The sequence below is a fragment of the Leopardus geoffroyi genome, chromosome D3 (assembly GCF_018350155.1).
Source record: "Leopardus geoffroyi isolate Oge1 chromosome D3, O.geoffroyi_Oge1_pat1.0, whole genome shotgun sequence".
In the NCBI taxonomy this organism is placed as follows: Eukaryota; Metazoa; Chordata; class Mammalia; order Carnivora; family Felidae; genus Leopardus; species Leopardus geoffroyi.
Genome location: NC_059339.1, coordinates 52,162,948 through 52,307,126, shown reverse-complemented (window position 1 = coordinate 52,307,126; position 144,179 = coordinate 52,162,948). Strand labels below are relative to the sequence as shown.

The 144,179-nt window shown below is 36.1% G+C and overlaps 1 pseudogene; it reads right to left on the bottom strand.

The window, feature by feature from the left end:
• Positions 1-46,047: 46,047 nt before the first annotated feature.
• On the bottom strand, positions 46,048-123,447 carry LOC123587482 (annotated as a pseudogene).
• Between the last annotated feature and the right edge of the window lie 20,732 nt (positions 123,448-144,179).

Here is a 144,179-nt window from a genome sequence, read left to right as displayed (position 1 = left end):
ACAGCGTGGAGTGCTTGGGATTCTCTGTCTCCCTCTCTCTCTGCCCCTCTGCTGTTCTCTCCCTCTCTCAAAATAAATAAGTAAATATTAAAAATTAAATTTATATTAAAATAAAAAAAAGACTTTTCTAAAAGGGTTACAGTGGCAAATAGTTTTAAGGGAATCATTGCATCCATTCTATCTTTGTCGAGGCCATTTCATGCTGGGCCTGTTTTGTCCCCTTCCACACTCACCTTTCTCTCACTTTGCAAAAGAAAAATGCACCTTTACCTTTCCTGAAATTTGCCTTGGTGTGCTGCCCTAAAAACATCAAGGGTCCATCTGGATGCAAATGTTGGTGCTAAGAAAATGAAAAAGTATAATGATTGAGTGACTAATACTTGTGCAAATCGGGGTTCACCAGGTCTCTCCAATCTTTATTTTTAATAAGATTGAAGGAGAGCCTACTGAGTTGTTTGCTTAAATCTTATGAGTACCAGGAACCACACACCAACCACATATGGCTTGGACATTGGGGATCAAAATTACCTACTTTATCTCCAGCCTTATCACCAATGTACCAATCTTATGGCTTACATTAACATGGCTTTCTATGCCAATGTTCAAGGAGTTAAAGATACGTGAAGTTACAGGTTTATTATTTCAAGAGAAACTATTAACAGAGGCAAATAACTTAATTGTTCAATACAGGAACTTCTAGAAGGACTTATCAACTCTTCAACAGAAAACATCAAAAGAAAGTTTAACCTTTATATTCTGGTACCAGTAACTATAAACCTACTACAGGCGTGACCCTTACCCAACGCCAACCAAGTCCCCCTACCGTCCTCCTGCCTGAACTAAAACTCTTGCCTTAAGTCAGAGTTCAAATTTTCAATAAAATCTGGCCCTATTTTTTTGCCATGACTGTAGGACACTACTGATGTTCTGACTAGGTGGTATTCCCTCTTACCAGGCTAAGCAAGAACGTCAGCTTTGCCTTATCAATAGGTTATGTTGCTGATATTTGGGCATCTGGCATCTAACCATTAAAAACAATCTTTGATTATAGATCACTATTTATTTTTAATTACTTTTTAATCTTAATTCCAGTATAGTTAACATATAGGGTTATATTAGTTTCAGGTGTACGATATAGTGATTCAAAAATTCTATGTTTTTGGCATAAAACTTAGGAGTTTTAAAACCAAGTGGCCCCACTGATTCCCATGTATTTATGTGAGCAAGTCTTTTGGGTGTTTTTATGCACACACACACACACACACAATGACAAATATTAATAAAATTGATACTAAACTCTATCTCATTAATAGCTTTATAATCAAAATTTATATTTGTTTTTATGTATAATATACTACTAATAATTATAACAATAATTTAATCAGAAAATAATTTTAACATCTAGAACTTTATGGAAATTTTCAAGTCTTATCTCCCAATGGCTTTAAGACATTACAAACTTACATTTAAAAATACACAAAGACCTTTTTTTGTCACAGAAATGTTATAGTGGATGACCTTTACAATTTTTTTAGCATAATACTATGTAATATTTGATATATTTTGCAAAAGAAGTAGAATAGAAATAATGAGGTCAAAAAATAAAAATTTCAATTTGTTAAAGAAGCCTCAGTCAGGTATTTTTAGATCAACACAGTAACCATCAAATTATGTGGTCTTAAAATTACTAAGTATATTTAAAAGGTGACAGAACAGTGTTATTTTAAACTTTTAAAATATCAATATTTCTAATACACTAAAATTATGTTCTTATAACAACTTGGGATCATAATGAAAAATTGTGGTGTCAATTTTAAAATATGCAAGGGGATACCTAGTTGTTTTGAAATCATTTTATAAAACAGGGCAACAGTTTGAGGCCACTGCTCTGTTCTGCCTCTAAACCTGTTTCCTTCCTGTCTCTTGAGTCTCCTCTGGGAAATCTTGTTGAGTCTCATGACATTAAGTAATATTGCTTCATTGAGTAATGCCAGATGTATATCTCCACTCTCCACCCCCCAGATTAATATACCAAACCTTACATCTGAAATATCTAATTAGATGTCAAATGTGCATCTCTAAACTGAACATATCCCCCAAACAACCCTTGACTTCTACTCCCAACCTACTGTAATATTTCCCTCTCCATTATTTCCCATCTCTGTAAGTACTAATTAAAAAAAAAAAAACTGAAGAAAAAAATAACTTGGAGTTGTCATAGATCCATCCTTTTCCCCTTTTTATGACATCACACCTCCAATTCAACGGCTTGCCCTGTGGGCTCTGCTGTGAAAATATATCTGGAATCTGTCCACATCTTCCCATCTTCACCTCCAAAATCTAAGGACATCCCAATCATTTGCTTCCCTTCCTGATTTCTCTCCAGCCTGATCTTGGCAAATGAATGTGAACTAGTCTCTCTGTTGCTACAATAGTCTTCTCTAGAAAATAGGAACAAAAATCTTTGCCACGTAAGTGAAGTTTTATTATTTTTGTGTTCAAACCCATGAAAGCCTTCCCCCTGTACCTCAAGGTCCCAGTTGATGGAGGCTCCCGTATTTTATATCTTATTTCCAATCCTCTGCACCTCTTTCTGTCATTCTAGTCGCACGGTTCTCCCCTGTTTCTGGACCAATCACACTCCCAGCTTTGCATTGTACCTTTCCTTCTTTCTAAAATGAAAATTCCCCGGCCAGCCGCATGATGTCAGTCTCTCCAGTCATTCAGGTCATCCTGTCACTGACCTCCTGATACATTAGCACGTTCACAGAGAGGCCCTCCATACCACCATCCCTTACCCTGCTATATTGTTCCTTCGTAACACCCATCACTGCCTGGCACAGAAATATTTATTTGCTACTATTTTATTATCTTCTTTTACCTCACACTGGAATATAAGCTCCATGAGACCATGACATTTTTGTTTGTTTGTTTGTTTGTTTGTTTAGCTGTCTAGTAAATTCTCAGAATTTGGAACAGTGATCAACAAAGAATGGTACTCAGTAAATATTTGGGTACTCAGTAAATAAATGGCTATCTTTTTGGTTAAAGCCAAATAAGTAAGAAAATTGATTTCATTTAAGCTAGTGCAATAGGGAGATATGAAAGTCAATATCTGAGCAGTGTGGTTTTACCTTAGATTTTTGTAGAGGAGGAGAAGACAAGCTAAAAGTGGGATCGCTTTTGCAATCAGGAGATGTCTCAGTCAGGTAGCTGAACGGGAAAGGTTTATGCCTGTGTCTAGCTAGCTGCAAGGGAACAAACAGTTCTAATGTCAGCTAATCCTTCTTGAAACACAAAACTGGAAGTGGAAGATCTGTATCTGGCATTGCAGGAGGTTCAGGCAAAAGGGGAAAGGTTTATATTTGACGTTGTCACAGGTAAATAAGGGAATTATCTGTGAGTTTCATGGGAATCATGAGAAAGGGTGGACAGTGTTACCTACGATATGGAACAAAGGTTCTTTGTGGGAAGGCTTTTCTGGAACACAAAAGGGTAGAGGATCTTTTAATCATCACTGTTCTCTGGGCTCAAATGAAGTGCAATATTGTCACCTATATTATTTTAGTTCCTCCTAAAAATGTTCTGATAAAATAATCTTTATTTGGACATATGGGTATATTGTTCTGTTGTTCTTCTTGTTTTGTAACTAGTGAAGTTACTTTAATTTTTTTTTACGTTTTTCATTTATTTTTGAGACAGGGAGAGACAGAGCATGAACAGGGGAGGGTCAGAGAGAGGGAGACACAGAATCTGAAACAGGCTCCAGGCTCTGAGCTGTCAGCACAGAGCCCGAAGCAGGGCTCAAACTCACGGACCGCGAGATCATGACCTGAGCCGAAGTCGGACGCTTAACCCACTGAGCCACCCAGGCACCCCATGAAGTTACTTTATAACATGCAATATTTTAAATTTCTTTGGGTTTCATAACTTACTACACTTTGGAATAACTACATGTGTTAGCTTGCTGCTAATACTTTGTATAATTGAAATTTGTATAACCTAAAGAATGCTATGAAAGATGGAGAGTAGGCAGAAACTGAGGTTCAAAGGGATTGTATAACTCCCCAAGGTCATTGAACATGTAAATACTGGATCAAATAAAATCATTCATGTTTGTAGTGATGTAGATCTTATTACTTCTCTCTTATAGAACAGTCATCATTGGGAAAACAAACAGTAACATGTTTCCGATTTTTGACTTTATCAATATTACTACAATTCCTCTCTCGTGTAAGTGTTAAATAATGATTATACATTATAATATTTATTATAACCTATGTGGCCAAATAATATTAGCATTTTGAGACTGCCACAGTTTCCAATATCATTTCCTCCCTCCTATTTTCACCACTATTCTACTACTGCTGTCACTCGGGCAGGAATATGTACTTGGAGTTTTAGAATAGGTGACTTTTAATATTTATGGTGTTTGCTGCTGTCCCACACACCCAATAAATAGCAGCTAAATATATCACCGCAGACATCCTACACAGAGTGGTCCAAAGAGCATATGACTAAAATGAATACTAATTGATCTGCTGAACAATGTGCTGTTTATAATTTGGAGCATTTCTCATAGTGATATTCACCAAGTTATTGAATACTTAGTACTATATACCAATCATAGTGGGAAATAAAACTGGAATGTTCCCAAATTACAACATAGGGGAAAGAAGTATTTTAGGAATTGCTTGTAGATCATTCTCGGATTTTTCATTGAAAGAAGGAAGAAGGAAAGAAAGAAAGAAAGAAAGAAAGAAAGAAAGAAAGAGGGAAAAAGAAAGGAAGAAAGAAAAAAGAAAGGAAGAAAGAGAAAAAGCAAGGAAGGAAGGAAGAAAAAAGAGAGAAAGAAAGATAAGGAGGACAGAAATCTTGTTTTGCCTGGCGTTCATTTATTAAGGATTAAGCCAGCCATCACCTTGAATTGTTTTCTTCAGAGATTTATGATGTTTTGGAGCAAACATTTGCTTATAAGTCTGTCTCCTACTAACTTCTATGGTTACTTAGTGTAGATGCCATGTATTATGCTTTTTTGTTTTATCTCTAAGCAGTTGAAGGAAAACTGAATAAAAATACATAATAGAGCGGTTCGTTTCTGAACTTTCAGGTCATTACTATTTCTTTTAGCAATACTATTAAGCTTTTGAAGTATACATTATTTCATTTGTTCCTCCATTTATTTAGTAACACTTAATGAATAATTACTATATGCCAAGTACTGTGTTATATGCCAAATGTAAATAGTTAACAAAATGGTTGTGATGTATATTTTCATGAATTTGTAATGTAGAAAAGAAGATTGATATTAAATGAATGAACAGAAAAAAACCCACAAATGAAATACTCCATAAATAGTAGCTACATGAGGACTGGCTAATTTTTTGTCTTAGTCATCAGTGTATCCGCCTACAATAAGCTAGTAAGCATTTGATAGAGTCTCTAATTAATATAATTAAAGCTGTGATAAAATTATATGATTAGAATCAATTTGTGAATATAATTTAAAATTCTGGACAAGGAAGGAATGCTAAGAACAGAATACCATTAAATCAAAAATAGTTTCTAGTACTATTATAACAATTCTCTATATAACAAAATACCATTGTATGGGACGGAAAAATAATTTTACCTTTACCCTTCTAGCTTCTTGGTTGACATCCCCTGTATAAAAGACAGATTAACAAGAGAAAAACAAACAGAAGTTTAAAAACAGTTATACTTCCTGTATACATAGGAGATACCCAGGTAACTTGCTGAAATGGCCCAAACCATCACCTTAAATACCATCTCTAGACAGAGACAAAAGAAGTTGGGGGTGGGGAGAGCTGGTTGTAAGAGGCTATCAGACGAAGAACAGTAAATAAAAGTATGGTTGTTATGCAGGTTGAAATCCATGCTTTCTCCACTGACAAGTTTCTGAAGATTTAGTCCAGATAATCCTTTATGCCAAACAGGCATATTTTGAGGTGGCAAATCCTGTTCCCCTTCACCATCGTTTAGAGTTAAAATCTTTAAGATACTGTTTTCCTTGTACTGAAAATTCTCTGCTTTTATTTACCTTGAAGACTCTTAAAACTAATGTGTATTTGTATATATAATGACTAAAGTAATTTGCCGGAAATATTTAAGTACCTTCGTCTACTTTTTTTTCCCCACTGAAAAGTAGAACAGGTGAAATGTCCAGTAGGGTAAGTGCTTGAAGCATAAAATAAATTCACTAAATGGTTATTTAATGACCTTCTCATTCTATTTTAATGTACATTCCTGAAATTTGTTAGATATCACTTTGTTTATATTTCATCTTATATGCCTAGAGAAATTACTTTTGTAATACTATCTTTCAGATTGTGATAATGATTTTTTAATGATAATTCTTTAATGCCAAGACAATGTACCAAAGTAAACACTTTTCAAACCATCTATGCACCAAACATTTTGTCTCTCTTTTATTCCATTGAAAGAATATTAAATGGTCTGAATGGGCATGTGGCAGAATTATATTCCTTTCCTACTATAATAATAACATGTTCAGTTAATGTAATATTAAAGAATCAAGTTTATTCATATATAAGTTTTCTTCCTCAGGTACTTTAACTTTTAATTTTAATGAAATTCCAATCACCTTATGCAGTCACATTTTAAGATGATCATCACTGTCCAAATATTGCTTCTCATGTATGTTTGTTTATAGCAATTAGTCTGATTTTCTTAAATGCAGTGTGAGATAAACGTATGCAAATAAAGTCTAGAGGGAATAGAATCAAAATTAGTGTTCTTGATTCAAAATGGTCTGTTCAGGGACAGCTTCAGACAAATTGAAAAGTATACATACTCACTTATATCATACCCTTTTAGTATTTGTCCTTCTTCCAAATTATGCAGCATAATTTCTTGTTTTCACCATCATTTGCAATCAGATCAAGGCTCGTAGATATTGTAATTCCTTCCCCAAATAAATGCACTCATGTGTTTTTCCCAGCATAAAAATTAATCAAATTGAAAACTAAATATACTCTAGTTGATTCTGGTAATAGAGTTTCATCTAAATTAGTATACATGCAGGGCGTTTCTTTGCTTTTGTAATCAGGGATATTGAAGTATAATTTACACAATAAAATGTATAATTTAAAGTGTATAAATCAATGAATATTGACAATGAGAAAACATAGGAACTGGCTCGTCTATTGCACATTATACAATAATCTTTCAGTAAGTAGTAGATATTCACCATCTCAATGTCAATCCAGTTCTATTTCTAACCACTGTACTACAAGACTAATGAGAATCATGAATCATTTTTCTTCACATTCTCTCTCTACCACTTGCTCCAACCTGTGAAAGAGATACAGCATAACTATGTTAATGGATACATGGGAATCTCTCCTGTGGTCCTATTCTTGAGCTGAATTTTTTCCCATTCCTTTGTTTTCCAGTTTTTGATCTTTAGAACTATATATGAGACTCCAAATCCCATTCTAAATGTATCTATTCTACCCCAGGAGCTAAGTTCCCATGCTCTTGTGGTATCTCTGTTCTTCCAGAACAGATTCCTGAACATCATCCACACTGTCATTTCATAAGCTTCCATCACTTCATCTTGAGTGAAATCTAGCTTCTCTCTCCCGCAATGCACATTCCTGGAAACATTTCTTATTGTTGTAGATACGTCAGAGGTGAATAATTAAAGACCTAGATGAAGCCTGGTGATGAGTCTCAACCCATCAGGCACCAATCTGCTGGCCTAGGTGGATTGTATTTGCCAGATTTCCTTTCAGGAGAAGTAATACATATATTTGTAAGGTAGTCTTCCATAAGTCATCTGGGCCAAGAGACACATGCCAGAGCAATGATACCAAGTTGCTTTTCATAGCACATATTGTTATAAGATACTAGTTTTATAAGACATACCCCATTGACTATCCTGAGATAAAGTTGGTAGATAGCATAACCTAACTAGACACAAAATTCCATCCAAGTTACATGTATTTCTTCACTGCAACATAAAGGCAAATAAAAGAGTAATCGATAACAAAATACTGCATTTCAATGTCAGTTACTTGCACCTTATTAAACAAGAAGACATAATGAAACATCTTGATGCTGGAACTCCCTTATAATGAATAAATACTGGTTTAAAGAAAGTAAAAAAATCAAAAGCTATCTATATAAACAGTAAAGAAAAATCCTGAATAAAAATTGCTACTAGGATGAGTAAGAATTGGCCGGGTTTTGGTTTTCTTTTGTTTTTGTATTTGATGAGAGAAATAAGGAAATGACAGTAGTGGGCATAGGAACGATATATGCCAAGACAAATGACAGTCTGTGAAGGTGGACACAATGAGGGAAAAGCATTTTCTCAAATAAGCTGCCTTTAGACATAAGTTAACGTCAAAATAATTCTGTGGAATGACATAGAATGGGGTGGTAACAAGTGTCACAGAAAAGAAACTATATCTTCAACGTTTATTTATTTTGGGGACAGAGAGAGACAGAGCATGAACGGGGGAGGGGCAGAGAGAGAGGGAGACACAGAATCGGAAACAGGCTCCAGGCTCTGAGCCATCAGCCCAGAGCCTGACGCGGGGCTCGAACTCACGGACCGCGAGATCGTGACCTGGCTGAAGCCGGACGCTTAACCGACTGCGCCACCCAGGCGCCCCGAAAAGAAACTATATCTTAAAATATGTATTATTAAGAAATTGGCTAACAGAAAGGTTCCAATTTGGTGGCTTATGTACAATACAGTTTACTTGTGGTACAGTCTCGAAGGACATCTTGAAGGATACATCCAGGACAGAGTGGATGGCTTGACCAATGCGAAAAGTGGCTTTCAAGGTGGCAGCAGCATTATTTCCCAGCCACCAGCAAGTGGGGAAGGAACATCCAGGATACGGGGCTCCATTATTAAGGAGATAATTCAGAATTGCAGGCACTCTCTCCTCTTCACACCATTGACTCAGACATAGCCACACGACCCATCTGAGTGAGAATGCGACCACGTGACCAGCTAAGCTATAGGGGGATCTCTCACTCAAAGGAGGGCTTTGTCCCCAAAGCCCACCCTCTGTTGAGACAAACATTCAGTTTCCATTACTTAAAAAGATCTTAGAGAACGAGAAGAAAAGTAGGAAATTAAAACAACCAAAACCAAAACAAAAAAAAAAGAATACTGCAGAAACTTTAGAGACATAGATTAGACCCTCTGGGACTACGTCAGTAGAGGACTGAAAAGAACCAAAATGCCTCTAACAAACAAATAATGTTAATGTATAATTTTCTCAAATAATAGTAAGTGACTATAACACATGGTTTAAATCACCTTTAGATCAATGCATTTCATGCACCTCTGCTAAATAAACAGAATTTGTTCTTCTACTGTTAAAAAAACAAAACACTCTTAAGTTTCTTTCTTATACATTTGTGATCGGTTTGGTTGCATTCTGGTATCTATATAATGCATGCAGATGCCCACTTTAATTGAAATATGTAGTTGGAAATGCTCTCATAATAAATTTAGTTCTTTTCAAGGAGTGAGTTATGTAAGTTTTAATTGTGTTTAAAACTTATCATAATTAGATATATTAGATCTTGCTTTGGCTTTCAAAATCATTTTTAATGAATTCTTCCTGAATTATTGGCTAACATGTTTCACCTTCATTTCAAACAGATTAATCATCCAATCTAGTATTGCATGTTCATACAGATTTTTAAACTTAAACATAACTTTTTAAATAGAACACAAATGAGAGCAGTATAGTTCCATTTTTGTATGGTTGATCTTATCCTTATTTAACTGCTGCAAAGATAGAAACTGAAAGTTCTTGGCAAGCAAAGAGTTTTAAAATCGTATATGATTGTTTCTAAATTTACTAATACTCTTTTTATTTTACTTCATAAGAAGGACCTCATTATCTTTTCACATACATATTAAAATATGTCACATCATCTCATAATATTTTAACATTGGTATTCAATTTTTATTTGATTAACTAAAACAATTCTACAACGGAATCAATTAGCGAGCAAAATCCTTTTAGGATAATTTTAGGATCAATTGTTCTTTTCTTTATTATCTTTTCACAGTTTATGAAATTTATCATTCAACGGATTACATTAATTATATGAACATCGCTGATAGCAATGTTCTTCAGTTTGTAAACTCTTTAAAATTCTTGGTGACTAGGTGTGATTGACGAATAGTGAAGCAAATGCTAATGAACTTCACTCCATTTTTAAAATGAGATGTTGAACCCACCTTGCTGACTAACCATACCTGCAGCTCCGTCTGCTTCATCGGCAATGATATTGGAGGCAGGAAATTTTTCACGCAAACCTTAGTACATAAAGGTTATGAAATTTGTCATTTTCTTTACGCTTCCTCTTGTTGGTGTGACAATTCCAGTTCTCCAAGAAGTGAACACCAAAGTAAGATTAGACATTCAAACATTTACTGGGGGAAATGCCTGTGACGAACAAATGGGCAGAAACAGGAGGAGGCAGGGAATATCTTCAGAGTGGAGCACAGAGGTCTGACACCTGTGAAGGGGGAAGAAGAAACTTGGACTAGAGAACAGCTTTAAGAGAAATTTGAAAGAGCAGGTGCGAGATCCTCAAGATAAGGTCACGCATCGAAAAAGCCCAGTGCCCTGTTGCAATGGATTTGGACCGCTACCCACGCAGTACTTGGCGATGGGACAGCAGCCAGAAACACAGCCTCAGTGTGAACACAACGGTAAATCCAGAGGCTAATGGATTCTGCTGAGGCTGTCGGTGACCGGTGCCCCCTGCAGCAGATCTGGCTGCCACGTTAGTAATTCTGAAAATCACATTTCCTCTATGACTTTTTAATTAGTGATAAACCATACATCTCTAAGCAGCAGGACTTTATTTTTATGCAGGCTGCTTTCATTCACTTCTAAAGAAAAGATGCTTATCCACTGTTCATTACACAAATGGATCTTTTTTTAACTTTCACCATCTCATTGATTTTTCTTCAATCAGGTTCACTGCTTAATTCAATAGAAGAAAGTAATTTGATTTAGATTTTTCTCCTTTCTTGAACTAATGACCTGCTGCCACTGATAAATTTATTTTTCTCTAATGTTTTTTAGCTTTTGATGCTTTGCTATCATTTTGCTATTCTTTAAGAAATGAGTGTTTTATCATTTTGATTAGAATATTTATAAGCATAGCAGGGACAATATTACAGTTCTCAGACATTACTTTAAATACTGGAAGTATAATTTTGTCAAATACAATGGTGTGTTTCTTTGTAAAATGTACACTTAATCTTAGCCATCCCATAGTTTAATTGGAAAAAGAAAAAAGTGTTAGCAGAGAAAAAGTATCAGCAGAGTAAGTAATTGGTAACCGTGGACTTGTGGGCAAAGCTACAAAACCCAACTTTAAATACTCACCTGAATATTGTCAACATTTTTCCTTCATTTGACGTTATGAAATGAGGCCTAACTAAACACCCACACTCATACACACTCATGTGTATATAATTACCTCGTGTACGTAAAGGTTATGTCACCATGAATACAATGGTCACAAATTATAGATATGTTTAAATGGTGAATTGAACACCACCATTGGTATGTAATTTTTTGGGATGTTAAACAACTCTTGGTAATGTTCTAAATAGAAGGAGAGTGTTAAAGTTTTCCCTAACTCACCAGTTATATGATTAAAGAATTTAGTGCCTTTTAAAATCTTGCAAAAACAACTTCAGAAAGTCACAAATACATTTTTTTTTACCCATAAAGACATTGAAAACTCAGTAGGACAAGGAGTACGTGCTCATTGGGTGAAAATCTATCCCATACATTGCAAATTACTATTCATGGCTCCTTCAATCAATTTCAGCAATTCCCTTCAGACTGTGATAGTCAAAAGAATCCTCACCTATGTCCCAAATGCCCCAGAAGCTGCCTTCTGAGGAAAGATTCCTCTGAAATACAGAAACTTTTTTCTACATTAGATGATATGCCATGAAGCATGGCCTCAACATTTCTCCCTCCACTTTCTTCCAGACTATTCAACTGCTTTTGTAAAATCATGATAAATAATTATTTCTAAGGATTCTGTTTGAAGGGACATCTACTTATTGTCCTGTCAAAATACAGAACCTTTTTTGGGGGGTCTGGTTTGTTGTCTATATTGCCTGAAACAAAGAGTGAAGGAGATTGCTCAGTGTATACCCAGGACCCCAGAATTTCAAGTTCATAAAGGACTTTAAGAGAGTTGATCCTATGAGGAAGAAATAGCAGATTTTGCTACCCTGAATTCTTGTGATTTATAGCATAAGGGTTTCTAACTCCAACAGGCTTTTCAGGGTTTTCACTGTAGGACTCCGCCTGAAACAATGGGCTTGGCCACTGGATTTCTCATGTTTTATAGCCTTGCCTGACCAAGAGTGGATAATTATTTCCTTGTCATTATTTCAACATTTATTCCTAAAAACAAAATACAGCCAAGTACAAATGCAATCGTGAAAAGAACATAATTAAGAAAACAGAGGAAATAAATATTTTTTTAAGTCTGCTACTTTCCCCAGAGATCAGATCCCAGCTTATATCCTCTCGCTGAACAGGAAACACTAATTTTCTTAGCTGTAGTTTGTTGCAAACCCCGGACGATCCATTTGGTATGTTTCTAGGAAGCCTCACACCTACCCTGTCCTCAATTCAATGCACTGTTGGTCAATCCTCTTGGGCCATGCGAATCTTCTCTGTATCATTCCATTTTTAGGATATGTGCTGTGGAAGTAAGAACCACCTATCCTTTTGGGGAGAACTTATTTCAGATCCCTCCTTCAGGATGTTTGCTGTTGAAGTCTCTTCTCTGTCAATGAAATATTAAAGTCTCTTCTCTATCTGTGAAAGAGACAGTCTTTTTCAGATTAGCAGTTTATTTTTTCCCTTTAAATGTTTATTTATTTTGAGAGAGAGAGAGAGAGAGCAGGAGCAAGCGGAGAGGGGCAGACAGAGATGGAGAGAGAGAATTCCAAGCAGGCTCTGTGCTTTCAGCACAGAGCACAATGTAGGGGCCGATCTCATGAAATGTGAGAGCATGACCCAAACTGGAATCAAGAGTCAGATGCCTAATCGACTGAGCTACCCAGACACCCCTCAGATGATCAGTTTAAATATGTGTCTATAGACACAACAAATCATAAGTTTTCCATGGAAATGGATGCAAATATTTTTTTCCCTGAATTTATAGTGGTTAGAGCACAAATCTCAATGGACACATCTGGATTAGAATCCTATCTGAGTAAGCAGAAGCCAGTTATGTGTCCTCTTTCTGCCTTCAGTAGCCTTATGGTAAAATGAGGAAAATACATGTCATAACATGAGCTTGTTTAGATAATGAAATGAAAATGATGTTTAAAGCAATAACTTAGTGCTTGGCCTATATTACGAGTTCAATACGATTAATTACCATGAAAGTATTATAATACTAGCATTTTCCTTTATATTTTGTATAATAGTATAGCTAATAAGTAATTCAACAACATTTTAGAGGTTTTAAAACATAAGACTTGATTTCTCTCTTGCTCAACAGTCCAGGGATGGTGATCTACAACAGTGGGCAGACATTTTGGGGATAGGCTGCTGGTAGCTCTTTCAACTTTAAAACGTGACTTTTAAGTTCTCTCTGATCATCACCATTCTATTCTCAAAAAGAAGGGCAGGAGTATAGAAGTATGACACTGTTTTTAAATTCACTTAGCAGAAAGAGGACATATCACTTCCATTCTTGTTCTATAGGTGAGAGCTTATCACGTGATTTACCTGTCTGAAAATGTGGCTGACTGGACAATCATGTCACAGCTATAGTTTGTATGAATACAGAGGAGAATAGATTTTGGCGGACATCTGGCCTCCCTGCCATGACTTTCCTGAAGTTACCAGTGCAATAGTAGTCTTTTCTCCATATTTCAAAAGGGTCTGAGGATTCTCTATCATGAGGGAGTGAAAATAAGGTGATTGGGTTTTCACTTAAGTCTCTAGAATACTGTTTCTTAAATTGAGAGCCAATATGCAAGTGTATCCCAACCTCCTAGAGAACTTGTTTAAATTACAGTTTCCAGGCCTCCAGCTCATCCACTGAATCAATGTCTCCAGGGTATGACCTGAACATTTAACTTTTATCAAGAAGACAGGTGATTCCTAGATGCATTCAATTTGAGAATTACTGCCACAAAAATCTAAAGTGGCACTCAATTTTAAAGCTATAGGCAGTTGTGAGTATCAGTTCTCCAAAGACTATTCATTCTTTAACATGATAGGAGTAAAAATTTAAAACAAAAATGAAAGCAAAAACTCATGGTGGACCTCTCTCCATGATGCATCTTTATCTTCTAAATGACATTGCTATCCTTCAGATCAAAGACAGTCACTGATGAATTAGCTTTCATAGAGGTTTTGTCATTTGGTATCTTAACCTTCTGTATCCATCCCAACTCAGAATTTTAATGTGGTGAATGAAATAAATGTAATAAACAGTCAATTATGGTTAAGAACTATAAGTTAGCTACCATTAAGGGTAACTTTGATTTTACTTAATTATCATATATTTTTGAGTGATCAAAATGTATTTCATTCCTTGATTTAAATCTTTATTAAATATCTTGGTTTGAACAGTTCAACTTCATAAAAGCCCTTTTAAATAAAACTCTAACTGATAAAATATTATACATATTTATATTTTATTCAGCAGGGTATTTTTTCATCACCGAAATCTTCCAATATAGTTGTTAAATTTGTTTTTTTTCCAGTTGCTGTTATATGTTCACATTGAAGATATAACTATTTCAGTAGCGTAGTTTCATGTGTTCCTTGATATCCTGAATAATTTTATTTCGTTACGTTTAGTTTCATGTTTTCAAAGATGCTATTTTTGTTTTTGAAAGCATTTTCTTAACATTGGAGATTCGTCTGGAAATCTCTCATCTTGTACTGAGCTAGCAAAAGATTAGGCTTTACCCCCCTCCCCACTTTTTTTTTTAGCATAAAGATCAAGCCTTGCCGAAACTTGGTGTGATCTTTTTCACTTTTGATGCTTTTTAGACGCCTAAGGCTAGTGAGCTTCATATCTCAGTTTCCACAGAGAACTCAGATCTGTGAGAATTAGCAAGGGATTAAAGTGATATTTCCCCCTCTGTGCCCTTGCTTCTCGCTACTGTGCTCTTTTACTGCTTAATGTTTCCAGGAGATTTTTTAAAATTCACTATTCTCTATTAGGTCCTCAATTTTTCAAATATTCTTATTTGATTTTCTTGACATCAGTTTGGCCAACAATGCCATCAATGTTGGCTTTATTTCCTCCCTATATATTTGAATGATGTTAAAAGAATAGATACAATGTGAATCTGTAAACCAAATTCATGTTTATCTGTCAAAAAAACATTGAAATAATGAATTTCTCACCTTCCATTAAAGAAAACAAATAAATTGTAGCTTACCCAATATTGAGGTTGATTACTCAGTTCTGAGTTTGTTAGGAAGTGATCATTGATTTTACATGGTATAGGTTAAGTGAATTTCCCCATTTGTTACTTACAGGTGCAAGGCACAATCACATACTCAGATGTACGTGCCCATGCTCAAATAAGAAAAGTCAAACTTTCATATTCTGAATAGAATATAATAGGTAACTATAAATACTTGATTACAATATTTATATTTAACAGCCACATTTATAATTAAAGCAGAAATAGTCCTAGTGAGAGAATGCATTTTAAGTCTTGAAAGATCTCATTTTCGAAATTTTTAAGAAGTCTTGCCTACTACAAACTATAAGATTTTGCATATTCAGTTCAGTATAGATAAAGGAAATAACAATCTGTCCTTATAAATAAATGGATGGATAATCACGAAAATTCCTTTGCATTTTTGATTCTAGAGGTTATAGGCAAGACAAGACATTAACCAAAGGGTAGACTCATGACCAGTGTGATAGAGAAGAAAAGAATTGTGACAATATTGTTGTGCTTTTGCTGAAATTTATTTGGATTTTAACTCTACAACTTTTTTTTTTCTTAGAGAGAGAGAGAGAGAGCAGGGGCATGAGCAGGGGAGGTATAGAGACAAAGGGAAAGAAAGAATCCCAAGCAGACTCCATGCGCAGTGAGGAGCTGGATTCAGGGCTCTATTTCATGATCCTGGGATTGTGACTTGAGCCAAAATCAAGAGTCAGACACTCAACCAACTGAGCCACCCAGGTGCCCCAACTTTTGACATTGTGTTGATTTTAAGACCAAATCTGATCTATAACTCTGACAGGAAGTATGATCCCATTTTTCATCATTTTCAGTAAATGTGGGAAAACAACTAAGTTCTCGTCCTCCATGCCTTGAGAGGCAAAGAATGCAAGCTACTGTCCTAAGGCTGTGTACACTATCTCATTTAATGATATTGCCGTTTTAACTCTCTTTAACCAATGAGGATCCTGACTCAAAGGTGACATCATCTGTCTAAGAGCACTTAGTAAATAGAGGAACCAGGAGATGCAAACATACATCCAACCCTGACAGATGAGACTAAATTTTAGACCTGCTGAGTTACATCCCAGGGACTCTTGGGATTTATCTCACATTAAACCCAGTGACGACTGGAAAGTCTTATTTACATAGATGATAGGAATGATGAGAATGAAGATTCCAAGGGTGAGATATCTTTACGTTTCTAAATTAAGTGTCCAGTATTGTTTATGGTTCCCTTTTGGCTACAGGTAAGCCCGACACACATACCAGAATTGCTACGTAGGTATCCCTCACCTTTCGAAAGTTCACATTATTCCACTTTGCTTTCGTGAGAGGCCTACATTAGTATCTGTTTTTGCTAACAGAAAGAAATGCCTAGAGGATTTCTGTTTTTTTTGAAAAGGTGAAAGGCGAAAATAGGCATTCAGGCTTTGTTTTGCAAGGCAGTTCACCCCAAGCAACGAGAGTGGTCCCAACAAGCCCCTTCCTAGGAGCTACACTCAGCATTTCATTCAAGCCTCATAGTTTTGAACTGTGTCTGTGAGCATCTGTGCTTTATATCCATTTGTGTGTGTGTGTGTGTGTGTGTGTGTGTGTGCACCCTCTAGCAAAATGTGACCTAAGGTATTAGAAAAGGCCTAACAGAGGTTATTTTCTGGGTCTAAGAATGCTTAAAAATGCTCAAAAATGTTTCCACATAAATTAATGGTAATTGCTTCTTCACTTCACCCTATTTTGACTTACCAAAGTATCCAAAGCTTTTGGATAGCAGAGAAAACTGTATACCTTTAGGAACAGTTGGATGGGGACACAGGATTATAAAAATAACTTGAGAAAGGGACCCAGTTGGGTGTCTCAAAGGATCTGACAAGATCTTCATTGTCAGCATGTTGAAGGCTGTGAATTATGCCTTGTGATTCAGGGCCAAAAAGGCTTGCTTATCTGAATGCGTGCTGTCCACATCCTGGTCTTTGGGAAAAAAGAGTTATTGTAGACTTTACTTGCATTTAGGGAAGTGGTTCCTTCTTGATGATGTCTTTCTGCCAATCAGACTCTCTTGTGATAATTGCTAAGACACCAACACCGATGCTCTTTCCAATCAGTCTACTTCTCATTTAGGCCTGCTTGTGTGAGGGTATGCGAGTGTTAATTTACTTACTTAGGCACAAGCCAATTTCTACCTGACTTTCCCATTCTGAGATGACAGAATATATTGATTGAAGTAAATTACCAACCAAAAGGTAGGTGTGTGCAATTCATAAATACTCTTTGAATGCAGGCAAATTATTCTTACCCTAATTATCATTAAATGATCATAATTATCAGCATCAACCACAGACATACACATTGAACTCTTTTTCTGTGTATGGCAGAGCAATTACATGTTCTTACTTTAAAATTAACATCTAATCTCTGTTATGGGGGTCTACAATCAATTTGGGGAGATAGTACATACATAAAAATACATTAAACTCTAAAAATAATACTTGTAAGCCTAGTATAGACCCAAAGAAAGGTAGGAGTTTAGGGGTGTATTATATTTTTCTAATATAAAGCATTGCCAATCATAAAGTCAGGTGGTCTGGATTGATTTCAGTTTTCTAAAAAAGTGTAAACACGATGGTGTTTAAGGAATTGTCAGAGATGTTCGCACAATTTCTCTCTTTAGCTCTAACATACATGTTGAACAGTAGACAAAAGCAATTAATTTGGAAAAAATCAGTCTTATCCCTTTAAAATTTCAATTCTGACAGTTTTAAAGATAATAGTTCCCTTGGATCTAATGAATATTATCCCCATATGTTTTAGGCACTTATTTGCTAGCAATATCTCATTAGGCAGTGTGAAAAAATTAGCCCCTTATAAAATTACACATCTAAGAGAATTGACAGCTCTTTTGATCCTGCCTGCATTTGCCAGAAACAAAGAAGCAGATCCTGAGTCACAAAACATTATGTGTTTTGAATTACAACAGTGCCGATTTACTCAGGCAGTCTGTAAATTTGGAAAGTCCAGGACCTTAATATAACAGAATCTCCTCTTAGGGCTAACTAGATGAAAAAAACGGACATTCTTTTAAATTTGGGAATATTTTAGTCACCCAGTGGAATGCTCGGTAGCATGATTTCAGCTGAATGGGCTTGACAGGAATCTGACAAAATCTTGTTATTAAAGAAATGTTAATTTTAAGATTTTGAATCAGAAAAAGTTCATAGTAAATTGACATGAAAATTATCAGCGCATCTTAGGTCTGTAGGTTAGGTCTAGTTTATTCCGTATTATTTCATGATATATATTTTTGTGTATTTCTGTAGGCATGTTTATAATTTACGTTCATCATGTATGTCCAATTAGACTTTAAAAACAGAGGAACTAGGGGGCACCTGAGGGGTTCAGTTGGTTAATCGTCTGACTCTCGATTTAGGCTCAGGTCATGATGTCACCATGCGTCATGAGCTAGAACTCCTTGGGGGTTCTGTGCTGGGTGTGGAGCCTGCTTGAGATTCCCTCTCTCCCTCTCCTTCTGCCCCCTCCCTCCCCTGTGTGCACTGCTCTCTCTCAAAACAAAACAGAAGAACTGGAACATGTTATATTTTTATCTCAAAAAAACACACAATGAAACTAACTAGTAATACACTCAGCAGTTAACTAGAAAAAAACTCATTGAACAAATGAGGATTAAATTTTCCCACCTAACCAGTAGTCTTAAGGGAGGTGTGGCACAACCAGCCATGCAGAGGCAAACAATGTCATCAGCAACCCAGTCTTCTGAAATTTCTCTTTCACTGACAGTTATATTCCTTTATACTCATGCTTGTTTCCTCATGTATCAAAATTGTTGCTATAGCCCAGACATCATGTCCACATTCAAAGCAGGACCAAGGGAAAGTTAGGAAACTGCATCTGCCAAATACATACAGATTGTTTAAAAAAAAGGCAAGAAAAAAAACCTATTTATTAAAGATGGAAAGTTCTTTCCATTCAAATCCAGAATAAAGCCTTATGGTTTTAATTTAAATAAAAAATAAATATTTTCAAGCTTCTTTTATATATTGAAATTACATATGTATTACATATATTTTTTTAATGTTTATTTATTTTTGAGAGAGAGAGCTGGAGAGGGGTAGAGAGAGAGGGAGACACAGAATCTGAAGCAGGCTCCAGACTCTGAGCTGTCAGCACAGAGCCCAACGCAGGGCTCGAACCCATGAACTGTGAGATCATGACCTGAGCCGAAGTCAGACGCTTAACCGACTGAGCCACCCAGGCACCCTCATATATATATATATATATATATATATATATATATATATATATATATATATATTTTGTTGTTGTTGTTGTTTGTTTTGTTTTGTTTTGTTTTGTTTTTAAGAGACAGAGAGAAAGAACAAGCATGAGTGGCCCAGAGCCTGACACAGGGCTTGATCCCATGACGTTGTGATCACAACCTGAACTGAAATCAAGAGTTGGACGCTCAATCAACTGAGTTAACCAGGTGTTTAATATTTTACGTTTTTTATATATTTTTGCTCTTTGTTTTTTGGTTGCTCTAGGGGCCACCACTACAATTTGTACTTGCTGGTTCTGAGCTTAGAGTTTCTCCAAGGCTCAGTAAGAGGAAGGACATATAGATGGGTACCAACTTTTTTCTATACCTGCTATTGGTTTGTGGTTTTTTGGATACGTCTCCAACATCGTTTTAAAACTGTTTTTTTTTTTTAAACAGAAATGTCCCTTTTCCAAGATGACTTTGACTATTTGAGGTATTTTGTGGTTCCAAACAAATTTTAGGATAGTTCGTTCTAGTTCGGTGAAAAATGCTATTGGTATTTTGATAGGGATTGCATTAAATCTATAGATTGCTTTAGGGAATATGGACGTTTTAACAATATTTGTTTTTCCAGTCTATAGGCCTGGACTATCTTTTCATTTGTTTGTGTCATCCTCAATTTTTTTCATCAGTGACCTATAGTTTTCAGAGTATAAGTCTTTCATCTCTTTGGTTTAAGTTTATTCCTAAGTATTTTGCTATTTTTGGCACACCCCATGTTTATTGCAGCATTTTTTTACAATAGTCAACTTATGGAAGCAGCTTCAGTGTTCATCAATAAATGAATGGATAAAAGAGATGAGGCATATGTATACAATGAAATATTATTTGGCTATAAAAAAGAATGAAATCTTGCCCTTCACAACAACACGGATGGGGCTAAAGAGCATAACGCTATGCGATACGAGCCCCTCGGAGAAAGACAAGTACCATATGATTTCACTCATATGTGGAATTTAAGAAACAAAACAAAGGGGAAAAAAAGAGATAAACCAAAAACCAGATTCTTAAGCAGAGGGGAGGGGGACAGGCGATGGGGAAATAGGTGAAGGGGATTAAGAGTGCACTTACCTTGATGAGCCCTGAGTAACGTATGGAATTGTTGAATCACACTATTTTGTACACCTGACACTGATGTAACACTGTATGTTAACTGCACCGAATTAAAACTAAAAAAAGAAATATCCTCAGGTTTTTAATGTGCTAGAGGAATTCTTTCTTATTTTCCAGAGTTGCCATATATTAATTCTTTAACAAGTATCATTTTGTCACTTCAGTGGTATATGGGGAGGACAGGTGATAAATATATGCATTTATCATTGGAAATAGAAGTTCCTTCCATAATTTTCCACATCTCTTAATTCAGTTGAACTTCACAAGTTTATTGAGTATCTATCAAGATCAAAGCACCATATTGGCTTCTAAGGCAAACATACAGATGACTAAGACATCTTTGACAAAAGAGGAACTCTCGATCTAGAAAAGGTTAGAGGAAGGAATGAGTCTCACGCACTATTTACAGTGTTATTAAGGCAACTATTTATGGAACACTAAGGTTGAGAGGAAAATCTTACATGACCAAAAAGGTCACAATCAAAGAAAAGGGTACAATTTTGAGAGGCAGAATGCTCCAGAGGGACTGTGAGGCATATTTGCTGGCTATGGAAAGTAGGGCAGATGCCAAATACAAAAAATAATACTGGAGGATTAGACAGTAAAATGGCCTAATCTAATGGACTCTGGCAACAAAGTCAAATCTGTATAAAAATTTAGGGAGGTTTAACAAATTTTCTATGTGAGTGCAAAAGTCACTGACAAGGATACAGGAGGGAGGTGAAAATCAACATTTTAATCAGGAAGTAGAGGGGACTTCTGAGTTGCAGTAGGCTATAAAAAATAGTGGTTGAACAGAAATGAGCATTAGCTTCAAAACGTAAAGGCAGAAGACTGGGAGGAATAAAACTAGTCCAATGGGGCGGAGTCTGTTATCGAATCCACAGAAGGAAAGATGGTCCAGACTATTCTCCCAGGTAGCCAAGTGCCATTAACTGTGCACTAGGAAAACCCAAATCAATTTTCATCTATTTCAAGTATAAATCTCAATATGCAAATGTAGTTGAATAACTGAATCTGTAGCATTGATCTCAGGCAAAATATCTTAACTGCTTCCAAAATCTTCTAAAAGTCATGCATTAAAATTCTTTGCCTAAAGCTGTACATCATGTCAGCAACAGATCCAAGGTGAAAATTCACCAGTAGGTCTGCTATTCAAGGCTATAAAGTATACATATGTGGTGGTGTTTGTGCATTTGTGTATATGTGCATGTAATTGGTATGTGTGTTTTTCTGCATTTGGTTTTACATATGTTACTTAATGTATATCATGCTGAAAAATATTATTATGCTAATGAATGGTAAATATGTGCAAACAAAATAGGAGCGATAGTAAAATGAGTCTGTCTCCATTGCTGAAAATGCATTTCATCACCTGAGACTCACTTTTAATTGATCCCTTAGGGAGAGTATAATAAGCAGTTATTTACCTGGCTGAAATGAATACTGTGGCAAATCATAGTTTCCGCTATTTCCTCTACAGCTAACACTTCCTTTGTGTTCATTAATGTCTCCCAATTTCATTTACTTATTAGATTTGGTTGTTGACTCACTGCAAGCAATCATTTCTAAACAGATGAATACTGAATTGAAATTGCTCAATTACTAAAGTTTTATTTTTGCTATATTTATAAATGTTTGACTATGGCTGAAAGTAAAATGACTTGTGGATTTTGTACAGGTGAAGAGCTTTATTGGGTTATTGCTGCACAGAATATTTTGTGGTGTCGTGTGGAAAACACTGCAAGTCTATCTGCCAGCAGAGTAAAGACAGCGTAGAAAATAGCAATCGCGAGGAAGGCATACTGACCAGACCAACCTCTCGCCTGGTCATTTCTAGCTCACGGCTCTGACTGGGAGATGTATAGTGACAACGCTGTTAATTGTTTTGAATTCTGCAGAGAAAAATAAGCATAATTGCTAATGTTAGTCGTATATGATGCAAATTTATAGATATATCTAGTCACCTTGAATTTTGTATTTCTAGACATTCATTTATCAATGCAATTTCAGAAGGTATGGGGCCGTCTCTATACAGAAGCTTCTTTGTCATTCTTTTGATGTTATACAAGGAGCTCAATCTTCGCTACCATGTTTTCCCAACAGAGTGTGCATCTAAGCAAATAACTGACAAAGTCAGGAATTTCAGACACTTAGAGAAAGGAATTAAAAAAAAATCCCCATTAATAAAAATAGTTCCTAATTTCTTAAATGATAGTTACTGTGAAAATTCAACTCAACACCTAAGTAGAAAAGGGGAAAAAAGCTGTTTACATGTCCAGAAAAAAAAAGTGTGGTTATTTTTCAATCAACATGTATAAAATGTCTGGAGAATACGGACATATACCTTATTGAGAACAACAGAAATATGTGCCAACTATAAAAAATACCAAGTACCTGCAAAAAATAGACTTCTTGGCAAATGTGCTAGAAGTGCAAAGATGGACAGAATGAGGAGAAACGTGAAGTTCATAGATGTAAACTACAAGCAAGTTGGGGAAAGAATACCTCATGAGAGAATCAAAAGCCAATAAAAAGTATTTCCATGTTATCTAATGCAGAACTCCATGTAGGATACGCCACTGGGATCTTTGGGCGACTTTGGATAAAAATGTGATACCTGATAGACTGAATTAGAGCTTTGCTTTAGACTTTAATTAGGAGGATATTAGGGAGATCCCCAAATCCAGATTGTTCCAGGAAATGAGCAGCTTGGATATACAAGATCAAATAGTGGTCAATACTCAGGATGTTTGCACAAAATTGACAAAGTAAATGTGGATTAATCACCAGGACCAGATGGTAATAACCAGAGGGTTTTAAGGAACTCTAGGGTAAAACTGAGGAACAGCTGGCCACGCGCAGCCAATCATTTCAAAGAAACATTGTGCCAGAAGACTATTTGTTTGCAAATATAACTCTTTTAGGGGAAGGCTCAGGGAACTGTAGTTGGTGAGTTTATTTTAGGAAAAAGCAAACATAGTAGATCTATAACAAAGAACAATTGTCACATACTTTCAACCTGTTTATTCTTATTTTAAAAGATCCAGAGCTCACACATCTTTAAAATTACTGTCCCTGAACTTTACATTCCATTATGTAATATTTGTCTGTGTTTGAATATTGAATTACCATTATAAACACAGGTATGTATGCACACCTGTATTTATACGGTGCATAATCTGTTTAGGATCACCAGACATGCTATTGCAGTTGCTGTAACTCAACAAGACGGTCATTATTTCTCTGTGCTTTTGCATCCATCAACCTGGGTAATTGGCATCAAGAATGAAACAGTGACTATGGGGACTAAATAAATAGAAAAATGTGTGAAAATTTAATCCATGGAGTCTAATACATTTTTATTGTCTTTTAATACTCTCATGCTCCTGTTCTCTCCTGTCTACTCCTTACCTGCAATGGAGAGGTTATAATGAGGGATGTACCAGAGAAACATTCAATGTACGGAGGGTCCCACTTTCAATTTGTGATCACAAACCTCCAGCAGGGCCCTCAGCCATACCTGGAAACTCTACCTATTTCCTTTCTTAGCATATTTCCTAAATATCCATAATCCCTTACACACCCTAACCCCAACTGATGGACTTGCCTCTTCTTTTACTGAACAAATAGAACAATGAAAAGAGAATGTATACATTTTTTTTTCACTAAAAATCTACCAATTTATCTCTGTGTTTTTTATATACTCTTTTCCCTCTGTTACAATGGATAAAATATCCCCGTTTCCATTTATGGTTATTTTCTCCACTGCTGTAGTGTACTCTCTCCTTTCTCTCCCATTCCTCGATTTTGCTCCCACAATTACACCTCCCTTGTCTTGCAGCATTCATATTTTCCTCTCTGTTGGATCAAATGCCTGTCTGGATAAAAATGTACTACAGTGCATCCCATAAAACAAAACAAAAAACTCTTGGAACCATATGCCCCTTTCTGGAAAAATTCCTTAAAAGTATTGTTCTCTATCTGAACTCTCATTTTTCTTGAACTTACCTCAATTAGAATTCATCTTCCTTAGTCTCACTCAACTAAAAATTACTCTCGTCAAGAGATCCAATGATCTCCATGTTGCTAAATCTACTTGTCATCTCCATTCTCTTCTAAAATTCAGTACCATTTTTAGAATACTGGATCACTCCCTCTGTCATGGAAACCTCTCTTCCTTGCATTTGGAGCACTTCATTATTCCGGTTGTCCTTTTGCCTCACTGGTCACTTCTCATCTTCTTTTTCCAAGACCTTCTTTTTCCCTATCTCTAAATAGTGGAGTGACCCAGGGCTCAGCACTCAGATTGATTTTATTTTCTATCTTTGGTTTTTTTCCTTCATGACACTCAGTTTTATCTTTTAAGAAATGATGATTATGCTGGTATCTTCAAGATTTAATATTACAATGTGAGCTTTTCCTCTGAAGCCATACTCACTTGTCCAGTTGCCTATCTGACATTTCCAGATGGGGCCACAACATGCATGTCCAGTGTGAAACTCAGGATTCGTCTCCACAAATCCACACTTCTTAGTCTCTCCTATCTCTGTAAAGGAGATGTCATTTGCTGAGATGCTCAGAACTAGAATTCTGGAGGAAACTTTGGAGTCACCCTCAATTTTTATTTTTCTCTCATATCCCAGTTCTAACCCATCAGCAAGAGCTAGAAGCTCCATTTTCAGAATGCTAAACCCTATAGCCCTCACCAGCTACATCACTGCTAGTTGAGTCAAAGTCACTATGGGTTTTTTAGTCTTTTTTTTTTGCCTAAACTTCTCCTATAATTTAGTCTTCCTCTTCTATCTCTGCCCCCCACCTTTTCCAAACTATTCTTCACACAGCAGTCAGGGTGATCTTTAAAAATATATGAATTAAGGGGCGCCTGGGTGGCGCAGTCGGTTAAGCGGCCGACTTCAGCTCAGGTCACGATCTCGCAGTCCGTGAGTTCGAGCCCCGCGTCGGGCTCTGGGCTGATGGCTCAGAGCCTGGAGCCTGCTTCCGATTCTGTATCTCCCTCTCTCTCTGCCCCTCCCCCGTTCATGCTCTGTCTCTCTCTGTCTCAAAAATAAATAAAACGTTAAAAAAAAATTAAAAAAAATATATGAATTAAGTTGTGTATCTCTTCTCCTCAAAGCCCTCAAATAGCTTCCTACCACATTTAAAATGAAATCCAACATATAGCCTAACCCCCCCTCTATGACCACCTTTTTGGTTGACTTCTTATGCTTTTTCCCTTGCATATGCTATTCCATTGGCACTGGATATCTTACTGCCTCTAACCTACATCAAGGATTTTGTCTTTGCTTTTCAATCTGTCATAATGTTCATCTCCCAATATCCACCTAGCAAACTGTTTCACTCCACTTCTATATCCGGCTTCCACTAATTCTGGTATTTCTGAGTTATCCAAGTGTCAAAATTAGTATCCCCTCTGTCCCACCCCCCCCCAAAAAAACCCTTATAATCATTTTCATTTGTGATGGGGTGATTTTACTAAAGTATTGCTTCAAATCTAATTTGTAAAATTCCTTATGGAAGCAATAAATTTATGATAAATACATGCATATTAATAACAGCATTTGTGGGGGGGGTCCCTGGGTGGCTCAGGCAGTTGAGCATCTGACTCTTGATCTCAGGTCAAGTCATGATCTCATGGTTCATGAGATTGAGCCTTGCATCTGTGTTGTCAGCAGAAAGACAGCTTGGGATTCTGTCTGCATCTCTTTCTCTCTCTCTCAAAATAAATAAATAAACTTCTAAAAAATTAAGAAAAATGTTAAAAAAGTAAAACAGGATTTTTTTTAGTACCCAGAAGCTGGAAGCAACCACATGTTGGTCAGCAGTTGGACAGATAAACAAAATGCATTATACATATAATGGAATATTATGTGGCCTTGAAAAAGAAGGAAATTCTGACACATGCAACAACATGGATGAATCTTTAGGACATTAAACTAAGTGAAATAAAATAGTCACCAAAAAGACAAATACTGTATGATTTCACTTAGATGAAGTACCTTGAGTAAGTTAGATGTCTAGAAACAGAAAGTAGAATTGTGGTTGCTAGAAGCTAGGGTTGGGCTTGGGGTGAGGAGTTATTTAAAAGATACAGAGTTCTGCCAGATAAAAAATGAATTAATGATGGGGCAGTAACAAAACAACGAGTATATCTAATGCCACTGAATTGTACATTTAAACATGGTTAGATAGTAAATTTTATGTTAGGTGTATTTTGTCACAATTAAAACTTAAAAAAGGAAATTTCTGGGGCGCCTGGGTGGCGCAGTCGGTTGAGCGTCCGACTTCAACCAGGTCACGATCTCGCGGTCCGTGAGTTCGAGCCCCGCGTCAGGCTCTGGGCTGATGGCTCAGAGCCTGGAGCCTGTTTCCGATTCTGTGTCTCCCTCTCTCTCTGCCCCTCCCCCGTTCATGCTCTGTCTCTCTCTGTCCCAAAAATAAATAAACGTTGAAAAAAAAAAAAAAAAGGAAATTTCTGATAAAATAATAGATAATAAGTTACATATAGGAGAACTTACAAGTAAACTGCAGCACATGTAAGAACAAACTAAGTAGAGGCTGGGAGTAATGGTGTAATATTTTTCAGCTACATACTATTAGAAAATAACATTACTCAATCTCGTGTGTCTTTCCAAAGATGCCAGGAACTCTATATTGGTTTGTGGATGAAGGTGAGAAGGACCATTCCTTCAAGAAGTTCATCTGGCTGTTTCAAGTCTTTGATAAAGGATAGGTCTAAGGCAAAACTGAATCAACCTGAAGGCAGGAAACCTGGTTTCTGTGTGCTTCCTCCCAGTGCAATAATGTTGGGGAACATATATGTATTATTTTAATAAACTGATGCTTGAGACCACCCTTACTTGACATTGATGTCTCTGAATCTGGAGGGAGGCTCATGTTCTGATGGTTACCGGGTCAGGAAATAAAACACAGGGTTCCAACAGTTAAAAAGAGGCTGGACGAGATACATGGGAGACTCAAAGTTGATTCCAACTGCAGTAACTATTAACCAGGTAACAGTCATTTGTTCATAAGTCAATCATGGAGACAAAGAAATGTCAAAGGCAAAAGATGAAAGGTATGGAATGAGGACTTAGTTTTCAAAATGTGCAGAAGGTGACTGAAATTTATATAATGAGTGTAAATGTAAAGGGAAACCTGGAAACTATTTTCTGTTGCAAGTATTCTTCTGCAATATTTACCTTACATGAGGAGCACCTAAGACATGGTATATACTTCAGGCTTTTCTTCCTGAGATCTAGAAATCAAAGTTGCAGGAACGTTCTCTATACATAGTTCCCGAACCACAGAAATACTTAGTTTGCATACTTCTTGGCCCAGAAGGGGACACAATTAATTAGAAACATGATGAAGTTGTTAACAAAGGGTGATACATTAAGAAATGTTTCAGGGAACTTCAAAAAGAAAAATTGATAGCCCTAAGATAAGTTTGTTTATTCAGGTATTTAAATGCTGTTCATCATGACAGCATCTGGGTGTTTCACATCTCAGACAAACATCATTACTGGAAAAAAAAAGGTAATTTCAACAACATAAAGCAAAATAATTGAACAGAATTGTTGCCTGCAGGACTGAATGACCCAAAAACAACAAAAACCTTGAATAATCACAGTAAGGAATAAAAGCAGAAGGTAAACATTTTAAGCAAAATAGAGAAACACTGGATTTAATGGACTTAACTGGTTCCCAATTTAGAGTTCTGACAGATGACTTCAAAATATGATTCCCAAATACTTGGTAAACTTGACTAAATAAGAAATACTACTGTCTCAGTTTATTTCAAATTTGCCATTATCCTGTTATTTATGAGTGCCTCTTATCTGGATTACAGCATAAGATTATTTAAAAAATTTTTTAATGTTTATTTATTTTTGAGAGACAGAGAGAGAGTGTGAGCGGGTGAGGGGCAGAAAGAGAGGGAGACACAGAATCCGAAGCAGGCTCCAGGCTCCAAGCTGTCAGCACAGAGCCCGACGCGGGGCTCAAACTCACAAACTGTGAGATCATGACCTGAGCGAAGTCGGATACTTAACCAACTGAACCACCCAGGTGCCCCCAGCATAAGATCATTTTATTTATTTTTTTTTTTTTCAACGTTTATTCTTATTTTTGGGACAGAGAGAGACAGAGCATGAACGGGGGAGGGGCAGAGAGAGAGGGAGACACAGAATCGGAAACAGGCTCCAGGCTCTGAGCCGTCAGCCCAGAGCCTGACGCGGGGCTCGAACTCACAGACCGCGAGATCGTGACCTGGCTGAAGTCCGACGCTTAACCAACTGCACCACCCAGGCACCCCAAGCATAACATCATTTTAAAACAGAGTTTCTTTCCCCTTGAATCCGTCTTTTAAGACATTGTCATACTAATCTGCCAAGGAATACCTTTCCATTAATGGAATTAAATTTGGTCAACCTTCCTTAAAGAACCTGACCCAAATTTCCTTGTCCTATGTTTTAGAATTGTAGTCCATGTTAACTAAGGCCCGCACTTTGTATAAAAAACATTCTGAGCCTAAAATTTTGTCTACTTTTGGAGCTCTGCTCCATCTCTCTCTCTCTCTCTCTCTCTCTCTCTCTCTCCCCCCTTCTCTCTCCCTCTCTCCCTCCCTTTCTCTCTCTCTCTCTCATCAATTTGTTTAAACTAAAAAAAAACTTACAAAAACAGTTCATCCCTTTCTTACCCTCTTCCCCAACCCATGTCTCTGGCAACGAGCAATCTGTTCTCTGAATTTGTGAGCTTGGTTTTTATCTATTTATTTTTAGATTCCACATATAATAGAGCTCAGGCAGTACTTATCTTATTTCTGTCTGACTTATTTCACTTCCCATGATACCTTCAAGGCCCATCCATACTATTGCAAATGATAAGATTTTATTCTTTTTAAATAAATTTTTTAAATGTTTATTTATTTTTGAGTGAGAGAGAGAGAGAGAGAGAGCAATCAGGGGAGGGGCAGAGAGAGAGGGAGACAACAGGATCTGAAGCAGGCTCCAGGATCTGAGGTGTCAGCACACATGCCTATGCTCAAATTCACAAACCGTGAGATCATGACCTGAGCTGAAGTTGGACACTTAAGCAATTGAGCCACCCAGGCGCCCCGATTTTATTCTTTTCTGTGGTCAAACAATGTTCCACTGTACATAGACCCCACAATTTCTTTATCCTTTCATCCAATGATGATACTTAGGTTGTTTTCATATCTTGACTACAATAAATAATGTTACAATGAATATGAAATGCATATATCTTTTCAAGTTAGTGTTTTTATCGTCTTCACATAAATACCCAGACGAGGAATTGCTGGATCGTATGGTGTTTCTGTTTTTAATTCTTTGAGGACCCTCCACACTGATTTCCAAAGTGGCTGTACCAATTAACATTCTCACATCAACAGTGTACAAGGATTTCCTTTTCCCTACATCCTTGCCAACACTTATTATTTCTAGTCTTTTTGGTAATAGCTATTCTAACAGGTGTGAGGTGATATCTCATTGTGATTTTGACTCATATTCCCTGATGATTAATGATACAGAGAATCTTTTCATGTACCTGTTGGCCATCTGTATGTCTTCTTTGAAAAAATGTCTATTCAGACCTTCTGCCCATTTTTTAGTAAGATTGTTTTGCTATTGAGCTGTTTGAATTTTTTAATATATATTTTGGATTTAGCCCATTATCAGGTATACTATTTGCAAATATTTTCTTCCAGTCAGTAGGTCACCATTTCATTTTGCTGATGGTTTCCTTTGCTGTGTAGAGCTTTTTGGTTTGATGCAGTCCCACTTGTTTATTTTTGCTTTTTTTTTTTTTTTTTTTTTTTTGCTTTTGGTGTCAGATTCAAAAGTCATGTCGAGGAGCTTACTGTTTATGTTTCCTTCTCAGAGCTTGATATCATGTTTGTGTTCAAGTCTTTAATCTATTTTGAGTTAATTTTTGTATATGGTGTAAGATGGTGGGCCAGTTCCATTCTTTTGTATGTCACAGTCCAATTTTCCCAACAGCATTTGTTGAAGAGACTGTCCTTTCCTCATTGTATGTTCTTGGCTCCTTTGTCATAAATTAGCTATCGTATATGTGTGGGTTTATTTCTGGGCTCTCTATTCTGTTCCACTGATCTACATGTCTGTTTTTATGCCAAAAGCATACTGTTTTAGTTACTACAGCTTTGTAACATAGTTTGAAATCTAGGTGCATGATGCCTCCAGCTTTGTTCTTCCTTCTCAAGAACAAAAGCCTAGATTAGTCAGGGTTTTTTTAATGGTTCCATACAAATTTGAGGAGTGTTTGTTCTGTTTCTGTGAAAAATGTCATTGAGACTTTGATATGAATTGCACAGATTCTGTAGATTGTTTTGAGTAGTATGGACATTTTAACAATGTTAACTTTTCCAATCCATGAGCATAGAATATCTGTCCATTGATTTGTGTCTTCTTCAATATCTTGCATTAATTTCTTGTGGTTTTCAATATACATCTTTTACATCCTTGGTTAAATTTATTCCTAGGTATTTTACTCTTTTTGATGCAATTGCAAATGGGATTATTTTCTTAATTTCTCTTTCTTACATTTCATAATTAGTGTATAGAAATGCCACAGATTTTTGTGTATTGATTTTGTATCCTGCAACTTTTTCGAGTTCATCTGTTAGTTCTAACATATTTTGATGGAGTCTTAAGATTTTTCTCTATATAACATGTCATCTGTAAATAGTTACAGTTTTACTTCTTCCTTTCAAATCAGAGGTCTTTTTTGTTTTCTTCTTGTCTAATTGCTCTGGCTAGGACTTCCAATACCTTGTTGAATAAAAGTGTTTAGAATGAGCATTTTTTCCCGATCTTACAAAACAAAACAAAACAAACCTTCAGTTTTTCACCATTGAATATGATATTAGCTATGGGGTTGTCATATATGGCCTTTATTATGTTGAGGTGTACTCCCTCTGTACGTGTTTTGTTGAGAGTTTTTATCATGAATGGGATGTTGAATTTTGTCAATGATTTTTCTGCATCTGTTGAGATGCTCATATGATTTTTATCCTTCATTTTGTTAATGGGGTTTATTAAATTGATTTGTAAATGTTGAAATATTCTTGAATCCTTGGAATAAATCCCACTTATTATAGTGTATGATCCCTTTAATGTATTGTTGAACTTGATTTCCTAATACTATTTTAGGTTTATTTTTTTTATTTTAGGAGAGAGAGAAAGTGCCTGTGTGTGTGAGCAGAGTAGGGTCAGTGGGGACAGAGAGAGGGAGAATCCCAAGCAGGCTTGACGGGGCTCGAACTCACGAACCACGAGATCATGACCTGGGCTAAAATCAAGAGTCAATGCTTAACCAACAGCCACTTAGGTGCCCCTGATTTGCTATTATTTTGTAGAGAATTTTTGCATCTATTTTCATCAGGGATATTGGCCTGTAATTTCTCGTGGCCTCCTTGTCTGGTATTGGTGTCAGGGTAATGCTGGCCTCATGAATTGAGTTTGGAAGAGTCTCCTCATCTATTTTTTTGGAAGAAGAGTTTGAGAAGGAATGGTGTAAATGTTTGATACAATTCACCAGTGAAGTTATCTGTTCATGATCTTTGATGTGAGGTTTTTAGTTACTGATTCAAAGCCTTTAGTTTAAAAGCTGTTAGTTCACTACTTTGCAGAGACATTTTTCTCTTGATTGCTTTATAATAACACATTTCAATTGCTTAAATATTGTTGTCTCCACTTCTCCTTTTCTTGTCCTCCAATCCCTCCTTTGGCACACACACAAAGCTCTCTTGTAACTGTTCAGTTTAACACTTCTATAATTTTTTTCTTTTTCTTTTCTCAGTGTTTGTTTTGTTTTGTTTTGTTTTGGTAATCACCTTAACCTGTGTTTCAGTTTTCCCGATACTGTTCTAATTTAAGACATACTTGGATGATAAACATTTTCCATAACATTTCCATGTCTTCATCTTTCTGAACACCTCCTCTTGGCTGATCCCAACCTAACCTTTATTACAAAAACGAGTTTAAGGTGCAGTTGTTCATAATCCTCCAACAATTTTGACCCCCGCTAAATTTATGTTATATTTATTTGTGAAGTGCTGCTTTTTTTTATTATTATTATAAGTGTTTCCTTCTCATTCTCTACAGTGAAAAACTTCCATTTCAGGAAGGAAGGAAAAAAGAAAGAAAGAAAGAAAGAAAGAAAGAAAGAAAGAAAGAAAGAAAGAAAACACTTAGATCTTAAGGCCAAAATAGTATCTTTTATACTTGTTAACATGGCGAAGCACAACAAATGTGATGATATCATAGATTCTCAAATGTTTGCTAAATTATGAATTAGTATAATCTCTGTATATAATATTAATTCTATTTTTTTCTAAACAAATATGCTTCTAATAAATTCCCTGGATCAGTGTTAGTATAAGACATTCTGTGAACTTCTCTCTACAGATACTATTTTCTATCTGTAATGTAAAACCTAAATGGAGTGAGGTGAAGTACTGTTTGTTACCTACTTATGTTTATGCTTATATTTTACTTCATATTTTTATTTATGCCTGCATAGACATGGAAATATCAAATAATATGGCACTAATATTAAGTAAACTGAAGAAGTAACTATTATCCAGCTATGAATATAAGAATATTCATTGAAAGTTCCTTAAAGACCAAAATACCTCAGAGTAGAAAAATCATTCAACTGACTTCCAAGAAGCAAGAATATGGTGTGTTTCAGAAAACAGCAACAAGGGCAACAACAACAACAAAAAATGTGTCTACACACACACACACACACACACACACACACGTGCGCGTGCAACTTGTTTTTTGAGGCCAACAAAGTTTTACAGTTTACAGCATATGGATTACTATGTCATACCATTTCATTTTTTTTCCTCTACCACTGATCCAAAATACCAGTATTTCTCACAACACAGATGAGAAGATTCTACCTTAAATATTTTTAGCATTTTGTTTTAAGAACTATATATATATATATATATATATATATATATACACACACATATAGTATATATATATATATATGTGTGTGTGTGTGTGTGTGTATGTGTGTGTGTGTATATATGCACGTATCACCATGAACTCAAGCAGCTGAAGTGCCTTTATTTTCAGGTGATTTTTTAATTTCAAAGAAGCATTAGGATCATATATAAAAGTATTTTCTTCACCAAGTTAATTGTAAGTGACTTATATCTGGAAAGGGGGTGTGGTGCACTCCCATTAGTTCAGTCTTAAAGAGCTGTTTTGTTGTTGTTGTTTTTAATGTGGCAGATTAAAACCATTATGTGCCATCAAAGCAAATTGATCTCTTTTCCTTTTTATAGGGTGTAATAGTAAGGCACATTTCTGAGTGTGAAAATAGAACAAACTTTCCTCACTCATGTTTCATAAACTCTGCTTGGAGCCATGTAATGCCTGCTGTTTTTTCATAACCATGGATTTGTAGATTCAAAAGTTCAAAATGGTTTATTCTTTTATCAGAAAAATCAATCATACAATTTATTTGCTGCCAGAAGTTTGCAATTAGATCTCTTTCACTACCACGTGGTTGAAGAAGTCGATAGATGGGTGTGTTAGAAACTGTGTTCAACAAACATTAAAAAGATATCAGCTCATCGCCAAGCAGTGAGACTTAAACTGAATTGAACAAATACTCTGAACAAAGAAGTTAAAAAAATCTATTTCTCTTTTCGATTCTTAAAACAAACTGCTAAAAGTATTTAAGGTAGAATCCTCTCAGCTATGTGGTGAGAAATACTGATATTTTGGATCAGTGGCAGAGAAAAGAAAAAGTGCAATCATATGACACAGTACTCAATGTGCTATAGTCTTTTTTTTTTTTAATTTTTTTCAACATTTATTTATTTTTGGGACAGAGAGAGACAGAGCATGAACGAGGGAGGGGCAGAGAGAGAGGGAGACACAGAATCGGAAACAGGCTCCAGGCTCTGAGCCATCAGCCCAGAGCCTGACGCGGGGCTCGAACTCACGGACCGTGAGATCGTGACCTGGCTGAAGTCGGACGCTTAACCGACTGCGCCACCCAGGCGCCCCGAGATGTGCTATAGTCTTTAAAATTTTGTTGGCCTAGGAAAACAAGTTGCATGTAAGAAGGTACATAATGAGATGATTTTGATTGCAAAGAGATTCAGAATCATAATAATAAGGTATATTTTACATATTTTCCCTGTAGGGTTTGCTTTACTTATAAACTCATCCAAACTATAACCTCAAGAGTTTTAAGTCCTTTTCCTTTTCTTTTCTGATTAGGAAAGTAACAGCAGCAACAACAACAACAAAACTCTGAAATGATGTTCACCAAGTTTCAACCATCTTAGTGGTACTTAGTACTCTTTTGGTGATGGAGTGTTGAATAATATTTATTTTTTTCCTTCTGCTCTTTTGTATTTGCCACATTTCCTCATATTTGTTTTAAGTCTATTTTAACGAAGTAAAACATTGTAGATAAAGCTAAAGTTACCAGTGTCTTTCCCTTGTACCCTGTTGTGCTAGAAACAATGCTTAACACACATTGTATAAATTTCCAGTACATCTCCTGGTTTTGTGTGTGTATATGTGTGTGCGTGTGTGCGTGTGCGTGTGTGTGAGAGAGTGCAATGTATAATATTACTTTATGTGAATTTCATTCAAATATTGAGCATAATATTGCAATTTCCTTTTTTCATCATTTTGCCCTCTATGATAACAGTATATGCTATGTAGTTCATTCCTTTCCTTCTATATATAGTATTGCACCATAGAGTAGATAACACATCTTATCTATCTGTAAGTGTGTTGATGGACATATAAAATTATTTACAATTATTTCTTATTATAGAAAGAACTAAAATGGAAGTCCTTGTACACATATTTTAGTGCACCTGTGCACCAATGTTTAAAATATTTTATATGTAGAATAGAATGGCTGGTTTGAAAGACATATAATTAATTCACAACTGGCTTTTGCCAAATTTTTCCCAAATTATTGTAACATTTTATACTCTCATAAATATGTATGACAATTTGCCCCAAACTCCTTCCAATATGTAATATCAAATTTAAAGGATTTGATCAATATAAGTAGTATTATTTTCTTTGTAAACTGGCACTTCTCAGATTATTTAAAAAATGTTTGGGGGTTATTATAATATTTTTATTGGGCTCTTGGAATCCTCTTCAGTGAATTGCTTTACATTAAATCTTGTCATTTTTTTCCTATTGGGATTTATGTTTTTTTCTTATTGAACACAAAAATGCTAATGGATAAAAATCATTTATCTGTTACAGAGCAGCATTATTGTGTCTTAGTCTGCCTTAGCTTACTTTTTGACTTTTTCTTATGGTGACTTTATTCATGCAGAAGTTCATAGTTTTGATATAATCAAATTAATCAAACTGTATTTTATAAGATTTATTTATGTATTGGATTTAAGAAATCTTTCACTACCATATATGGGGCATATTCTCCTACATTCTCTTGTAATATTAAAAAAATTTTTTCTATGTTTATTTATTTTTGAGAGAGAGAGACAGAGCGTGAGCGGGGAAGGGGCAGAGAGAGGAGACACAAAATCCAAAGCAGGCTCCCGGCTGTCAGCACAGAGCCCGACACGGGGTTTGAACTCACAAACTGCGAGATCATGACCGAGCTAAAGCCGGATGCTTAACCGACTGAGCCACCCAGGCACCTCATTCACCTCATTCTCTTGTAATATTTTTAAGTTGTATTTTTCCCAAGTTATTTCCACCATCTGGAATTATTTTATATAAGGACCAAATGTTTTGTGCATCCTTTATGCCAAGACAATCATTCTAACATCATTTACTTAATAGTGTTACCTTAGCCACTGATTTGTAAAGTTCTCTCTACCAAAATCCTATAGTTGCTTGGGCCTATTTCTAGGTTTCTATTCTATTCCACTTGTGTATTTTCTTTCTAATCCTGAATCACATTTATAACAAGCTGTGATATCTGACAAAAAGGAACCTTTTATTCTTCTGTTTTACTCTTTACCCCAGAATTATCTTGCTATTTTTGCTCATTCTGGTAAAGTTGAAAATGTTTGTCCAAGATCCACAAGGCACCCCTTTTGAGATTTTCATTGTAATTGCATTGCACTGATAAATTTGACTTCTGTGCCACATAAAGTCTGCCATTCGTGAACTTGTTATACACTTTCATCTATTCAGAGCATCTTTTGTTCTGCGACTGGTCATAATCTTTGATTCCATAAAGAACTTGTGCATGTGTGCCAACTATCTCCCCCTAAATATTTTAGTTTATGTTGGAATTGCAAATAGATAATTTTTACTACCACATTTTTTTAGTTATTTGGTAATTGCTGATCTAATATACAACAAATTTGCTGAATATTCTAGTTAGCTCTAATAATTTATAGATTCTCTTTGGTTTTCCTGGAGACAAACAGAGTCCACAAATAACTGTGTATTGTGTTCCTTTAAGATATTTTGCCTCGTGTTTCTGTCAAGTTCAATGTGAAACAATTGGGATTTAGAAGTCATCTTTGTCTTTGTTCAAATTTGTGACTCTTTTATGTGATTTTTTTTAAGTTTGGTATATAACTTTCATCAGGTTAAGAGAACTCCCTGCTATTTGTAATTTGATGAAAACTTAAAAGATGGATTAATTACTAATCCCATTAAACATTTTCATGGACCTCTCTGATGGTCATCAGATCAACCAGAATTTGAAATTCAGTTTTTGACTAATATTCTGATTGGAGCATCAACATTACATTATCATTAGAATTGTTTTAAAAATGCACTTCCCAGTTGAATAAAATCGAGGTTATGACAAATAGAAGAATTTAAATACCCGTAGAGGAGCGCAGTAAATATCTACTGGAGTCAGTTCCCCATGGTTGTGCATTATCTTGAATTTTCCCCAGAAATAGAAATTTTTAAAAAAAGCAGTTGCCAAATATATCAAAGAACGCCAATCTTCTGCAACTAGCTGCATGACTTGAAGTCTTAATACTGTATTGGGCATAATTGATGCCATGGGGCTATTACTTTATTAGGATCTCTATAATTGTCTATCAATCACCAGTAGTCGTTAGCCTTTCTCACACATCAGACTACACTGTTAAAGAAGGAATTTGTGGGCATAAATACCTCGATGTCTAACATATTCTTAATTAAACCTGAAATTTCTTGATGGCTCCAAGTATTCTACATTGTTTTAGATTAATTCTAATTAGTGTTTAATTCTAAAGTTTTCAATCTTAATGCCCATTTAAAACATGACGCCGAATAGGTTTGTGTGAGGTTCTGTTCCTCAGCGGTTTGGCTTCTCATTCTTAGGTAGTATCTCAATAAGCACACTGGTAGGCTGAAGCAACAAATATTCGTAGCTTTTGAAAACAAATTCCTCCAGGCGCTTGGGGGTCTTAGTTGGTTAAGCGTCTGACTTTGGCTCCAGTCATGATCTCACATTTCGTGGGTTTGAGCCCCTGGTCAGGCTCTGTGCTGACAGCTCAGAGCTTGGAGCCTTCTTCAGATTCTGTGTGTCTGTCTCTGTCCCTCCCCCATTCATGCTGTCTGTCTCTTTCCCTCTCAAAAATAAATAAACATTAAAAATAATAATAAAAAATAAAATAAAATCCTTTTCTGAAACATACTTTCACTTGTAAACCTGAATAATCATGTCATAATCATAATCATATCTAATTTAGTTACATTGACCTTTAACCTTTTTTAATTCTTTTATGTTTTTATTTTATTTTTTGGAGAGAGCGACAGAGTACGTTCAGGGAGGGGCAGAGAGAGAGGGAGACACAATCTGAAGCAGGCGCCAGGCTCTGAGCTGTCGGTGCAGAACCCGACCGGCTCGAACCCAGGGACTGTGAGGTCATGACCTGAGCTGAAGTTGGACACTTAACCGACTGAGCCACCCTGGCTCCCGACCTTTAACTGTTTATCAGTATATTTAGATTATGACAACATGTTGTGTGCTGATGTCCCGCAATCCCTGTAGATGTATCTTCACCACCCTGGGCGACTTTTCTTAAACCTATACACATGACCATGATTTCCCTAGCGTTTGCACAGAAAACATAGCTATTGTATTTCTCCGAATCATAGTTCTCTCCTTAATCTCACGCATTTTTAATCAGCATGGGTCCCAGGGACTCTAGATTTCTCTTTGGGTCATTACTAGATTATTAATAGCCATAAAACCTAGGATAATTTGAAAGAATTTGATATGGTCCTTTTCTAGTTTGATTTGAGGGCTTGATGAAGTAGCCAGAAAATCTACTCACTTATATTGATCCATTAAAATGTTAGCGGCTACCCCAGATATCACCTTCTTTTTTGGGGTAATTTGTAAATGAATTATCTGAACATTTCCATCCAGTTTAATCATCCATAGGTTTTCTTCATCCTTCTTATTTTTATTGTTTCTTTTTTTTTTTCGTGAATAATGCTAACCTTTTTTCCTTCACTTAACCTCATTTGTGGGAGCTGAGTTGGTAGATTCCCATAAACCTTCCTCATTTAATTGTGCTCACAGTACCAGCTGCTACGGTAACAGGGTGGGATCATTGACAGGACCTAGAAAACTTCAGTGAACATACTCACATAGGCTTTTATTAAAGGTACCATATAGCAGGTAAACAGAGAGAGGTCCAGAAACTCCAGGCACAGCTCCCAGCGTCCTTTCTCAGTTGCACAGGATGCTTTGTCTCCAGATTGTTAACCAACAAGATACACAGAAAGATACCTTAGCCTCAAGGAAGCTATGGTGCAAAGCCAAGGAGAGTCTTCTATACCTCCCTGGTCCTAAAACTAGACTGGGGAACTGGTTAAACTAGGTGCAAAGAAATCAGTCATAGCCCTGTATCAGACACCAGCCACAAGTTCATCATGTCCTTATACAAGTTGTCTATGATTTATGTTATCTCTTCTTATTTCATTTGAAAAATAATTACAATAGAATAAAAGAACATGGTCTATATGATTGATTTTTTGAAAGATTTTCAGACTTGTCTTAAAGCCTGAAGATTGTTTTATTTTCTCATAAATGTGTGCTTGAGAAGGAAATGGATTCTATAACTGCTAGAAGTAGGTAGCATAGATATATGTCTTTTCAACCAATTTGTCAATTAAGTTTTTCAAGCCTTTTAAAACCCTATTAATTATTTTGTCCATGTCACCTATCAGTTAGTGAGGTAGGGATATTAGAGGGATTTTATCGTGTTGGATTTGTCCATACCTACATGCAATTATGTCAAGTTTTCCTTATATATTTGAAGATGCATTATTATGTTCACCCATGTTATACAGTTTTTAATCACACCGTGAATTTAGGTTTTTCTTAAAACTATACTGTTACTACTTTTCTCTAAAGTATATTTTATATGATATTAGCACCAGTACAATTTTTAAGTTGTTCTTACCTTGGTGTATTTTTTCCAACATTTTATTTTCAATATTTCTGTGGTTTTTATATTTATTTTTTATAAAATTATATAACTATATTTTTAAAAAGTTAATATTAGAATATCTATCGTTTAACTGACAATATAGATTATTTATTTGAATTATTTCCTCTATCTTATCTTCTGCTTTTTATTTACCATGACTTTTTCTGTTTTCTTTAACTTTCTTTCACTGCATTCTTTCCCCCACCCCCTTACTGTTTTGAAAGTTACATACATACAGCTTATTCTTTTTTCAAAAGCACAGTCCTGCAAAAAATAAAGCTAATCAAAGTTTCTACTTTCCTCAGATCACTTTAAATCTGACCACTTTCTCCTGTTACAAATGCTGTTTTGAGGAGCTACCTTCCAAAGGGATGTATGCGCTATTGTCTGGAAGGACCTCTTCTCTTAATGGTTATAGAATCCAATTCTATTCAGATTTAATTTTCAATGAATACTTCATGAAATCCCACCTGTGTAAACCTGAATATAAAATGGTCACATTAATGACCCGAGTGTTCGTTGTTATGTAAGTAGCTTTTGATGACGATTCACTGTGCCTCTATCTGCTCTGTACTCTAATATACACATCTCATATCACTATATCTATGTGTATATTTCTCATAAGAATGTCCCTTTCTTTTCTCCTCTATCAGTTCCTTTATAGTTTGTGAGACAGTGCAATAACTTCTTATGCAATGTAAGTTTTTTTTCAAAATTTTCACTTTTAAGCATTGCTGTATATGGTAGGTAATAATACATTTAAAAAGTTGAAATAAAATTTGTATACCAAGATGCTAATATTACCTTCTAGTTAGTAGTCATATTGCCTTCATTTCGTTGATTTGTTTATTCACGGTAACCTATCGAATTATGATATATATCGTGATAAGCTCGCAACAGTATTTTAACACTAAAATGTATTCAACATGAGCCATTTCAGGAAAAAATAAAAATGAAAACCTGTAAGCAGAAGCCTATGTTTTTAATAATTAAAATGTAAATGAAATATATTTGAAGGTATGTTCTCATAAATCAATAAAAACACTATGCTAACAGCTATAGTTTTGAAATGAATATAGTTTTTCCCAGTTTTGAAACAAATGCTTTAAAAATGATATTTATCAGTAGTGTATCAAGAATCCTTTCTTTCAAAGATCAATTTTGTTTTGCACTGTTTTGGTTTACTTGATAAACAATTAATATTCTTCACATGAATAACATTCTTTCTCAAGAAAAGTCAGAATTGACTTTTTAGCTCAAATGTAATTTGAAGTCTAAATTATTCTTTAAAAAACAAATGCATTAACTTATTGCTATACTTTATTTCAGGACTCATGAAACTTAATTTTGCCTTTGAGGATTACCTTGTTTTTGCTCAGGGGTCTGAAAATCTAAAATTTGGTAAAAACCCTCTCTAATTGTGGCTTTTAAATCAAAATTTATTTTTCCAATATTTGTGAAATTTTATGTCTTTTCCATTTCTAGATTTCTAGATTATAATATTGAGCCCTCAATTGTATTTTTGAAGTACCTCACTGATAAGAACCATCCTATATTAACTTGAATTTTTGAAACAGGTTTACTCATAAGAGAGTCAAATGATTCTATCATTCCTAATTGGCAGTTTATGACCTAACTTATTGCTTCTATGGTCTAAAATCTGACTAATCATGTAGGATATGTTCTACTTAAGAAGTTGAAGATTGATACCTCAATTCATTATAAGTAAAAGCAAAATAAAGAATTTTCAAAAATATTAATTGTGTCATTGTGTACAATATTAAAATCAAGGAAATGTATATCTCTGCCTTTGCCTTCAATATATTTACAATTTTGCCAGCAAGGTAAGTACTAAGTATATAAAAAGTTAAATAATAATAGAAAGATAAAAAAAAATAAAACACTTAACAGCAGTAAATGTCATTTGATTAGTCAACAAGGGAGTGATATAGACAAAACTGGCAGTAGTTCAAAGGAAGAAAAAACTTAAAAACAAAATCCTTTAAGGATGATTATGCCCTGAAACTAAAAGTTATTTGCATGTCTAGATACTTTGAGGATAATGAAAGGCAATTTAGTCTAGCTAAAAGATAATACTAGCCTTTGTCTGGTAACTGGTAATGAAACAACTTAGCTTGAAATGTACAACTCATCAATTATTGATGTATGAATATTCCCATCTTTCAACTTGTGAACTGAATTAGTTTTGGTTCATTAACACTACCCAAAAGTCGTCTATTTTAATATGCATTTGGGTGATCATATTTGAATTGTAAATACTTCCATTCATTTTTTTCCTTTCCTATCTTAGCTTTTGTGTAAATCAATTTACTAGCAAAATAAAGAGAAGTTTCTTCTGCACCACACAGCCATGAGAGAGGTAGGCTAAAATCAATATGAGTGCTTTAAAAATATTACAACAGTTATATCTCCTGAAAAACATAAGGAATTAGTTAAACTCTTACATAGTTGTATATATGTAAACACAGTTAAAGAGGATGTTTTAATATACTTGAGCATAAGTGCAGTACTTGAGATTTAATCCAAAATATGAGATACTCCAGACAATCCTTCTTATACTACAATGCATAGATTAGATCTATTGTTTTGTTTTAGGAAAAGGTATATGAAAGAGAGGGGTACCTGTAGAAATCAAGATCTACAAAGGTTAGGTAACTTGTCTACAGGTATGGAGCTATTGGATTACAAACTCAGCTCTCTATGACTCCAAATTGTATGGTCTGATTATTGTACAATACAACATTATTATAGTATGTTGGTCTCTCTTGGAAGTAGATTCCCAGGTGGAGTTAAGTTTGCAGGGAATATTTTTAAGATCAGCATTTGTGAAAAGGAAGCAGGGTTGGATAGATAAAGAAATCAATCGGCAATGCAAACCCAACAATAATTTTTTTCCAAGATCCTGGGGAACTATGGAGTTGAAATGCACTATCAGAATCATTCCATGTTGGGAAGAAACAGATGGGCCTTTATAACCACATCTATCAGCTCTGGGCCACTCAGCAAAGGTGTGATGTGACAGAAATTTGGGTACTTGCAGTGAGAGATGAAGTGGAGGAGAAAGCTGTTCTTTGCCACTGAGATGATGCCTGAAGTTATTGACAGCTGAAGACTGTCAGCACTTTATCCATCTGAAGCAATCTTTCCAGAAAGAGGATCCAGATTAAATATTTCTGTATCCACTACAATCCCCCTGTCTTGCACGGCCCAGCTCCATATCTTTGTGGTCAGAATGCCCATCCTCTGCTGGTCTTGATGCCTTATCTAGGCATCAAGATGCATGACTTCGACACTTATTTCTGAGGAATCTGAGCCTCTGAGTATCTTTGCTGTTTTCAGGCACCTGCCAGCCAAAATTAAATGAGGAAGTACGTCATTTAAGTGTCATTTAGGAGTCACCCAACTGGATTACCTGGTTCCACGTGTATTCTTTCCTGACCTCATTGTGGAAAAGTATCCTGATGATAAAGGTTTAGTGCTTCTGCCAAAATAGTGACTGCGTTCTTACTGGTCCATGGATTCAGGAAGCCTGAAATACCCAGATGGTAGCATTAGCTTATAGTTCAAGGACTCATGCTGTGGGGTATGAGTGCCAAATTAGCTCCCCTCTTGCATAATAATATCTTTAACCCAGAATTACAAGATTGGGAAACACAAATTCACCCAATTCACCCACTGAGAATAAATTGTGTTATTATTTTATTGTATTTTATTATTTTATTTTAATTTTTAAATTTTATTTAATAATCTTTACACCCAACGTGGGGATTAAACACATGACCCCAAGCTCAAGAGTCGCATGCTCTTCTGACTGAGCCAGCCAGGTGTCTATGGATGATGGCGTTTTAAACTCATGCTTCTCCTCTGAGCTAGGATTTTGATTATTTGTTTAACAGACTATTCCAAGCAGATTCTGGGTGGCGTAGTGTGTGATATGACAGTAAACAGAAAGATCATCAGCCCACTCTCATGTCTCCTTTACTGTAAAATGAGGTCCTGCAGCCAGAAAAGGAAGGGGTTCCAAAACAGGCAACCTTCCACCAAGTGAATAATTATTATCAAGGAATGGTACCTTATCAGGGGACAGCATTGATCTCAGTTGTTAGCAGGTTGAACCTTTGCCATCCTCGGGAGCTATATCAGCCATGGGTAAGCAAGACATCTTGCCTATGTGTCTGTACATAATCTCCATCTCTGCCAACATGGCCACTTTGTCCATAAACCCATTGTACTAGCAATAGGGTGGACAATGACAAAAGATGAATGATTTCAACTAATTGAGTGATTTTGTCTATGTGGTTGCTCGGTGCCTCTTCCATGAAAAATTATTTCTGATAGGCATTAACATATGGTACAAAGATCCCTATTCTCCCATTTTCACTTGTACCTCTATGATCCTCTACCCCAGACCTTTTTATCTCTTTTTATCTCAGGTTTCTGACCAAGCCATTCCCCACTGCCGATAAATCAGGCTACCTCTCATTCTACATAAAATGGCTAACAGTTGTACCTCCCAAAGATGTTTGGAAGCTTTTGGTAAGATTTTTCACAAGTTCGTTTTACAGCCACTAACGTGTGAGGTTATAGCACAGCTAGTGTTCATTTTCTGCTTGAACCCATATACCAGGTCAATCCCTCTACAAGCCAAGCTTGGATTTTTTTTTTCCTTTTTCATTATCTGTACCAAAAGATCATTGATATGGCTTTAAGATGAGCTGAGGTTGAAGCACAGTCAAAGCAAGGACAGAAGGCATGGGCTTCCTGCTCGTGGTTGTGCCCTTTAAGAGGGAACAAACTGGCTTGTACCCTCTTAGAACCCTCTTGGAACCTACCTCATGAAAGGTAGTTCTATATCCATGGTCATGTGTCCTATCTCTATTAGGACACAATAGCATGTCAGGACTTGTTTTAAACAATAAAGAATAAAGTGACATGGAGGTGACATAGTTTTTATCCTAATACCAGAAGTTGACCTTTTGATTTTCCTACTGGGACTTGCCAGACTTGCCCTAAACTCCACACAACAGTTTTTCTCAACACTGATATTTATTTTTTTAATTTTTTTTAAATTTATTTTTGAGAGAGAGACAGAGTCTGAGCAGGGGAGGGTTAGAGAGAGACGGAGATACAGAATCCAAAGCAGGCTCCAGGCTCTGAGCTGTCAGCACAGAGCCCCACACAGGGTTTTAACTCAGGAACCATGAGATCATGACCTGAGTTGAAGTCGGATGCTCAACTGACTGAGTCGCCCAGGCGCTCCAACACTGATATTTCTAATTGCTCAGGATCTGTTGGGGTATATCAGTTAAGTGGCTGGACATGTTCTCTAATCCATTTCTGTTCTAAGACCTATCAAAGCTCGTAGCCTTTCACATCACACAGTGTATGGCAGGTGTGGTATTCCTAGGTATGGCAAATACCAGCTGTGGAACACAAAGAAACATAATGGGGGTTATGTTTCTTTTGTCATGGTGTGAGGTGCAAGATGAAATTATTTATATTTGGTTCTGAATGGGATATTCTGGCCTCCCCTTAACCACTAAAAACTTTGCTGTTATGGCAGACACATAAAAATGTGCACTCTACTTTTCTTTTTCTTTTTCTTTTCTTTTTTTTTTTTTTTTGACAGGAAGCAGGATTTATTGGTAGGCATGAATGGGGAGACGCAGTGCTGAGGTTCTCATGAGTGCTGAGCCCACCATTTGTCCAAGGGGTCACTGATTAGGGATGTATTTGACCCCACAACCATCTGGGATGAGCTGCTTTTCAGCCACCATGTCTTCAAATTTGTCTGCATTAAACTTAGTAAAGCCCCATTTCATGGAAATGTGGATCTTCTGGCAGCCAGGGAACTTGAACTTGGCCTTCTGTAGGGCCTCAATCGCATGCTCCTTGTTCTGCAACTTGGTACAGATGGACATGATGACTTGGCCAGTGTGGACCCTGGCCATTGTGCACTGGGGCTTTCCAAAAGCACCCCACATATCTGTCTGGAGCCTGTCCACTCCAGCACAGGACAATATCTTTTTGATACAAATGGCATGGAAGGGGTGGAGTTGCACTCGGATGTGAAACCATCTTTGCCACAGATTTTCACCATGTACTTTTTGGCGCAAATATAGGCAGCCTCCAGGGCTTCAGAGGAAAGCTACTCATTCATTTGACACCATGTGGCCACATAGTGGGAACTCATCCACTTTGGCCTTCTCCCACCCCAGGTCAAAAATGTGGGTCTTGCCATCAGGGAGGCCTCTGCCGAAGCAAGACGTTGGATACAACTTGTTCTTACAATACCAGTAACACCGGGTGGGGCAGTGGCCCGTGGCAACACCGAGATCTTCAGTGGTGCATGGAAGGAAAAGAGCTTACTCTCCTTTCTAGGTATTTTTCCAATGTCTCCAACATACTATATCTTTCTTGATCACTGACCTAGTTAACGTGATGCCATTATAATAGATACATATAATGTTCTGTGGAACATCCAAACTATATTATATTCTGACTATAGTATGACAAAGGTAAGGAGAATAAATGTATAATGTTGTTTGTTTGTAAATGTAGTTTCTGATCTTTTATGAAAAAAATAACAAACAATACACTCACCAAACTCATAGCCACATACTAATTGAGCGATAATGCTCCATGAATACTTTCATGTTTCAATACCTTCTGGGATTCATAAAGCAGACATGTTTAGGAAGCTAGAGATTCTATTTTACTCCTGTGATTTAGAGACGTATCTCTCCCAAGCAGATTTATTTGTTTATATTCAAAGGGTTGTACAAATCTAGGTATCTTTCACTTCCTTTTCCTCAATGTTCAATAATCTATGTAATTGTCTATAGAACCCTTTTGGATAAGACTGGTGGTATCGTTACCACATGGCTTCTAATGTTTCAACCATTCCCATTCTTATCTGGGAACCCACTTATATAATCTCCTGTACCATCAGCTGTGGCTTATAGAAAACAGCCAACACTGAGTTTCTTAGTAAATGCCCCTTATAGTTCATTCTCTTTGACCTTAGGAAATGGTCCATTCCTTTATGTGGTGATTAATTATTTTTCTGGTTTTCTAGCCTTACATCCTGAAAACCCTCAGTGAATCCATTAAAAAGACAACTTTCAAAAGAAACCAAACAGCTTTGGATCCCTTCTTCCACCCTTTGCCATGGTAATTATGGCATTTTTAAGTATTTTTAAAATTTATTTTATTTTGAAAGAGAGAGTAAGACTACAAGTGGGGGAGGGGCAGACAGAGAGGGAGAGAGAGCGAATCCCAAGCAGGCCCTACACTGTCAGCAGGGAGCGCAACGCAGGGCTTGAACCCACAAACCACGAGATCATGACCTGAGCTGAAACCAAAAGCTGGACGCTTAACTGACTGAGCCACCCAAGTGCCCCAATTATATATTTCTACCTTACTCTACATGGGTATTTTCTTTTTTTCTGCTTCTAGCAACCATCTTAATAGATCGTCCCCACCATCTCTTTGATTTCTTGCCAGGTAGTTAAATCCTGTATATCAGAAGAATGCTCCCAATAGTTTCACTTGTCCAATCTCTTGTTTTTGCCCCCTTAATCAATTAGAACATAATTACCTTCGTGCTCCCTCATATCCTGCCAGGACATGTTGGCTTGATCTTGCAGCTTCTTTGGAATAGTCCTTTTCCTGTGTTACAGAACCAACACATTTTGGATTGGGTCATGCTGCTCTAAATTAGTCTTAGTAAATACTAGATCTATATGTAGTAAACAGGAGGAGTGATGGCAGATCCCAAGGGAGGATTGTGTTGTCTTTTGTTGTAGTGGTAGAGGTAGCAATCAGGGGAAGGAGAGAGAGTTCTGAATTAACTTCCCAGAAGTCTGGAGAGCAAACTGAAGGTTGATGGAGGGAGGTGAGTGGGGGGGATGGGCTAAATAGGTGATGAGCATTAAAGAGGGTACTTGTTAGGATGAGCACTGGGCATTATATGTAAATGATGAACCACTAAATTCTCCTGAAACCAATACTACACTATATGTTAACTAAATTGAATCTAAATAAAAATAAACCAGTAAACAAACAAACAAAAAACTAAAGAAATTTAAAAAATAAGGAAGAGAGGACAGGTCACTTCCATAGGCTCAGAGAGTTCAAGAAAATCTAAGGATTCAACATTGTGGTAGAGATTGATCCAGATAATCCTATCCCACATATTTGCTCATATTTGCTGTCCATTCTTTCTCAACCAAGACCATGGTTTTGGCATAACTCATCTGCTTTACATTTCTTGGACCTTGGTAGTTCTTGCTGGTAAGCAGCTTTCTCTGCTTTTTTCTTGAAGATTATGCTACCATGGAGACCCTCTGGATTCCATAGGTGGCTTTCAGTTGCCTACTAATCAGTTAGCTTTTTGTTATCTTTTTTTAAATCTAGAATATCAATGGAATTTAATAAAAATCATACAATTTCATTGTCTTTATAATTACTGTTTTATTCATACTTTCCAAACCTGATATATCACACCCATTATTTCAATCTTCCACCAGTATATGATGCCAATTCAACGAAGAAAGTATTAAGCATTCTATTGCGATACGTAAGTCAATAAGGTAGCACACCTCCATCACCAACATAATAAAGAAATTCCCCTCTGTTGGCTTAAAATACATCAGTTTCCCCGTAAAGAGAAGTTTACAATGGAAACATTACTTTCCTAGTTGTGAAAAATCAAGTACTCCCACTTTAGTCTGTCATGGGCCTTTTGCTTTATAAGTGCCATGTGAAACTCTTAGCTAACAATTGTTAACATGGCCTATAATTCTTTTCTGAATTATCCAGATACTTGTCTTAATTCCCCTATCCCCTCCCAGAATGTGGAGATGCAAAGTAGAACACGGACAGTATCCCAGATATTTGCAAACAATATCCCATAGTTCATTTGCAAATTGGTTTGTATGGGAATTGCCTCAATAGTTTCAGCCTTTGTCCTACTTAGAAAGATTCCAAATAATAGGTTTATTGTATTTGCTTATTTGTTTTTAACTTGAATTATGCAAACAGTTGTTTCAATTTTTCTTCTCACCTATTGAAAAACCACAGGAGACCTTATTACAAATAATCATTTATTAACTATCTGTTTACTATGGGAATTGAAGTCTTGGGCTTTGAAAATATGTCATAAATTATAACTGCTAATATGAAAATGAACATAAAAGTACACTTAAATTTTTTTTTAAATTTTTTTTACATTTATTTCTTTTTGAGAGACAGAGAGACAGAATGTGAGTGGGGGAGGGGCAGAGAGAGAAGGAGACACAGAATTGGAAGCAGGTTCCAGGCTCTGAGCTGTCAGCACAGAGCCCGATGCAAGGCTAGAACCCATGAACTGTGAGATCATGACCTGAGCCGAAGTTGGTTGCTTAACCAACTGAACCACCCAGGAACCCGTCACTTTTAAAAATATTTCAATAAAAATAAAAATGGTGCCCATATATTATTTCCATTAAGGTGTTTTGTTATAATAGCATGGATAAAAAATTGGCTAATTACAAAAAAGTCATCATTTGTCCATGGCACGGAGTCACTTTAAATACATGATACAGGGTCAATATAAGGAAAAGATTTATTTTGCTTTGTTCTTTTTTGAAGGATGACAAGTTAGGAAACAGAAGACTTCCTTAAATACAAAAATAAATTCCAAGAGCTTTTATTAAGTTTAAAACACAAAATAACATATGCACATGATATGTATAAGTTTTGCCTTCAATTGTATGTTTTTCAGATGACAATGCTACATCTTCTCAAATACATAGCTCAAATTGCCCTAATGTAAAAATTTTAAAGTGGCCTCTCAAAGACTTCCAGTTCAATTCGAGATGGAGTAAGAGGAACCACACTGCATGAAACAACTAAAAATCATGGCACTTATGTATGTTACAATGACTTTCAAGATATTCTACGTCATACAACAATGGCTAGTGATCTCTAAAATGTGAGAAACGAGGTGAGCTCTGTGATTGTCACATCTTACTGCTGGAGGAATTTTTCAGGCTGTTGTTCTCGAAAGAGGAAGCCAGTCAGAGTCCAGGGTCTCCCTGGGTTGAGAGTCCAGGGAAATCAAGGTGGCTGCAGCTCAGGGTAACTGCCAAGAAAGACCTACATAAAGAGGGAAAACCTAGAGACCTTCAGAGGATCCATCTGAAATATTGGGTTGAGAAGAGATCAACTAATGCATATGAGGAAAATACTAAAGACAAGAAAGAGAGAATTTAGTAAAAGGTACTTGGGACATCAAAATAACAGGGAATATTGTCTGTTCAAGCAGTCAGAGTAGAAAGATTTATAATTTGTGAAGCATTATTTAGCATACTAATAAGTGTTTAAATATTGGTTTGATCTTACATAACAAAACTTATAGGAAAAACCTGAAGGGAACAAACTGATTTCAAATCACATGACTTTGTCAAAGAACACAGTTCAATAAAATTTTTAATAATATGAAAAGATTCAGCATCCAGCATACACAATGTTGAGCTGTCAAACAAAAATTTTCACATATGCAAAGAAATAAGTAAATGCTATCCATAATGAGAAAGGTTAATTAATCTCTCTAAACTGAATTAGACATGATAAAGATGATAAAATTAGTGAAAAAAGACATTAAAACAGTTATAATGCTTGTTTTCCATATGTTAAAGAAGGTAGAGAAAAAATGGCGCATGTAAAATCGATAAATAGAAGATATAGAAAAAGGCGCAAACTGAACTTCTAGAGATTCAGATATGATATTTAAGATGAAAATGATCTGGATGTTATTAGTAGTAGATTAGACCATGCAGAAAAATGTTTAATGAACTTGAAGCAATGGCAATAAAGCCTATTCAAAATGAAGGAGAGACAGAAAGAACAGAGTTTCAGTGAACTATGGGGCAAATCGAGAAGTTAAATTTATATTAAATTGAAATGCCTGAATCAGAAGTGGAAAAATTATTTGAAGAGGTAAAGACTGACATTTCCCCCCAAACTTGGTGACAACTATCAGCACACAGATCCAAGAAATTAAATGAACCTAAGCACAGAGAATATACCAGTGCACATAATAAAATTATTTACCGCCAGAGATAAAGAAATATTAAAATTCCAAGAGAAATGACACACATTACATACCAATGAACAAAGATAAAGATAAGAGCAGATTTTTTTTATTTTGTCAGAAACAATACAAGCTAGAAGAAAAATGGGAGGAAAAAAAAGCTTTAAAGTATTTAAAGAAAAGAATTTTCAATGTAGGTAACTTTACCAACCAAAAATATCTTTCAAAGTTAAAGGCTTTTTCAGATATACATAAGTGAAATTATTTGACATTTATAGACCTACACTATAAGAGATGTTAACAAAAGTTCTTCGGGGCACCTGGCTGGCTCAGTGTGTTAAGTATCTGACTCCTGGTTTCGGCTCAAGTCATGATCTCACAGCTTTGTGTGTTCAAGCCCCACACCAGGTTCCGTGCTGGCAGTAGGGAGCCTGCTTGGGGTTCTCTCTCTCTCCCCTTCTCACACTGCCCCTCCCCGACTCATGCTGTCTCTGTCTCTCTCAAAACAAATAACTAAACTTAAAAAAAAAAGTTCTTCAAGCAAAAGGGATGGATGGCAGATGAAAAGCTGGATGGACAAAACAGGATAAAGAGAACTAGAAATGGTAGGCATGAATTTTTCTTATTTTTTAAAATATCTAAAAACAGAATCAATTTTTTAAAGCAAACATAGCAACATATTGTGGTGTTTATAGGCTAGAGGGAAGTAAAATGTAAGAAAATAATAGCACAAATTTGAGGAGGATGAAATAGAAAAATACTATTATAAGACTCTATAACTATACATTAAACAGTATAGTATAATGTAAAGGTGTATTGTGATATGGTAAAGATGTATACTATAAATCCTAAAGAAACCACTAATGTAACAAATAAAGAGCTGTAGCTCACACATGAAAGAAAGAGATCAGATAAAAATAATAACTATATAATTAATTTGATAGAAAGCAGAAAAAGAAAAGAGAAACAAAGAAGACATAAGAGGAAAATAGCAAGATGGTAATTTTACACCAAGACATATCAACAATAACGTTAAAGATAAATGATCTAAACACATCAATTAAAAAGCAAAAATTCTCAGACTGTCCCCCCCCCCCCCGCCTTTCTGTCCCTTCCTCTCTCCCTCTCTCTGGAGCTCGCTTCAGCTCCTCTGCCCTCAGTTCTGTCTGTCCCTCCCTCTCTCTTTCTCTCTCTCTTTGTCTCTCTCTCAAAGATAAAAAAAAAAAACCATTTAAAAATCACTATCTCGTTGCAGCACAAAATCCACCAGTGTGTTTCACATTACGATTCTCAATCATCTACTAAAATTCTCATGTTTTAGAAATATTAAGACCAAATGCTTAAAAGAACTACCCCATTACTAAAAATATAAATAAGATTGATTACATGGCTATCCAAGCTCTGCATACACTTTGACCTATATTGCTAAAATCATAGAGGCCAAGAAGTGAAAATGGTTTAACTTCTAACATTGGCCTCAGTGTTCCTCTTCAGTTCATTATAGAGTTGTCCAAGTATGATCTGCTTAATTTCCTCCATACTTTGCCAGGCTGAATACATTTAATTAAAATCCTTTTACTTAATAAATGAAGACAGTATGGTGACTCATCTAAGAAATAAAGCCCTTGTACAAGTTTGATCATTAGGAGCAAGCTCTGGGCTCTGAACTCATCTGGTTTCTGTCTCAACTTCATTTTGCCTGCCTTCCTTAAGTTTTAGTTTATTTTCACAGCAAGAATATGTCTACACAGAGAAATGTTAAGTATATTTCTGTGATGATTTTTCCTTTTCCCCCAATTCCAGTATCTATACGGGGAAAAAAAATCACTAAATCAATAACAATCAAGTAAGATGATACATCTGAAAGTATACAAAGGCAGGCATTATCAATAGTATTAGTATTCGTTGCTACTGTTACTGTTACTATTATTTCTGAGAAATGGAGAATAGAAAAAAAAGGGCGGAAGGGAAATAAGAAAAGAGAGAAAAGGAAGAAAAGGAAGAAAAAGTATCATTGGCTACCTTCACTATCCTAATTTTTGTGTTGAGGGATTTTAATCTTCTATTCTAGAAACCAAGGTAGCATTATGAGTACTCAAACAGCCTTCCCTCTTTCTGGAGTTGCCAGATTTAACAAAGAAAAATCCAGGACATCTAAGTAAATTTGAAATTAAGAGAAACAATAAGTGATTGTTTTCATATAAGTGTTTCATATCTCATGCAATATTTGAGACTTATAGTGAAAATTATTTGTTGTTTATCTAAAATTCAATTTAATTATGCATCCTGCATTTTATCTGGCAACTCTAGCCTTTACTCCTATATGTTTCACCTTTCAAATGATATGTGCCCCTAGTAAAGCATGTAAGAGTAACTTTTGTGACACATATAATCCAGTTTCATAGGGGTGCAAACCAGCTAAGTATGCAAGCAAAACTTCCTACATATTTTTGTTTGGCAAATAGCCAACTTGAAGGGATAAAAGACTAAAGAGGAACAGAAGCATAAGGAGCTGAGCAGGGGACTGTCTTCGCAGAGATCATAAAAACAAAGTGAACTGGGTGAAAATTAAGAAAGTATATGGCTTGGGATATAAGAAGGCAGAACATGGACCAAGGGGCTGTAGCAATGGCTCAAACTCGTCCCATTACACACAGGACTGTATGCGAGCAAGTGGGTGAAATCAATAAATTAATTGAAAAACTACCTCTGCTGAATCAAACATTCTATTGAGTCATAACATGTGTTTACTAACATTAGCATGGGTAAATGCATCCCTCTTTTAAAATAGCCAATTTAGACTCCAACATCTTTTTCAATCTCCTAATGTTACCAAATGTAAATATTTAAGAAATGAAAAGTGTACTGATAATTCTGCTTGTGCTACCAGATATAATTCATGCACCAAAGCCTGAATGGTTGAGAATTCTCTTTTCTTTGTTCTTTAAGTATAGCTTTTATCTCAGATCTGCACAAGTCCTACTCATTCAGCCAATTATTTCCAAATGTTATACGTGTTACTTGATCTTTAGTAGAAAGAGCAGCGAACTAAAAAATCAGGGATCAGGATACTCATCTTCTCTTCTACCTTAAACTTGGTCAACAGTCAGCTCCTCTGTGACTCATTTTCGTACTCGGATAATGCAAATTAATAAGACCTCTGACTTACCGCATAAGATTCTTAAGGAACTTAATGATCTTTTAATGTGTTGGAGTATAGAATAAAAACTAGTATTCCAGACTCATCTCAGACAGCAAGAGGCTATAGGAAGTTAGTAGCCATTTTATGTCAGCTAGTGAAATAGTAGGTTTGCCAACAATTTAGTGGAAATGAAGACTAGGTAGGGTAACCCTGTAATTTATTGTTCAAACTGGAAGATTTGGGTAGTAAAAGGGCTCTTCATAATAACCCTGGTCAGCAGAAATAAATTGGGATTATCACAAGCAATTGAGCTACATGGTCACTCTAGGTCTGGGGGCCTAGTCTTACATTTACATTTACAAAGACTCTGCAGCATTTTGACTGAGATTGCATTTTTGTTTTGTGTGATGGAGAAGAGGTGGAGTGATAGAGATTTGGAGGTACACAGGGATTCCCAAAGAAAGGAAAACTGTTCAGGGATTGGCATGTAAATTTAATTACAGAAGAATGGATTTCAAAAACCTAGTAAAGATCTGAAGAATTACATACCTGTAACTCTAAAAGAGAAGAAATATTGTAAAACATGTAATTATCATATTCCGGCAACATCTAAAACTAATGAAGAAGTAAAAAGCGTGAGTAATTTTGTAGTCATTTCAAAAATGATATTTAAGATGGAAATAAGTGATTTTATTTATTTATTTATTTATTTATTTATTTAATTTTTACTTCATTTTCGAGAGTGAGAGAGACAGAAGATGAGCAGGGGAGGGCAGAGAGGGAGACACAGAATATGAAGAAGGCTGCACAGAGCCTGATGCAGGGCTCGAACTCACAAACCACGAGATCGTGACCTGAGCTGAAGTCAGACATTCAACCCACTGAGTCACCCAGGCACCCCTTGATGATTATATTTATATTCCAGACTGCCTTATGAACCAAACATCATAATATGGACATACGTATTTTTAAATTTCGACAAGGAGAAAAACTTCCAAAAATCTTCAAAAGATAATACACTTTGTAAGCCGGTAAAGGAAAATGCTACACTATAATAATGAAAAAGAAGATTATCTTACATTATGTTATCTTATTTAATCAGTCTAATGAAATATATATTTTATGCAATAGCTTAGAAAAATTAACCAATTAAACTCAAAAAACTATTAAGTGACGAAACTAAGAATCAGCTTAATTCTCCTTGACACAAAACAGATGCTATGAATAAACCCCAAAACCAAACCTCACATTGTGATATTTGAATGGATATATATATTGTGCAAAATCATACAATATAATCTTATATAGAATTGAGAATTAATGAAATACTGTGAAATATTCCAGCACCCAAAATATGGTTGAATCTCTCAAAACCAATATTGAACAAAAGAAGCCAGAAATAAACATAGTGTATGATCCTATTTATATAAAGTTCAAAAATAGGCATCACTAAGCTATAATGACGAACAATTCTTAATTAGGTGGTAAGAATATATGGGGGAAAAATAAGTGATAATCACAAAATTTAGAGTAATAAACTTTTCGAGGAAGGAGGATTCATAGTTGTAAGCCTCTGAGGTGCTGGAAATGTTCCTTATCTTCATGTAGGTTTTGAATATGCAGTGTGTGCTTTGGGAAATTATTAAATTATATTTATGCTCTATGTACTTTTCTGTATGTATAGTATATAATAATTCAAAGTTACATAGTTAAGAATTTATGGATATTTCTATGTCAATAAATTTTTTTAAGTTACTTGGAGAATTACATTTGTAGAAATATATAATGTCAGAACTGACTCTAAAAGAAATAGAAAACCCAAAAAAATCATAACCATTTAAGCAAAATACATCTAAATTTTAGTTGTCCCTAAATGGCTATATAGGATGTTCTCCTAAGTATTTAACAAGCAGATAAATTAAATTTATCCAAATTCCTTTAGAATAGAGAAAAATAGAAAATCACTTCCAAAGTACTTTATGAGAATAATAAAAACCTAATTTCAAAACCAAGTAAGGACCAATAAAGAGGGAAGAGATTACATGGTTACCCCACTCCTGAACATAGAATACCCCAAACAAAGAATTAGCAAATACAGATTTTTAAAAAGATAATATACCATGATAAAGCTGTGTTTATTCCAGGAATGCAAGCTTAACCAAATATCAGAAAAAGACTGAATTAGCTTCATTTACATTTTTAAGAAGAAAAAACATATGATCATCTCCATAGTTGCAGATATAACATTTCACAAAATCCAACATTTTATAGCTGAAAATATTTAACAAACTAGAAATAATATAGAACTTCTTAATAAAATTCAACAAGCAAGGCATACAAAAGAATTTTAAAACTAAGAAATTGACAGGAATTCCTTATAGAAAGTCAGCAATAACATTAGAAATAATAATAAAATGCCAAAACTATTAGTAAAAAAGCAATCAAGATGTGAATGCTTGCTATTATCAATTCTTTTAAACAGTTTAACTGTATTGGTGCCTACACATTTTAGCTAGGTAGGAAAAAATAGAGAGGAGTATAAAAATAGGAAAAGAATAAATAGTGTAAAAATTGGAAAGACCAAAAAACCTGTCAATATTTGCAGATGAACAGATTGTTTACACAGAAAATTTCCCCCCCAATTATTTAAACATTATTTGAATTAGAAAATTTAGCAAGCTTGATAGATTAAACAATCAGTAGTCAAAATAAATTGCATTTATCTCTCTCTATATATATATAAGAAAATCAGATAAAATACTCAATTACAGAAGAATGTTCACAAACCACAAAACACATGCAAGAATCAATTTTATATCTATATACTAACAATGAAAGTAAAAACACAGTACTACTTGCGTTCACTTCAGAGAAAATGGAGAATTTATGATAGACAACAAAATGTGGAATCCAGATGCTGAAAATTACAAAATATTCATGACAGAAATCAAAGAAGACTTAAATAAATGGAGACACTTAGCAAGTCCACAGAATGGAAGAGTCAGTATGGTAAAGATGTTGAGCATCCTCAAATTGTTCTATAGATTGAATGCAATTCCATTACAATTTTTACAGAGGTATTTTGCAAATATAAACACTTACTCTAAAGTGCATGTGGCAAAGTATAGGTCCTAGAATATTTAAAATAATCTTGAAAAAGACGGGTAAAATGGAGGGATTACTCTACTTCACATGAAGCTCTACTATGAGCCTAAAGAGGAGAGGGGACTGTGACACTGGTGTCGAAATGAAAACATAAAGAAATGACACAAAGTAGGAAATTCAATAATAAATCCGCACAGATGTGTCCAACTAGTTTTTGACTAAGATGCAAAAGTAGTAAAAGAATAGCCTTTTGAATAAATGGTGTGGGAGCAACGGAACACACATAGGTCAGAAAGTGAATCTCATGCTTAATACAAAAATAACCCAAAACGAACCATAAGGCTAAATGTCAAGCTACAAAATTTTGTTCAAGTTCCTCATACGTAAACTTAGGAACCTTTGTACCTTTGTAGTAACCAGAGTTTTCCTGAGACATAGAACAAATAGAGGTGGGGGACAGAGGAAGAGGAATGGAGAGAGAGAAAGACAGAGATGTATTTTAAGGAATTCGCTCACATGGTTGTGGAGGCTGACAAGTCCAAGATCTCTAGGACAAGTCCACAGGCTGCAGGCATGAGTTGTAGCTTGAGGTTGAAGGTAGTGTGCCATCTGAGTAGCCTCCTCCTTAGGGGAGATCAGTTTTTTACTGAAGTCCTTCAACTAATCAGTTGACAATGCCCACATGCACTGTGGATAGTAACCTTCTTTACTCAAAATCTATTGATTAAATTGGAATGTCATAGAAAAAAATAAACCACACATGCCTTCTCAGCAATATCCAGACACATTTGACCAAATATCTGGGTACTGTGACCTAGCCAGGTTGACACATAATATAAGCCACTACAATTTCCCTCCTTAAATATAGTTTAGATGTCAAGACTAATGATGCTACATACAGGCATAAAGAAATTATAAAGTTTTATACTCACATAATGAGGCTTTCTGTGCATTTCAGTCCTGCTTCCATGCAGGACTAAAATGGCTAGAAGTGGCAAGGAGGGACTACTCACTCGGGATGTATTATGTTAGCAAATTGTTCTGGGGTGCAGATTCTCACACATGGGCCAGGCAAGGTGATGTTTGATTTGAAATTTCAGTGCCAAAGGAGGGAACATGTGGTCTTTTTAAATGGCTTATCCAGACGTGGGGCATAGGGAGAAAGGGATGTTGTGGGGTCTCAAAATTGTCAGCATTCAAACATCAAAAATGGAGCCATCCTCTTTATTACAAATTTGTTAGGGGGAGAAAAAAAAACAGGAGAAACTCATCAAGATCAAGAGTTCAGACAGAGTTCTTAGACTTGACACCAAAATCATGATCCATAACAAGAAAAATTGATAAATTGGGCTACATCAAAATTAAAAACTTTTGCTCTTCAAAGCCCTGTTATCGGAGTAAAAGGATAAGCAATAACTGGGAGAAAAAAATTGCAAACCACATATCTGACAGAGGACTAGTATTTAAAATATATACACTCTCTCAAAACTCAATAAAGACAAAAATCCAACTATAAAATAGATAGGAGATATGAAGAGACATTTCAGTGGAGAGACTGTGCAGATGATAAGTGCATGAAAAGATGTTCAACTCTTAGCCGTTCAGGGAATGAAAATTAAAACCACACCGAGACGTCACTAGATTCCTATCAGAATGGCTAAAATAAAAAATGGTGCCAGCAGCAAATGTTGGTGAGGGTGTAGAGATACTGGAATCACTCATACTTGGCTACTGGGAATGTAAAATGGTACAGTCACTGGGAAAGTTTTGGCAGTTTCTTATAAAATTAAACATGCAACTATTATAACTCCAGAGATTTATATACTATATGATTCTATTTATATAATATTCTTGAAGTTACAAAATTATACAAATGGAAGAACATGTTAGTGGTTGGCCAAAGTTATGAGTTAGATGTGACTGCGAAATGCTGACATGGGGATCCTTTATGGTGAGGTATCTTGACTGCTCTGTATTTTGACTTTATCAATGTCAATATCCTGGTTATACTATCATATTATAGCTTTCTATAGGATGTTCCCATCAGGGATAATTTGGCAAAAACCACATGAAATCTTTATTATTTCATACAAGAGCGTGTGAGTCCATAATCATCTCAATAGAAAATGTGTAATTAAAAACAAGTACATTTACAGTAGCTAAAAACAATAATAAGTCTTAGATGAAGTTCAAAATCTTGACAGGAAAAAAATAACATATTATTCAAAATTTCAAAGTACAACAAGTGGACAGTTACGTCACATTTTAAACAGGAAGACTCAATATTATAAAGATTGGATACAAAATTACTTCCAAGATGACTTTAATAGACTTATTTTTATAAGATATGACAAGCTGATTCTCAAATATGTATGCAATGCAAAGGGTAAACCTTGTATTTCTCAAGATAATATATTTGGAAGGATTTAGCTCTGCCATTTACCAGTTAATAGATACAGATAATGTTTCTATTTTTAAGCTTAATGATAGGCACATAAGAATTTTTTTCATTATTCTTCTTTAAACTATGCTTACGTTATATCTTTTCATATATATGTACTACACAATAATTTTAAAGCATATAACAAAGTAAAAAATATATTGTACACAAATGTGTGTGCATACACGTAGCTGCATATGTACACACATACATGAAAATAAATATCTCTGTAAGGATTGCTTGTGAATTTATTTTTGTTTGGATTTTCAATTTTTCTACAGAAAATGTGTATTAGTTGTGTCATAAATGAATACTTTGTATTGAAAGAAGAAGTTAAAATTAGAAATTTCTGTAATTGCTTCAAGAGAAAGAACCAAATTATTGGTTTGCTTAGGTCTTGAACTGCATTTGCATCTCCTTTTTAATGCGTTTATTTTTCTGCTAGTGAGCATTTAGCCTACTCACAGTAGTGTCATTGAATGACAAGTTTGTTGAGGGACAAGATTGCTGGGGCTTGCCTTGCCTAAGGTCACATAGCAGATCTGTGTTCTAATGAGAATGAAACTCCAATTCTTTAGATCTGACATGCAGAACCCTCGCTTCAAGCATCTTTTAAGAATTTTCTGATGGTTATTACTAACATAGAGCAAAAATTTATTAGTGGAGTGAAGTCCTCATTGCCCTTCTGCATATAACACTGGATTTATCCCCTATCTCTGCCTCCGGGAGTTGGTAACTCACCTCAACTCTTTTCCCTTTTCACCCATTCTGCCATTCCCCATACCCATCTACCCAAGCAAATCGATGAATTCATTGTTTCTTTTTAGTTGGGGGCAGGAGATAATTAAACCACTTCTGTCTATTGAATTTAATGTGTTCTTCAGTTTATTCAGTTTGGTTTAAAATATAGTAAGACATAGTGTAGACTTACAATCTGAGTAATTATTGTGATATAGATGATTATAATTTTCTATTGCAAATACTTAGCATTCTGTGAATACCTGGTTTTAAAGTATGCCAATTGATATTGATTTAAATAAAGTCATTTAAAAAAATTTCTCTATACATTTTCCCACACAACTATACATACATATTTTTACATTTTTCATTATATAATACAGTAATTCATATTATTTGATTAGGAACACTGTTTTTAAGTACATTTTTTGTGTTATTATTTATTTTTTAATTTCCTTTACAAAAGTCATCAATATCTTTTCAGTTAGTGGTTATTTAGAAATGAATTTAGTTCTGAATTATGCTGAGAGATCTCCCATTGTTATTTCACTTTGTCTTTGAGTACATTCCATCCTAGCTTGCTTGGGGGAAAATCAAACTGAGGCTCCAATCACCAGAGGCAGCCCTAAAATTATGAACAAACAATAAAATTGGCATTCCTGATTCCCATCAACATCATGCAGCTGTGTAGATAAATAAATCATATGGGGTAAATGTTTCCGTTCCATCTATTTGGAGTATACTCTTATAGACTAGCCTTACTATGCAAAAATAGTTATTGCTGTCTTATGTCTTCATTTTCATCAACATCATCATCATCATCATCACCATCATCATCATATCTTATTCAGATGAGTTGATTAGAAAAACTCTAATGAGTTACAGGATTTGATATCATGCAAATGTACTTTTTTACTAGTTGATGAGTTTATTCTCATCTTTCGCTTAAGAATACAAACTCATAACAAGGGTGAATCAAGCCAATGCATATGTAATGATGTAGAAATAGTTCCATTCTATGTATGTGTGTATGTGTGCCTGCAGTTGTCTTTTTTTTTCTATAACTCTCTTTTCAATAAAATATGCTGTGAGCTTTTTCTACTCATAGACCAAAAAACAAAAAACAAAAAAAAAAAACCCAAATCTGTAGCCTGATTATTGAAGAATCTTGACATTGTTTTAATTCTGGTTTAAAATGATACTTGGAATGGATTTTGGAGAAATAATTTAAGAAACATTTTATGCCTATGTAATCATCAAATTCGGTAAGAATTTCCATTTGGCAGGTTAAAGAACTAATATGACATCAATATAAACAGATTGTTGTAATCTCATACCTTGATGTCTTCAGAATAATCAAAATTCCTTTGAATACAAAAATCCTCTTATTAAAAGCATTAATATTACATATACTGCACACAGATAAAATTTACATCAAAGCACTTCACAATGGAGGTGGTAGCGAGTCTGAATTAAATATATGGAGGAAGTTATCTTAAATAATAATCATTTCAAAGTAATAACCTGTCTAAAAATGACAGCTTCGTGCTTTTGCATTTGGTATTCAGCAAGCAGTTTGCCTGTCAAAACTGCCAATGCTGACTGATAAATGTTCAAAATACTCTACTGGAATATTGACAAACCCTCAACTTGTGTGCATTATGGAGATAAGAAGACTGAATTTATATTTACTCTAACTCATAGCCCAGCCCTGAACTTCACAAAACAGAAAAGCTTTGTTAATAATTTCTCAGGATGATGAGCATTATGTTTGTGAATGAGGATACATGCGCATACACACACGCGCATGCACACACCCAGACACCACTCCATCATTTTTATCACAAAAGCATGTGGCGCTGTATGAGTCAGGGCTCTATCAGAGAAACAGAAGCTGCGAGATATTTACAGGAAGAGATTTATTGCGGGGATAAACTTATGAGATTGTAGGGGCTGGAGAAGCAAGTCTGAAATCCATAGGGCAAGCCTCCAGGAAGGACGGGCAGGAACACTAAGACCCAAGAATGGCTATCCACAGGTCAAATTTCTTAAGGAAAACTGCGGTTTTACTTGTAACTGATTGAATCAGGCCCATGCAGTTTATCTACGATAATCTCCCTTACTTGAAGCCAACTAATTATTTAATCATGTCTACAAAATCTCTAGGTTAGCATTTGATTAAATAACTGGGTATTGAAACATAAAACTAACCATTAGGTGCATAGTTCAATGATACAGTGTGTCTTACTGCTCTGAACACTGTCAGAAATTCAAATATTTAAGGTAATTTCATTATAAATACATCCTCATGTTGGCTTCAAATGCTAAATGTGTGAGTGTGCTGGCCATTTAAAATTTTATTAGTGTCCAGTGAATACCACATTCTCTGCGTTAAAACCATTGCAGTCAAAACTCTTGAATTTTCTCAATTTCCTTGCTGTACGGTGAGAATCTGTAACGCTATTTACAATATTATTTGCATACTGTGTTCATAAAGCACTAAGTTTATACCATGATGTCTTTTCACTTTATCTCCCCTGGTCTGTATGCTTTACCATCATGCTTTCCATATTGCTCTACTCTGATGTGTTTAAAGCATTAAATATAATAATTAATTATTAACTAGCACATGAAGTAGCTTTTATCATTTTTAAAGTTTATTTATTTATTTTGGGAGAGTGTGAGCAGGGGAGGCAGGGGACAGGCAGAGAGAGAGGGAAAGGGAGAATCCCAAGCAGGCTCCATACTGTCAGTGAAGAGCCCGACACAGGACTTGGTCTCACGAACTGTGAGATCATGACCTGAGCCAAAATCAGGAGTCGGACGCTTAACCAACTGAGCCACCTAGGCTCTCCAGAATTAGTTTCTATCTTATTTGTCTTAATATAATCAGATTATTGTGCATTCTTAGAGTGCCACATAGGTCTCCATATCTTCATTTCTTCATTTACTTTGTAAAAACATTCATTAAACAAGGAAACATGAAGGATTTCAGTGAGAGAATGATTAAAGTAACGAGATCATGGTTAGATACAGAAGGAAATGTAGGTACAAGTGGATTTATTAAGTTTAGAAACAGAAGGTGGTACGATGAGAGAAAAGTAATGTATCATAGAATTCAAGAGTGAAATATAGAATCAGAACTACTTTGCTTTGAATTACCAATTTGCCACCTAGCAACTGGTTTTGAGCAAGTTATGTAACATATTTGTGCCTCTATTTCTTCATCTGTGAATGGGCTTAATAATACCTGCAGCTCATTTATTCAAAAAATATTTAATAGAGCGTAATATGTGAGTAAGGTACTACCCTATTCATTGGATACACAATAGTGAGTGAGTAGGATAATGGATACAAGGAGCTCATACTTTGCTCCACAGGGTTAATACCTAAGGAAATAGTGTCTGTAAAGTATTTAGTATTATGCCTGACACACAGAAAATAACCAAAGAATGAAAATTTTTGTTATTGTAATTATATTTAATAGTGGTATCATGTATGCAATAGGGTACTCCAGAAAAGCAGAACCAATAGGGGATTCTATATACTTATAACATACACAAAGAGATTTATTATTTATTATGACGTGGTAATGGAGACTGAGAAGTTCCATGATCCGTCATCTGCAAGCTGGAGATCCAAGAGAGCTGATAGTATAGTTTGAAAGGCTGCAAGCCAGAGAGCCAATGGTACAGCCACTGGTCTGAATCTGAAGGCTGAAAACCAGAAGCTCCAAGGGCAGAAGATTGATGTTATAGCTCATGCAGTTAGGCAAAGAGTGAATTCAACCTTCCCTCACATTTTTGTTCTACTTAAATCCTGAATGGATTGTTTGCTTCCCACCCACATGGGGGAGGACCTTCTGCTTTATTCAGTCCACTGATTCAAATGCTAATCTCTTCCGGAATCACTCTCAGAGACACATTAAGAAATATTGTTTAATCAACTACCTGGGCATCCCCTGGCTCAGGCAAGTTGACATATAAAATTAACCAACCCAATATATTTATGAAATTATCGCATGAGATAGCTGGAAAACGTGATCAGAGTGAAATACAGAAAATGGTAATACAGTCTTGAAATTTTATTGAGGTATCATTCAGTTAGAAGATTTCAAGGAATGTGAGACTACACTATTAGAAATGTACTATATTGGATCTTAATTTATCAACTAATCGTGATAGACAATGGAGTCCATAGGAAGAGTTTAGGAAAGTGTCTAATTAAAAGAAATGGTAAATATACTCAGGAAATAAACACTAGAGACCTTCCAATCATAGGACCAATAAAAAAATCACTAATACTTGTAATAATATGGAAATTCTAGGCTCTGGAAAAGAACAAGACAGAATCAATTTAAATATTGAAAAGTGGGAGACAACTTATCATTATGTATACGTCATTCACATATTCATTGAACAAGTATTTCCTAAGGACATGACATGTCTTTAGGAGCACCTAAAGAGTTTTCTGAGAAAGTGACATTCAGGAACAGAATTAAAAATGAATAAAAATTGTTTTGGGGAAGAGGAGGACAAAGTATGTTTCAACAAAGAGAAAAGGTAAAAGAAAGAGAGAAAATAAAATGTACAGGGCCATGAAAGTGTTTGTAATATAAGACTTTTTATGTTCATTATGTTTGGAAGATAATTCTCCCAGAGCACTTGTATTTTTGAACAGTTACTTATGTAAGTACTAAGAGCTTTTGTTTTGGACTATTTCTTCTAGGATGTTTGTATAGCAAAAAGTCTTGGAAGATGGAAATAGTATCCTCCTCCCAAACAGAAGACAGGTCTGTTTGCTATCATCATAATAAAGATAATATCTCCCTTTGGGACAAATTTTGGATGGGTTTACTTGCAGCTGACTACAAAATTTAAAAAAAAAAAAAAAGGAGTTTCCTAAGATTCAGGTTCCTCAGCTGTTGTTTTAGCTTGTTCAGGCTGCCAAAACAAAATACCATAAACTAGGTGTATTAAACAACAAGGATTTATTTCTCACAGTTCTTTTAGTTGGGAATCCCAAGATCAAGGTGCCAGCAAAGAAGGTCATCCCAAAATCTCTTTTCTTTGCTTACAGGCACCTTCCACCTCTCTATGTGTTCACATGACGTCTTTGTGTGCATGCAGGAGAGAGAGAGAGAGAGAAAGAGAGAGAGAGAGAGAGAGAATATGAACTTTGGTGTCTCTTATCATAAGAACACTAAACCTTTTAGATTAGGGCCCCACCTTTAGAACTTCATTTAACCTTAATTACTTTCTTAGATGTCCTATATCCAATTATAGTAACATGGAGTGTTATGGCTTCAACATATGTATTGATAAGGGGTAGGGGGTACCCAAACATTCAGTGGATAACAGCTATGATGCAAACTGCGTGTTCAGCACCTACCTGGGCTGATTTGTGGGCTTGGGTTGGGCTGGGAAGGGAAACAACACACCCATTAAGTTGATTCTACTTGCTGTGCTGTGAGTAATAAAAGTTCTGGTCTCTTACCCAAGAGTCTCATCTTCTGTCTACATCTGTTAAACTGTAACCAGCTAATTTACCTTGCAAGTAGGATGAAATCTCAGACCTTTCAGGGTTCTTGACTCCTGGCAGAAGCAACCTTCTCTGTAGCACTAAGACTCTAAACCAACAGAGCCCAGATTTATAAATACAGAGGCAACAAATTTACTAATACGTTTATTGAATTGTCCCTCCAAATTAATCCATTTTGTCATACCCATGTAAACTGGCTATTAGGGTAGCAGCTGCACATGTTGTAGCTTTTTCAAAGCATGAACTACATCATTTTGAAAACATACTAACCTCACAAAATACTGGTGTCTGGATTCTACTGAATATAGGGCCAACTGCATCTGAGTGATTGAGTCTATCCTAAGGCCAGTGAACATCACAAACATCAATCCATTGTCTTAGTTTTCTGCTCTGAAATAATGTGCTTATTTAAGAGATGTCAGGAAGGGAAGGCAAATCAAAACCTACAAAAAAGGAGGATTAATTCTTTCTCATAGTACCTGATAATAAGTACCTGATTATATACACACACACACACACACACACAAATATAAAATATATCAGATGTCTATAGATATGTCAGATGTCTATCTATTTATATATATCTATGGATAAAGATATAGATATCAGATATATATTTAGATACATGTGTATCTGATACCTGTTTACATAGAGGCCCTCCAGAATATCAGGACTCAGAGTTAATCATGACTTTGGCATGTTGGGGAGTAGTAAAAGCAGTCCAGTTTTGATGAGCACAGTCTATCCGAGGACCCATGAAAATGCTCCATCCCTGCAAATATGGCTACTTCATTCATGAGCTAATTGAGCAAATAATGGCATGACATAGAAAAAAACCTGATATCCGCAGGTGAGTTAATCTTTTTTATCTACTTATTGAAAACTTCCTTTCCAACAGACTTGTGTTAAATAAATCACATGGACTGAAAATTTATCACACTCCAGACCCATTCCAAGAAATCTGTCCATGTAACTCTTTCTTAGAACTCCTTGTTACCTATCCTCATGTATGTTTTTTTTCCAAGCCCCTGAACATCTCCCAGTTAGTCACCACTCACAAATAAGATTATATCTCCTTCCAGGCATCTCCACCAGAAATCTCCTTTCTGGGAAGATATATGCTTCTTCCAGGAAAAATAAACCACAAAACCTACCTCCTAAAGTTCTCTCCCTTTGAAGAATTTCCTTCCCTGCTTTTCCTTCAAGGTCCCATGTGCCTGGAGCTATAATGCTACAGCAGTCTCCTAGCATATTATCTATTAACCAGGCTTGTTCTTTTTCTCCTTAGTGAATTAGTCATAGGGAAATTCCTATGAGAATAAGATGGGGATTGTGAAAATGGGCAGAGGAGTGAGAGCAGGTGCAGTGAGAGTGTAGGCCACATTCGAGTACAATTTGCCAAGCCTTAGGTTCCTACAAGAAGCAAGTCCTCCAGATGCCACTTTTACCTGATGATAGTGGGCTGCTGGTCATTCTTGAGTTAACTAGTGCTAACAATTCCGATAACATCCAATTAATTATTGGCATCTTAGGTCACTTTGTCACCTGGTATTCAATCATGTGGTTTCTAGTAGAGACTAAAAGTAAACCAAAGCCTGTTTTCTGAAAGGATAGTGGTATTGACAAGTAAATTTCTCCAACTCTTAAAAGGATTCTCTATGATCTGTCTACCCTAGGTAAGATTTTTTTTTTCCTTTTTCCTTAAAGGTCCATATGGTAGATATTTTAGGCATGTGTCCCTTTTGGTCTTAGTCACAACAGCTCAATTTGGCCATTGTAAAAGGAGTCAAAGACAATATGTAAGTAAATGGGCATAGTGATATTCCAATAAGACTTTATGAAATCGGACAGATGCCTCACAGGCTGTGGTTTATTGAGCCCTGCTCTTATCTGGGCTTGTCACTAATTCCATAGAGCATTCCACTCTTCCACGAAATCTTAAGCATCTTGGATCTTCTGGTTCATAGAGCCAAGTACACAGATGGTAGTATTGTGGCTTGGAGAAGATGGAGAGCCTTCTCTTGCCTTAGATTTTATTCAAAGCTAGTAGCCACTGAGATTATTTAACGAATTGTTTAGAACCAAATGTTTTGTCCCAAAGCCAGAGGGACCTTGTAAAAGCGGTGTATCTTTCTTAGGTCTAATGAGTATATTTCACTTTAGAGTGGATTTTCCAAATTCCCTGGAACATCAGAAACACTGGAAGTTTACAGAGTTGCAGACCTATTTGTTCATGGGATTTATTTTTATATGCAATGGCATAAGATTGTATTGTAAGTCAACTGAAACTTCCTATTTATTAGATTCTATTAATATGGCATTATTGATATAGTAGACCATGGGTTGGCAATTTTTTCTCTCTCTAAAGCACCGGAGAATAAATATCTTAGGGTTTGTGGGTCACATTTAGTTCCTGTCACATGGTCGTGTGTGTGTGTGTGTGTGTGTGTGTGTGTGTGTGTGTGTTTATAACTCTTTACAAATATGATTCTTAATTCACAGGCCCTACAAAAGCAGGTAGTAGCCTGAATTTGGCTAATAGACCAGAGCTTACCAATCCCTTCAGTAGCCCAATTTCATTTACTTTGAGATTTTGGGATGATCAGGTCTCTGTAAAATTGAATTATTGCATGGATCACTACAGTTGATTTAGCTCTAAAGCATAAGAACAAAGATACAATGCTATCTCTGTTGACTGAATGCAAACCACTTCTGTGTTCTTTCCCTTGTGGTAATAGAAACAAATGTAACAGAGACAAAGGCCTTTGCTGATTTCCTACCATAAAGACACAACAGGAAGAATAGACAACACTATTGCATTTAGCTTTTGTTTACATTCTTAATAACCAACTGTCATTCTCCAGGATACATCTGTCTTCTGCACAAAAGGGAGTTAAGTGGGGAAAGTGATAGGAAACATGTCTTTGGCATCTTTCAAATCTTTGATGTCTGTGTTATACACGGCAACCCCCTTCCCCCTCGCCAAGTATTAATTTTGATTTATTATTTTGGAAGGGAAGAAGAATTCCAGGGATTCCTAATTGACACTTCTTGTCCCAACATCTCTTAATTCTGTAGGGATTCTGATCATTGTTGACTCTATCCATTTATCCTCAGACATCTGTAAGACCACATTATCTTTGTTGTCCATGATGATATTGTGGATCTTCCAAAGTTAGAGCATTAGTTCAGAATCAGTATTCAGTCATCTTCAAATAGTATGGCATTTTCCTTAGTACACAGTAAACCCAGAAAATAGCCACAAAAGAAGGTTAGGAAAGAAATTTACAGTACCTTTTTATTATATTAACAGAGTTTCCTTCCTCAAGTGTACCTAGAGTACTTCAACAGGCTTGGATTTTATGATCTGATACAAGTTTGGGAATTGGGTATCTGGGCATGGCTATTGTGGTGGCTCACATCGGATCTCTGACGGCCACACATGAAATATTTCCAGGAACTTTCTGAGTAGCCATAAAATGTATTGCTAAGGGCACCATGATCAATAAGTAACCACCAAAGATTTATCTGTTTCAGACCATTCTGGTGCTGAATAGGGTAAATAAATATATATTCATCCTATAAATTAGAGCTGCTACTTGAATGCTTCCAGCATCACTATCAAAAATAAATATCCAGGGGCGCCTGGGTGGCCCAGTCGGTTAAGCGGCCGACTTCAGCTCAGGTCATGATCTCGCTGTCCGTGAGTTCGAGCCCCGCATCGGGCTCTGTGCTGACAGCTCAGAGCCTGGAGCCTGTTTCGGATTCTGTGTCTCCCTCTCTCTGACCCTCCCCTGTTCATGCTCTGTCTATGTCTGTCTCAAAAATAAAATAAACGTTAAAAAAAAATTAAAAATAAATAAATAAATAAATAAATAAATAAATAAATAAATATCCATTTCACTAGCAGTATCTCCCCTTACCCCCTTGGCCTACAGAATTTAGTCATACACTTCTCAACGATTCTCTTCTTATCCCATCTATATATTTCTGAAAATCTTGGTGAAGCGTCTTTCTCATGGACTTTACCATAGGACCTAGACAGGGGATGGGTGTGAGGGTAGATTGACCCACAAGATCTCTGAAGTTATTTTTCCCCTCCCTCATTCAGTATCATAAAAATAGCTCCCACATTTATTCTCCAGATTTATGTTGATACAATTTAGCAAAATCTTGTAATACTTTTGATTAGTAACCCTGTCTTGTAGCTTTAACTCTGTAATTGATCTGTTGAAATATACTGATGTCTAATTAACACTGTGGGTTGAAAGCTAATGAGCACCTAACTGGGAGGGACAAATGAGGTGAAATTACTTTGTTCTGCAAGGTAACTAACTGTCTCATGGAAAGACATTATGGAATCTTAAAGCAAGGCAGGCATGGCCTCTGCAGGTTGAAGAGAAGGTTGCTGATTCTCATGGATGGAAGTGTCTGCAGGATTGCTACTTAGTATCCTGCTAGTCTGCAACTGAGCTGAGAATAACATTGCTGGAGTCATAATTATGTGAACACTGCATATTTATTTAGCCAAAATTATGGAATACATATTCTAGAAAGATGAGAGAAGAATGTAAGAAAAGTCAATCTCCGTCTTTTCTGGTATAAAGTTAATAATATCTACATCTGAAATGTGAAAAATAATATAATATTATATTTAGAAATGAGATTTAGAAATGAGAAAATACAAGAGGAAACCGCTAAAAGAGTTGAAATTGGTAGTCTCTGAGGAATAGAAATCCAGGGTAAGGCAGATGATCATGATCTGAGTTGTGAGGGCTGTAATGAATGCTATTTGACTATTTAAAACCAGGTATGTATGCTATGTTCACACAAATTAAAAATGTGTGTGTGTGTGCATGTGTGTGTGTGTAAATACATTAATTATCTAGGACTGCCTAACAAAATACCACAGATTAGGTTCTGCTAAACAACATAACTTTATTTCCCTACAGTTTTAAAGGTGGTAGTCCAAGATTTAAAGTCTCCTGATGTTTCTCTCCTTGGCTTGAATATGGCACCCTCTCCTTATATTCTCACATAGTCTTTCTTTCCATGATGGTTTTTTGTATGTCCAATTTTCCTCCTCTTGTAAAGACAACAGTCAGATTGGATTAGGGATTACCCTAATGGGATCTTTTTAACTTAATTAACCTCTTTAAAGGTAAAGTATGATCTCTAAATACAGCCACATTCTGAAGTACTTGGAGGTCTGGGCTTCAGTATATGAATTTTGAGAGATGCTCCAGTCCATAATATAATATATATTATATTACCACATAATTATAATACATATATATTATGTGTGAGTATAAGTATATATATCTCCTCTCTCTACCTCTCTTTCTTCTTTTTCTGAGAGAGAAAGAGAGAGAGAGAGAGGCTTTAAACCACGGCAACCTTCAAGGCCAATCCATGGTTTTAAGAAAGTTATCTAATTTTCATATATATTTTCTTGTCTGAAAATACAGGTTTGGGTGGGTTGTATAATATGCCTTTTATGAAGCTGCTAGCCCCAATAACTGTGAGTAGTAAGTTCTCTGAGCATTCACTGAACTTTGCACAACCCGATAATATGCATGTATTCATGCTGCCATGCATTCAACATTTATTGAATATTAGTTATATTTCAGGCACTTTTCTAAAGAGCATATGAATATAAAGTATAGCTAAGCCTTCAGCAATTTGTACTTAATGAAGGAAACACAAATGTAAACAAAAAGTGAGACAAATTTGTGATTGCTGTGAGGAAACCTCCACAGCACGCTAAGAAAGTGTAAAAGTGCAGAAGGTCAATTCTACTTGTTGGGATGGGGAGGGGAGGCAGGCTCAATGAAAGTTTTACGACAAGAATGATGTGTAACTTGGTGCTTCACTGTTAAGTAAGAGTTTACATGGGGCGCCTGGGTGGCTCAGTGGGTTAAGCCTCTGACTTCAGCTCAGGTCATAATCTCAGAGTTTGTGGGTTCGAGCTACGCTGACAGCTCAAAGCCTGGAGCCTGCTTCCGATTCTGTGTCTCCCTCCCTCCCTGCCCCTCGTGCACTTGTGCTCTCTCAAAAATAAATAAATGTTAAAAAAAAAAATAACTCAAAATGAACAAAAGACCTAAAGGTAAGAACTAAAACTATTAAAGTCTTAGAAAACAAGATGGGGGGAAAAAAACTAACCAACTAAATAGTAGTTTATAATAGAAAGGAACTGCATTCTTGGTAGTGCAAAACAGCAAAGCAAAACAAATGAGGAATAATAAGAATGGTCCATTCAGAAAAATGAAAAGAATGGATTTAACTGGAATAGAGGGCAAAGGGGGGCTGTCAGGAGCTTACACCCTACCAAGTACATTTTCTTGGCATTGTTTTATTTGGCACTGATCACATCACCATGAATAAGTACTCTTGTTTGCTCCATGTTATGAATGAGAAAAATAAGTTTCTAAACGTGAAATCCATTGTTCAGCGTCACCCTTATAACAAGGGACGGACCCCACAACTGAATCCGAGCACCTTTTTTTTTTTTTCTTCTTTAGGTCAAGATCATTGTGCTTACTAACTGATTTGGTAGTCATTAGAACTTAATGGGCCATCTTCCTAATACATTATAAGGCCAGGATGATATAAGTGAAACATCCTTCAACATCTAATATTATTCATCTTTTCTGGAAACATTTGTTAATGTGGATAGCTGTCAAAATATTTAAAGTTTTCATCCACACAAGAAGCCAACCAAACTAGATCCATGAAACTTGGTTGCATTCATTAAGGACTATTTATTATGTTAAAAAGTTGTGCTGTTGACAACTGAAGTAACTATTAGTCTCTAAATGTTATGCCTATCCTATACCTTATAGGAACATCCCAATTCCCAGTTCTTTATGTCTCTTTCTGAGTTAAATAGACCAAATATCTGACTGTCCTGAATTTTTATCTCTCCCCGAGACAAATAGACCCAATGAATGCTTATTTTATTTATCTCTGCATTCCCTGAGATTCAGGACCTGTGTAGAGAGTGACAACTCCATAGCAGGACCACCAGAATTTCATCTCTCCAGAGGGCACTGTCCAATTTCAGTGGTGCAAAGGCAGTGGGGTGAGGGTTCCCACTGGGAAGGTAATAATATAAATTATAGGTTATATAGATTTTTGCACAAAAGTGCTAAAAATGTCAGCTTCAGTATGAAAGCAATTGATTTGTTTTTTTTTTAATAGTGACCGTTTCCCAATCTTTTTGCAAAAGACAGTAATTTCACCACTTAAAAATAATTTGGAGGAACAAGAACAAAATCAGACAAAAGAAGACAATGGCATAAGCATTAAGGTCTAAAAGTTTGGAAATTAACCATTAGAATCTCTTTTTCCAATCTCTTAATTATATTTTTAACTTCTATTCCATTGTCATTGTAGAGTAGCTTTGAAGAAGTTCTAGGAGTTTTAGGCTTCAGATTAATAACATTTCAGATAATTAACAGAAGAACAAAGTACCTTAATAGCTTTGGAGGCATAAGGCCTATAGAAAGAAAAAAAAAAAACTTTTTAGTTGAAATTGCTTTGGGGTCACATTAGTATTTAATCAATGGGTGAGGGTTCATGGTAATATGGTAAGGCTAACTCGTTCAACAGGCACATAGACTCTGCTTTAGAAGTACATATTTCAATCGCAGATAATGCTTTAAAATTTGAAAGCAATTTCCAGGAGCTTCCATTATTTCAAAACTAGAGACATGGATTAAAACATAGTGAAAATTAGTCCTACTTTAATGAACCTACAGTAAGAGTCCATTAATTCGGAATCTTAGGCTCTGTAATTGATTAAAAATAAAAAACTTTAACCACCTAGATATGTAATACCATAAACTTTAGTTTCACTCAAAAAATTAAATAAAACTCTTATTTAAAGTAGCTGACCAACTGTCCTATGCTGTCCCTAAGGGGAAGGAAGTGGATTCCTTCTCAGGTCTCTGCTTCAGTACCTTTAATAGCTTCAGAAATGACAGAGAGGCAGGCATGCTGATATGCATATAACACATTCCCTTCTGCTCTGCAAGTGACTTGATGACATTGTGGATTGCTTTGAAACATTTAAAGACCTTTCTTTCCACTCACCCTTGGGGCCAGCCAGTGCGGGGTTTTACATCCTCTCTGTCCTCCTCTCTCACATGAGCATTGTGGCCTCTTGTACCCGCGAGGAACGTCATTTTAAATGTAATTACTGTGTCCCAAAGCAGTTAGCAATAACGGATTCGTTATGTATTTACTTGTTCACTATACTTGTTCGCTGTTTATCTTCCCCACTGGAATGTAAGCTTCCAGAGAGAAGGAAGCTTTCTCTTTCATTGTTTGTTTGCCTTTTTGTTTCTGCACTGATGAATCGTCAGTACCTGAGAGAAATCCTAGTATATAGTAGGTACCCCATCCATTTTTATAGAACAAATAAATGTTTCAATAAATAAATGGATTTAGATCTTTGTTTTGTCCCAATATCTTTGACAAAAGTCATGGCCGTTGATTATGTCTGTCCTTTCTGGCATGAGAGTATATATTCTTGTGAAATCTGGGTCTGGAAACGTCCTTTTTGCACATGGAGCAAATTTTATGTTTTCTAAACAGCATCTTAGATCTGATCAGAGCACCACATTATCTTATCCTCTCTCCAATATCTTATTCTTTCTCCAATATTGAGGCCAGTGTTCCTCCCCGACTTTTCTAGTTAGTTTCTGTCTGCCTAATGCTTCTTCATTCATACCTCTAACTGCTTCCACTCACCCTAGTTCCTACCCCTTAGGCAAATGTGGGATAGGAATCTGGAAGTTCGCCTTAATCCCAGGCCGGTGTCTTGGGACATCTAACATTCTTGCCTGGTCCCTGAAGCTGTTGATCTCCCAAGAATTATCTTTATTTTGGCATTACGGTAAATCAGTGCTCTTGGCAATGATCTGGTCTTTCACCTGACATTAAATGTTACTGCTGCCCAGAATGCTCAACTTTAAACTTTTTGGTCATTGATACCTTCCTTACTGGATTAGATCTAAATTCCCACATGCTGGATTGTGTTTGGTTGATTGGCTTTCATTCTTACAGACTGGCTTAGATCCTCTGGAAACACAAGCAGTTTGACACAGGGGCATTTCGCTATTTATCGACCGTGATGCCATTAGAAAAAAAGTTGCATCTGAGGGTTAAGAACAGTCTGTCTTGGATAAAGATAAAATAAGCAATATCCTATATGGTATGATTTAAAGGATGCAGTAGGAAACGAACTTGATCCTCAAATCTACCCCATTAAAAGCACACCTTGACTGGGGCGCCTGGGTGGCCCAGTCGGTTAAGCGTCCGACTTCAGCCAGGTCACGATCTCGCGGTCCGTGAGTTCGAGCCCCGCATCGGGCTCTGGGCTGATGGCTCAGAGCCTGGAGCCTGTTTCCGATTCTGTGTCTCCCTCTCTCTCTGCCCCTCCCCCGTTCATGCACTGTCTCTCTCTGTCCCCAAAAAAAAAAAAATAAATAAACGTTGGAAGAAAAAAAAAATTAAAAAAAAAAAAAAAAAGCACACCTTGACTAAAATAGTAATTACTTATTTCTGTGATTAGCATGTGTATATGTATTCCCCTGTTACCACAAAATTATAAGTTAGCATATTAAAACTCATCTCTGACCATGTTATGTTCTTCGTTAAAAATCTTTCTTAAAAAAAAATCAACTAAGTAAATTTGAAGATCTAATTGGCTTTATTTAATGATTCATGATTGGGCAGCACACATCGAGCAAATAGAAAAAAACTGTGGAAAATAGAACACTTTTGGGCAGAAGAAGGTGGGGCAAGAAAGTTATTCCAGCAAAGAATTGGCTGTTTCAGGCAAGGTCAACTTTTATGGCCAGAACACCTTGTACCTTGTCTTCACTTTTCTTTGGTGATAATGATAGTCACCCAATTAGACACAAATACCTACGTAAATCATAGTACATATAAACCTTCACAATTTTATGATTATCTAAATTAGATATGTCCCCCGTCACAAAAAGACCTCACTGCAGCACACATCTATGCAAGGAATTTAGAGCAACGTTTTATTTCAGTCCAGAAGATTTTCTTCCAGAATATGCAGAAAAGCTAACTGCCCCGTGGCTTGAACGGGCTAATGCAACAACCCCTGCAATCGAATCCTTGAGCTGTGCTACCTTAGTAGGAGTGGTTTGTGCCCAAAGGGCAGATCTGTTGGGACATCTCTAACAATCTCTGTCTGTGGTTATCATTGTCCTTGGGCCTCTGAAAGCCTAGATGGTTGGTGTATAATTAAGTAATGCCTGTTTAAAAAAAAAAAAGTTTATTTATTTTGAGAGAGAGAGGGGGCGTGAGCAGGTGAGGGGCAGAGAGAAAGGGAGAGAGAGAGAGAATCCCAAGCAGGCTCCACACCATCCCCAGTGTGGAGCCTGACATGGGTCTCCAACCCACAAACTGAGAGATCATGATCTGAGCCAAAATAAAAAATCTGATGCTTAACCAACTTAAGCCACCCAGAAGCCCCAATTAGTAATGCCTCTTAAGTTACTTAATTGTGCCCCTAACTATTTACAAACAAACTGAGACACCTCATTGGTCAACGCCCCCTGAATTTACATTGTTGAGTTAGAAATGTTCATAATTCAAGATTTCCTTTAAAGAGTGGATTGATTTAGGCAAGGTCACTTTCCTTTGGGGGAAAGTGGGAGTCTGTTAGGCAGATTTCCTTGCTCATGTTGACCAGGAAATTCCAGACTGACTGGTTAAGATTACATTCCTGGGAGTAAATGTTGAACATTTGCAGGAAAGTTGAAATTGCAGTTAGTCTTGGTTTGGTGGTGTGGGCCTTAGCCAAGGACTCCATTTTGGTTCTGTTGTCTCTTTTTTAACACCTTCAATGATCTTCTGTTGCTCATTAATTAAAGTTCAATCTCTTTGGATTCAAGCAGAGCATTCTACCAATCTGTGCCATTCTCCTGCTCTTCATTTACCAGGTACCCTAACCAACCTGCAACACTCCCTCTCCCCATATACATTCAGAGTGGGCCTGCTCTCATTTTTTGCCCCTACTCTCCACTTAGTCTGGCAAACTCTCCGTTCAGTCTCTATATAACCCCCCAAAATTGGGTAAAATATCAGGTTTTGGGATGAAAGACCTGGGAGTAAAGCCATCTTTGTCACTGGGCGCCTGGGTGCCTCAGTTAAGTGTCCAACTTCGACTCATGTCATGATCTCATGGTTCCTGGGTTCGAGCCCCAGGCTGGGCTCTGTGCTGACAGCTCAGAGCCTGGAGCCTGCTTCAGATCTTGTGTCTCCCCCTCTCTCTGCCCCAACCCCACTTGTGCTCTGTCTCTCTCTGTCTCTCCAAAATGAATAAATGTTAAGAACAAAAACAAAAACAAAACAAAACAAAAAACAGACAAGAAAAACTATCTCTGTCACCAAATACCTGCGTGAGTGTGAGCAAGTATCAGTTCATCTGAATTTATTTTTAAATCTTTATTGATTTAATTGACTGAGCCACCCAGGCACCCACCCCCTTTTTAAATCTTTAAATGGAAGAAATAATATTTACTCTACAGGGTTGGTGCAAAATGAATAATATAGGTAAGGTAGGTAGCTCAATGCCTGATATAAATATCCACTACCCAACTTCCTAAATATAGCTTAAATGTCAAGCAGTCTTTGTTCTTCCTCATGAAAGTTATGTAGAGGAAAAAGCACAGCCTTTGGGTGCCGAAAGTAGTGCCATAATTCTTGGCTTTGGTATGTACCTGCTGTGTGCCTTGGACAAGTGCTTACATTGCAATATTTACATGATTTGCTTATGTGTGGAAAGTGGGAGTCAGTACTTTACGTTATCTAACTTAACACTGAATGCTCCTTTTCTCTCTTTCTTTGAACATGCAGTAGCACTTTGATCATACATTTCTTATGACATTTGAAAGTTCTCCTTTGTGAATTGGTCTTATTATACTAAAAATATCTTACCTTTCTTTAGGGTACGAACTGAGCCTTTATTATTTATCTTAATAGTTTTCTTTAATATTTATGTGATAGATATTTTTGTGTACATATAGATATGTGAGATGAGTAATACGTAACAATTATGAATAGCCTGTTTCTAGAGTTACTTCATCAGAGTAGGGGAGAGTGTCTAAAATTCTGCCCAGAAGAGTGAACAAGTTAAGTCTTGACGTCAGAAGAACAAGGAGGGCAATGAAGGATGGTATTCCCACAAGGGAACTCTAGGGGGAGTTAAGAGGCACAGTGTCTTGAAGAAGGACAAAAACAGCACAGGAGAAAAGGGTGGCCAAGGTAAGATACACGATAGAAAAAGATACCTTGTACTTCTGTTGTCCTTAGCTAGCTGACTAGCTGAAGCATTAGCCCTTTCTCCCCCTACTCTACTCTCCACCAAAATGCCTTTGCTCTTTTGCTCAATCTCAAGGGGCTAGTTTGTGTCATTGGTTGAGACTCCCCAAAGCAGGCCCTGAGACGAGAATTGACAGGTGGGATATTTATTCAGAAAATGCTGACAGGGAGTAGGTAAGGCAGGACAGGGGAGGGTATGAAATGGAAAATCTAAATGAGGTCCCATCGCAGGCAAAGTCCTGCGAAGGGTGGCTTCAGCCTGATCTTACAAGGGATTTCTGAAAAGTAAGTTATGCCTCACTGTTCTGGCCTGATTCCCAGGTGCTTCTTGATCTCTGTACAAGACAGGCAAAGGAGGTTCTGGTAGCCTAAGGGCAGTTCTCTGGAAAAGAATTGCACATGCTGAATTTTGGAAATAAAGGCACAAAATGTGACCACCCCCCCCCCACGCCCACCTCCATATACAAGGGGAAAAAGACATCCAAGGCTCTCTGAGCAGAGCACCGACCTTGTCCGTATACCAGCTCAGGTGAGCAAGAGCTGGGGCACCATTACCACTTAGAGTCTGCGGTGGAAATGTAGAATTCTTAAATGCTTACCTTTTGCTCCTCCCTCACGACTACTCTGAGAATTTGAACGGATAGCCTCCACAACCCAAAACACCAAAGAGAAGACTAGGGAACTCTTAGGAGGAACGCTTTAGAAACTGAAATAAAATAAGGTTTTGTTAAGCTGAGAGAATTCAGATGGTCACTATTTTACTTAGCTTTGAAATCGGGCATTTTATAATCAGAGTTCCTGGAATGCTGGGACACTTACTTTGGATTTATGCTTCAGAGCCGTAAGATTCTATTCAACATGTGACCCCCTCATGCATGGATAAGCCATAGTGTTTGGTCTGAAATATCAGTGCAACTTCCAAAGTTGCTGCACGTATTTCAAGGAACAGAGGGCTGAGTACGTGTCCATTCCATAGACCCTGTTCCTATATTCTTACTCCATTACTTACAAGAAAGGATGTACTGTGTGCAGAAGTGGGAGCAAACTGTGTTAGTGTCCTCAGCAGTAGAACAAGCCCTGGTGAGTTAACACAAACAGGAATGCTCCAGAGAAACCAAAGTTAGCTGTATTGCGGGTCTTTTCTCTGTGCCTTAATTTTGAAGCAGAGCATTAGACTTGACATTTTTCAGCTGATAGGTATTTTTCTAGATATTCTTTGGGGATTTCAAAGTAGGCTAAAAGACTTTTTGAAGGATGGGGAAATGAAGCTTTTGTATTTGTTATTTCCATTGCAGCTATTACTGAGAAAACTAGCTCCATGTCAAGAGAATAGAACAAACAACAAGAGATTACTTTCCTGGGTCTCAAACCAGACTTCTGACAATGTGTTGTGCTGTGTATCACCCCGCACCCCCCAAAAGTTTCATTTTTTCTTAAATAGCAGTAGCCAAAATTAGCTATGGAAATCACTTAATAACATCGTTTTCACAAAAACATGTGATGTCAAAGATCAGCTTTCATTTAGGCAGGCAGGTAGCTTGTAACTCTCTAAAGCTGGATCTTTTCATGAGAACAAAATGACAAACTCCTTAAAACAATCAGTGCCATGTATTATGAAAAAGCAAGATATGCAATATTCCTGGTACAGTTAGAATCAGCCTAAGCAGAGTGAATCCTCCTAACACCTGAAAGTGAGAGATAAGATCATGCATGAACCAAAAAACGACGTGTTTTAGGTGGTTTAGCCGTTGGCTAAAAATCCCACATGAATCATATAAATAGGTCCCCCTGTGGACCAATTGTTCCCCAATCAACTAAAAGAAAATGGTATCTCCCTTTATGCTTATGACTTAGGGACACAGTTTCAACACTCAGTTACTTCTGTATCCTTTTTTCTTAGCAAATTGTTTGGGAAATCACACTTGTCAGATACTAGCAAAGGAAAGTATTCTTCTTCACCGTAAAGAGCTCACAGCACAAAGCCACATAGGTAAAGAGATTGCACAAGCTATCTCATTTCCTCTCCAAGGGAGGAGTATAGAGGTGTGAAGACATTTATAATTCTTATATTATGAGACTTGCAGGTGCATATACATTTATAACGGTCATATTTTCCTGATATATTGACACTCTTATCTTTATGACATGTCCCTCTTTTTTCTCTAGGAGTATTTCTCCCAAGAAATCCAAGTCTATTTTCTGTGATATTAATGTAGTCACTCCGTTATTTTATAGATTCTATATGTAGAATATTTTTTTCTATATTTTCAACCTATTTGTGTCTTTGAATATAAAGTGTGTATTTGTAGATAGTATATAGGAAAGCTGTGCTTTTTATCCAATCTAATAATCTCTGCTTTATGATTGAAATGACTAGTCTATTCACATTTAATGTAAATTGATATGGTTATGTTTACATCTGTCATTCTAGTATTGATTTTCTATAGATCTCCTGTTTTTTAGCTCTCTGTTTTTTCATTACTGCCTTATTTGGTGTTACATAAATACTTCTAAGTGTGCTGTGTTAATTCCTCTGTAGATTTTTTAAACTATATTTTTGAGTTATTTACTTAATGGCTGTTTTACAGATGATCAGAAACACACTCGATTTTTATGTTTCACTTTTTTGTTTCTCTCTCAGCTCCTTTTGTACTGTGTTCTTTTGTGTCAAACAAATATTTTTGAGCACCACTATAATTTTTCTGTTGATTTAAAGTATTTTTGAATTATTTAACAATAAAGAAAAAATATTTAAGAAAAGATTACATAGAAATTATAGAGTTTAAAATTTAAGTAGCCAAAACAAACAAACAAAAAACCAATCCATTCGAAGTGCTGAACAGCAGATATAAGATAGTAGGGGAGTAAATCAGTGACTTTGAAGTTTGATCAACAGATATTATCTAATCTGAAGAAAGATGACAAAGCAACATTAAACATAGGAAGGGGCATGTAATGTAAGTGTCATAAAGAAGGAAAGGGAAAGAAAAAATATTTGAAGACATAGTGGCTGTAAATTTCACAAATTTGATGAAAAAGGTTAATATATAGATCGATAGAATCTCAACAAATCCTAAGCAGTATAAATCCGAAGAGAATCATACCTAAGCTCATTATTACAGAAGTAGCTTTAGAGTATGAGTTTGCATATCTTTTTCTTAAATTTATTGCTAAATAATTTATCTGTTTTTGATGGTATTCTACATGGAATTATTTTCCTAATTTTGTTTCTGAATTGTTCATTGCTAGTGTATAGGAACAGAAATTTTATTTATTTATATTTTATCTATGACTTTACTGAACTTTATTAATTCTAATAGTTGTATGTGTATGTGTGTGTGCGTGTCTGTGTATGTGTCTGTGAGTATTCCTTAGCATCTTTTGTATATAAGATTTTGCCATCTGCAAATAGAAATAGTTTCAGTTCTTCCATTCCAATCTGGAGACCTTTTATTTCTTTTTCTTGCCAAACTGCACACCATTTTACTTTCAGTTTTCTATATTTCATGGTTTTTTTTTTCCTTCTGTTTCTCCTTTACTCTTTTCTTGAGAGAAGAGAGAGAGAGAACAGGGAGGGAAGGTGCAGATGGAGAGGGAGAGAGAGAGAGAGAGGGAGAGAGAGAATCTTAAGCAGGCTCCATGATCAACATGAAATCATGACCTGAGCTGAAATCAAGAGTCAGAAGTTTAACTGAGCCACCCAGGCACCCCATCTCCTTTACTGCTTACTTTCGCATTTCATGCATATCTTCTAGTGTAAAATTTTAATTATTTAATGATTTTTATATGTTTTGAGTTATCTTCTTAGTGGTTATTCTATGGCTTACCATATACAACTTAACATCAGAATCTATTTCAGATTTATCCTAACTCTGTACTCCTACCAATATTGTTATACATATTACATTCATATATATTAAAAACCCGATGACAAATTGTCAGAATTATTACTTTATATAATTTTAATATTTTAAAGAAGACGAGAGAAGAAATAGCAAGCACATATTTATAGAGTTTATTATATTAAACTTCTTAATTATCCTCTCTGCCTCTCCTCATTTGTTCCTATTTTTACTTCATTACAACTATTTTCTCTTTCACATCTTTTGTTCTTTTATTTCACATTTTGGTTCAATTCCAACTTAAAACATATTTACTGTACAAATAAATAGGTAAAATCATTTCACTTAGGAATAAAAAACAACTGTACAAGTGAAGATATTAAGTCATTTTACTTGGTAACATCTTTGAAATAATTATAGAATAATTATATATATATATGTAGCTATGAAATAATAATGCATTATTATATTCAAAGCGAACATCCAACATAATTTAGCTTGTACTCATGGGGCACAATCCCAGTGAAGGAGGGACCTGAGACAAGGAATAGGTATTAGACTCATTTTTGCCTGTATTCAATTGGGCACTTTATATAAACCATTATAGTCAGTTATGTACACTTCACTCTAAGAGTAGTAAGGTTAGTAAATATTTCAAAGGGATGGTAAAGATATAAATGATGTCCTAAATAAGGAGTTCTAGGGACATATATAGAACTGATATGGAAAAGATCATGATTTCAATAATTTGAAGAAATGGCAACATGGAAGAAATTTTGGATCTCTTTTTATATCCCTAACGAGATCGAAGGGGAACTAAAGGAGGAAGCTGTGGGGTCCAAGTTTCAGTTCAGAAAGACAGAGGGTGTCTTTAACATACAAAGATAAATATTAGATGACATAATTGGTTTCTATTACTAGAGGTATTTAAGCATGGATTAATTGAAAAATTAATTAAAATTTGCAGAATAATTAAAGAACCTAAGAAAAAGCTAAACAACCTATCTTTGAAAAATGCTAAAACTAGGGGAGCCTGGGAGACACAGCCAGTTAAGCTTCCAACTTCAGCTCAGTTCATGATCTCACAGTTCATGAGTTTGAGCCCCGCGTTAGGCTCTTTGCTGTCAATGCTGAGCCCGCTTCAGATCCTCTGTCTCCTTTCTTGTCCCGCCCCCTGCTTGCTCTCTCTCTCAAAGATAAATAAACTGAAAAAAAAAAAAAAAAAAAAAACCATGCTAGAATTAGAACAGGTGATGGCATCTGGGAAGCAATCCCTTCATGGCTGCTTTCCACTTGTGGAACACTGCTCAAGATTCAAAAGCCCTTAAAAAGAGTCTCTTTGGTATTTGATTTACATATTTATTTGAGCATAGTTTGATCACTTTAACTGACAGTCTCCAAGATGTCAGGCCATGAGGTGTTTTTCCCAAAGGAAAATTAAGGGTTTTATTACAAAATCTGGATGGTGGATACAAAAGAATACAAAATGAAATGAAACAAAATGAAACATTGCATGCCCTCTGCAATATATTATATGTATATCAACCAACAGAGTGATACAGAGATTTTATGTTAATTCAGTTATTCTCTATGATATTACTTCATCTGGTAATACTGCTATTGCAATTTGTTTTTGTCTTTTGTCTTAATTATTGGCAGCAAAACATTACTGATAAAATGTTTAGCATTTTGTTTGAGGTCTATTGGAAAGAATGCACTTTTTTCCTCCTAATGTTTCCTCTCATGTGGAAGCAACTCCACTATTGTATAACTTCTAGTCTTTCCAAACTTTTATCTGTATATTAAGCTGGAAAGAGAAATTAGCAGGTGTAAGTCAGTTATTTTTTCTTCCCTTTTTCTCCATGGAGTGAACTGCCTGTAGGAAGAAAGCATTCTTCTCTTCTTGCTGTAAGTTTTTCAGAGCCAAGCCCCCGTACTGCCCTGAACTTAACAAAACACAGGTCTTAGATGGTCTCAGCCACATACAAGTTCCAAGAGAAGCAAATGTCAGTTTGTGTCCCTTTATCAAACACGTGGGGTCTTACAGTAAAATCTCTTTTAGCTTGACCTTGAACCAGGCAAACTCTACCTTCCCCCAGCAGAAGTGGCTGAGATAAATATTTGGCTTTGGGGAAAAGTTGTCCTATTAAACAGTAGAAGTATATCAGTATTTGTTGCTATTAAGTTACATTGCAGTTACATGGGAAGTAGACATTTTAAACTGGTAGTGGTGTTATGAATTGAATTTTGTGTTCCCCCTCTCAAATTCCTATGTGGAAGCCCTATCCCCCATTGTGGCTGTATTTGGAGATGACGTTTCTGAGGAAGTAGCTCAAGTAAGGTTAACGAGATCGTAAAGTTGAGGCCATGATCTGATAGGATTAGATAGGCTTGGTATCCTGATAAGAAGAGGCTCATTCTCTGTCTCTGTCTCTGTCTCTGTCTCTCTTCCTCTCTGCACATGCACCAAGGAAAGGGAAAGTGAGGACATAAAGTGAAGGCATCATCTGCAAGCCAGGAAGAGAATCTTCACCAGAAACCAACTCAGCTAAATTGTGATTTGGGACTTCTAGCCTCCAGAACTGTGAGAGAATACATTTCTTTTGTTTAAGCCATCCAGTCCCTGCTATTTTATTATGGTAGCCCGAGGGGACTAATGCAGTGGGCAAAAGCCTTAGGCCACTAGAGGAGGGCCAATAGATCTCATTCACAACACTCAGTGGAGGTTGGTTATCAGAATCTTCAGAGATAGGGAGGGGGTGATTTACCTGATTAGTCAGATCCTATGGCACCTTTTCCAATATGATGCCTACTTAAAATTCTGTTATATTCCTAAAGTAATGTTGGGCATATATTCTCAAAAAAAAATGCCAAGCCCCAAACCCTCAAAAATGAAAAAAATAAAAACTTCTATCCAATATCTTTCAGTGTCTAGGAAGTGTTTGAAATGTTTTCTTCCTCAACTCAGTCTCGGTGTTCGTTTAATGAAAGCCAGGATTTGAGGTAAAAGTTTTGTAACCGCCTAACACATTTTAGGAGTGAGAATGAAAATTTATAACAAAGAACTTCAGACAAACCAAAGTAAGAAACTCGGGACACATTTTTTTCATCATAGTTTTTTCTTTTTTCTTTTTTTTTTTTACATTTTTTTTTTAACGTTTATTCATTTTAGAGACAGAGAGAGACAGAGCATGAATGGGGGAAGGTCAGAGAGAGAGGGAGACACAGAATCTGAATGAGGCTCCAGGCTCTGAGCTGTCAGCACAGAGCCCGATACAGGGCTCGAACTCACAGACCGCGAGATCATGACCTGAGCCGAAGTCGGTCACCCAACCGACTGAGCCACCCAGACGCCCCATTTTTTTTTTAATTTTTTTCATCATAGTTTTTTCTTAGGGGTGTGTGTGTGTGTGTGTGTGTGATGATGTGAAGTTGATATGTGAATTATAATTGGTTACAGTCACTTTTGACCAGGTAGCAGTTATGATGTTTTCATTACTTGTACGTAGACAGGTTTAGCCACAGCTGCATATTCTTCTTTTAAATAAAATTATGTGCAATGTTGTTACAATACATGTTAAGTTTCATTGCCATTTAAAATATCTTTAAAGAGGGGCACCTGGGTGGCTCAGTCAACTGAGTATCCGACTTCAGCTCAGGTCATGATCCCACTGTTCGTGGGTTCGAGCCCTGCATTGAGCTTTGCGCTGACAGCGTGGAGCCTGCTTTGCATCCTTTGTCCTCCTATCTGCCCTTCCCCCACTCATGCTCTCTCTCAAAAATGAATAAACATTAAAAACATTAAAAAAATAAGTAAAATAAAATATCTTTAACGAATTACTCCATGATTTGGCATTGAATGAAGTTATTGTGTATTCAGGAAGGCATGAAAAGTGATCAATGGGGAGTAAGTTTGATACTCATGGAACATTTACCATTAGAGAAATGAGCAAAATTCCTCATTTTCTTGCAGTCTACAACCAATGTTTATAGGATCTTAGAAAGATGCCCTCAAGTTATTTAACTTTCGTTGTTGAGTTTGGTAGTAGAATACTGCTCACCAAAATGCAGCTGAGTGATGGTGAGTGTCATTGCCAAATGCCCAGAATAGATGAAAAGTTAAGGTGCCTGCTTTGTGCATCAACGAAGACTATTGTTAAAACACTGAGTCATTTTTTAATTGGTAGCTTTTTTTTTCTTCCTGAATGATGGTATAAATGATAAAATAATGGTCCATCTTACAATTAATGGTTTAAGAGAGATGAAATACAATGAAATGAACCCCACCAAAGTGGTTCAAATGTTACTCTCTTGGTGATGGTTTGCTGTAGTGTTATTTGTGACTAGACCTTTTTTTAAATCCTTTTGAAAGATAATATTCTTTTTGAGAAGAGCCATGGCATGGCTTTTGCTTATTAAATTTGACACCTGTTTTTGTGTCAAAAACACAAATATATGCTTTTTTAACCACATATATTCCTCACATATGAAAAAATAATCTATGAACAGTCAGTACACTTTTGCAAGGTTAAACCAAATCCTGAGGACATGTGCAGTTTATTCTTGTAATTTCTTCATTCAAAAAGATACCTTGAATAATTTCATGTTTGAATTGGCTCCATAAATATAATTGCCATAAAATAGGTCATATGTACTATTGCTTCAGGCAGTTAAGCCTGCGATTTATTGTCGTGTGAGTCTCAGTATCTAATCTATCTTTGTTTCAGAGCTCATTCAGCCATATGTTCATTTAGGTGCATTTATAGTCGCAATCCAGTATACTTTTAGGGGGGTGTTGGGAAACAAAGTTTTACTTGGCAGTGAAAGGCAATCAAGAGATAGTCCAACTGTTGATTACACTGTTAGGTGGATATTGGATTATCTAGAGGGAACTTCTATTTTTACAAAGATGAAAAAACAGACCTGTTTCATTTCAAAATGTGGTTAGAGGAAAGACACCCCCACTCCCACCAACACACATACAGCCAAAGAAACACAAAAAAAGCTCTGCTGGGGGCACCTGGGTGGCTCAGTGGGTTAGGTGTCTGACTTTGCCTCAGGTCATGATCTCACGGCTCACGAGTTCAAGCCCCACATTGGTCTCTGTGCTGATAGCATGGAGCCTGCTTCAGATTCTATCTCCCTCTCTTTATGCACCCCCCCCACTCTCTCTCTCTCTGTTTCTCTCAGAAATAAATAAAATTTAAAAAAACATTAAAACAAAATACAGAAAGCTCTGCTGGAAATATCTATGACCTCAGTTGTGGTGATGATATCACAGGTATTGGCATATGTCCAATCTCATCAAATTATACATATTAAATATGTGCAGTTCTTTGTATATTGATTATATATCAATAAATCTATTGAAAAGGACCTATTATCCTCTTCTGTTTTAATATACAGGGAGCATAAGCTGATCATTTTTGTTAAATTAATGTCATTTTTGTTTTTAGTTTTATGGAATATTCTTTCTGCCCTCCACTTGAATAAATCTGTTAAAGTACAATCTTAGTTGAGATTCGAAACGTCAGTGACTGAGAGTGTACTAAGAAACAGAAGTCTATTTTTGGAGGCCTTTTTCCTTGTTAAACATGAAAAAAGGAACTTGGCAGTCGGCACAGGCCTTGATTAAATACAGCTCAGATTCAATAAGGAAAGAAAACCTTTACTTGATGAAATTCTTCTATAAAGGTATTTCCTTTCTTGGATTACTAAAGAATTGTGATTTTATTTTTCAGCCATATAGTTAGGATGTAATTTGATTCCTTTGGGAACTATTGTGATCCTCTCCATGAATTCTGTAATATCTTCAGAAATTTTATTTATTTTTTTTAAAAACTGAAGGTGAAGCAAAGGAATTAATTAAGGTATTATAATTTATCGCCTGACTAAATTTTTAGGGATAACATTTCTTTTTTGTTTCTATTTTTCTTATGTTTTTATAAGCACACATTCATATAGTTCCACAAAACTTAGCATATAATTGTTCTCATGTACTTAATAATTTATTAAAAGAATGTGTGGGTTCACGTTTGGAACTACTATTACTATGAAGAAGTCAATATCACGCATATCGGTATCACCTTTGGCACATAACTAATTGTATGGGAGTATAGTTCCTATCTGAGAGTTAACTGAAAATCTGCTGGAAGACTGTAGTACTTTGGAAATGGTGAGTCCAGAGTCAAAGAAACTTAAGTAACTACAAGCATGGACCTTCAAATCAGAGAAGACATCTCTCCCTAGAATATTAGCCTTACCAGACATATTCTTTTCTTATTTGTTTTCACATCTCAGACTAAGAGGACAATTCCTTCGCAACCATCCCCTCCCCACCACATCTAGGATATTTTAACCTGTAGTGTGTTTCTGCAGCTTGCTATCTTCCACCTGTCATGATACATATCTTGCTTAATTATAAATACTTGTCTATTTTTGCATATCATATTCAGTTGGTAACCTCTGTTTGGACAGGGACTGTGCCCATATTGATTTTCACTTTCTAAGTACCATAATGTCTGGTAACTTGAAATTGGGTATGTATTTACTAAATGTGTGACTCAAACGAGTGAATTCATTATCTAAAATTTCTTGCTCTCCAAAGCAAAGAATCATGTCTCATATATCTTGGTAGCTTTTGCTAAGGTGTTTTTTTGTTTGTTTTGTTTTTTTGTCTTTTGTTTTTTGCTAAGTGAAAGGTCAATAACAGGATCAAGATGATAATCCTCTTACTGTTTTAAAACCCTATGAAACAACAGAATAAACTCATACCTCAACAAAACAAGAAAGGATACCATGTTGAGGATTTCTAGAAAGCAGGTAATGTTAGATACATTGAGAAACAATTCTGGAAAAAAAAATCATAAGCAAGAGCAGAATGTACTTAAGTAGAGAAGGTTTGGGAGAGCTCAAAGCCTAAAGGGAGAGTCACAGGAGCCACATGGAGCCACTTTGAGCAGCCGCATAACCTGCCTTGTTGTGAGCTTAGCTGACCAGGGCATTTGGCCAAAGACTAAAGCAGTGAGTTAGACGCTTGGACTAAGTTGGAAGGCCGTGCTCCCAGGGACCACTAACCACCTTGAGGGGGGCCTGTCAACACCCAGAAGACCAGATAGTACCTTCATCATCCGTAACTCTCAACTGCTGAACAGGTATTTTCAAAAACAAAAATAAACAGGCAATAAATCTCTGAGTTAGAGCAAAACATCAAGGAAGTAAGATACCAAACAAGAAACAAACAAATAAAGGAAGAATTAACAACTAAGGCAATGGAGTTCCTAAAGCCAATGGCACAAATACGGATAGTAAAGTCATAAAATGAAAAAAAAAAAAAAAATCTTACATTCAAGAGATCTTGAAAATTTTAAGTCTATTATAAAAGTAAAACAAATATTCCACGTGGTAGGCAGAATTTCAAAATGAGCCTCTGCCCATGGTTTCTCTCTCTAATTTTAGGGACTGTGATTATGTTATATTGTATGGCAAAGAGAACTTTGTCAGTGCAATTAAGGTTACCAAGCAGTTAGTTTTGAGTTAATCAAAAAGAAGATTATCTAAGTGGTTACAGTTTGATCATATGAGCCCTTTAAAAACTTTTTTTTCTCTGACTGGAGGCAGCAGAGCAAGTCAGAGGAATTGCATGAAACATGAAGAAGGCTCAATGCACCATTGATAGCTTGAATAGGTAGGAAGTTATGTGGAGAAGATTAGAAAGCTGACTCTGGGGGCTTATACAGGCCACAATTGATGCCGACAGGGAAACAGGGACCTCAGGCAGATAGCTACAAGGAACTGGATTTTGATGACACCTTGCATGAACTTTAAAGGGGATTCTTCCTGAGAACTTCCAAATAAGAGCTTACCTGCCTTGGTTTCAGCCCTGTGAGGTCCTAAGCAGAGAAACTAGTTAAGCCAACTTGCACTTTTGACCTTCAGAACTCTGGGAATAGTAAATAGATATTGTTCAAAGACGCTAAAGTTTGGTTAAAAGAACAAAACAAACAAACAAACAAAAAAGCTAACACATTCCACAAACATCTTGTCAGTGGTATTTTGTTAACAAGACTGGTTCTTTTATTATTACCTTACCTGTTGACATCATATCATCTATTCCTTATTAGATTTATGGAAAATGGGTCTGCATTTCTTCTAGAGGTGAATGGAAAAGGATTTGTTATTTTATTAGTTTTTAGTAATTATCACTAAGTAAACATACTTAGATACCTCCTACTAAAATAAATCAACCAAAAATTTATAAAAATGTGAAAATCTATTGTAGTGAAAATCTACTGTAATCTTCCTTGATATAACTATATTTTCCTAAATAAATCACTTATGACTATGCCTTTTGACATAGTAATTTATTTACTTCAAATTAATTTTCTTATTTTTCAGATTATTTCTTCACCTCACCTTACCTCATTAACTGCTAAGAATACTTGTCTTTTTCTTTCTTCTTCTGGGGGTCATGACTTATGAACATTATGACTATGTATGAATTGATAGACAAGAATTTGGAAACAAAAACAAAAGCCTTTTGTTGATTATGAATACATAGACTCCTTCAGTAGCCTGGTGGGGGGGGAAATGATCAGAGTTACAGTGTACTTTTCTTGATTATTTCTCTCTTTCCATCATATCACACTTTTTTTTCCCCCAACAAATATGTCATAGTACTTTCTCATCTTCATATCTTCAGTACCAGTCATTTGAGTTCTAAATATACATTTCTTAAGAACATTTTAACTTTTATTTCTTGTGAATAACTCAGCCCTAATATGTTTAAATAATCTTCTCATTTCTTACCATTATTCACAAGTATGAAGTCTATGGCCTGGCAGTTTTAACACCTTAAAGCCATACTTAAAAACCTACTCTTTATTTTCAGTAGACATTAATCATGATATCATTTGACTACTTTGAATTATTTTTAAATTTATTTCTTACAAATGTTACATTTAGGCCCTATCTCTTCATATGTGGAAATTGGAAATATTCTGGACAGTTGTGCCAAACTCTGTTTCCTTCTCCTATCAATTTATCCTGCGTAAATGCCACCAGTATAATATTAAAAAGCGTCTTTAATCATGTTGCCTCCTTGCTCACAAAACTACTCGGACTTCGTGTTGTCTAAACAATATTAAAATTCTTAGGTCTGCAATTCAAAAGCTTCTATAATCTAATCTCTACTGCCCTTCCAATTTTATCTAAATTTTCCCTTTTGAACACTCTAATACAATAAAATTATAATTTATTAAATACTGCCCACTGATTTCATCTTGTGTTTATTAGATATTGATTCAGTTTCTAAGATGATTTATGCACAATATGTGTCCTAGAAAATTTCCTTCCTTCCTCCAAAATCTATTTCAAATTTTATCTAATCCAATAAAGTCTTCCTGAATATCCCAGGTGAAAATGACATTGTTCTATTTTAATATTCAATTATTTCTTTAAAAAGTTTATTTATTTATTTATTTTGACGCACACACACACACATACACACACACACACACACACACACACACACACACAGATAGCATGAATGGGGAAGGGGCAAAAAGAGAGGAAGAGATAATCCCAAGCAGGTTCTGCATAGTGCTTGATCTCATCAACCGTGAGATCATGACCTGAGCCAAGATCAAGGATCAACCAAAACTGAGATCAAGTGGCTTAACTGACTGAGCCACCCAGGCACCCCTCAATGATTTTTGAATAAAGTTTTACAAATAAACTTGGTCCCCAATTTCCACATTAGATTTCAGAGAATGTAATTTTTCATTAGATAATTCAATATATTTCTTTTTTTTTAATTATGTTTCTTTATTTTTGAGAGGCAGAGAGAGAGAGAGAGAGAGAGAGAGAGAGAGACAGAGCATGAGCGGGGGAGGGGCAGAAAGAGAGACGGAGACACAGAACCCAAAGCAGGCTCCAGGCTATGAGCTGTCAGCCCAGAGCCTGACGTGGGGCTTGAACCCACAAATCATGAGATCATGACCTGAGCCAAAGTCAGACACTCAACCGACTGAGCCACTCAGGAGCCCCAAATAATTCAATGTATTTCTTACACGATTGAATCAAAAAGTAACTAGAAACAGGGGAGGGATAGTAGGAACATTTCTCATGAATTTGGAAACTAAATTTTTTATTATTTATGAAGAATAGGTATTTCGGTGGACTGTAATTGACCAAGTGGTTACTGGTTTCTGTACAAGGGCCAATATCAGATGAGCATTCAGGCTGAACATCTCTCTTTTCTCCAAAGGGAGAGATTCTTCAAGTCAGCATTAAAGGTCAATGACAATGATGGCTAGTGTGACCTGCTCTTCATATCTTATCAATTCTATGGCCAAAACCCAAGTATTTAGCATTCAGAATAAATTCATTAACAATATGTTAAATTAAATATCAGTGGCAGTAGCAGTACACCTGAAATGATTTTGCCATGAATCATGAAAATCTAGAGAAAAATCAGCTGAAATATGTTTTAGATCAAATATTGCCAGGTCATTATACCAAAAATTATTGTGGCAAAACTGAAAGACATTCTATGTCCCTAATAGTTGAAAAGAAAATATATTAGGGCTCCTTAAGATGTTGCAATTTATATTTATACACACACATGCACCTGTATGCATTTGTTTGTTTACTTTTTATCCAAATACGCACCAAAATTTATCTAAAGATATCCTACATTTATATTTTGTTTCCTAAGTGACTGAAAATGTATCTTAAATTCAACCTGAGACTTAGTGGCTGTATGTGTGTTCAAGAAAATCTTTTCCAGGGCCTACTATCTTGGCTTATAGACTTTTCATCTTTTAAACTTCAATAATGTCATATAATGAGTTTCCTTGCTCTCAGTTTTGCCACTCTCTAACCCTTACCTTATACAGGTATAGAATTTTTCTAAAGGACAAGTCTTGTCATTTTACTCCCCATTAAGTGGTTTCTATGTGATTAGAGAAGAAATCAAATTCCCTACCTTGGCATACAAGGTATTTCAAGAACCGGCTTTTGCATTCCTGTTGAGAACAGTATCCCACGCCATAAATATTGAGAGCTTCCCTGTGCTTTCCCTCACTGTTGCCTCCTTCTGTGGAATGTACAAGCTCTGATCTCACCCTCCCTCTCTCCTCCTCTTCCTGACCTATGTGTCTGGCAAGAACCTGCTGGTCTTTTAAGTTTCGGTTCAGGCACCACATTCCAGAAAAATATATGATGAATTTTATTCCCAAAAGAAAATTTGCCATACCTTTCTCTATAAATCTCACATACACTGTATTTATAATATCTTATAATTTATTATTTTATAATTTACTCCCTATCCTACATAACTGCTGTAAGGTCATGATATAGAATCCGTAACATATTTACAGTTACCACTACACGAAAGTTAGTAAAAAATGAACAATGAATGAATATATTTATCCGTATAAGAAAATTTACATGTGGACATAACCATTACTCAGAGGAACATTGTGGATGTCTTGATGATTAGCAGTAGCCAATCAAATACCAACAAAATTATATAGATGTGACTATTCATTATGAGGAAAAAATATACTACTGAATAGTACTGAAAACAATACTGAAATACCAACACTCCTATAGCATTTCCAATATGCCAGGCATGATATATGCACTTTATGTGTATTGACTCATTGAGGTCTCTAAACTCTATTTAGTTCCTTGGAGATGAAATTCTGTGTCATTCACCATTTTAGACTCAGTACTTTGAATAGTGCATGACCATGGTGGATGCTGACCATGTAAATAAATTCTATTAGCATTTTTGGAGGAATATAAAAATATGTTGCTAATGAGTCTTCAATACGTTACTATAAATTAAATTCTGTCTTATTTAAAAAAATTTTTATGTTATTTATTTCTGATAGACAGAGAGAACACAAAGTTGGGGGGAGGAGAAAAGAGAGAGGGAGACACAGAATCTGAAGCAGGCTCCAGGATCTGAACTGTCAGCACAGAGCCCCCCATGGGGCTTGAACCCACAAACCATGAGATCATGATGTGAACTGAAGTCGGTCACCCAACTGACTGAGCCACCAAGGTGCACCAAATTCTATCTTATTGAAGTTTTGTGCTTACGTTTCTGGTACAATGTAGCCCAATGTAAAATTTTTGAAATATTTTAGAGAACAAAGGTAATTCTTCATTCATTTTTAAAGTTGTAATTAATATAGTCTTATCACAAAGATGTACTTGATTCAAAAGATACCTCATGTTTTGAACATCCTAACTTTCACAAATGGGAAAGCAATACTTTTTGTTTTAATATTTTATGGAATCACTTATTTTATCATGTTTCACTTTATCCTTTATTTATTTATTTATTTATTTATTTATTTATCATGTTTCACTTTATCCATATTTGCATCCTTATTCGATTGTTGGTTCCTGTGGGTTAGACTCTAGTTGCCAGACTATGTACCACCCATGTTTTTATCCACACAAGAAAATAGAGGTGTAATATGATAAGCACAGGAGCTAGTGGAAAGGAGAGACTATAAAGTTGAGTACTGAGATACAGTCCCAGTTCTGCCAGGAGGTAGTTCTGCTGTGTTAAATAACTCCATGTTTTTTCTGGGATTCACTTTATTCTTATGCATAAGATGTAGGATTAAATCATATCAAATTTCTCTCTAGTTTTAACATTCTATTATCCAATAACATAATTATTATGCTAAACCTAGTCATATCTGTGAATGAATCCTGGCTATATGGACAAGAACTTGGAATTCTTTAAAAAAAAAAAAAACATTTCTATATCTAAATAAATTAGATACATAGGGAACCAGCTAAAGATATGTTACCCAGCCTCCCTTTCTGTTGCTAGTTCTGGCCTGGTGACCATGTTTTGGCCAATGAGATATTAATAGAAGCAATGTATTTATTTTCCAATATATCCCACTAAAAGGAATGGACATACCCTTCACTTTCTTTTTATTCCTTCCTGCTAAATAAGATACACACTTGGTGATGAATTATGCATAAAAAAACACTCAACACCCAAGAAGATTTCATTCCACATGGAAAGACCTGGGTTCCTAGCCCTATTTAACCACTGTATCAAGCCTGGATTGCTTATATAATCTATTACACAAAGGAAGATAAATAAATTCTGCCATACTGCTGTAGATCCAGATAGATTGTCATTACTAAAGTAAATCAGCAGATGTGCAGCTAACAAAATGGCATAAGAAAAAAATTCTTTTCTGTAGGCAAGCACAACAAGAAGCAATTTGGATTTATGTGTCAGAGACAGCAATATACATTCACTGTGCTGTCACAGGCCTACGTCAGCTCTTCAGCTCTTTGGTATCCTATAGTCTAGAGGACCTTGATCTTCTTGATATATCGCAGAATACCTTTTGTGCTACTCACTTATATTGAAGATACTATGCCAGAGAGATATGGTGTTCAGAGAGCAGTAAACATTCTAGAAGTCCCAGTAGGATTCATGTATGCCTGAGAATAGGAGATAAATTCTATAAATGTTAGGGGCCTGCCACATTGGTAGAGTTGCTCAGAATCTATGGTTCTTTATCATAGCAGAATATCCTTTCTTCAGTGAGAGGTAAGTTGTCCCATCACCAGGAGAGTCACCATGCTTCATGGTGTCTTTGGATTTTAACGGCAACTCACACCACATTTTGGTATGATACTTCATTCAATACTTTTACAGGGTAACCCATAAAACTGTTAGTTTGAGAGTCCAGAGTAATGTATTCAGTAGGTCTAGCCTGCTGTTTAAGGCCTCACAACCCAGTAGACCGGAGTTGCCATATCACAGTCTGCAGGCCAAATCTGGCCCATCTGCTTTTGTGTAGCCTATGAACTAAGATGAGTTTTGTTTTTTTTTTTATTATCAAATAGTTGAAAATACCAAAAGAAGAAGAAAATTTTATGACATGAAAATTACATGAAATCCAAATTTCCATGTCCATAAAGCCACTTTTATTGGCATGCTACAACTAAGAGGGAGAGTTGAGACAGAGATTGGATATCCCATGAAGCCTAAATATTCACTCTCTGTACCTTTATAGAGAAAGTTGCCACACCCTGAAGTAGAAAAACAACAACAAAAACAAAGAAAAAACAAAACAAAACAGGGACTTGCCATGGAGACTCTAGCAGACCTCAAGACAAAAACCATGGCTCAGATTCTGAGTTTTATACCAAGGCCATGTTCTCTTTTTCCAGGAATAAAAGTTGTCATGGGTTCAACATCAGGAAGTCCCCTCACTCAAGTAATCTACATATTTCTACTATAAAATGTCTCACCTGCCAACCTCAGAGGCCATTTGAAAACTGCTCCTGGAGTGTTTCTTAGAATCCAAACTCCTAATAATAAAGTGCCATGTAAAAGTGTGACCTAAAATGCCCAGGATGATTTGGGCACTATCTAAGTCACCAAATCATAAAATTGGGGATATTTTTCCAACATCTGCTGAAAACTGGAGATGAAGTGTGTAAGAACATAACAAAGCCAGACCAGAAGGAGAAAGTACACTACACAAGTGGATACCTCAGACAGGCACAGTAACTGTTCCTTCTGCTTTACTGCCTCGCCTTCCTATCACTACTGAAGCTGCACAAGGAGTTCCCTGTGATCACCTTATGTCAGAGGAAAAGCATACACCTGCACAGTGTGTTGACATTACCTGGAAGTGGATGGCTGCTGCATTACAGCTCCACTCAGGGAAGACCTGAAAGTTACAATAAAGGGAAATCCTCCTAGTGGACAGAACTTGGGGCCGAGGATCAGTTTGTCCCCTTCATGTGGAAGGAGAGACTGTCTGAGAAAAATACCTAAGCTAGCTGATGGGTTGGAAGGTGGATAAAAGCTTTGCCACGAACATAATTTGCCAGATTGGTGATGAGTCTGGGCAATAAGTAACTGAATGGACTTCTGCGTATAGGCACCGATGTTGAAGATAATTGGGTTCAGTGTAGATGACCATCAGAAAAGATCCATTCATCATGTAGCATATGCCAGAAACCGAAAGCCACTATATGATGTTATCATCACTAAAAAACTAGATACATAGAATGTAGAAACTAAGGGGTTAGAGGTGAGACTGTTCTTACTATTACGCAAAGTAGCTCACGGGAAAAATTTTTGCTTGTTTTCTCTGTGACTTTGATTTTAGTGGCTTTAGAAGTCTTAATGTCCAAGGAAGAAATGCTTGTGCCAGGAAACACAGTAACACTCCTTTAAATAAGAAACTGAAATTGCTCTCTGTGCTTTTCATGCCATGCAGAAAAAGGGTCACTCTCCTGGTGAGGTGATTGATCTTCATTATCAAGGAGAAAATTGATGGCTGCTACACAATGGGATAAGGAAGACAATGTCTGGAACCAGAAGATTCACTGGCTTTTAGTACCTTTTTGTGTCCCCTTACTCAGTAATAGTCAATGGAACACTTTAGTGGTCTAATAAAGACAGAGCCAGAAAAGATTCCAATCCCAGGGATAGGGGTTTTGGCCACCCCGTTTGGTAAAGAATCTTATCTATTTTAGGTAATTGCAGAGGGTAAGAGGGGCCTTAAAAGGATAATTGTGAGAAATAAGCTCACCGACCCAATCAGAGGAGGGGTGCAGAACACAGTGAAGGGAGGCTTTAATCAACATTCTTGCAAGAGTGGGTGTCTGACTGATGGACACACTCTGGGCAGTTACAGCAGACAATTTATCTCCTAGAGTGCAAGTCCCTCCCCTGGTTCCTCATTGGCTGAGTGCTACAGAAGTTACAGCCTTACCTGGACATTGCCTATGCCCATGTAATGCAAAAAGTAGTCTGATTGGAACAAATGTACATCCCCTGAGGTGACACGGAGGGCTTCAGTCCCTCCTCCCTGTGTTCTTTGGTGCATGCTCATTGCAAAGTCCATGAAAATAAGCCCGCAAAACTTAGAGGCAAAGAAGAACCAGGAAGTGGAGGTCTAAGGGTTTAGGACTCCACTGGGGGGTGGGGGAGGCTGTGGTTCCTACATATTTCGAATAGGTTGTAAGCTTACAACTAAGTAGACAGCACAGCTTTTATTTGGTATCTCTGAAAAGGAATCATCTCCCTTACTTCTCACATATTGAAAGATGGAGGTTTCAGAAATATGACTGTTAAAGGCAAGTTTTATATTAATTGTTTCTTTCCCTCCTCCTTTTATTAAGAAATGGTGGTGGCTGGGGTGCCTGGAGTGTCTAGATGGCTCAGTCTGTTAAGCTTCTGATTCTTGATTTTGGCTCAGGTCATGATCTCAAGGTTCATGTGTCAAGTCCAACATAGGGCTCTGCACTGTCAGAGATTAAGATTCTCTCTCTCCTCCTCTCTCTACCCCTCCCCCTCTCTAAAAATAAATAAACTTAAAAAACGATTTTACAAAAGGCAATGGCAGTGGCCAAAATTTTATATTTTATGTGGGAGTATATCTGTAGTGCTATCATCTGTGATTAAATATGATAAAATGAAATAAATATATTGTATGGGTACACAAATTTTTCATCCAGAAAAAGAACAATAGATATTGCAAAGCAAAAGAGGTGGGTGGTGCTGGATATTTTTGTTTGCTTATCCAGATCTCTTCCTCACCCTTCCCACCCTATTCTGCTTCCTGAGAAGTTAACTATATAGACTGCATCAAAGAGCTCCTTTACCCCAGAGCTGGGTGTGACCAATGGGAAGCATCTGCAAAAGATGTGATGGAAAGAGGAAGTTGAGATTGGGATATGTATTCCTCGGACTCCTGCAAAGCCTATTAAACACTGTAGCTGCTCACTCAGAGCCCCTTCTTACTACGGTAGTTACATTTTCCGGGTTCTAGTAATTGCTTTATCCTCTTGCTCTTCTGATGGGAGTCTTAGCAGCTCGCATCTCTTGCTAAGCTCTGATGTGCTTCAGTCAACCTTCCTGGTGTTCCTTAACTGCCCACATTTGGTAAATAGTTCTTTCCTCAATATTTCCTCAGATATATTTCAAATATATGTCTTGAAATCTATTTCCTGTGGAAGTGACAGAAGCACAAGTAGGCAAAATATTAAATGTTAGATATTATTTTTTCTTCTACCTCTTAAGTCTGAGACTTTAAAAGGTCCAGGTAAAAATAGATATCACTGTCTTAGAAAATGTCACCAATATCATATTCCCTTATGGCAATTCAGTCCTGGTTTTGATGAGAAGGTAATATATGAATAAACGGATCTTCTTTGTCTTTTTCTTTAGAAAAAAACGACCTTTAGAAGCAGTGCACTGGAATATAAATGCAAACTGACTTTAAACATTTCTGACAAGCTTAGTGTACTTGAAACCTCTATTGCTGTGTAAAAACAAGTTTATGTTTTGTTAATGCCTACTTGACAGTTACTAATAATTATAGTCACTTCCATATAGCTTTGGTTTTTATTATTTTGCGTATTTTTATGTTAGTTGTGAAAAATTTTAAATACTTTACCCAAATGATGAAATTTTATATGAATGAGAAATGCATTATGACATTGGAAAATGAAAAATGAATAATCTAAGCTTAATTATAGATGCAGATCACCCTTCTGAGCTGTCCTCAGTGAAATGGACTAAGTGATAAACACAATCAATGAATATATCCAATGAATAGTTAACTAGCAAATAATACTGCGTGTCATAGTAATCTGTGTCAACGCTTGAATCATTTCAACAAGGTATCACTATAAACTTACAATTTTGTAAAATTACTTCTGTGTTTCCTTATTGCCTCGTGTTGGTCTTACATCTTCAAGCAATGTCAGTAAACACTTTTTAACCCGAAATCTCTATGTAACACACCGTTATGGTTCTACCATATGGTTTCAAAGACAGAAGAGTTTGCTCACAAATGTCATTAAGTCATGTTACTCTATGTGTATAACTTCAACATGGTTTTATACATCTATATTTATTTATATTTGAAGATATCAATTGGTAAATATATGGGATGTTGTCTAAAATATGCCATGTAATTAAAATATATCATAATTAAATTCTAAAAGAGTCACCATAATGATCAGCGGTCCTTATTAAAACTGTTCTATTTGGAATCTTTTGGAGATCAGGTAGGTAGGTGGCATTCAAGAGTGATTTGTCATGTTCATATTGCACTTCTGTGTGAATTTGCCGCTACGAAATACAAAAATAGAGCTGAAGGAATCTTCCGAAGTATTTATGAAAAGAGATTAAGACAAGAGAGAGATAATAAAGCTCAATCAATTAATTAAACTTAGGAAACTCAATCAACATACTGCTTTCAGGGGAAGGAATGTTATTATAATTTTTTTTTTTTACATAAAAATACTTCAAATTTCAAGTGAAATTTCCTGCCCCCATACCCAATAGCTAGATTTGATTGTCTCCATCCCCTCCTCCCCAAGCCTCCAATATCCCATCTACTACTTTGGGGCATTCAAAACTCTTGAAGCCACAGAAAGTAGGAAGATGGCCCGTTTCATGGGACTCTACTTTCCTTCTGACTCTAAGTTCTCTTTGTGCTAAATTGGTTCCGTTTCTGGGTCATCTTATGAGTTGTTTTTACTGCTAGGGTTGTTACATTCAACCAACAGACATCCAGAATTTTAAGTTTGAAATTCAGATAAAAACAAATACTTTTTTAGCCTAAGTGTGTCCCATGCAATATTTGGGACTGATTTGTTGTTCATCTCATTGTTTATTTGATACGTCTAACTGGGTGTTCTGTATTTGATCTGACTACTCTCCTTATTGCTCTTCAATGGAATTCAGCTTCTTGCATTAGTTCTGCTCTCTCTTGCCTCTCCACAGCAATGAGATTCTTTCCATGTAAAATACTTGTTTAAAACAACAACAACAACAGCAACAAAACTTTCCAAAAATGTTTTGGGAGAGATAGAGGACAAACATATAAACAATAGGAGATGTTTTAAAAGACAGTTTATAAGGGTACCTGGGTGGCTCAACGGGTTAAATGTCCATCTCTTGATTTACGCTCAGGTCACGATCTCGCAGTTTGTGAGTTTGAGCCCTGTGTTGGGATCTGCACTGACAGTGCATAGCCTGCTTGGTATTTTCTCTCTCTCTCTCTCTCTCTCTCTCTCTCTCTCTCAAAATAAGTAAATAATAACTTTAAAAAAAATACACAATTTATATTTCCTCTGATAATAGAATAAAATGGAAAAAGCTTTTGCAAAGGGGTTATAGAAAATGAAGCCATGAGGACATTGAGGAAGCAGGGGTAATGCATGTCTTCTGTCTCAAATTCTCAGAATTTTTACTGAACACAGCTAAAAACCAAGGTGCCCACTATACGTTAAAATGGACATAAATGGACTTTGTGCCTAACACTAGCCCTAGCAACCAGTCACATATAGATTAGTATTAACTGTAGCTATACCAACACCAATCACATTTCATTCAAAACAACACCCACAAATTTCCTCCTTTCTTTTCAAAATTTCTAACCTCCTGTGTCTCTCTGGAGCTCACTTTCAAGATTGATGGAATCTGTGTCTCCCGATTGCAATCCCTAAGACCTCAAATAAACACACATATTTTATTATGCAGCTTGCAGTTTGGCCTTTCATTGGTTGACATTTCCCTACATAAAAGCAAAGTTCACTGGTTTTTCTCATCAAAGTATGAATTTTTTAAAAATGTTTTTTTGTTTATTTTTTGACAGAGAGAGAGACAGAGACAGAGCATGAGCAGGGGAGGGGCAGAGAGAGAGGCTCCAGGCTCTGAGCTGTCAGCACAGAGCCCGATGCAGGGCTCAAACTTACAGACCGCGAAATCATGACCTGAGCCGAAGTCGGACACTCAACCGACTGAGCCACCCCGGCGCCCCATCAACATATGCATTTTTAATTGGTATTGATCAACTCTGATTACAATAAAACAGAGAGATTTTTAAGTGAATTTTGACTAAATTAAAATTTTCTTAATGTTTATTTATTTTTGAGAAAGAGAGTGAGAGAGACAGAGCATGAGCAGGGGAAGGAGCAGAGAAAGAGGGAGACACAGAATCTGAAGCAGACTCCAGGGTCCACACTGTCAGGACAGAGTCCGACACAGGGCTTGAACTCAGGAACCCTGAGATCATAACCTAAGCTGAAGTCACCCTAAGACTCAGCCACCCAGGCGTCCTGACTAAATCTAAAAGGTCTGTATCCTTATTTCTTCATGTAGAACGTGAAAAGATTGACTATATGAATAGGCAGGTAGATGTATCTATTTATCTGTTTAAGTTTAGAATTGCATTAAGATTTTTGGGCCATCTTATGTATATGGATTTTGAGAAATAATAATTTTCCTTGTTATTAAGTAAGGAAGCAGAATAGATGAGATAAGGAAACTAGACTGATGGGTTTAGAAAATATTAATATGGAAAAGGCTAAAATTAGCTCCTGGCCTGATTTCTGACCCCCTCCCCGCCCCAGGATATCCTACCTCTAGTCTTCCTACCTCTATGGACCAGTGAAATAAGCCTAGACTTCGTAATTGAGGAGACCAATTCAGCATTTTGTTAGTTTTACAAATTTTTGTACTTTTTAACTTTTTCTGAGCTTTTTTTGATTTTTAAAGCTTGATATTTTTTCAGGAATATAAATTTTTTTGATGTTTATTTATTTATTGGGAGAGAGAGAGAGAGAGTAGGAGAGGGGCAGAGAGAGAGGGAGAGAAAGAATCCCAAGCAGGCTCCAAACTGTCAGCACAGAGCCCATTGTGGGGCTCAATCTGAAGAACCTTGAGATCATGACCTAAGCCGAGATCGAGTTGGACACTTAACCGACTGAGCCGCCCAGGCAACCCTTGCTTCAGGAATTCGATCCAAGTTTTGTCTCTGATGTGATGTCACAATCCTATATAAAATAGCAAACCAAATGTATACTTTTTTTTTTCCATAGCACTTACCATGATTTCTCACATCATATACTATTCATGCACATACTGGCATATACATTCATATACCAACTTGTTTCTTATTGCCTATCTCCTGAGGCCAGAAGGTAGCTGCCAGACTGACCAGGATTTTGCCTGTTTACTTCTTTGCTAGATTCCCCAGCACTTCACACAGTTCCTAGCACATAAAAGGACACACTATACACATGACGACTGAAAGGGGAATTTTCCTTATTTCCATGTATACATAAGGGGCTAAACCGAATTCCAGGTGTTTCTAAAGCTTTAAAAATGTACTGGATATAGAGAGTTTGGATAGTGTCTGGCTTATGGTATGCAGGAAATGAATGATTAATTTTATTGTCACTAACACAGTACACAATCCCTGACATGTAGTAGTAAATCAATGGGTTTTAATACTCTTTCCTTCCTTCTCAATTTCTTTGATTTATCTCCTGTGTTGAATTCCTAGCTTTTCTCTCTTACCCTGAACAGAATCATGGGAATGTAAGAAAATACCAAGAACAATAAAAAACCTAAATATATACAAAATACTAGTAATAATGTTTGTTGTTTGAATTATATGTATAATTAAATTAAAATGTTTGGCAACAATAGAATTAAAGGTAGGAGGGAGTCTATGATGCCACATTATTTAAAAATTTTAGCATCTTGAGGGTAATAGTGAGAGTACTCATTTTATAGCAAATCTTACTAAGACAAAGATTCATGTTCTGTCTCTTGAGTAATAAAGGAGTAAAAAGAAGTCTGCCACTAAAAGTCTCACAGGGAAGAAACATAAATTTAAAATAACTTGATCAATCCAAAATAAGCAAGAAAGAAGAGAAAAAATTCTAGTTCAATAAATATACATAAATCCAAATATATAAATAACCCTAGTAATTCTAAGGAAAATAAATAATCAAATAAAATATGATCACTCTGGATTAAAAAATAGAATCTCAATAGAGGTGGTTTTATAAAGACACATCTGAAATTAAAAAGCACACAGTACTGGGGTGCCCGGATGACCCAGTCAGTTAAGAGTATGACTGTTGATTTTGGCTCAGGTCATGATCTCACAGTGCGTGAGTTTGAGCCCCGCATCAGGCTCTGTGCAGCCTGCTTGGGATTCTCTCCCTCTCCCTCTCTCTCTGTTTCTCCCTCACTTGTGTTCTCTCTCTCAAAGTAAATAAACGAACTTTAAATTAAAAAAAAAAAGTATATGTTGTTCTTTATAGTTAAGTCTGTTTTTTGGTTTGCTTCTCTCTCTTTTTTCTCCTCTACTTTTTTGTTTTGATTCTTAAATTACAGATGAGCAGATTAATATGGGATTTATCTTTCTCTGACTGACTTATTTCACTTAGCGCAGTACTCTCTAGGCCCACCCACATCATTGCAAAATGCACTGGGTGTTGTTGTATGCAAGCACTGAATCACTGTATAGTATACCTAAAACTAATATTACATTGTGTGTTAACTGACTGGAATTCAAATTTAAAAAATCTTAAAAAAGCACACAGTGTATTGCAAAAGTATGGGAACTATACTGAATTTAACAAAACAGCAGTAAACCAGTTGGTATAGCTATGCTAACATCAAAGATGACTTTAAGGCAGATAGAATTACCAGAGCTGAAGAAAGATACTCCACCATGATGATAGGGCCAATCAGTCAGAATCATCAATTCAAAATTTGCATGCATATACTAACGTACGTTCATACTATGTCAAGAAAAAAATTGATAGAACTAAAAGGGAAATAGAAACTACTACAAATCTGTAGAAACTATTCATATATTTCTCTTGGTAATAGAGCAAAAATACAAAACCAAAACAGTAAGGATATAGAAGATGAGATGACATATTTAAAAAAAAAATTGAACCTAACTGACAAAGAATGCCACCAATAACAACTGAAGAATATCTATTCTTTCCCAGTGTGCTTGAAACATCAAAATTTTGGCGCAGGTCACGATCTCACAGTTCGGGAGATCAGGCTCTACACTGACATTCTCTCTCTAGCTAGAAGAAGAAGAAGGGGAAGGAGAAGAGAATAACTTGGCCACAGTAGAACTACACTAGGAGCCAATAATAAAAGGATCACTAGAAAATCCTCAAATGCCTAAAAAACATCAAACCCTTCTAAATACCCTGGGTCTAAAAGAAATCACAATGGAAATTATAGATGTTTTGAACTACATAATGAAAGTGAGACTTGGTGAACTTTCTGGATACAATGAACATATAATTTGAGAAAAAATGTCATGTGTCAATGAGCATGTTAGAAACAATCTAAGTAGCCATCTCTCAAAGTTATAAAAAGACATCTAGCAATTCCATGTTTCTAGCAAAGATTAGAAAGTCTAAGACACTTTGAAATGTACTTAAATGTATGTGTATGCGTTTTAAAATATTAAAGGACAAATTCGAAGCAGCCCTAGACCTAAGGGAACAAAGTTCCCAAGAAGGCAAACCTTTTGGAGATGTGTGGCAACACTGTGCAGTTTCTTTTTTCCTCCTGTCTGAGTAGGGTATAAGTCACACGCAAAGAAAGACATAGCACCCAAGAGTCTGGAAAACATCAGAGTGTTAGCAAGTCTCCTAGGGACAGAATAACAAAAAAGGAACACAAATTAGGGTACTGGGAATCAGGTTCTACGGAAAAAAAGAGAGACAAAGAAACGAGTCAGACACTTCAGTTTTCCCATGTTTGATCATTGAGTTATTCTGAAGTCAGAGACCGGTCTAGAAAGCCAAGATGGCATCCTATACAAACTAAGGACTTCCAGTTTCTGGTTCTGCATGGAAGGAGGGTGGAAGTCACGACTGCCCATCATGACAAGTAAAAAGCTGCACAGACTGAACTGTCCACGATGCCTCTTGGATCCATAAGAGAGGGGAGGACCCAGGCAAGCCACTGCCCCCAAGTTTGGAGAGAGACAGGCAAATGTCAGGAGTCAGGACTTCCTGGAGCACAGATTCAGGACCTGAGAGTGGGAGCCAGTGCAGCAGATTAGAAAACCTGAGCTGTAACTGACAAACTGCTGGAAGCTTTGAGCAGACAATTTTGAGAGTTAAAGACTCCAGGGGGATCCTGTCATAGGAGGGTTCCCACAAGAATTTCCTCCAAGAGCCTGAGTATCAGAGAAAATCCCCTTGGGCTTCAGGCAGGGGGACAGTAAAAAAGGAACCGTTTTCAAATATGCCAGAGCACTCTTCTTAACAAGGCCTGCCCACAAGGAAACTAGTTAAGGGTAGCCTAACCTGCTGGGGAATTATCAGAGTCTCACTGATCTGGGGAAGAAAACTACTAAGCCCCACCCACTCTAGCCATGCTTTCCTACCTAATCAGGGAGTAAAAAACCCGAGAAACACTTGTGAAGTTCATAGTCCAGAGTCACAGATTGGCTAAAAGACTGAGCCCTAAAGATAGGAGTGTAGAACCTGCCCCTCCCCCACACCTCACCACCATATTATTAAAGGTCCATTTATAGCATTTCCTTTTCTGAAGTACATCATATGGAGCTTTCAAGAAAAAATTTACAAGGTATACCAAAAGGCAACAAACAAACAAGCAAACAAACCACAATTTGAAGAGACAGAGGAGCATCAGAACCAGACCAGACAGGGATGCTGCAATTATCAGACCAGGAATTTAAAAACAATTATGATTCATATGCTAAGGGCTCTAATGGCTACAGAAGACAGCATGCAGGAACAGATGGGCAATGTAAACAGAGAGATGGAAATCATAAGAAGGAATCAAAAAGAAATGCTAGAGATAAAAGCAAACAAACAAAAAACATTGTAACAGAAATGAAGGATAACTTTGATGGGCTTATTAGCTGACGAAACCTGGTTGAGCAATGTGGATGGAGTTTTCAGCAGTTGATTAGCTATGAAGAGTTAAGAGGTAATAGTTCAGAGATCAATGGAGAAAGAGGACACTTTAAAGACCAAGCATCTAAGGTAGAACGTCTCAAAGACTGTGACCTAGTAGCAGGTGGAGGAGACCAGGACTGGAAGTCTTACCAAAGTAACAACTTACATTCAAGCCGAGTCAGTGCTTAATTGGAGTAAGGTGGCCAGCTTCCTTGTTATTTGTCTAGCAAAGCAGAGAGTAAACCTCCTAGAGAAAAGGTAATCTGATCTAGATGCTTTAAAAATGCTTCTGGTTTAATGTCTGGTATTGCTCAAAACATTAACAAAACATGCCAAAAGAAAGACTAAATGATTGAAAGTCAATAGAAAAGAATGAAAACAGACCCATTGGTAATAAAAGAGCTTTTAGAATTATCAGGCAAGGATATTCAAGAGAAAAATGGAGGCATATATGGGGAAGAGAGATAAAATATGGAGAATTTCTCAAAAAATTGGAATTTATATAAACTCATCAAATTAAAATACTAGTATTGAAAAATTCAATAAGTGAGTATCGAGAACTCTGATCAACAGAAAATATACAGATTTTAATACAGAAAGGAAAATTGAATATACCAAGAAGTATGTGTGTGTATGTGTGTGGGTGCACACACGTATATCAATGAAATAACTAATGTATCTATAACAGCGTTCCTAAAAGGACACAGAAAATTAGGCTGTAGCAATTTTTCAAGATATAATAGCAACCTGGGATTTTCCAAGACCAATGACAAATTTCAGCTCAGATATCCAAGAAATCTACAATTCCAACCATTAAGGAATAAAAGCAAATTGTGACTAGGTGTACCCTGGGCCAGCTTCTGAGAGCCAAAGACAGATAATATTTTGAAACCAGAAAGAGAAAGAGAAAAAAGATGTATTAACCTTAAAATATCAACATACAACACCATCAACTATCTGTTAAACAAAAATTATCACAACCAGAGGAAAATATAATGCAGTCATTAGAGTGCTAAATAAAAATAGTTGCCAAACTATAATTCTACGCTCAGAAAAAAATTCTTAAAAAAAAGGAAAGCAAAAAAGCAGAACTATACTTAAAAATTAAAAAAAAAATACCAAAGGAAATTCTCAGATAGAAAAAACATGATCTCAGTCAGGAACAGAGAAATAAGAAGCAAAAAAAGTTAATTTGCCAAAATAAAAACAGGATTAAAAAAAAAACCCATAAGTGTCCTGTATCTATTAAAGAAATTGAATTTGTATTTTTAAATATTCTTATAAAACATTACCAGCCCTATACAGTTTTAGTGATGATTTAGTCAAACCTTTAAGGTACAAGTAACACTCATATTTTATAATGTTATTTTGGAGAATGGAGAAATGGAGAATACTTCTTACCTCGTTGTATGAGGCCAGCATAATTTTGAAAACAAAATCTGATGAGGACATTAAAAGGTATAAAATTAGAGGCCAAGCTCTCTTATGAACATAAATGCAAAATCCTGAGTACAGTGTAAGCAAATAGAATCCAATAATATATAAAACTTGATTATATACCATAACTACTTTGCATTTCTTACATCAAATTCTGGGTTAGGTGTCAATAATATCCCGACATAATTAACCACAGTGACAAGCATATTGAAGGAAAAAGAAATATAATCATCTTAATACGTGTAAAAATATTTGCTAAAATTTCATGCCATTTATATTTTTAAAAATAAACTTAACATTCAAGAAGTATGAAAAACTTCCTTAACCTGATTATTGTATCTACAAAAATTAACTAATATATAATTTCTAGTGAAATTTCTCAAAGGCTGGACCAAAAAGACACAGGCACTCACTACCATTAATCAACATTCCACTGGAGGATCAATCTACATTAATAGTATTACCATTTACAATAGTATTTACTATTTACAATAGTATTAAAAAGTCACAAAGACTTAACAATATATCTAATGAAAGATGGGCAAAGCCTCTTTCTACGAATCTGCCCATTTTTATTAGAGAAATTTTACAAGGCCTAAATAAGTGAAAGCATGGACTGCAATCATAATTTGAAAGATTCAGTGTTGTAACGATATCAATCACCCTAAAATGATCAGTAAATTCCACAGTTTCAAACTTAATTTTATACCTAGAACATAGAAGAACTACAAATCAGTTACTACATGGCCAAAAACAAAATAGGAAAATAGGTTAAAGATTTGGACAGGTACTTTGCAAAAGAGTATATTCAGAGTCAATAAACATAAGAAAGGGTGTCGGGAAATGCAAAGTAAAAGCCTAATTAAACATATTATCACATTTCCATTAAGGTGGGTAAGTTTTGTTTTTGTTTTATTTTTCCTGGTATCTATAACCAGTTGCTGTTGGAAGTACAAATTGATATAGCCACTTTGAAAATCTGTTTAAATTTTAAGTTTAAATATTAAACATTCACCTATATCCCGACCCAGTAATCTATTACTAAGTATACACTCCCCAAATTGTGCATATATGTTCACCAAAAGGCATGCATAAGGATATTTATAGCAATACTATTTGAAAGGACCCCAAAATGGAAATAACCCTAATGCCTATTAATAATAGGATAATGACATTATGTGTTCATTTAATGGAATATTAGAAATCAATGAGCATGAATACACCACTGAATGGATTCATCTCAAAATATAATATTGAATGTAGCAAGATCATCACAAAAAATCATACCCTATATAATTCCATTTTCATCACGATGAAAACTAGCAAAACTAAGTGATAACAAAAGTCAGAAAAGTGTTTTTTTGAAGGGAGATAGCAACTGTAAAAGGGATAATGGAGGATATCTGATAATGTTCTATTTCTTGATCTGACTGTTGATTATAGGAGTCTGTTCAGTCATGAAAATAGTTGATCTGTACAGGTATTTTTGCACTTGTCTATATATATGTGTATATATATATATGTATATATATATACACATATATATAATTATTATATGTCATGCTATACACTATATGTATTATGCTTTGATAAAAGCCTTACTTAAAAAATAGCACAACCTCTTCAGTCTTTGGCTGTCTTACATCTCTTACTATCCAAACGATGAGACTGTCAAGTCCTCGTCTAATGAAACCATAGTCATCGCCATCTTTTACTAATGTTTCTTGCTTCCAATATTATTGAAATGTACATTAGTTCCTTAAATTAGCACTCCTTCTAAAGAGAAACTCATTATAATCATTGTTTTGCTCTTAAATCAGACACAGTACACAGTGACATCTCTCTCCAGATCTGCAGTGGAAAATTTTTCTGTGACAGCTTTTCCATTAATAAATTCTGAAAAAGAAAGTTTCCACTCTCGAATTTTCTTGGCATCAGTGTATTACAGGATCTGAGATGGTTGTAAACTGCTGGCACTATGGGAAAACAGCATCATAACTATTTGTAAAAATGGATTTTCTAGTTATACCTGCTAGCCCACAGTAAGTAGGAGGCATTCTCACAGATATCTGGCCATCCAATTCGGCAGTTTATTTTTCCCCATGTAAGAAAGATAGAAGTATAGCTACCCCAGAGGAATTGTTATGGCCTCTGCTTTTGGAAACGGCCTATTTCTTTGTCCATAGCTATGAGAATGTGTCCAATTCCTTTGTGTCCAATTCCTTTGTGAGATTTTCGCAACTTTGAGAAAATTTCACAAGTGAGTGATGAAGTCTCTTGTCATTTCTCCTCAAAATATACCCTCACCTTCCTCACCTATGTGGTCTGAAATTGAACTCAAATTCAGGTTCTATCTCACAAAGCAAAAATCTACAGAGGTATGAAAAGATCATGAAATGTGACTATGAATTCCAATAATCACTTGGTCTTTCCCATAGGAAGTGAAAGAAATTAGAGAAAATTAGATTTTACTGAGCTAATGAGGCACACAGGAAAAGGTCTAGTTTTGCTTTCACTTTTTTCATTGAAGCAAGCAATGTGAGATTGCAGCTAATTTTGCATTCACTTTCATCTATTTAAGTCATAAATCAGATAAATGTAAAAGTTCAACTGAAAATCCGGTATGTCAAAAAGGATGGGGAGGAAGATTTAGCATTTACTGGGCAACTATTATTAACATATTATGCGTAATCTTCACAATAATCTTATGAAATAAATATTATTGTGATTTTATAGATCAGTAAACTAGCGTCAGTGGCCCACCATCTCCAAGTTCACAAAGCTATTATATCACAGGAAAAAAAGTCCATATTCTTATCATGCTAACCATGTGGCCTTTACCACCATGGGGACTTCAACTCTAATTTATGGTGGAAATCATTTTAATTCACGCCAAATCTTATTCTATTTGGGAGCACATGGCAGCTTATTTTTTGGAAAATGTGTGGACTATTTTCAGATTATATCATGGGCTTTGGATTTTCTAAATAGCAGAAAATACATGTAAAAAATTAATTTGCACCTACACACCTGGAATGCAATTAGAAAAGGTGTCTACAATAATGTTTATATTTTCCAGGGGATTTGCTGAACAGGAAGGAAAAAACACTCTGAAGTAAAAATCTAGTAACAAAGCATCGTATCATGAACCAGATAGCTAGCTTACACAATGTAGTCCATCACTTAAGTAGATATATAATGTAGGTAATGATTAAGATCATGGATTTCAATATCAAGAAAACCTGTGAATTACCATATGTCATGAAATCTAAGACATTATTGACTATGAGAACTAACAATACATTATAATGAAGGAAAGAATGCTATCAAATAATTTTAAGACACTTTTGATTGTCTGATGCATCCTTACTTCAGAGGTGTTAAATTTGAAAAAAATATATATATGTAGATTTAATGACATGAGGAAGCTATGTTATATAAACTATAAATGTTATGGTGGCTGAAACAAAATACAAATGTATTCCTCACTAATGCGTGTAATGGGTGTTCCTCACTGTGGCTGCTTCCCTGTGAGAATTGACTCAGGGATCCAGAATTTTTCCATGTTGAGTCTGGTCCATCTTTAACATATGATTTCTAGGGTCCTTGTGCTTATATAGATAAAGATGGTGGAAGAGAATAAAGAACCTGGGTACTATGCCTGAAAACTGTGTATGAAACAGGCTGGGAATGAAATTTATCACCAGTACTCCAATTTCATGGCTAGAGCTCAGTCACAATGCCACAAAGTAAGCATCCAAAGTAAAAGAAAAGTGAAAGAAAAAGAATCAAGTTTGGTGCAGAGTCAAGCTCTACTGAGACCTGCGAAGTTAGACTCCTCATGCTCACCAGTGTCCATGGCTGTCCCCACTCACAGACACACACGTTCCTCTTTCCCATCCCCCTTTTGTTTGAATGGATCACTGAATGAAAACATCAAGGGCAGCTGTCCTAAAGAGATACCCAGATCCACAGTGGCCTTGTTGTGTACAAGATTCTAGTGTTAATTGTTTTAATGCATCTAAGAACTGAATACAGTGCCTGGCATATAGCAGTTAATCCATAAATAAAATTTATTATCCTTATTTTTATAAAATCATTACCAACTTTTGAATGTGGAATCTTTATTCCGATTATACTTACATCATGTGTAAATATGTAAATAATTATCTTCACATTAGACTTGCAAACTAGTGTTTGCTTCAATTACTTCATCTTTTAAAGTCACTGAAAAAATAAATCCATTGTCATAGTTTTCAGATAGAATTAAGGTGCTTACCCTACAATCTAGCACTTGCACTACTGGGTATTTACCCACCATATTAAAAAAAAGCTGATCAAAGGGATACATGAACCTGGATTTTTATAGCAACATTAATAGCCAACTTATGGAAAGAGCCCAAATGTCCATTGGCTGATGAATGGATAAAGAGGTGAAGATGTGGTGTGTGTGTTTGTATACAGACACACATGCACACACACACACACACACACACATATACACACATACAATGGAATATTGCTCAGCCATTAAAGAATGAAACCTTGCCATTTGCAATGACATGGATGAGCTAGAAAGTATTATGCTGAGCAAAATAAGTCAGTCAGAGAAAGACAGATACCATATGTGGAATTTAGGGATAAAAACAGATGAACATAGCGGGGGAAAAAAGAGAGAAAGAGAGAGAGGCAAACCACGGAATGGACTCTTGACGATGGAGAATAAGCTGGGGTGGAGAGGAGGTGGCCAGGGCACAATGGGTTGAATGGGTGATGGGTAACCGGGGAGGGTGCTTACTGTGGTGAGCACTGGGTGTTGTGTGTAGGTGATGAATCACGGGATCCTGCACCTGAAACTAATATTATGCTGTATGTGAACTAACTGGAATTTAAATAAAAACTTGGAAGGAAAAAATAAAGAATTAAGGTGCTTAGAACCCTTCATAGGGTAGTACACAAAGATGATCTGTTTACAGAAGCCAGGAAGAATGCTAGCAGTTGTGACCTCTCTACCTGGGGTTATGTGAGAGTTCTGGTGTTTGAATTAGGATGGGCGCAAATTGACAAAAGTTCAGTCTTCAGTGACTCCAGAAAGCTTGTCCTAATCTCAAATCTTTCTAAAGTTTTTGGGATCCATGAAAAAACAATGAATTTGCACCAGGAAGATGGCGATAGTTTTGGGCTCGAATATGCCTTATCTCCATGCTAATAAGCACTCCACTTCCATTGTGAGACCACCACTCTGCATTTTTAGGAGCCTAAAAGGAACCACAGGCCCCTCATTTTATATATAAAGCCAAGAGGCACTTGGATTTATGCCAAATTGTGCTAAGGGGGTGAGATGAGATTAATATTTATCTTACCTCACGTGAAACTGAAGGGATGTCATATTCTAGAATGAGTTAAAATAAACGTACAATTTAAGGGAAAAATATGAAGAGAGGACACATTTTGATGTCATTCTGGACAAAACTGAATGCATGCATGGGGAAATAGAATGAGTGGGACAAAATGAGAATTTAGGGCCAAAGCATAATTCTGTCTGCCTATGGTCCATTCTTTTTGTTTTGCTTTGTTTCCTGGCCATTCTTCTTCTTTTTTTCTTAAGATATAATTGATATTGTCTAAGGGATCCATTCTTAGAGCAAAAGTACAAGTTAAGTTTTAAACTTCCCAAAGTGCAGAATAGATGTTATCCAAAGCTAAATTATTATTCGAAAATAATTTCAGTTGATAAAATTCATTGTATAGCCAGGCATATTTTTGGGTGAATGACTATAAATACAGATTACCATCTGCTGTTGTCTTTGAAAAATTCACTGCTTCTTATTCTCATTTTATCTCTTCTTTGCTCTCATGCTGTCATTAGCTTCAAAGTGAGGACCATACACAGTACAGACATGCAGGGGATACAGAAGCTGATGTAAATCAGGGCCACTGTGGACTGATTTTGGATGCAGCTGTTACTCAATTTTACAACATACACTCACTGTACTTTTGTGTTTTTCTAAATTATCAAAGTCAGTAATTTAACTGATTCCTGTAAGACAGTTCAAAATATCTTCTCTTTCAATTATTTGAACATTTTACTGGAGTAATTTTGACTCCAGTGAAATTATTCTCACTTTTAAAAGTAAACAAGGGGTGCCTCGGTGGCTCAGTCGGTTGAATGTCAGACTTCAACCCAGGTCGTGATCTGCGTTTCATGGGTTTGAGCCCTGCATCGGGCTCTGTGCTGACAGCTCGGAACCTGGAGTCTGCTTCGGATTTTGTGTGTGTGTCTCTTTCTCTGCCCCTCCCCTGCGTTGCACTCTGTCTCTCTGTCTCCCAAAAATGAATAAATATTAAAAAATTTTAAAAATAAAAATAAAAGTAATCAATGTTTTGTGCTAAGCAGTAAAATATGAATGTTATTGAGATTGATTAGAATAAAAATATTTTATTCTTTATTGTTTGTAATTTTTTCCTATAAAACATTATTTAAAATTTTCTAAAATATGTCTATACTCTGAAGATGAAATAATTACTTTATAATTTTTATAAGGATGCTAGTTTTCCATAACTACCAAATATAAGATATTCAGATGTGGAAAAATGGCCCATATCATATATGTGATAAGTCTTACTATTATATATTTAAAACTTATTCTTGAGGCTTATCATCTCAGACATGTAAAGCATGAAATTGTTAACTATAGAGATAGGTTTTTAGCATGCAGATGTTAAGTTCTGTCTTGAAACTAATTCTTTTTCTTTATATGTTTATGACAAAATATATGATAAAAGTATAAAGCTTAATATTTGAAGCCCTTCCTAAAGCAAATAATTAAAATCACATTGAAATGATTACCTGAAAAGGTATTCATTCTTTCTTCACATACTGTCGGAGTTATCTGTGTTAAAAAAAATTAAACTGAGTAAATTTTAAAGATCTTATTGACTTTATATATAAGGATTTATGAATCTGGCAACATCCCATCTTAGCAGTTAGAAAAGAGTCTTTGAACTGTACAAAATAAGAGACTTTTATAGGCAGAAGAGAACCAGACTAGGAGGTTATACTTAACAAAAAGTGGATTAGTCCTGGTAAGATCACTTTCTTTTAGGGCATTCAGGGTGTATCAGACATATTACCTCACTAGGTTTGATTAGGTATCTCCTAACTCAGTGGTTTAAGGTTCCATTTCTGAAACTGTAAATTAAATTAAGTCTCTTAGTTTGGAGACCATGGGGCTTAGCATAAGTGACTCCACTGCAGTCCTGTTGACATTTTTTACATCTGCAAGGTACTGTTTGCTCAAATATTCCTGTTTTGGCTTACATTTATTATGCTCTATATGTCAAATACTTAGCATCGGTTTTTGTTAACTGAGGATGTTGTGTTAAAATTTCAAATCTAGATCTATCCTGAGTAGTTTGCAAACCATTAAAAATTGTTTAGTAAACTAATGAAAGCTCATTTCCTGAGGTATCTCTAGTAAAAACAAACAAACAAACACTTCTCTTAACCCATTGTAGGACAAACTGACTCCAAATATTTTATTCAATATTTATAAATTTTTATTTTAATTTCTGTACAAGGGTCAATGAAGGTAACTTGCTTGTAATCCTCTTAAATTTTTCTTTTTTTTCTTTGCTTTTCTTTTCTTTTTTTCTTTCTCTTTCTTTTCTTTTCTTTTCTTTTCTTTTCTTTTCTTTTCTTTTCTTTCTTTCTCTTTGCCTTTTCATTCTTTTTCCCTATCATCCTCTATGGCAAATTTTGAGTCTATGGCAAGAAAAAAAAATATGAATCCAGAGGCAAATTTTTGTCCATGAATTTCAAAAGCTATCTAAAAGCAAAGATGTCCTACTTAAAAACTTAAAGTGAAACCAAATTAAAATACAAAATTAAATTAAATTACAAATTAAAATACAAAAACTGACATTAAAATCTTTATTGCAAAAGTAAGGATTTTGTTTTTTCATTTTCACTGAATATCCTTCATGTATCTTTGGAATGATGACCTGAAAAACAATTACACATTTTTGTTTTTATTCCCAAGGGCTACTTGCCAACCATATTATACTTTCCGAGTTGGATCTCAATTTGTGGCTGCCCTTTAATCACTGAAGGTCCCTTTTTATCATGTCTGTACTAATTGGTGTTAAAACACTTGACAATCTATTGTGATTTGTTTCCTTAGCTTGCATCTCTTTCCCCACTCAATGATTAATAGAGATGTTAAATAAGATTACAACCTAATAACAATGCCCTTCCTTCACTGCCTGAATCTCTCCTCAACTAGATAGCAATATGTTGTTGTTTTTTTAAAGTTTATTCATTTATTTTGAGAGAGAGAGAGCAAGAGAGCCCATGTCCAGGCATCTGCACATGTGCACAGCAGGAGACGAGGGGAGAGGCAGAGATAGAGGGAGAGAGAGAGAGAGACAGAGAGAGAATCCCAGGGACTGACAGTGCAGAGCCCAAAGCAGGGCTTAAACTCAAGAACTGTGAGGTCATGACCTGAGCCAAAGTCAAGTTAGAGGTTTGAGGGATTGAGCCACCCACGTGCCCCAGCAATATGCTTTTTCAATGGAAGCAAAATATGGTTTCAGTCCAGTGTCCTGTGAAGAATTAGACTGGATAATTTGCAGATTTATGGTCTCCCTTCAGTCTAAGATATCTATAACTTGAAGTTGTCATTTTAATTAATTGACAACAGTTTATGTTAGTATTTTAATGAAATCAAATGTGAGCCTTATTTCTAAAAAGGAATTTCACACACACACACACACACACACACACACACATACAACATATGCACATGCACACACACACATGCACCCCTTAGGTTATAGATATTTAAAAAACTAATTTACAAATTTCAATTTATACTTTTCAGTTTCTTGAAGACATCTTAAAGTGGATTTACTCCAAAAAGTGGGCTTCAATCAACCTCATCTCAGAATGATTCTTGTACCGTTTGGGGGAACAGTTTCATTGAGATGAGATTCATGCATCATAAAATTCACCCTTTTAAAATACATAATTCAGAGGTTTTTCGTATTTGCCATTGTGCAACCATCAGCCACTACCCTGAGCTGTATATTTTCATATGCTGTTGTTACAACATTTTTGATGTTACTTGACTGTGTTATTTATTGTAGCTTAAATATTTATTTCCTAGTTATTTTATATAGACACTTTTTTCTTGACATGATTGCAAGTTCATTTTGGCTGGACATACATGCTTATAACACAATATTTAATTGGATGTTTTGAGTGTAGCAACGAGGTAAAATGGATTGCAACTTCAAAATGAATATGCGTCAGATCACATCAGGCTGATTTTATTTTATTTTATTATTATTTTTTTAATGTTTTATTTATTTTTGAGAGACAGCAGAGGAGGGAGGGGCAGAGAGAGAACCCAAGCAGGCTCTGCATTGATAGCACTGTCAGTGCAAAGCCTGACGTGGGGCTCAATCCCAGGAACCCTGAGATCATGACCTGAGCTGAAATCAAGAGCTAGATGCTTAACTGACTGAGCCACCCAGGTGCCCCTATTGGGCTGATCTTATAAAGGGAATACTTAAAATTCCTTTTGCAACTCATTTTCTCATGTCCCTTTGCTGTCCTTAGATCCTGGCTAGGTCTCTGTGCCTTAGAGATTGCACTGGTTTGAATAGTGTCCTCACCCCTAAATTCATCTATCCAGAACCTCAGGATGCAATCTTATTCATAAATAAGGTCTTTGCTAATGTAATCAAGTTAAAGATGAGGTCATACTGAAATAGGGTGGCTCCCAAATGCAATATATCTGGTGTTCTTATAACAAGAAGCAGATTGGGGCACAGAGACAGAGAAGGCCATGTGAAGACACAGGCAGAGACTTGTGTAAGGTATCTACCAGACAGGGAACATCAAGGATTACCAGCAACGACTGTAAGCTAGAAGAAGCAACATTTCCATGCTAGAGCCTTCACAGGGAGCATGCCCCTGCTGACACGTTGACTTCAGGCTTCTAGGTTGTAGAACTGGTAGAATACATTTCTGATATTTAAAAAAAATTTTTTTAATGTTTATTTTATTTTTCGAGACAGAGAGAGACACAGCATGAGTGGGGGAGGGGCAGAGAGTGGGAGACAGAATCCGAAGCAGGCTCCAGGCTTTGAGCTGTCAGCACAGAGCTGGGTGCGGGGCTTGCATGGGTCAACTGTGAGATCGTGACCTGAGCCGAAGCCCGACACTCAACTGACTGAGGCACGCGGGCACCCCACATTTCTGATATTTTAAATGACACATTTTGTGGTACTTTGTTTATAGAAGCCCCAGGGAACAATACAGGGTCTCAACACTTGGGAACGCCATCCTCAAACTCTTTAAAGTTCCTCTCTGTTGTCCAGGTCTAGTATCCATGGGCAGCAGGATGGATTATACATCGTGATGTATAAATGATAAAACCAGGATTAAATACATGGTATTAGGGAAATTTTGAGGTAAGAAGATAGATATTGATTTTAAATGAACATTTTTCAAAGATCAGAGCATTTTGTTAAATAACGGTATTGCTACCTTTTTCTTTGGATGGAAGATATGAAATTAACCAGGAATGGTGTGTTTGACAAAAGAATGATGCGAAAAGATAATGTCTGAACTGGAAGATGTGAAGAAGAAAAAATGGGGCCTGAATACTATATTTAGTATTCACATGCTGTGATTGGACAATTAACAAAAATATAAGTTCTCTTTCTTATATTTCTTAAATACAGAAAGAGATATTCTAAATCTTCATTCATGAATGATTATATATCACATGGACACATGTGAGATATATATATATATATATATATATATATATATATATATATATACATATGTATTTATAATCAAATGGTTTTATAGACAAAATCCCCACAGAAACTATTGACTCAAGGACCCACACAGCCTAGGAATGGCCCAGCCACACCTATATAAAATACTAGAAACGAGGAAGAAGCACAATTTGTAAAGAGGATTGTCTGAAGAAATTTGTTCTCTAACACTTGCCTGCCCTTTCAAACTTCTAACAAAAACAAAGGGAATAAGTAAGATGTTCTTTTTGTCTTCAAGATAAGAGGTCCAGCTTCCATGGGATAAATAAAAGAGCTTAATATATAGCCTTTGGATTTTGGAGAGCATACTCATATCTGACATGTAGCTGAGGAGTCTGAAGACAAGAGGCTGTTTCCATTGGCCTGAGGCAGCAGGAAAGATATAGACAGAGATAGAGAGAAAGGGGGGTGGGGACAAGGCTTTTTTGGGAAGTAACTGAACTTCCACTGAATATAAGAGCTACATGGGAATCATTTAAGTCTTTCAGGTCTTAATAGAAGAGAAGCTGGAGGCTGACTGTTGATCATCTGATCCCGAGTATGAAGGGCAATCACAAACAAATAAGCATCAAAAACCACATACATCCTGTTCTGGAATAATAGCCATGAAAGACCAACAGCATTGTTAAATTCTCTGAAGACCATAGGAATAAATGCCCCAGGGGAGAAAGTGAGATTTAAGTTTTGGTCAGACCCTGAGGTCACAAATGCGATTTAAAAATAGCAATCAATAAAGAACTTTCTTGCACCCTTACCACCGCTCCCTCCCCAGGCTCTTACCAAGAATGTGAAAATGGCATTTTGTAGTAAAAGGGAAATAAGCATGAAAAAAAAAATCAACAATCACTTCACACAGAATAAACCACATCTTGGTGGGGGGGGGATTCTTCATACTGTTAAGCATTTGCAACTTAAAATGAGAGTTAAAAAAGCTTAAAATAAACATCTCATAGTGATCCACAATGTTGAGGGACTGCCTGGTGTCATCGTGTGGCATAAGGCAGACTACTCTTCATGAAAAGATTTAAAAAGTATGTGTGCGATGGGGAAATGAACTCCTTCTGGTTGCCTTCCATGAGTTTTGTTAATTAAGGATGTCAGTCAAAATGTTTTATCTAATAGAGCAGAGGCTGTGCTATGATGATATATAGCATGATACAAGCCATGATATGGAGGGGTACGTGGAAGGAGGAAACTAGAATTTTCTCTAAAGCTTTTATAATGCATTTTCTTACTTTCTAGCTTCAGTTTCATAGCTGAATACTTTAAGTTCTTCCTGAAGAATCTCTAAACAACCTTGACCTGATGTCTTTTCATCCACTTGCCCTACAAGGATCCAGCCTTGGGGAAATCTTGCTGCCTGTGTTCGCTTTGTCTGTACATAGACTTTTGAGACTGTGGAGAAAATCACACACCTGAGCCAACTGGTGACACTACACATTCGTGGTTGCCTGTTTGATCAGTGTTCTAACGGTGATTTCAACTGAATTATGTTTCACCAGGCAATGTTCTTTCTCATTCTGACAAGAAATATTTTATCTTCTGTACTTCCTTTCTTTTCTTCCATGATTCCCTTTATTCCCAATAGATGATCAAGCCCCCTATTTCACAAAGGAAATAAACCTCTCTGAGAAGTAACGTCCAATTCCGGCTCTCCACAAGCCAGCAAACTTATCTGCATCTACACATACCTGTTTCTTTCATTAACATGAAGTTCTGTCACCAAAGGCAAACCTGTATCTGTTCCTATGTTTTAAGCCTTGTCTTATCCAAACTCTTCGGGATGTAACACTATTTATTAACTCACATTCTTCTAGAATATCAAACTGTACCTTTTATCCAGGAAACTTCCCTATTTTCTCATGAGTTTTTTCAAATACCAACAAACACAGAAAATAGAAAAAGGAAAAAGTAAGCTGTTTCATGTTTAAAAAAAAGTAATGATAACACACATACATGAATACCAGCAAAAGGGAACAGAGATAAATATAAAATAGAAACAGATACTCATTTATTGCTGGGGGCAGTAGGCAATGATTCAGCCTCCATTGGGTGACATTTTGGGCAATATCTTTCATATTTGTAAAAGTGTATACCTTTTTTGCTATAATCCTAATCTGGAAATTATCCCATGAAGACATTTGTGCATACGTAAATGGAATATGCACAAGTTTATTTATTGCAATATTGCCAGTGATAAAAAATGTGAGTCAAATCAACTCACTGCTCAAAACGTAAAATGGATCTGCATTTCACTCAAAGAATATACCCAAGTACTGTCAGTGGCTGCTCTTTGATCTTTATTTCATCATCTACTGTTGTCCTTTGACCTACTATGCTCCAGGCACATGGACTTTCTTGCTGTTCTGCCAACATGTCAGGCATGTGCTGGAATAAGTTCTTTCCTTTTGATTGGAACACTGTTTCCATATTATCTGCCTCTTGCATCTAGAATGTAAAGTCCGTGAAGGTTTTAACCTTTACCAGTTTTGTACACGGATAAAGGTCTGAAATAATCCTAGTACATAGTAGGCACTTAATAAATGTGTGCTGCATTAATGAATAAATCTAGATCTCCATTAAAGCTGGGTGTGAGGGTATAATATAGTAAATCCATGAAATATAATACCATGCACTACAAAAAAGCCAAATAATGATTATGCTTTCTTTGTTCTGTAGAATACGTGTAAGGCATATGTTAAATCACGCACACACACACACATACACACACACACACACACACACACACACACACACAAGATGCAAAGGGATACAGTATGCCATATTTGTATAAAATGTAGAAAAAAGAAAATACTGGTTCATAGTGGTTTACACTTTGTAAAGAAACTTCAGAAATGCATTAAGATACTAAAAATTTTAGAATTGTTCTCACACCCATTGTTTTGAACCCCATCACATGGCCACACCTGATTGCCCTGGGAGCTGGTAAATGTAGACCAGCTGAACAGTCTTGAATCCAGATCTTCACTAAGATGGAAGAAGAGAATGAGCTTTTAGAGACTGAAAGTGTCCTCTGTGGTGTTTAAGAAAATACCATATATATCCATGTTGACCACAGAATACAGATATTCTGATTTCTTCCAGAATTTCTAAACTCAGGTCTTTTTTTTTTTTTTTTTCAGTCCTATACTTGAAAGGCAACTGCTACTTAAATGCTTAAGTTATGCCAAGTGCTAAAAGTTTCCCCTTGTCTTATCTCTTCCTTTGAATTATTCATAGAAATCTGCAATGGTGTTACTGTTAGTATCTCCAAAATGCCTGCCCCAGCCTTTATGTAATCCTTTCCACAAACGTGCCTTTCCTCAGTTTTCGAATTTCACAACCTTTGAATATCTTTGTCTATTTCAATAACAGCCAAATATTCCTTCCTGCCTCTTCCTGAATCCTAGGAACCTTATATACAAAGTAGGATATATGTTTCTGGTGTCTCATTTTCTCCAATTGCTTTTCTAGTCACTTCCAGGCCTAACATAAATCTGGCTGTTTCTTGAGCAAACTTCCTTGTCTGCATGCTTCTTAAGTAACACAGGGTCAGGAAATGGAATAGATGCTCTCCTCGTTCCCCATTGTCACTTTCAAGTTGTTTCTCCTCGTTTCTCTTTCCAAAAATCTTAGATCCTTTGACATCTGACAAAATCCCCATCATCAGCCTACATCCTGGTCCCACAACTTTATTCATGGAAGATCTTAGCTCCTGCCCCACTGTTTTTGTCTGTGACTCTGCCCCATGTGGGTGTTCCTTTTGACATCTTGACATCTCAGGGTTTTGATCAGTCTATCAATCAGAGTCCTTATAAGAAACATTATCACCCCTTATGGTTCACAGGGAGAGATTTTGATGAGAGGACAACTTATATAAAGGAAGACAGTTACAGGAAAAATGGTGAAAGAACCTGAGAACAATCAAAAACAAAACGAAAATAGAAAAAGCAGCAAACAAACATCAAGAATCCAATACGAAAGAATGAATGAAAGAGAAAAATAAAGAGAGATTATCTAGGCAAAGATTGGGATTTCAATCCTGCCGTTTATCAGTTACCCATTGTGATTATTTCATGAATAAGTCTCCATGATACAATTCTGGTCTTCACTTGACCGATACAGGATTTCCTTCTAAATATGATGCGTCCTAAATTCTCCTGGCAGTGGGCTCTTTGCATGTTTTACTGGAGGGCAGAAGGGGGTCTGGCAAATAGGCAGGTGTACCACAGCTGTTTGTGAAATGACTTATTGAATAAACAAGTGAATGGATCGTGAATAAGACACCCTGATTCACTTGTGTGTTTAAATCTGTAGTTCATAAAACTGTTTCAAAGACAGCACCTTTTAAAGGAAATTACCCCACATATCTCAGTGCTGGACTGCTATTACACTGTCCCAAACTAAATAAATGTGTTCACCCACATATCCTGTATAACCCAGATGTCACAGACCACAAATCTGTGATTATAAAATAAGGCAGTATGCCCCTTTAATCACTAAGCTGTGAGAGATCAAGAATCTTTAAGCCTCTTTGCTAGAAATTACATCTCAAAGAGCACACACACACAAAAAAGACTCACTAATCTTTTAACCAAGTCATTTCTGTTTTTCTTCATTTCTAGCTCCCACTTACCCATTTCAGCTACCTCAGTATCTTTGCAGTTGCTCACACCTCCCCCTGGAGTGTTTTTATGCAGGATCTTTGAAACAGTGACCCTATTCACTAAGGCTCAAATAATACCTTTCAGAGAAGACTCACCACACGTCTTTAACTCCTTTCCATCCTGTTACTGTATTATAGAAGGTCAGAGTATTGTGTTTTTTTTTAATAAAGCATATTATATTTGAAAGAACTGATTTTCTGTTTACTTATTTAAAGTTTTCAATATTTAAAGTTTTACTTACTTAAGGTGTTCCTTCCCTTACTGAATTATAAACTCCCCATAAGGAAGAATGCCGTTTGTCTTTACTACTGAATTTCCACAGTGTAAAGAGTCTGTGTGTTCCCTTTAAACATCATCTATAGGTTGTTTCTATCATATATATGACTTGAGATCGCAATTATAAAATTCATTAATAATCTGTACTCACTATATATTTCATAGCATATGATAAATATGTATATAGACAATGGTATTGCCAAAAAAGTTGTATTGAAATAATACTACTTTTCTTTACATGCAGGTAAAGACTATTTATTGACAGGCTACAGTTACAAGGGTTATTTAGGTAAATATGTTCTTTATTTGAAAAAAAGATTTTAGAATAGCCTTTTAAAAACATTGACTTGTCTTTAGATTTGCTAGTACGGAAGTATTAGATGCTTTCTAACTTTTACTTGTTATTATTGCCAAAGTTTGAGCTCTCATTCAAACACATAACTCCACTGGGTATGGAATGAAGACATCTTGTGCGTTTACACTCAGGACATGAAGAGTAGAGATTTAGTCATTTGATTGATATTTATTAAAATGACAAAAAGGCAAATTCTATGTACCTTCTTAAAAACTACGTGCTTTTTTTTTTTAATGCTTATTTTTGAGAGAGAGAGAGAGAGAGTACAAGCAGGGGAAGGGCAGAGAGAGGGAGACACAGAATTCGAAGCAGGCTCCAGGCCGTGAGCTATCAGCACAGAGCCCCATGCGGTGCTGGAACACACAGACAGCGAGATCATGATCTGAGCCGAAGTTGGCTGCTTAACCAACTGAGCCACCCAGACGCCCCAAACTATGAGTTTTTAATAGGGAAGCATAACTGTCCAACTGTAGAATGCACATTTGGACCTACTGATTTTCTGGCATCCAACATAGTTGCATTTTGTATCATCTCTGTTTCTCATGTTTGATATAATGATATTTGTTTACTCATTTACCCTATTAATGACAAGTTCCAGGGAATAATACCATGTCCTTTTTTTTTTTTTTTTTTTTTTTTGGCTAAGCACTTCAAGTTGTTGTGGCTGATAAAATATGATATCCTCAGATGCCGTAATGAACTCCACTCATGACTCTGTCTCTGAAGGACTGGCCCCTAATACTCTGTAATCCATAAAGGACTCCTGTATAGCATTATGGGGCACTTAGGTCCAGAATATCAATAAAATCTGAAAAGGGGAATGTATGTTTGCTTTATGTCTCAGATTTCTGAGATGTCCCATCAGAACCATTTTTTATTTTCTCTTCATGGTACTATATAACATTTTACCTTCAGGGCTGCTTGCATTTTCATGCCAAACCTCTCCTTAAAAATTTTACTAACCTAGAGATTTAAGAAGGGAAATAAAATGGACTAGTAAAGATTGGCTTTGTGGTCCATATCCATTTCTTAGTGATAAGATTTAGACAAAGGAATTTCTATGATGTCAGAATAGAGATTGTCAACTACTCACAAAGTAATACAAATAACCATAAAAGAGAATAAATCTCTGTATAACACTATTACATGAGTCCTTTCAGCATAGATATGGAGGTTTCTTTATATTTAATATCTTGCAAGTTCTTCTGATACTTATTTCAAAAACTATGGGAAAATGAATTATCAATATTCTGGCTGTGCTGTAGTTATTCTAGAATCTGCCAGATGCCCTCTAGTAGGAATCAAGATTTTACTTGACTGATGAGCTTGGTTGAGACTTTGCTGAAACCTGATCTGGTAAAAATGATGTAAGCAACTTCTTTTTAAGATAGTTGAGGCAGTAACATAGTCACTGAAGCAGTTCAATTCTGGAATTAAATTGGTGGTTTGAACTAGACCATCAAGTTCAATTCCAGCTCTGGTAACACATGGGTCTGTCCATAATATTACACATAACCCATGGCACTTCATGATACACACTGCTAATAGAGGCCAAAGCTAATGCAATTTGAGAGTTGAACAGAGAACATATCAGCAGCTTGCTGTTACTTCAGGCTTATAAATACTTGGAACTCTCAGTAAACTTTTAATAAAATTTCCAAATCACTAAAAGCTTGAATGTATGTAGTAATTTTATAGTCTTTTGTTCTCTCTCTCTTCTTAGATAAGTACTTACAGGAATTTTGCTGATTAGCCAGGATACTATAAGTCTGAGGAGACATCTAAAAAAAAAAAAAAGCTAAATCAGGAAGGACTTAAAAAAAAAAAAAAACAAGTTGAAATGTTTTTATTTAGAAGAATAGGAAAAGCTATTGAACATTTTACCCTGAAAGTGGTTTTACTAAGTGTCCATTTTGGTTCAAATATAAAGCTTATTGAAATGCCTATGCAACATACCCAAAATCAATTTGTCAAGCGGCTATCTTATCCTTCTAGGCAACATACATCTCAGTACTTCTGAATAAAGTTATCAAGCAATCTTGGTTAAATCACTGCCAACAAAAGGTTTATATTTTTCTATCAAATTTTCATTGTACATATATGAAAATCATTTTGTTTGTGTTTAATAGACAAAAATAATTTAAACAAATAGAAAGTTTTTTTGCTTCAAGTTAAACTTGGCACATAAATTTAATTTAATTTTTCATGTTTATTTATATTTGAGAGAGAAAGAGAGAGAGAGAGAAAGCATGAGCAAGGGATGGGCAGAGAAAGAGGGAGGCACAGAATCCGAAGCAGGTTCCAGGCCCTAAGCTGTCAGCACAGAGCCCAACGTGGGGATCAAACTCATGATCCATGAGATCGTTGTTACAAACTCACGAACCTGCGAGATCATGACCTGAGCCGAAGTTGGACACCCACCAACTGAGCCACCCAGGTGCCCCAGTACATAAATTTTAAAAGTAAAAGTAGTTTATAAGTTGGAACATTGATTTGCATACAAAAATTTCTGACACTTGCTGAGGGTCTGACTCTGTGAACATCTTACAGTTAGAGAGTTATGCTGGAAATTTGTGAAGCATTTTCTTCTTTCTTTTATTATTGGGATAAGATTGTTTATATAGTTACAGTACCTGAACATTCCAGGTAACAATCACCTGTGTTAAACCACAACCTTTCTACCGTGCTCAGAGAACTGTGGGTCAGGAGTCTGAATATGTATGGTAGGGATGATTTATCTCCAGGTCTGGGGCCTCTGCTTGAAAATCTCAGCTCCGGAGGGGTGACTCGAAGCACCAGGAACTGGAATCATATGGAGGCTATGTTATGTGCATGTTTCTTTGGCACATGGGTCAAGTGCCTCAAAGCTTGGGTTCAGATGAGTCTGCTGACCCGGGCTCCCACCTGAGTCTTTTCCGCATGGCTCAGGCTTCCTCAAAGTATGACAATCACACGTCTTACATCTTGTTCCTGGAGCCCAAGAGCAAGTGTTCCACAGAACAAAGCGAAGGACACGTGAACTTAGCCTTGAAATCTCAGAGTCACTTCTGCCATATTCTTTTTGTCAAAGCAATTACAAACCCACTGTAAGATATAAGGAGAAGGGGCCCTACCTGCATTAAGATGATTGTCAGCAAATGTGTAGTCATGTTTTAAAAGCAACACCCTCTGGTATCTAAGAAATTATGCTTTCAATTAGTCCCCTAGTCTATTTATTGATTTCTAATAAATATTCATAAACTTTTATTTAACTGAAGTGAAACATATATATAACATTTAAACTTATCAGAAGGTTTTGAAATTGTGATCTGATCTCATTACTAACTTAATTGAAGTGCGCAGCACAACATGGGGAGAAGTTCACTCTCATTACTAAGTCTCGTAGGTGGAACACTCTGGAATTATGAAAGAAGCCTCTTGGTATCTTGCCAGAATCTTCTCTTTCAGAAAGCTTTTTAAGCTTAATTTGTCTTTCAATTCTAGCCTTTCAAATTTAATAGTCCCATCAAAAGTTTTAGAGATAGTGAAACCTTTCAAATAAGCCAACTCATAATTTGTAATGGCAACAAAGACAATTGAGATCTCCAAAGTTAAAGTTTTATTTTATATTGCCCCCCTCCCTTGAAAATAAATACGTTTTTGAGAACTAAGATGGTAAGCTATGTCGTATATCATATCGCTTGTTTTTAGGCTTACGTTATTATTACCTGTGTCACATGTATGGGACTATGCATTAATAGAAATGGAGAAGGACAAAAAGGGAGGTAAAGTAGAAGTAATGTAACAGTAATCATTTTGGGTGGGAAAGTGCACTGGAAAGAAAAATAAACTCACTCTATGGAAGGAATTCTGGGTGAAGGAAAGAGAAACACTTTCATAATCACCACCAGGAGATGTCTGGCCAGAGGTAGCAGTGTACTGGGTACCTATAGAAGTGAAAAGACAAGACTGAAGTAGCCAGAACTAAATGGCCTTTATACTTAAATTCTATGACACTAAATGTTAGGAACTGTCTTATGTTGTATTTGGTGAAGGGGAATGAAATTACATTACAAATGCATGCCCAACACTATCCTGGACTAAGAAGCTACAAGTAGTACATGAAGTTATGCTTTCATCCTTACGATTGGGGAAGATGGAAGCTCGTGCTAGGATGTTGGTAAAGTTCTCTATTACCCAGATCAATTACAAGCAATACACCGACTCCTCCCATAGTTTGTTAAGTTAGGCTACAATGACTACAAAAGACATTTTCAAATGCTTCACATATAATTTGGAATGCTAATACTGAGAGTGCCTGGCTGTATTAATTATAATACATATTTATCTCTGTTTCTTCAGTTAAGTCCCTAATACTTAATTCTCTAAAATATATCCCCCAAATTTATACCATGAAAAATGCATAACTTTCTAGACCACGGATTCTACATGATTTAAGTACATTGCCAGCTAAAAATATGTGGAATCCGTAGCAGACACAGCAATGTGCTGCCCAAATCCTGCTTCATGGAAGGATCAATGACCAATTGCTGGGAATGATAGCCTCAGTGACTGATCCATTCTGAGAAGACATGCCCTTTCAAGGATGTCTATAGTCGCTGTCTGATGACAGTGAGGTATGATATCTTGGCCACTTGGGACAAACCTGGTGGGTCACTTAGCATCCAGCAGCTCTCACTGGGTTCAAGCAAAGCTGATCCTAGGCCTCCATCACAGCTGAACTTATTCTTTTGCCCACTCCTGCTTCCTTTCTCTCCCTTCCCCCAGGGTTGATTTCAACCAAGGTCACTCGCTAATAAATGTCTTGCATGTTAAGTTTTACCACAGAGCTGTTCTAGAAAACTTAACCTTCAGTAGAATCTTAAAAATTAAGGCTAATCAAACCTGAATATAAACTATCAGAATACACTTAAACTTCTAAGATATGCAAAAACACACTCTACTAGAAAAAGAGTAACTTATTTTCTCTGGGAAAGAGTTTCTCCTCCAATTGATTATGTCATTTTGAATTAAAATAACCCGCTTGCTGATAATAGAAAATGTCAGTGTCAATGTCAGTACACATTTCAAAAGCATGCTTGGAATAATGTATTGAGTAGAGGCTTGATAAATGTACATTGACTTGCCAGATAATGCTGCTGCCATATAATATAATGGTAAATAAAGTTGTTCGAAATGCCATAAAATATATGATAGTTTTCCTTTAAAAAAGTGAAGCAGAGTAGACAAGCTTTAACGACAACAAAAACACTCTCAGAAAACTTTCTTTAATGTAAACAAACTTCAACTCTCATAAAGACGACTAGTAGGTTATAGATTCTTTTCAATGGCTTAAGATGAAAAAGAGCAGACTAATCTGGAAACTATAATGGGAATAATTGGCCAAGACGAATAAAAGGCAGCCATTTCTCTTTGTGAAGTAGAAAATGGCAGTTTTATCATTTACCTGCTTTTCATGTTTCTTCTTAGTTCAGTATTTTGTGTATTTTTGAGTATATGTGGTTTTAAGATAGGTTTTTCATTTGTCCAGCCTTTATTCTTATACTGACATACTACACAAATCATTTCCTTGTAGTTATCTTTGTGTTTTATTCATGATTTTTTCTTCCTTACCAAAATGTAAACACATTCCTGAACACATGAAGACTTTTGTCATAAGAACATTATTCTTGAAAATGGGAAATACTTTTTGGAAGTCACTAGATAAAAAATGAAAGCTTGTTTTCCTTGCTATAGTAAGCAATTACTATATGCATTTTAACCTATAAAATATGGTTGCCAGGGCATCTTTATTATATTGCTAAAAAATACACATTTATGTGCTCCTTTATTGAAGGATAGACTTTTATTTAAAACCTTGTATTGTTTATTTATACATTATATGTATATGCATATACATATAGAATGCATTTTATGCTAATGTAATAAATGATTTTACTAAGATGAATATAAATTTTAATTATATATAACAGAGAAGAATAAAGTCAGTTAAAATATATTGGATCAGGGGCGCCTGGGTGGCTCAGTCGGTTAAGCGTCCAACTTTGGCTTAGGTCATGATTTCACCAGTTGTGGGTTCGAGCCTTGCATTCAGCTCTGTGTTGATAGCTTGGAGCCTGGAGCCTGCTTCAGATTCTGTCTCCCTCTTCTCTCTGCCCCTCCCCAGCTCTCTCTCTCTCTCTCTTTCTATATATTGAAAATAAATAAACATTTAAAAATTTTTTTTAAAAGATGTGTGATCAAATAGCACATGCCTACACCAGAAAACATTTTGAAAGAGGGGGTCCATTCACTCTAACTGGTTCTCAAGTTAGACCATGGTAAGAACTCCTGAAAAAAAAATCATGAACCAATTCACTACTAGTATATGCAATACATGGATAAAGAAGAAAATGTAACCATATGTCTTAAAGAAAAATCTCCTACAACATGAATGAACAGGCTCGATTTCATTATGTTATAAAAAAAAATGGACCATGTTATCATAAGTTAGTATTCTTTTTGTTTTTCATAAGACATCTGTTGAGTAATTTCTAACTACCAGACAGTCTGCTACCAAAAACTCTGCTTTCAAAACACTCAAAGTCTATGGGTGAGAAATGAAAGATTCTTAATTTTAAAATGGGCACATTTAAAAAATGTAATGTATTATTAGAGTTATTCATGGTTGGTATAACAAATAAAAGCAAAAATGGAGTATTTAAAGTAAAAATTGAAGTCATACCTTAATCAAAGATAAAATCTATAAGTATTTATGGGCTATTGGGTATATTTTCTTGGGACAATTATACTCCCTTTCCACGTGAATAGCATTGACTTTTCATGTTTTTATCTAAAATGATTTGTTGCTGCACTGTATTCCATTTCTTCTAGCCTATTCAGGAAACTTGACTCATACAACTTCCCCACTTGTACACTTGCCCGCACGTTATTTATAACTCTGTATTGGTGTCCAATTCCCATCCACATTAGCACCCAAAGAATCTGTTACTACTTCTTATTAATGTAATGGCACTCTAGCCGGGCAAGGGTTAACTTGCCTCCAGTTAACACATGTCTTACTTGCTGACCTAAGGCCCTTGATTTGTAGCAGAACTAATTTACTTTCTTTGAGATTTGCAGACCACTGGCTTTGAGGAGTAAAGAATCAGAACCGCCTGAGCTTTCTGATTGTTTAGCAATTTTTTTAGCAAAATGTTTTTCTGTCTTTTAGGTTACATAAGTGATTTTACGGACCCCCCTTTGTGTATCTGTAGAAAGAACTTGCTCTCCTTTGCAGAAAGAACAGAGTACTTCTGCACGTCTCAGAACAAGAACTGGCCCCCCCTTGCACAAGCACCGAGCACTGAGATAACTATTGTAGCTGGCATTATTGCCAGAAATGGGGCAGACAGCTGCACTAGCTTTCCTGATTAACTAGCCTCAAACCCTTTAAAGATCCCTGGTTCATGCCCACAAAAACAGACACATAGATCAGTGGAACACAGTATAAAACCCAGAAATGGTCCCACAACTATATGGTCAACTCATCTTCAACAAAGCAGGAAAAAATATCCAATGGAAAAAAGACAGTCTCTTCAACAAATGGTGTTGGGAAAACTGGGCAGTGACATGCAGAAAAATGAACGTGGGCCACTTTCTTGCACCATGCACAAAAATAAATTCAAAATGGATAAATACCTAAATGTGAGACAGGAGAGCATCAAAATCCTACAGGAGAACACAGGCAACAACCTGTTTGACCTCGGCTGTACCAACTTCTTACTAGACATGTCACCAGAGGCAAGGGAAACAAAAGCAAAAGTGAACTATTGGGACTTCAGCAAGATAAAAACTCATGCACTGCAAAGGAAACAATAAACAAAATAAAAACTAAAAAGGCAACCTACAGAATGGGAGAACACATTTGCAAATGACATATCTGATAAAGAGTTAGTATCCAAAATGTAAGAAGTTGTCAAACTGAATACCCCCCAAAAACAAATAATTCAGTTAAGAAATAGGAAGAAGATGGAGCCTGCATGGCTCATTCCATCGAGCATCTGACTCTTGATTTCAACTCAGGTCATAATTCCAAGGTTGTGAGATTGAGCCCCTTGTCAGACTCTGTGCTGGGGGTGGAGCCTGATTATGATTCTCCTCTTTCTCCTTCTGCTCCTCTTCCCCACTAGTACTCTCTTTTTTTCTCTCTCTCTAATATATCTATCTATCCATCTATCTATCTATCTATCTATCTACACACACACACACACACACACACACACACACACACACACATATTTGAAATAAAAAGAAGTGGGAAGGGGCGCCTGGGTGGCGCAGTCGGTTAAGCGTCCGACTTCAGCCAGGTCACGATCTCGCGGTCCGTGAGTTCGAGCCCCGCGTCGGGCTCTGGGCTGATGGCTCAGAGCCTGGAGCCTGTTTCTGATTCTGTGTCTCCCTCTCTCTCTGCCCCTCCCCCGTTCATGCTCTGTCTCTCTCTGTCCCAAAAATAAATAAACTTTGAAAAAAAAAAAAAAAAGAAGTGGGAAGAAGACATGAATGGACATTCCAAAAAAGACATCCAGATGGCTAACAGACACATGAAAAGATGCTCAACAACACTCATCATCAGGGAAACACAATGAGATACCACCACACACCTGTCAGAATGGCTAAAATTAACAACTCAGGCAACAACACATTTTGGTTAGGATGTGGAGAAGGGGAACACTTTTTCTCTTTGGTGGGAATGCAAACTGTGCAGCCACTCTGGAAAACAGTATGTAGGTTCCTCAAAAAGTTAAAAATACAACTACTAGGGATCCAGCAATTGCGCTACTAGGTATATACCCAAAGGATACAATAATACTGATTGGAAAGAACACATATACCCAATGTTTATGGCAGCATTATCACTACTAGCCAAATTATGGAAAGAGCCCAAATGTCCATTGACTAATAGATAAAGAAGGTGTAGTATATATACACAATGGAATATTACTCAGCCATCAAAAAGAATGAAATCTTGTCATTTGCAATGATGTGGATGGAGCCAGAGTATATTATGCTAAGCGAAACAAGTCAGTCAAAGACAAATACCATATGATTTCACTCATGTAGAATTTAAGAAACAAAACAGATGGACACAGGGGGAGGGGGAAGAAAGAAAGAGAGGGAGGCAAACCATAAGAAACTCTTAACAATAGAGAACAAACTAAGGGCTGATGGGGGGGAGGTTGGTAGGGGATGGGTTATATGGATGATAAGTATTAAGGAGAACACTCGTGATGAGTGCTGGATGTCATACATACGTAAGAGATGAATCACTAAATTCTACTCCTGAAACCAATATGTTAACCAATTAAAATTTAAATAAAAAGTTGAAACAAAAACCAAACAAAAACATTTTAAAAAGTACCAATTAGATAGATAGATAGATAGATAGATAGATAATAAGAGTGAAAAACAAATTCCTGAGTCAGTCAGGAACCTCGAAGTTGGTTTTTGTACCAGAGCCTGCCTTCTCCCCAGGTTGCTGGTCTCCTGAAAAAAGTTCATGTTCCTTCCCAATTAAAACTCGTCTCTTCAGTAATGAACTTTTAGGTGATGGGCAGCTGAACTTGAGTTCAATAACATTAATAAACAGCAACAGTCTCTAGATGCCACTGCCTCCGCTGAACATTACTCTTTATTTGCTTTATTTTTAAACTTTGAACTGCCAGAAAGCTGCCTATAGGCACTGTATCTAATTTGTCTTTTCCTTTTCTCATTTAATCCAATCAGAATCTCACTCCACCACCCACCAAAAGTGCTCTTGTCAAGATTATCGATTACCTCTATGCTTTTAATTCAACGAGTAATTCTCAGTCCTCAGACTTTCTTAATAGCAATCGACAAAGGTTGATCACTCCCTTTTCCCTGGCATACTTTCTTCCCATGGCTCAAGGACACCATCCTTTCATGGATTTCCTCCTACCCCATTGTGTATTTTTTGCTCTGTTTCACTGGATGGTTTCTTTTTTCTCTTCAGTCACTTAAAGTAGGTATGACCCAGGGCTAAGTCTTTGCTTTCCTTTCATTTTTTATCTAAAATGTTATCCAATGATATCATCATAGAGCCTCACACAAATCTCATTTCTATCCCAACTATTCCCAAATTCATGCATTTAGTGCAGATCTCTTTCCTGAACTTCAGACTCCTACATCCATCTGTGAACCTCATGTATACATCATATATATATATATATATATATATATATATATATATATATAATATTAAAGACGACAAGTTAGAGGATACAACCAAACTTTATTGAACATTTCATTAAGCAGGTAGCCTTTACTCTCAAGAGTATGGAGAACAACGAAGTAGGGAAAAGGACTGCAAGCTTTTATAGAAAGATGCAAGCATGAAACAAGGAGGAAGTACTCAGCCTGAGTTAATTGGCTGGGATTGCATATCTGACTATATTTAGAAAGATCAAGAAACAAGGAAACGAATATAAAGCTCAGAGGTGGCTGCGATTGGCTAACTTTACGTACTGCATTTCTGGTCAAGTAGAACTTTTACAAGGACACAAAAGTTATCTAAGATTTTGCTATCATGATGCCCTTGGCAGGAGAGTTTCCATTTTAGGCCTGGAAATTTATTTCAACAACATATAAATATCCTTAGGGTTAACCCTTCACGTTTCTATTTCTCCTCCCTCCTACCTCTGATCTGTTATAAGATTCTGTTGGATCTACCCTCACATTCATACAAAACATAATTACTTATCTTTACCTCCACTTATACCAAGCCACCATCATTTTTCCTAGTCACCACTGCCAAGCCCCTGTCATCTTTTTAAAGACTCCAGCATCTCTTTCCTAAATTATTAAACGTGTGTCTTAACAGATCTCTTTGTTTCTTCCTTTTCCACCCATAGTCTATTTTCATTATTGCACGTCTTCTCTGAACTGTTAAAAATTGCAATTGACTTGTTCCAGCCCTTTCCATCCCCATTTCCTGCTTCAATTTTCTTTATAACACTTGCATGTTGTGAAACACTGTATCTTTATTTATTTGGCTATCTTTATATTCATCATAAAATACAGGCTTCATGGTGAGGGCAATTTTTGTTTGTGTCCCATAGTGTATTCCAAGGTTCACATGGTGCGTGGTTAATAATAGTTGGTTAATACATACCTGTTAAATTAGTGAAGGTGACTATTGTCTAGTGGATGAAACATGAACTCTGTGTGCAGAGGCATATGCAGCAAGAAATCAAACAACTCATCCCAGGGTCCTTCAGTTTCTTAGGAACTTGAGGTATGTGATACCATAGAAGATGAGGAAGAGGCAGGATGTGGAAAGCACAGTTGTTGGAATCTTGTTTTGGGATTAGTTAATGGCTCTATCCTCACTCCTGCAGAGAAAAACAATTCAATCAAGACTCCCCTACCACCTCAAGTTGAAAGTTTCATTCTTTGAAATAAAAACACTCCATGTGTTGGAAAAGTTGAAGGAAGGACTGAGGCCATGGACTAAAATAAAGAAACTTAAATGAAAGTCTCTATAGTAAATATAGACACTTCAAACGCTTTCTTCCCTCTCTTAGTTTCTAGACTGCTGGAAGCCAATCTAAAACGCCCAGGCAGTACATTAGAGATTTCTTCTCTGGAGAAATGGTGGCCAGAGAAAAAAGATGTATACATTCTAAGGCCAAGGAAAAAAAGTCCCCTCCCTAGTCAACAAAACCTAACCAAACATATGGAGACAAAAATGGTATTTTACAGGCTCCCTCTTACAAATTAATGGACCCTCAAGGGTATTTGAGGAAATCAGAGAAATTAAAAAAACAAAATAAGCAAATAAAAACAGAAACATCGAGGAAATAGAAATGAGGGGAAGCAGAATAGGGTAGGGAAAGAAAGTTAAGCAGAGAGATCAGCTTCAGCCTGATCCCAGGGAAGATCCAGAACAAGAGCTGTAGTAGAACATAGCTTCCTTGAGACAAGGGTTTGCCCTGCTTGGCTAGCCCATCATTCTGTGGGGACATAACTCCTCGGATGAGGCTGCTTTCATTGGTGAAAAGCAATCCTCCTACCAGCAGCTAGAAAATTATGCACAATCCCAGAGAAAAAAACCTAGGCAGGGCAACAGGTGTATTTGTTTTGTTTTGTTTTGATAAATATTTTAGTAAATTTTGCCATTTTTAGACATGTTTGAGAACATTTCATTAAAAAGTTATTCGAGCTAGCTTCATATAGTTATAAAACTAAATAACTCATGTATAATAAGGTGTTTTGTAAATGATAATAGCTCCGCTTTTTTATAAAGAAATAATGTGGGATGGCGGGAGAAAAAACATACTGTTATTGATAAGAATTATGGCTTATATTAGCCAAGATCATTGTTTTCTAAATTTTCAGATTTTGAGAGAATTCTAAACCAAAGATCTTGGGCTTATTATTATTGTTTTAATTTAAAGTCTTTTATCTCTGTACTGGGATAAAGACAGATGTCTAGCAATATATGTTGACAGAAACTTCAAATTGCTGAGAAAAAGATTGTATTGACTTCAAAGAATATTCTATTCTTAATTATATAATAATGTTGCAAATCTTTGAAAGACTTAGCTCAGAATAAGCCTCTTTTTTCAGTGTAAAATGAGCTATAATATTTTAGATAAGATAAGGACACTTAAGTATAATTAAGGGAAGTAATATTTTTAAAAGGTGCTGGCATCATTTTTTTTCTTAAAAAATAGTGGAAAAAAAGGTTTATTTGAGAAAACACTTTTGTGAATAATATATTCCTTCTTATCTAGAATAAAAATTCTCCTTAGTCTGGACCTTTCTGAATTTGAATTGTTTTTCTCAAGACTTGTCTTCAAAAATCATTTCAATTCCTTCCCATCACTGAAGTCAATGACAATGCACTTGCTCTCACAGTTTAGAAATGTCCTATCATTTGTTAAAAATTCCCCAAACTGTGAATATTTTGTAAACATTTGAGGTGAAAAAAATAATACATCGCAAAATGCACATTTTTCATTTTTCCTGACAACTATTGTTCAATTTTAATGATTTACGATCACATTTTAAAGCACATTGCTAAATGAGCTGTTGCATTTATGTTTTGAAAAACATAAGCTCTACATGATATCTGATCTCATTACTGCTTGCTGTCACTAAAATCATAGACAGTAAAATTTTTTAAAGACTGTCATTCTTTTCAGATAAATATAAAGATATTTAGCAAAAACTGTTGGTGTAGACTACATGAGAGGCTGGTATAAAAAGTGAGCTATTGCCCAGGAAAGTTGGTGTGTTTAGGCTCATTCAAATCTAGAAGAAAACTTTCCATGAGTTGGAAAGCACAAAGTAAATAATTGATTTAACTTCTTCCCACACCAACGTGGTACAGTTCATATTACCAATGCTTCCAATGGCGATGAGCATCTTAAAAAAACTAAAACATTTTATCTATGTAACTGATAAGTATGGAATAGACTGTAAAAAGCATGGTTTTATATATATATACACACATATATATACACATATATGTGTGTATATATATATATATATATATATATATTTGCTTTTTATAAAATAAAATTTTTATAAAATAAAATAATTACCAGGTGCAACCAAGGAGAGAATTAAAACCTGAAGAGACATATGGCAAGCAGTTTAACTGGAAATATAGCCACACCTGGAAGGATTGCGAGTCTTATCCACTGGTTGGTGTTGGTTGGTGTTGGCTGGTAAAACTAATTCATTGTAGAGATAAGGTTTGAGACCCTGTGTGTCAAAACGTGGTATTTAGATGTGAGAAAACACTAAAATATTTGATCACTAAAGTGATAAACCACCAATAAAAATGAGAGAATCAAAACATTCTTCCTTTGGCTCAATGTATGAAAATGATAGTTAAGATGTTTAATGTGATTTCTTAATGGGGGGGAAAGATTCCTTGATAGTTCACAGCCAGCAGCTTTTCCCTCACATTAATTTGAAGTTCAAATTTAGATTGCTCATTTCATCTAGCAATCCACATACTGAAACGTGTTCACAGAACTTTTAGCTCACAGTTGTTATGACTCTGGGTGCCCCATAGGAAAAAAAACAACAACAAGATCTCTTTGGACCAATCCATGCTGAACTCAAGCCCTGCAGCGTTTCAATGAATTAATGCTCTGCTGTGGGTTCCCTACCCTAACTAAAATTCCTTAAGATATAAGGAAGCAATCCTCAATGACTAAGAACTAATAGACACTACAAACATAAGATTATATGCCAGGAAACTTTAGATTATAAAACCCTTTCTCTGATACTGAGTCTAAAATTAAAAACCATTAAAAACATGAGAAAATAGCAAGGCATAATGAAACCAGATGTGCAGTTTTGCAAAATAACAAAATGGATGTTCTAGGAATAAAAAAATGGCATTATTGAAATGAAAACTCAGTGGGAAAAAGGGTTAAACAGCAGATCTGAGACAACTGCAAAAAGAATTGATAAACTGGGAAAAATAAAAGGATGTTTACCAAAAGTCCATGTGGAAAGATAATGACATGGAAGGACATAAAAAATAGACAAAGAACATAAGGACTAGGATGAAGAAGTTCAACATATACTAATAAAAAAATTCCAGAAATGTAGAATAGAGGAAATGAGGGAGAGAGATTATTAAGAGATTATAAATGAGGATTTTTCAGATTCATATGTTCCAAGAATCATATTTTTAGTATATGTGCTGCTGAAGCGAGCACGATAAGTTCCGAAAATTATAATAAAGTCATACCCAGGCTGGGTATTATAACTCTAGAACCACAGAGACAATGTTTCTTAAAGATTGTTCTCAAATAGAGGAAAATTACACTGAATGCAGCCTCTGAAACAGGAAAAAAAAAAAAAAGAAGACACTACAATAATATCTTCAAAACACTGAGAAAAATAATTCTCAATGTAGATTATTTATTTATTTATTTAAATTATTATTCAAAACTAAAGGTGGGGAAAAAACCCACATTTTCAGAGAAACAAATACAACTGCTACTGAAAAAAAAACACCAAAGAATGTATTTGAGATAGAAGGGGATTTACCCCAGAAGAAATGAGAAGCCAGAAGCAGTGGGTAGGAGTAGAGACACTGGCAAACGAACGGGCATCTGTAAATAAGGTTTCCTTAAAAGCGAATAATAAAATTATTCCTAGGAGAATCAGGGTTTAATTTACAATTTGTTAACAGGTAATAATAATGACTCTGTGGTGGAGTTAAGTATAATTTAGAATGAATAAGATCAAGGTAAAACTAAAATGCTAAATGGCAGTTGTATGTTAAGAGAGGGGAAGAGTATTTGGCATTAGAATGCAAGACACTTCTTAGTTATGAGAAGATAAAAAGAGACATGCTGATTAAGTGTGGACTTATTCAGTCAAATATGCATGTACTCATTAAAATCCTGGAAAAATTATGTGTAAATGATAGAACAGAAAAAGAATAACGACTGCTTCCTGATTTGAGTGAACTCTATTAAGAAGAAAAAACAAACCCCCCACCAAAGGAAGCACAAAAAAAAATGGTATCCAAATAACAACAGAAATGTGAAAGCTAATGCATTTCTGATTGATCAAAATTAAATTTTTTTTATTTTGTTTACAGAACACATGACTACAATTTAAGAGCAAAGAAAAATTGACATTAAAGGGATAGAAAACATGTTTTATATATGTATTTATTGATTTGAGAGAGTGAACATGCTCACATGAGAAAGCAGGGGACAGACAGAGTGAGAGAGAGAGAGAGAGAGAGAGAGAGAGAGAGAGAGAGAATCCCAACCAGGTTCCACACTCACTGCAGAGTCCACCACAGGGCTCGACATCGGGTTCCTTCCAATGATCCCAAGATCAAAAGCTGAATGGAAATCAAGATTTGGAGGCTTAACCAACTGAGCCACCCAGGCACCCTTACAAAACACATTTTAAATGCCAGGGCTAAGCTAATATAGCCCATGAATTCTATTGGGACCCACGGCTTCTGACATATTAATTATCTATCCAGGTAGTGGATGACTGTGAATGTGGGAGAGTCAAAGTCATGCTGAGTTGGTCAAGAATGGGCACAATAATGCTGCAGTCTCTGTTCAAACTTTGATGCATAGCTCTTCAGCTGCTTTCAAAACTGTGAGGCATTTGACAACAGCCAGAACTACAAAGACTTCTATTTCCTTACACATAGAATGTACTCAATAAATGCTTATTGGATGAATAGATGATTTTTTTCTACCACAATGAAGCATCTGCCTCTTTTTCTTTGGTTAGCTCTTTGCCATCATTGACACAAGAAAAAAAAATGTGGAATAACAAGGCTTCAGGTTGTGGTTGAACATGAATCCATTAAGGACACTTTTTCCTTGAGCTGCATTTTACAAACTCACAAAATGGAGCACTGGGCCAAAGGTTGGAGAATTTTCTGAGTAGTGGGTAATAATTATTTATACATTTATACACAGCAAACAAAAACTGGGCCCATGTTATCACTTTTCAGCTTAAAAGCATGTTTAATATACTACAAAATGTATAACTTTAATAAATAGATTAATACAGTTCCTAAAAACAACATGGCTTGCATATTTAAATGATTCCATAACTGTTACATTTGCCAGTCTCATCTCTTTCCATTAATGAGTAGAATTTGGAAGAAAATTTTGTATCCATGATAGAAAAAAAATGCAGTGTAAACTTAGAAGCAGTCCACTCTGTTTATTAGAGTTTTTTTTCTAAGGTAACTGAAATAGACAATTACTCCAATATTTCTCTTCTCATGTTTTTGAGGTAGCCTAGCATGCTGGATTTCAGAAGACTTATTTATAACTAGAGCTTGTAATTCTATACCTCTGCGTATTATTTTAAAAGTAAACATGATTTTTGATATTTTCAAAACAAACATACAAACAACTACTTTCTCTCCTCCCCCTCAATACCTCCTACCTCCAAAACTGATTTTCATACAAAAGAAGTTTCAAATGGACAGTTTTTAAAAAGTCTTTGTCTTACTATTTCAATGTCCTGGTCAATTAAGTCAATCTAGAAATTTGAAAGAAAGTGTTAGGAAAGTATCCTTTCAATAGTGAGTCACTATCAATATCAAACAACTGTCAGCATTCCTAATCATAATTGTAAATGTCAGACAGGGGAACACTCATACTATTAAAAACAAAATTAAAAGAATTAAAATAACTGATAGCACGTCTAACATGATGCAATGTGCTGGGGCGCCTGGATGGCTCAGTCAGTTGAGTGTTCGACTTCAGTTTAGTTCATGATCTCACAGCCTTGTGGGTTTGAACCCCTCATCAGGCTCTGCACTGACAGCTCAGAGCCTGGAGCCTGCTTCAGATTCTGTGTCTCCCTCTCTTTCTGCCCCTCCCCTGCTCGTGCTCTGTCTCTCTCTCTCTCTTCAAAACAAACAAACAACAAAAAAAACATGACAAAATGTGTTAAATCTTCACTCACTATTGGACAACTTTCACGTCCTGTCAAGTTCATATACAGATACTGTGTACCTGACTCTGATGACATTTTATGGCACATGGCCTTGAATGCTGTGATCGTCTACTGGCTTGAACAATTTTATAATAACTGCAATCCAAAGTCCACAATGAAAAAAACGTAGCTAAATTTCTAATTAACAAGACATTTACAAGATTTTTTTTTTTTACCTTAGAGGAAAGAGAGTGTGCCCACTAGTGGCAAGGGAGAGGGGGAAGAAGGAGGTGGGGGACAGAATCTTAAGCAGGTTCCATGCTCAACCCAGAGCCTCCACCCTCAACCAGAGCCTTGATCCCAAGACCCTGAGATCATTAGCTGAGGGGAAATCAAGACTCTGATGCTCAACAGACTGAGCCACCCAGGCATCCCTACAAGGTATGTCTTGAAAGAAGAAAACATATTTCAATACCCTCAAACAAAAATAATTGGCTTAGAAGTTCTGTAGCCTATTGGTATTGTGTTTTTAAGGGGAAGAGTGCTGTGGAGCTGTGGGGAAGTTCTGACAATTAAACAATTTAGAAGCCAAGTCAATTAAAGGATTTATAAGTCAAGTCCTGCAACTTCCTGCATGTGGGGGGGGGGTGGGGTTGTGAGTGCCATAAGTGAAGATGCAGCCATGAAGAGAACCTGAGAGCATTGGAAGAGAAAAGGATCTGATACTCTTAACTTGGTATATTATCCAACCTGAAGCAAGCCCAATTTCAGACTTATTCTGTGATATAATAAATATTTACACTGTGTAGGCTAATTGTAGTTGCATTTTATGTAATTTGCAATTAAAAGCATCCTGACAGATACACTGCCATTACTAAAAGAAATAAGCATGTGATTTTTTTAAAAACCAAACTTCTACCACTTTGCATGAAAGAAAGACAAAAGGTGCTGCCTAGTTCTGTTTGAAACCTTATATATGTGTTTATGAAGAAGCTGCATATCTTCTCTGAGGTTTGATTTCCTAAGTCTTCAAAAAGTAGGTAAATAATAAGTGATAAAAAATAGTACCTCTTCTGAATTTCTGTCCCTGATGGTGTGAAATCAAGTGAGGGCATCATATGTAAATTTTTTTATGAATTTAGTAAGCTCTGAAATGCTATGAGAGTAAGGGAAATGAGTGATTAAATATGAACACATGAGGAGAAAAGATAATAGCAGGACTTTTTTTTCTATTACCCTTGTTATAGTAGAAATTTATCATTTTTTTAGAGTTTTAAACATTTTTTAATGTTTATTATTTATTTTTGAGAAAGAGAAAGAGCATGATTGGGGAGGGGGCAGAGAGAGAGGGAGACACAGAACCCAAAGCAGGCTCCAGGCTCTGAGCTGTTAGCACAGAGCCCAACACAGGGCTTGAACCCATGAACCGTGAGATCATGACTTGAGCTAAAGCTCAACTAACTGAGCCATCCAGGCACCCCCAAAATTTATCATTTTGACCATAGGGCATCCAACACTTTTTGGTTTCAAAGGAATCACATAAATGAGAGGTATGATGGGCTCTTTCCGGTAGCCCAAGAAGGTCAGATGCTTCCTCTGTTTCATTGGCCTCTAGTCTGTTCAGGTATGACAAGGGAGTGG